Here is a 144,179-nt window from a genome sequence, read left to right on the forward strand (position 1 = left end):
AATGTGGACAGTAGGTTGGATTGGGCTAGGGTGACTTGTGCCTGATCTGAAAGAAAGTTTTTATGTCTATATAGGGTACTCATTTTTTTGTGAACCTTTTTTATGGTTTGCGAGAAAATCTTTCTCTGAGCATCATTTTTAATACTGCACACAAGTCTCTCCTTTATCAACTCATCCCTTAAATCACCAAATCTGCATATTTTAGCTTTCCATTGTATCATTTGTCTGGGGGTTACAAATTTCTCTAAATGTATGTTTCAATCACTCAGGGTTCTCCCTTTATCTCAGCCTGTACAACAATATGGCAGTTTTACCACTCTCCGATATAGATAACAAGTGCTTACACAAATGAACGTTCCCTTTCTATAGCTTCTGACCCAGCTAAATTAAGTGGAATAAATGCCTTTGTACAGTCATCTTTATCAGAAAATGCAAACTGTATGAAAATGTCATACTCTTGCTCAAACACTCTCCAGTTCTCAGCAATATTACTGTCAAACACAAGTGCACTGGGTTTTTGAAATCTGTCTGCCTTACACACGAAGTATGTGTTTGTGCATGCATTGAAAATAAGGCCGTTGTAATTATGTACGCACAAACTGTGCTGTGAGCTTGTAATAACATTCAAATGCACAATAAATTTTGCGAAATATGTGCTGTAATGGCTGTATTTTGAGAAATATGCCCTGTAATGGCTGTACTTTTGTGAAATAGCTTTACTGTAACACTACACAAACATGTGAACACTTTATACACTTATGATAACTTGAATATCTGTGCTTAATATGAAAAATACATGTTTTGCAAAAATGCGGTCATTTCCCCTTATTTTATTCGTTTTATGCAATTCAGACTTTATTTCAAACATCTTCCATAGTAATTTGAATATTTTATCAATATTGTACATATCACTTTATGTGAATATCATTCAGAGCATTCTGTACGCATCGTTTCATATTTTACGAAAAAGAAATAGTGATGAGCAAGTTTTAATACCTGAAATTAGTTTCTGACCTCTTTTGCAAAGTATGCACATTTTAGGGATGTTTCACTCTTCTGTATTCCTCCAGTTCCAAACAAGTGCCTAAAGTCACTTTAACCATGCCACTTCTAACTTTATGCCCTTTAGACGTGCCGCTTCAGACACCATGTCGCTCGTCTCTCTCTAACATAGATGACAAGCAGGTATGGTATTTCGGTACTTACGTATTATCACAGCCAGATTTTCGCGATAATAGCGCTTGCTTCCCAATGCGGAAATGTAAAAAGAAATGTATGCAAAATCACACTGACAATGTCAACTTCATCTAAAAACATTGTTTAGGTAGCAAAAACATTGTAAATTTAAAGGAATGAGAGCTTCTTTCAAGCTATGCTGTTTTCCAACATCTTGTCAATGGAAATACATTTTACACAGCCGCTATGTGTAATACACGTTCCATATCCCCGGCCGCGAGCCTGTAAATGTTGTCAAAGTTATACTTCAGATTAGTAAAGATGATCTATGTAGATATTCAGTGGTAGTGAACTAACCCCAAAAAACAACCTTTATAAATACAATGCGTTTGTGGGATCTACCTAAGACAGAAAAGGAGTCAATAGCACTTTTGCAGCAATATGGCATTATATCAACAAGCAAAGAATGCTGTTCTGGACATTCAATGACATTATACTATGGGAAGCAGATTTTTTGGAAATGCAATACAGAAAAATGTTACCAACATGTAGGAGTTCGAGTGAGTAATTTCTTTGAAGGAAGTAGAATTAATTTTACCACCACTGTCCGCTTCATGTATTGTTGGGCAAAGCAGATGACATCTATAAGTTTCTGTCAGGAAGAACTGGACATGGCTGACAAGACAGTCATAGACTGGAGTAACTACTTACGTGATGTCTGTGTCTTAGAAATGGAGAAAAAGGACAAGAAAGAAATCGGAGGGCCAGGGTGTATTGTGGAAATAGACGAGACTCTTTTTACTAGACGTAAAAGTAATGCTGGCCGTATTCTCCCTCAACAGTGGGTATTTTTAGGGATATGTAGGGAGACAAGAGAGACTTTTCTTGTAAAAGTTCCTGATAGAACAGCCACAACATTATTAAATAAAATCAAAGAATACATTAAACAGGGCACTACTATTTATTCAGATTCATGGCAGGCATATCAAACTCAACAACTAGAAGAAGATGGTTTCAGTCATGAAAAAGTAAACTGTAGCTACAACTTTGTAGATCCAAACACAGGAGTGCATACACAACACATAGAGAGAATGTGGGGATCTGTTAAGTGGAGAAAAAAAACAGAGAGGCACTGCAAGACACCATTTGGACTCCTACCTAATTGAATATATCTGGCGTGAAACACAGCTTGCACTAAAGAAAGACTTATTTGATGCAATCTTGACAGCAATAGCAGACAATTTCTCTCCATACAAAAAGTGTAACCCAGCAAGTGAACCATCTACAAGTATGCTTCCTTAATCAGCAATAAAATATTTACAGATATGTTGCTCAAAAACATCTGGAAGACATCCACATGAATACTATGCAAAACATCCACAAAACATTGCAACAATAACTGCTATCCCCCCAAAAAATCAGTTTCTGTCAAATACTACAAGAATGCTCTTTGTAACTTTAGCCTCCATCGTCAAGACCTTCATCTCTGTTTGATTGTTTAGATTGCTATTACCTTTAACTTCAATTATTTCCTACAGTATGTCAAATAAAACTAGTTATTTACCAAAAAAAAGTGTTGCTCCAGATTTCTTCTTCTCAGGAAAAAGTTTAGTATCCAATTTCGTAGTAATCCATCACACAGTAAAAACGAACGAGCATTTCCCATGCGTCCTCAATTCACTTCTGCACTAAGACAGCAGTGCAACCAGTTTTGATGTACACACAGCAAGTTTCACATTTCTGCGTTAATTTACGCTACTAATTTGGGACAAACTACGTTGTACCCAAAGAAAACATCAAATTCTGTCTTACTTTTAGTCCCGCAATCCGTTTTTGGGCCAACAAACGTATTACTGCAACCGAGGAAATCTGGTTGCGATAATACATAAGTACCGGTATTTCATTTAGATAGTTTAATACATAGAAACACATCAGGATAGATAGAAGCATCATAAAATACAAACAGATTAACAGACAGACCTTACAAACATGCATATTTACATGGCAGTCAGACTTGCACGTGCTCAGTATTTATACACTTGTGCAAGCCCTTGGATAGCTTCTTAAAGGTACACACATTGATCTACAGGTAGATTACCATAGCTTAAAAGAACTGGGAGGTGGAGGAATGAGCAGTCTCCATGAACTCCTGGAGAATGGTCACAACAAAGCCTGTCCTAAACTTGGAAAAGGAATCTATTTTAAAGTGCTTTTTAAAAGTATGTACACACTGGACTAAGTAGCTGCTTCTGGAATAAGTCTAGAGTCCAACTCTTCCCTAAAAAAAACATAGATGAAGCCAAGGTTCTGGCAGAGTGAACCTTTACCTTACATGGAATAGTTCTGTTGTGTTAGGAATAACAAAATGTAGTAACCTGAGCAAACCATTTTAATTACTCTGCTTTGACATAGGTTGTATTTTCTTCTTAACCTTCACAAGAAATGAACAACTGATCAGAAGTTCTGAAATATTTTATTCTGTCAAGATAGTATCCTTTCTCCCTCATTTTAGGTTCAGAAAAAAAAAAGACTGGGAGGAGGATAGCTTGGCTTAAAGTAAACCAGGATACCACTTTAGGAATAAAGGAAGGCTTAGTTCTCAAAGAAACCCTGTTTCTGTGGAAAATGAGATTAAGTTGTCCCACCATGAGGACTTGCAACTCAGATACTCTTCTTATAGAAGAGCAATAAGAAAGACTGTTTTCCATCTTAAGAACCTCAAGTCAGCCTGATGAGCTAGTTTAAATGATGCAAGTGTCATATTCTCTAACACAAAATTAAAGTCCCAATGTGGAGCCACTGGCTTTCTGGGAGGTTTCATATGCAGAATCTCATTCAAAAACATTTTCATATGACACTGCATTGAAAGAGGGGGATCTCCATGGGTAGACATGCTAAATTAGCAGACAAATGAATCTTGACTGAAGTATAAGACAAGTATAAGTGTAAGATAATAACTGACAAATACTATAAAGCCAGCGAAAGACTAGCCCTGAGTGGGTGCTGGTTCTTTTATTGGTACCAACTAGAAAGCCTTTTCCATTTGCTAATGTACAATTTTATAGTAGCAGGCTTTCTTGCTTTTATTAATACCTGCTGCAATGTCCTCTGAAAACAGTGCCTAAAAGGTATAAAGACCTTATCATCCAGGTAGTCAGTTGCAGTTGTTTGGGGTTGGGATATATCAAACAACCCTGATCTTATGTTAGCAAATCCAATCTATTAGGTAGCTTGTGCTAATTACCCCTGGCCAATTCAAAAGAAGTGAGAACCACTGTTGCCTGGGCTACATGGTAGTCACCACAGTGATCTTTGGGGAGTTCTTCCGGATTTTCATAAGTACCCCGCAAGTCAGTGGAAGGGATGTAAAAGCATGCAGGAACATCTCTGTCCAAGGAAAAGAAAAGGCATATGGGCTTTAAAGATATAGCCCATGCTAGCATGGCTTGCCTACATAGGTGGTAAGATCTGGTTGTCCTTTTCTTGTTTATCTACCATATCACTGCAGTGTTATCTGTAAACAACTGAAGAGGTCCCGAAGACCTGAGATTATTCTGAGAATTGAGTGCATTTAGAAGAGCTTGCATCTCTTTTAAGTTTATGTGGTTTGCACTTTTTTCATCCAACAGACCCTGCATTTCTAAGCCCATTGACACTACTGTATTCCCCAAGCAAGGACTGCAATAATTGTTGTAACTAACTAACTGGAACAAGAGGGGAGAATGGGAGACCTGTCTTCTGAGAAAATATAAGTCTCTACCACATGATCTCCCTTTTTACAAATCCTAAGACTGGAATTTGAAGTTAATTGGTGTTGATGCTGGGACCAAAGAGATAATACAACATTGTATCTTTCTCATGTGGAATCTTGCAATAGGTGTCATGAGAATCATGGATGCCATGAGACCCAGAAACCTGAGTTATTCCCTCACAGAGACTGAAGTCGGAGTGGAAAACACTCCAAAAATATGTAAATATAGATCTATGTTTTCCTTTGGAAAAAACTCATTGTACTGAGGTGTCCAGCAGGCACCCAGAAAAACAATCCCGCGAGGAAGAGTCAGAAAATGCTGTATAGGAGATCCCTTACCCAAGAGATAGATTCCTGAAACTTCTGACTGATTTCTATAGTTGTCATGTGATATCTTATATGCCCTACTAATTATCCATTTTTTAACAGCTCCTTTTGTTCTAGATTCAATTAAAAACTATACCAGAGCAGATCTTTCACTTAAAATCTCCCTCTCCCTTTTCTTTTTGCCTGTACTCTTAGATCAAGCCGTGGTAGGGAAGGCACTGTCTAGCATGCAATCCAAATGTCTTATTGGCCTCATCCCACTCTATTACATTTCCTTCGTGAGCTATTTGTTCCCAGTATCTTAGTTCTTTTGCCAGTTTTCTCCAGTAAGTTCCAGGCCCATCTTGCTTATTTTCTGTACCCCTACTTGCAGTCATCCCTATTGGCAAAACCTCCTTTCTCCATTCTCCTACTGGCTTAATTCTTAGAATACTTTCTGCTACTTTTTTTCTCTCAAAATATTTTAGTTCTTTTGCCAGTTTTCTCCAGTAAGTTCCAGGCCCATCTTGCTTATTTTCTGTACCCCTACTTGCAGTCATCCCTATTGGCAAAACCTCCTTTCTCCATTCTCCTACTGGCTTAGTTCTTAGAATACTTTCTGCTACTTTTTTTTCTCTCAAAATATTTTTTAATTTTTCAAATACATTTGAATGAATTCTATAGTATTTGTATATAACATCTTAAATAACTATGTACACTATTTACATTAGCCTGACACTATAACAGATCTTAATGTATACAGTTACTTTATAAGTACGTCCAATCCATTATCAGTGTGTCTGATCAATTATTGGATAGCGTCAATCAACGATAATACTTTCCCCCCCAAGGGAAAAGTAAATGGCTTTGGATAAATTCTTAGTTCTTTCATTTTAATTTCCAATAATGCTGTGGTCTTCAGTAGGCTGTAGAAATCTTCCAAAGCTGGTATTGTGTTTGTATTCCATCTTCTTGTTATACACTTCCTTGAAATTGCAAGTATAGTCCATACTAGATACGTTTGACCTATTCAAATGAGGACCTTCATTCAGATTTAATAATACAAGAGCTTTAGTTAAATAAAATGATTCATTAAATAAAGCTTGCAGAAAGTTAACACCATTAAAAAAATGGCTTAATTTTAACACAATCAAAGAAAATGTGGTTCTAATCTGCATTGTGTACTTGCTCACATCTCCAACATATTCCTTTTATGGAAGAAATCATTTTACTGATTCTGTCTGGGGTTAAGAATGCTCTGTGCAAGCATTTCCAATTAAAAACTTTCCAGTATTGTGTAAAGGATGTATATTTTATTGATAATAAGATGTTTTAATATCTTCAGTTAACTGTATTGAGTGTCCTTTTGTTATATATTTTCAATATGAGGTTTTGGGTGTTGTTTTATAGTTTATCAATATTTTGTAAAATTTTGAAATACTGTTTCCCATGTCAAAGTCATTATATAAGATTTCATATATGTATTTCATAAATTTAGGTATTTCTTTAAATGAAGAATTACTAATTATTCTACTTAAATCTTGTGAATATGACATAATACTCTATAAAGTTAGCCAGTCTTGTTATGGAATTTTGTATGTTATTTTTATTACTTGCATATCTAAAACTTTTAGTTCTTTGATACATTGGAGCCAACAAACAAATTCTATCTGTTCCCAAGAATTAATAATTTCTCTATATATTTTATGTGGAAGGTTCTTTGTGACTATAAATGGTGTTAAAAGATCAAACCAGATTTTTAAATCTATATTTGCATTAATGTTGTTGTTTGTCTTTCGGCTTTTTCCTGGTAAGGGGTCACCACAGTGAAACTCCGGTCTGCTAATGATTGGCAGTAGATTTTTATGAAACGCCGAGGTGCCAGCTCGATGCCCAACCTTCACCGAAGGCATGCCCATTTACGCATGCATGTCTTTCGAATGCTACCCAACCGCAGACTCCACACCGAAGGCACTCCCAAGCCACGCCGAGAATCGAACAGGAGAACCTCTTGCTGTGAGGTAACAACGCTACCGCTGTACCACCGTGGCATTCTATATTTGCATTAATAATGTTCCTAAATGAGTCAATGTAATAATTAATCATATGAGTTTTAGTGGGTTTAGTTATGTTATATTGCATACTAATACATAATATGTGCCATGGCAAATTGTTTTTATCTGTTATTTGTCTGTTTGTATTTCACTGTTTGTAGTCGTTTAAAGCTGTTTTAAGTGTATTTTTTACTGTTTTTGCCTTATCTTTAAAAAAAAAATGTTTCCTTGTTTCCCACCTTTCCAAGCTAGTATAGTCCAGTTTTCAGACTAGTGCTGAATTCAGGGCTGTGTTACAAGTTTCTGAGTTGCCCATGTCTTACTTGGATAGAAGGAGGTTTCTCTGTTTACCTGTGAGAGAGGGAGCTTTGAGCAACCATCTGTCCCTGGAGGAGTGGTTCCAGCCCAGAAGTTAGTAGTTTATAGGCCAGTTTGGGCTAATTTCTATCTCTTTCATTTCCCTGCTGTAAAAACCACGTTTGCATGGTTTTGCACGTCCGGGCAGCGCCGGTTAGCTAGGACTAAATTATTCCCAGCTCCACCAAGTCTCCTTTTCAGTTTTTCCCTTGAAAGTAGTCTAACTCTCAACCTAAGCACTTAAAAAAGCATCCTACAGTCCAGCACTTGCTCAGACCTAATAGCAAGCACTAATATACCCCGACACTTGATTGCCCAGCAGGGCAAGGCTCATTATTCACCCCTCATCAACCAAGCAACTAAGCAGCTCACCATACTATTCAGGCATGACCAAAGGGCAATTTCAGGTATACTGTCCAGTCCAGCTGGTGGACCTGGGTATCCTGAGGCAATGTTACAACTGCCTCGTGTACACAGACAACCCTCTCCTCCTACCACAAAACATTAACATATGTGAGAGCTGCAATTATATAGCTAAATTGGAGGCTAAGCTCTCTCCACCCAAGACTGGAACAGGCAGTCATGAAGAGAAGGTTAACATGTGCACCACACCTCCAGCCTCACATAGACATACTAAACCAGCATTGACAAAAATACACATAAATACACAAAATCATACTCGGAGGCGCTAAATAAAAACCTTCAAAAGCATCAGAGACCTCCAAAGCAGACACCCAAAAAACCTGCACCTCCTGTCACAGACCAGACAACACATAAAACACAAAATCAGTGTGCAGCACAATCCCAGCCCTTAAGGTGAAATAACATACCTAACACACTAGTAATAGGTGACTCTATAGTCAGGCACACTGACGTCCCACTCACTAGGCTGGACAAGGAGAAGGTTACTGTTAGCTGCCTGTCGGGAGCCAGAATCCGCCACATAACACAAGCACTCAGGTCACTCCAGAACAAGTACAAATATGACTCTGTCATTGTTCATGTTGGTGTGAATGACCTCAGACGTACCTCCCTGGACTACATGAAAAGAGACATGGAAGAGCTCTCTGACCCTGAGTAGCATCCTGCCCTCACCAAGAATGATACAGCAGTATAAAGAAAAAATGATCAGTTTCAACAATTGGCTAAGCTTCCGGTGTCATTCAAAGGGGATCCAGTGTCTGTCAGCCTGGGAAGACATGCTCGACAAGCCTCGTTGCTTCGCAAGAGATGGCTTGCACCTTTCACCCTTAGGCTTTCGAATACAGGCCAAGGCTCTTGCTGCCCCCATAGTGCCTTTTTTAGGCAAGGCTCAAAAGGCAAATCCACCTCTGTAAACAGCACAAATAAAAAAAATGAGGGTTATGCTACTCAACATCAGGAGTTTAAATCTTAAAATGCACGTGCTCGAAACACTCCTCAGTATGGAGAATGTTGACATCTGTGCAGTAACTGAAACCTGTTTCAAGGCTCCACAGAGCACCCCAGCACTACCGGGCTACAACTCATACCACACATTTCGGCCACAGAACATGGACGGAACATAAAAGGAGGGGGGTGTATCCATATTCATCAAGAATACCTACACCACCAGGTTAGTGGTGCAGCATGATACCTCTGAGATCATCCATGTGCAACTAATATTGGGCAAATCTGCAATGCAAATTGTGGCCTGCTTCAGATCACCTTCCATGATCCAGGACCACCACTCCACCTTTCTGGAGACACTGGAAAACATGAAGGTCCTACCGAACACCCTGATATTGGACGATTTCAATTACCCATACAGTTAACTGGGAAAACTACTCAAGTACAAACTCTCAGGTCCAGCGCATCCTGGAATTTATCAACTCAAATGCCCTGGATCAGCTGGTAAACTCCCCTACCAGAGGTGAAACCATATTGAACCTGGTTATGACTAACATGGGCGACAGGTGTTCCGCACCGGAGGTCAACCTGTCACTGGTTAGATCAGACCATAAACTAATCACTCTGGATGTCCACACCACCACCCCAACCAAGGAAACCACAGTGAAAAACTTTTCTATAGTAAAATTCACCTTACTTAAGACAGAGGTGGTAAGTTTCACAGCCGCCATGCTAAAGTATAACAGTGTCCAAAATGCAGGAACCTTTACAAATGCACTCTGTAAGCACCTACAAGGATGGATGGATCGTGCCATCCCTAGCAAAACCAAGACTCACTCCCCTAAGAGAAGAAAACCAGTCTGGTGGACCCCTGCCATAAACAGGCTATACAACAGAAGGAGGAAACTAGTTCAAAAAAAAAAAAGCAAATCCCTGATCAGTATCAGTAAGAAACTAAGGTCCCTCATAAAATCATCCAAGGCTAACTTCGAAAGAAAAATAGCCAAGGATTCGAAAGATAACCACAAAGCCTTCTTGTCAAGAATCTAAGTGGCAACTTGTAGATATGCACTGAGCTAGGGCAAAATAGCACAAAATATACTGTACCTACTGATATTGCCAACATCCTGGCAGATAGATTCAGTGCAAACTTCACCCCCCTCTCAACCCCAAAAGGGCCCACAACAATACCGGAAAAGTGTAGTGTCCCGGAAATCACAGATGCTCAAGTGAAAACAGCCCTTTCAAAAGCCAAAAGCGCAGCATCAATGGGGCCATATGGTGTCCCAGGCTGCGTCTTGCACGAACTACAGAACAAACTAACCCCCCACCTAAACAAACTGTTCAACCTCAGCCTCTCCACAGGCTATGTGTCCATAGAACGGTGCACAGCAACGGTTATTCCGCTCCACAAAGGGGGGGGCCACAACTGACACTGGTAACTATCGCCCCATAAGCCTGACTAGCCTGGTCTGCAAGGCTATGGAGCGCATCATCATGGAACTCATTAACAAAGACATTGGGAAACTCCAAACACTTGACCCGACCCAGTTCGGCTTTGTTAAGAGCAGATCATGCCTACTAAACCTGGTTGACTTCTTTGAGACCGTCACCAAGGCCATAGATGAGGGGAAGGTGGTTCACACAGCCTACCTTGAGCTCGCCAAGGCTTTTGACACCATTCCCCACTCGGGAATTATAGAAAAACTCACCAGCCTAAACATAAACCCATACGTCACGAGATGGGTTGCCAACTGGCTTACAGACAGAACTCACACGGTAAGAATAGCGGGCTCCAAGTCCAACTCCAAACCAGTCACAAGTGGTGTCCCACAAGGCTCGGTCTTGGGACCCCTACTGTTTGGCATATACTTCTAAGAAGTACAGGCAAACACAGGAGGACTATGGCTAACCAAGTTCGCCGATGACTGCAAACTGGGAGCCATAATTGACTCTCCGGCTGACACGGACATTCTCCAAAAGGGCCTTACTGAGACCGACACCTGGTGTCAAAATCATGGTCTCAAGCTAAATGCCAAAAAATACATAGTCATCCCATTTGGGAAAAACAAAACACCCATGAATTGCCACATAGGTGGCAGCCCCCTCAATACAGATGAGGTAATAAGAGATCTGGGGACCCAGGTAGATAGTAATCTCTCCTTTGACAATCATATTGCCAAAGTAGTTAGGAAATCCTTCTATGTAGCCCATCTAATTACTAAAGGGTTTAACATATTCACCCTTATTGATGAAGTCTTTCAAAACATATTACTTAATATAAATAGATGGTAATAATATTTATACCTAATGTTTATAACACAATGCATTTTACTGGATATATCAGAAGTTATATTTCATTGTTTGCCAGCATTTAAGTAATCACTTTGTTTCTTGCTAACTTACTTAAAGCATCAAGTTTGTTTTACCTGAACATTGATGAAAGTTAGTACATTTTAATGATCAGTGTGTCCCTCTTCCCCCACATTTCCTACACATAAGGATTTTCATATCTGTCATTTCTTATTATAAAATGAGTGAAATTATAGGTTAAAACAACAAATTCACTTATTGTGATTAATGATTACAAGTTCCCTTTCCATATTCATAAATTGTCATTTTATGGCATATACTGAGTTTTTAGATTCAAATGGCAACATTCTATTTTGTATAATCAGCAAAGGTTAAACTGAGTGATTATTGTCAATTTAATACTATTTGTTCAGAATGTGATCGTTACATTCTGTGACATTCCTAGTTCAGGCTTCTGTTGTTTCCCTTGAACAACTTTGTCAGTTTGATGTCATGTATAAAACATTAGTTATCTTGGTAACAGCTTAAGTATTATGTATGGTCGAGATGGGTTACAAAACCACAATTCAAGTTAAAGCAATTATATAACTTGTTATGCACATTTACTTATATGAGAAAATCATCATGCTTCCCCTTGATATTCAATATAGTGTATGTAATTACAAGTTAAAATAGTAGTGTTATTATACACAAGCCCATGTTATTAAACTGTCTATTGTCAATTTAATACTATTTATTTAGAATATGATTGTTACATTCTGTGACATTTCAAGTTCAGGCTTCTATTGTTTCTCTTGAACAACTTTGTCAGTTTGATGTCATTTATGACAAGTTAAGACAGTAATGTTATTATACACAAGCCCGTGTTATTAAATCCTGTCTTTAATATCTAAATTCAGCAGATTGCCTCATCTTATATCTTCTTCTTCTTTCGGCTTTTCCTGGTTAGGGGTCGCGGATCACCTGTCTGCTCATGATTGGCAGTGGAGTTTTACAGTGTCGAGTTGCCAGCCCGGTGCCCAACCTTTCATGCCTAGGGCCAATTTAGAGTATCCGATCCACCTACAGCATGTCTTTTGGATGTGGGAGGAAACTGGAGCACCCGGAGGAAACCCACGCGACCACAGGGAAAACATGCAGATTCTGCACAGAAAGCACCCCAGCAGAGGATTGAACCAGAGAACCTCTTGCTGTGAGGTGGCAATGCTAACTGCTGCATCACTGCAGCCGCCCACTGCTTCATCTTATATGACGATTATATATTTTATGTCTAGATTTACTAAAATCATACATTACATAACTATTGTATGTTTTTTTTTTTTTTGGCTGTTGCTTAGTTATTTGAGAGACCACAAGCTGTAATGCTTATTCTTATTATTAGCTCCTTCCAAGCATGTTTATACAGTCCATAGACTTTAAATTATGAGACCCTTCTAGTTTCTTATTTGTTATATTTCCATCTTTACGTACACACATATCAGTACTTCAAGCATGGGCAACAATACCCATCCAGTTTTGCCAGAATACCATTCACTAGTTCATGTAGTGTGTTTCCAGGTCCAGGCTCTTCTTAAAATATCCAAACCAGTATTTGTCCTGTTCCATTTTACCAGCCTGTTCCATGCAGTGGCCACTCTGCCAGTGAACCACTCAACACACCTTCCATTCCCACAGATATTTCCATGAAAGAAATCTGAGGAGACTCTAGCATTTCTCGGAAACCCCAAACACCCCTAGAATCAGCTATCCCCATATGCCCAACACAACTGAGCAAGCTCACCTTCCAGACCACTGCAAAGGGTTCTGCACAAGACCAAGTGCTCTTAGTCTTTCACAATAACTCAGACTTCCACTCTTATGCAAGTCCTTAATGTGTTTGGACCAAAATACATTTTAAATATAACACTGCGCTTTTTTTTTTTTTTTTTTTTTTTTTCAAAAATCAACTTAGTGAGCTAAACGAAGGGTTGGGAGAGCATTAATATGTATACTTGTGGTTTAAAAGAGCCCTTTTATTTTATATATATATATATATATATATATATTTTTTTTTTTTACTTGTGGTTTAAAAGAGCCTTTTTAATATATATATATACATACATATATATATATATATATATATATATATATATATATATATATATATTTTTTTTTTTAAACCAAAAATATTGCCAAGAATCATCTCGGAGGCACCTCAGAGCCATTAAGCATTATCGTCATTCTGTCTCCGTTACCATAGCAACATGGGAGCGTCTGTTTCTGTTAGTGTCTGTATACTGCATACCAGAGTCTCATGATGCACCTGAAGCAAAGCTTCACCTCACTGCAACTTCAAGCCTAAATTCCCTCCCTTTCAGTGAGGCAGCAGCCATGAAAAGTATGGAGAAAAAACAGATCAAAAAAAAAAAAGAAAGAAAAAAAACTCCCAATAAGCCACCACAACAAGAGAACACATTCTTCCAGCCTTCCCACCTCTCACTCAGCAGATGTATAAACAAACTATTCTCTTCCCAAATATCCCAAATCATAGGTTTATCCACCCCCTTCCCCTGGATCCAGTCTAAAACACCAAATGTCTCTTCCTAATACACAAGCATCAGTAAACCTCAATCACAAGCGGCAATCCACAGCTTCCCGGAGACGGAAATGGCAACATATAACAGCTGCATCCACACACACCATCTAAGGCTTAATCAAATAGCACTCGAAGCTATGATACCTGCCATAATTGATATTAACTATGTTTAGACAGAATAATAATGACATTTGTACTAGTTGCCAGACACGGCTGTATCCATGCACACCATATCAGGATTGATCAAACAGCACTCAAAGCTATGATACCTGCCATACTTGATATTAACTATGTTTAGACAGAATAATAATGACATTTGTACTAGCTGCCAGACACAGCTACATCCATGCACACCATATCAGGAGTGATCAAACAGCACACATAGCTGTGATACCTACCATAATTGATATTAACTATATTTAGATAGAATAATGATATTTGTAGTAAGAGCTTGCTACTCTTATTTAACCAGGATATACATGACATTTCTAAATCATACTTTAACTGAAGAAGGCATTAGTCTCCATGACAGCATTTTTTTTTCAAAACACTCTACTGTTACTGCTATTATATATGATGTTAATTTGTTACATTTGAGTCTGAACTCTGATGAATGGTACCTTGTTGAATTAGTTAATTACTTAAATTATTATAAGTAAAAACAATGAAAAATTAACAATATAAGCATTCATTGAGTTCAAGTAGGGGAATAGAAATTTCTATGTTTATATTATATGTTGCTTTGTTTGGCTTATATATATATATAATGTAAGTAGTAACTCATCTTGACCTACCTTTGTTTGTGAAGAACTACTGGACTCTTTGAACATTCTGAATAAATCATTACTGTTTTTCAGTTGTTTAAGAAACCCTCCTTTTTTTAAATAAAAACAAGTGATGTACCATATCAGTTGATACTTTGAGAGATGTAGTTGTAAGAGTTGGGACAGCTATCTTGGAATCAGTTTTTGTTTCTTATTTCTAGCATCAGCCCAAGGATTTGTTTCTTTTATTCTTTTAAGAGTAGGGGCCATCCATTCAATTTTTTCTGGGATATACACTATGTTGTTGTTTTTGATGAATATAGTAGCTTCTTCTAAGTAATTAAAGGTTCTCATCTCATTGGCAAAAAGTATTTTTATCTTGGCTGGAAAGGCCAGCTGTGCTTTAATGTTGTTTTGTTTCAACAGATTTATTATTGGCCAGACTTTTTTCATTTGTTCTAGTATTCTGGAAGAATAATCATTGTCAAACCTTATCAGGCTTTGATTGTATTTTAAGGGTGATTTTCTCCAAGCAGATTTTAATATTAGTTCCTTGTCCAGAAATGAAAGCAATTTTATAACTATGAATCTAGGTGGAATATTTGTTGAGTTAGAAGCAGGTTTCCTCAGTGTTCTATGTACTCTTTCAAGGCTAACAATTCAGGAATCCAGGTTAAGAATGAAATAATGGGCCAGATTCAGGAAGCCTCCGTGTAAGAGTTATAACTCTTACACGGAGGCTGCAGTTAAACGGTGTGATGTCAGCATGTCATGCATATGCATGAGGTGCATGAGGCATGCTGAATCACACTGTAACTCTTACACGGTCCATGTAAGAGAGTAGGGGGCATGTCCGTAGGCTAAGCCCTGCATGCGGACACGCCCCCGGCAGTGTAGAATGGCTGAAAGTAAACAGCCACGAGAGAGGCCATGGAAATGTAAATAAACACACTACACAACACATTCCCCCACAGACCGTCAGTGTACAAAGTGAACAGAGGCTATAAAATGAAAATAAAAACTGTTTTATTTTTTTTAACCCCCGTAAATGTGTGCTACTGTGTGCGCAGGTGTGCTACTAGCGCAATTGCAGTTAGCAGGCAGAGGAGAAGGATATTAGAACTAAATATGCAAAGTAAGCCAATAAGAAATAGCTTAGCGGTAGAGTTGCTGGCTTAAGAGTAGGCAGGCAGGGTTCGAGCCCACACAACAACCTTTTTTTTTTTTTGTAAATAAGCAGTAAAAAGGCCCCTGACAGTATTGTACAAATGTAAAAGTATACCCTTTTGTAAAATGGAATGAAATGGAGCATATATTCTGAAGTAACACAATAATAAAAATATTTAGAAATGTACTGATAGCTAAGCTGCAGTGAGACAGAGTGCTTGTAGCTGAGTAGTGTTTAAAAAGCTGCAAATTGCTTGCCCATAGCTAAGCACTGGTTTAACAGGCTCAAACTGTGTGCAACTAGCTGTGCTAAGCTTAACATGAGTGTCACCAGCCAATTAAGGTTTATCCTAGCGCACACCGTTTGCGCGCCGCTCCCACAAGCTAACTGCCAGTGCGCATGTGTTAGCTCCGCGCAAACGAGCGCAGACCTGGTTTTAAGTGCTTAAAAGTGCTTTTGGCATGTTTGATTGACAGGTCCTCAATTCATGTCTAGACAGTCTTGAAAATTAAAAATCAGTGGTCAGATTCGAACCCAGGATACCATGCACTAGAGTCAAGGTACTAAACCACTAAGCCATGACAGCAGTACTTAGAAATGCAGAAATAGCATACATATAGGATATAATCCAGAATGGAGCATGGTAAAGCAGTTTCTGTGAAGTAGATACAATTCCAAAACGGCCAATCATAGAAATGTGCAGGAAATTCGGCATATATAAGCCCCATAGGCGGGAATACACAGCAGAACCGATTGTAGAACAGACCTGCAGGCAGAATGAGTGGAGTAAGGGAGGGACGTTGCTTTCGAGCACAGCGGTGGGGCATTGAGGAGTCCAGATACATGGTCTGGCTCCTAGTTCACCATCATGAGGCCCAACTCATGCAGGGCCAGGTCTCATGGGGAGCGTACAGGGCGGAGGCATGGGACCAGTTGGCTCATGATCTGACCAGTGCTACCGGCATTCCACGCACTGGTGAGCAGGTCCGTCACCACCATGCGGACCTGAAGCGGCGTAAGCAAGACCAGTTGACCCAATGGATCCAGGAGGCCCGGGATACACCCAACGCCCCACTACTGAGTAAGTTACATTTTACTTATGTATGTCAGGAATTAAACTAGCTGATACTATGGAGTTGTGTATTCCAATATTACTTGTTTTGTACTACAGCTGCAGGTGTCCGCTCTGCGAACCGCGAGACGCATGACCGCAGGCTGGCGCGGCTGCGCCACCGTGCAGGTTAGTAACCCCACCTAGTACTTGTAAATAAATATTATAGTGTAGCATGTATCAGAACACTGCAGTATATTGATTAAAAGTAATATGTGCAAGCAAGAATTGAAAGTCTGCAGGTATGGCTGCAACAGGTTCATCAGTATGCAAGTGTAACTGGAAATATAATTGATAGAAATAAATAGTGCTGTAATACAGATGTCCCACCATTAATTAAATATAGTATAACCTGCAGTAGTCTCAAGAGTACAGCTTCAGAACCTGAGGTAGTCACATGTGAGATTTATCCCCTGTTAAAATGCTGAATCATGACAGAAGTGAGGCTGTTGGAAAGTGTTTGAATCACCACAGGTCTAATATGTGAACAAAGCCTAGAAGTACCAACCTGAACTGTGAAGTTACAGGATGTGTGAGAGTGACAGAAAGGGTCATGTATGAATAAATAAAGTAGTAATAACCCCTGAATATATAAGCCTCGGTGTGTTTCTACAGAACTAAATGCATGTGGGAAGTACAAATTAACATCCCAAACTGATATCAGTGTGTCTGAATCTGGAATGTCTAGGCCAAAATCTGTATATGTTGATAACAGTAAACAATTTGCAGATAGAATGAATGATTATCTGACAGACTAAACAGCCATAGTTGTCCCCTGTCCTGTCATGAAAGTGTAGCAGGATGATGTGACTGATCAAATTCAAAATAAGTAGGATAGTGATGTATTTGTAACAGGTCTAGCATGACAGCCAAATAAAATTCATTTTAAAACATCAGACTCAAGTTATTTGTGTACCTATTACAAATGTATATCAATGTGTAACTTCTGAATGTGTCATCATTTCCTCTCTCCACCCCACCCTATAATTGCAAATTAAAACACTGACTAAATATTGGTATGTGAACATTTCATTAACTATGGACATTTGTCCTGTTCACAAATATATGCATGTCTGTTTGTGCATGTGCCCTGTTCATACCTGCAAACCTGATGGCCTGTTGCCATTAATCAACCCTGCATGTTGTTTGATTGTGTATTTCTGTTCAAATAATGCATGTGATATTGATATGCCCGTTGTTCAATGGTGTTAATATCTGGGTGCTTGTTTAATGGGAATACCAATGCATGCTGTTACAACTAATTGGAATGGAATAATATGCCACTAACCCAAACTAACATAACATACCCACAAACCTAGAACGCTTGGGAAGGCAGGTCCCAGCGGACCCAACTCTCCCACCTCAGCTGGCGACTGCACCTGGCACTAGTGCCCAGGCTGGACCCTCCTCCGGTGGCCCTGTGCCACCTTCGGGTGGAAGAGCTGCAGGGGATGGGGCCCGTCCCCCCTCTGCAAGCGTGGCCGGAGGAGTACGTCCACTCACCCTCCAAGGTGTCCGGTCTGTGGTGCGAAGGGAGATCCATGACTCTGTTCTTGGGCCCCTACGCCAGCTCGAGGTTCGGGTGGCACAGCTTACGGCCACGGTCGTTGTCCCGCCTGCACAGCCCCCAGCACAGCCCCGTCCTGGGCTGTGAAGGAACAGTGGCAACTGCCTATGGGTGGGGATATCAGTTCCACTGTTGCCATCTGTGGGCTCATGCGCCGTGGATATCCCAACCTCCGTCCCCGTCAATTGTGTAACCCCCCCACTTGTGTCATACCGCCCCTGTATGCGTCTTGTCTGTCAACCTACCCAGCCTACCTCCCCAGCTATACCGACTTCCTTCACCTGACATACCACTCTCACCTGAAAAAAAAAGGGCACTCTGTACCCACAAAAAAATTACGCCCCATACATAGCTGTCCATGTCGCACACATGTCCGCTGAACATTGAAACTGTTAATTACAATTGGCTTTGCAACAAATATTAATGTTGTCCTGACACCTCTCTCAGGGGTGGAAGGTTTCAAATGTCACACCAAAATACATAGAAATACACAGCTGTTGCTGCTAAAGACATGGGCATCTATGGGCCTTACCCACATCCTTCCTGCAAATCCCACGCTTGTTTCCCTACTGTCTTACCCTCTTTGTGACCCCGTTTTCACCACTTTCCTGTCACCCCTTTTTCTTTTCTTTCAAAGAAAATAGCGCGGGTGTGCGCGTGTGTTAGCGGAGCTCAACGCCAGTGCGCATGCGTGAGCTCAGCAAAGCAGCAGACCTGGTTTTAAGTGCTTAAAAGTGCCTTTATGGCACTTTGATTGACAGGTCCTGTACTCATTTTGAAAACCTGGAAAGAAAAATAAATTCCCACTGCCAGTCTCAAACCCAGGACTTTGGTAACATTAGTCTGTATGACCTACCACTAAGCCATGACTGCCATATGAGAACATTGTGCTAAAATAAATATAACATGTAATAGTAGGGATCAATATAAAGGCAATATAGGAGGTGCACTACCCAAAGCATTTCAGGTAGAGTTTTAATGGCTGAATTACTGGATTCCCACACTAGTTCAGTGTTAACAGAAACAGCCCTGCTAATTGTCAGCTTGTACATAATAATGTAAGGTAATGTACATATATGAAGGTATGTATATGTACACATACATACATATAAATATACATTAATACATATGAAATATAGTTGTAGGTGTCAGTATCCATACACACTCACTACAGGAAACAGTGAAGATAAATGCAGCAGCCAGAATCTACAACACAGCCTGACTCCTGTGAGACCTACTAACCCCTTTACTGCTGGAAGGTGCCTCCAGCACTTTGATAGACCCTGTACTCAATTTGAAAGCAAAATACAAGCATACTAGTAGGCCCTACCACAAGACCATTGTAACACTAGTCTGTATGACCTACCAGCAAGACATGACTCTCATACAGGAATATAGTGCAAAATAAGTGGAACATGTAATAGTAGGAATGAAGATAAAGGCAATATAGTATGTGTACTACCCTAAGCATGTCAGACAGACTTTCACTGTCCCAATTACTGGATTCCCATACTAGTGTGTGTTAACAGAAACAGCCCTGCAAATTGTTAGCTTGTACCCAATATTGTCAGCTAATGTACATATATGAAAGTATGTATATGTACACATATGTATATATAGCAATACATAATAAATATAGTTGTAGGTGTCAGTATGCATACACACACACTACAGGGAACAGGTGGGAGAAATGCAGCAACCTGAATTCACAACACAGCATGAAGCATGAGAGATGTACTAACCTTCACACTCACAGAACATTTTCCAACAGCATACCAGCATGGTCCACGCCCTTACAATCTGAAAGGGCAACGCCTATCTCACATACCTTTTTATAGCACTGTCCTGAAATCACAGTGAGACATGCAATCAGTACACAACTGGCTGTATGCAATTAGCCAATGCTGCCTTACAATTGGTGCAGAGGCCATCACATGGGCCTATGCAGATACCTACAAAAGCATTCAGTACCCACACTCCACACATGCAATACAGTCATTGCACAAACCTAATGCGAAAGAGAGAGAGAGACAGAAATAAGAAATTATACAGACTGCCAGCAGCAAAACCAGCAGCAGAAAACAGCAAGCAGCACCACTGACACAGCAACAGCTGCCACAAACACAGGTAATGCAAAGTAGCAGGTTAATACTGTGTTTACTGTGACACCTCCAAATGTATCATAGTTCACTATCTATAGGTATGTCCATGAGATAGGTTGTGTGTACATAGTCCTGAAATATATACATATGTAATATTGCTGTACATGTTGCCCATACTTAAAGCTTCCATAGCTTAGAACACAAGGCCAGTTGTGCATATGATGCAGTAGTTACCAGGGTCAGTAGAGGTTACTCCTCATTCGTGTGGGACCACTGTGTATGTATGGCACTGTTCAGGTACATATCCTGTAGTATGGCCAGGGATTAATATCAGTCTGTCATGTGGTGCTATGTCCTCCAGGGGTGAACGTAGCACACATCCAGGGATACCATTTCGTAACAGTGATGCTATGTGTTCTGCAATGTTGAGGGTGGCCCTCACCTGGACATGTGAGAGGATAGGGAGGTTACAGTCATCTGGGATAACTAATACCACATGTGTAGGAGAATGGGGGGGGGGTACCTGCACCTAAACTGTCTGCAACAATGTTGCCAATATCTGTGCATTTGGTGAATGTGAAGCATCTTAACACTGATGACCACAGATGCCTTGCCTTCATGTGAATCTGCCCTGTGCTGCAGTAGCCTCCTGCTATTGTTATACAATGTGCCTGTATCTGTAGTCCACTGGACAGGATTAATAAGTGGTGTGCAGATGTTCTGGGTTAGATATGTGTGTGCACAGTACATGCAGTATGTGGGATGTCTGTGGTAAGCATATGCAAAGGGGCGGCAGTGTGTGTTGTGGCTTCCACTGGCCCAATGGGCTGCATGGATAGCATCACAGTCATAACTAGTGAATAACTGTGTAATTACATGCATACATAGCAAGGTAGTGTACTGTGCTTGTGGTGTTGTTGGGATATGTATATCCAGGCTGAGTAATGTGTGTCCACATCACAGGGTTGGATGGCAACACACATCCAGTATGTAGGGATGAACACCCAGAGTATGTCAGACGTGTCGCCTGTGCAGAAATATCTGGCCATTACCTGTGCATCCCCCACAACACACACACATGCAACATATGGCAGAAGTACTATAGCAGTACACACATGTTCATAGGTTCATACTAGGCTATTTGCCCTAGGGCATTGATAAGCCTAGTAGAATGTGTTTGTCTTTCGCCACCCAATTACAAGTTATGCTGCTATGCCCTTGTCCGATGTTAGTATACTGTGCCTCTGTCTAACAGTGACATAGAAGTGATACCTGGGGTACAACTATGATCTCCATCCACTCATCCAGATTCCTATGGAAGAGAGTCAATGAGGGACTCTGCCTAACCTGTAGTGTGAGTTCATTACAGAGTGAAGGGAGCCTCTTAGGAATATGCCCCTCCAGCATGTCCATGTTATGTCAGTGCTGAGGTTCAGGTCTCCTGAGCATGTGGCTGTATGGGACTCTGATTACCTGAGGTGCAGCATGTTCATTACTGCTGGGTAGGACATGGCTGTATATGGCACGCACAGATTGCCTCTGAACAGGCAGTATGCCACTGAGTCCAGCTGGATTTCCTTTACCTGGGCAGCATATGACATCTGTTTGAGCCATTGCATCCTCTTGATGAGGTACTGTTGTCCTGTACCAGTTGCTGTAGGTGTCTGGTTAGGTACATCCCAAAAGGTGCATTGTACGCAATTATAGGCCTGATGATGGATGAGTAAAGAGGCACAATGACCTCCCTGCCATACATGTGAATCCCTCATGATTAGCTGGGCTATATAACATGTCTTTCAATCCACGTTGGCCATGTGGTTGACAAATGACAGACTGCTATCATGTTTCTTCCCAGGTCCCCAACTCGTCGTCTGTACGCAATGGCCTAACACCTATGTTGTACTTTGCCACCAATGTGGAGTCGTGGGAATCTGCGTTGAATATTGATACTCCCCGTCCCTTGTTCAAGTGTTGGGGCCGACAAGAATGGTAACAGCTATAACTTGGTAGTGCTGGTGTGCTCCTGTGAAACCTGAAACAGGTTTATGTTACTGCACAGATATCGATGTCCATAATGCTAAGTAGGGTTTTGAGTGCGTGCATCCTGAGGTCTAGACTTCCGGTGTTGAGTAGCATCACTCTTACTTCCTCATCCTTTGTGATACAAATGGATGTGGGTTTGCCTTATGAGCCTTGCCTAATACAGGCACTATGGGTGTAGCAAGAGGCTCTGCCAAATTCCAATAGGACAGGGGTGACAGGTGCAAGCTGTCCCTAGCAAAGCATACCACCCCAAGATGGCAGGCATTGGCACACCTGTGAATGACACCAGTATGTCAGTCAATTGTTGGAGGGGATCATCATGCCTTGATATTGTGGCATCGTTCTTGGTGAGGGTAGGATGCTACTCAAGGTCAGGGTCAAACTGTCTTAGGCTACGTGCTCAGAGAGCGCCGTACTGTCTCATGTCATGTAGTCCAGGGAGGTATGTGTCAGGTCATTCACACCAGCATGGACATTGACTGAGTCATACCTGTACTTGCCTTGGGGTTACTTGAGTGTTTGTGTTATGTGGCAGGTCGTAGTGCCCGACAGGCTGCACACCGTGACCCTCACCTCGTTAAGCCTGGTGAACGTGATGTCAGTGTGCCTGATGATAGAGGCACCTAGTACAGGTGTATGAGGTGTGTTGTTTACTGTTAATGGCTGTGAGTGTTCAGCACATTGGCTTTGTGTGATATGTGTTGCACGTGTTTGTTTCCGTGGTAGTGGTTGCCTGAGTGTCTGCTTAGGAGGTCTCTGCTGCGTAGGCAGACCTGTAGTCCGAGCCTACAAGTATGTTCATGTGTGATCATGTGTTAGTTCTGCTGTCGTGGTAGGTCAATGTGAGACTGGAAGTGTAGTGAGTGTGGTTTCCTTCGCCACCTGACTGGTTATGGCGGTATTGAGTAGACAGAGCCTAGCCTCCAGTTTGGTATATGGTTGCATCACTCACATGAGTTTGAATTTGTTGTTAGGAGGAGGGGGTTGTCTGTGTACATGCAGCTGTTCTAACATTGTCTCTGGGGTACCACACTCACCAGCTGGACTGGGGAGGAGACTGACAACTGACCTTTGGACATGCTAGAATACTATTGTGAATTCCGTAATAATTGAAAACAAGGTCCAGTGGGGCGTGAGGGTGTACTGATATTACCTACTACTGTTGACTGATATAAAAGCTTCAGTGAGCAAGTGCCAGGTAACCTAAGTGCAATGTGTCACAATTAAGTAAATGCAACAATGACAAGCAGTCACTTGCTGTCATGTGTAACATGGAAATACGTACAGTAAGCAATGCAGATATCAGTAGTGAGTCACAGAAGTGTTGAGAAGCTGTGTATTATGTGGAAGTAGCATACCAGTGAAATAACAAGCTAACAAATAACAAGCATATAAACAAAGGTAGATCCAGGAGGCCTGGATGTAGTGTTTGCTACAGCAAACAAGGTGTAGCAATGTCAGTAAGATGCAGCTCAAATATGCAGGCACTATAAACCTAAAACCAGATGTCCCCAGCTATGAATGGCAGAGTACAGCCTATTGTCACACACGAGTGCAGACCACAAACCTTGTTAATGTTAAATAACTGGCCTGAAGGCCAACTGCCTATACCAGAACTAATACACTTGGACACTGGGCCCTCAATCAGCAGTTCCCAACTTCAACGGATGAAAGATATGTGTCCTGCCACCACAGTGCTTGCCACAAACCTCCCTAATGTAAAACAACTGGTCTGAAGGCCAAGTGCTTAGTCCAAATGACTTAGAATGATAGCTACACTTTAATCAAGTTACAACCAAGCAGTAATAAGTACAATTTAATACTCCCTGTATAGAATGTGTGCCATGTATTGCTGAGATACTATGCTGATAACCTGTTTGTGTACCTTTCCAGGGTAACATGGCTCCAAAAAGGAACCCCGCATATACTGCTGCAGAGGATGAAGTGATTCACCAGAGCCTGGTACGTGACTATGCCATCCTGTTCTCACGCACCACCCAGAATCAGCAGGAGAGGTCTGCACTGTGGCAAAATCTAGTTAGCAGGATAAATGATGTTGGCATGCATGATAGGACATATGAGCAGGTGAGACATCACTGCAGTGATTTGATTAGAAATGTCCGCCAGCGTGCTGCAGATATCCGCAGGCAACAGGTTGCCACAGGTGGGGGGGTGGCCACACCCCCCCTCACCAGACAGGAGGGGGCTACAAGTGTTGTGGATCCAGCCCCAGAACAACAACAGCAACAGTCATGCATCATGATGGAGGTTGGATCCACACAGCAGCAAGACACTGAGCGTGCAGGTAAGATGCCATATTTATTTATTGTTATTACTTTTACATTTGTTGACCAAGATAGTCTAGCTGGATATATGTCCATTTTCAGTAGAGGCCTGGGGAGAAAAGCTCCACACATAACATAATAAAGGCAGACAGACAAGTTGTTAATACAGACAGCCAACATAATAGAAATATACACCAGCCTGTTAATTAAATCAACATACATTTAAGGAACTCAAACAGTTTAAAGTCATACACAATGTACTGTCGGTTTCAAAGCAATTCTACCTAAAGCATAACGGTTATGCAATAAGGCAAAAGCCATATAGATAATAGTTAAAGCTCAGAAGGGTAGAGAAGTAGAAGGAGTATGAAAGATAAAATAATAGGGAAGAGGCGGGAGTCAAGAAGGGAAGTGAGGAAAAGAAGGAAGACAGTCAAGAGGAGGTGGGAAGGATGGGAGAAGTAGGTCAGAGCATAGAAGGACATCAAGGTGAAAGAAACAGGGTAGAAGCTAGTTTTTATGCACAATGAGGGGTTAAAGGTAAAGAGAGGGTGGGGAGAGGGACGTTAGCCTGGAGTCCAACAAGAACAAAGCCAGTGGTTTTGGAAATACTGTTTGAGTTGTCGTTTGAAGAGAGGTAAGGGTGAGATTAGAGTTAACTCCTGGTATGTACATATGACTGTTCTGTACACTGTTACTTCATGCATGCATAAGGTGTGCATGTGGTATGTATCTGTCATCATGATATGTAATTGTGCATGTGTGATACAGACATTATGAGCAGCTGATGTGTATAAGGGAACTAGTGTACTACTGTACTGTATCATGTGCAAAACAAATGGCACACTTGTGCCCACTGACATTACTCTCTTCACACTTCCAGGTCCCTCCCATCTAGCAACGAGGCAGGCCATACATGCTGGTGAGTGTGTTTAACATTACCTGAAAAACAATTTTCTAATACTAGTAAGAGTAGTGTAACTCTGTAGTATACATGCTGGTGAGTGTGTTTAATAATACCTGCAATACCCAGTTGTACAAAATTAAGAATAGTGTAACACGGTACTGATGTGTGTGTTTACTGGTGGGGTGTGCATGTGTGCGAGTGTGCCTGTGCCCATGTGTGCATGTGTGTTAGTGTCCATGAGTGCATGTGTCCATTTCTGAATGTGTGCATTAGTATTGAAGTGCATCTCTGTCAAATATGTGTTGAGACTGTAATCTGTGTTCCCTGTTTTCCTCCCGTAGGTTCTGGTGCTGCTCTGGTGACCTGCAGCAGGGAACCTGAATCTTGTGCCCCAGGTACTGATGATGATGAAATGTCTGTAATGGTGCAGGAAGGTGTGTCTGGGTCCGCCATTGGTCAGCCAATTGACAGTACACAGCTGTCAACCCCGTCAATGCGCACAGTCATCCTGCCGTTACATCCTTTGTCACCATTGTCCCTAGGTGATGGAGAGTCTGCAGTGGGCATAGATCAGGGTAATGTGGTACCTGTGGTACATGCATCCCCACAAGGCAGCCATGAGCAGGGTCCTCCAATGGTACCACGCAGACAGTCGCCCCTGGGTTCTCGTGGGGGCATCCGTGGCCGTACTGCCTCTGGCCGACGTGCCCAAGGAGGTATGTCAACCTCCACTATGTTTTGAACTGTCGTGCAGGCACAGGCACGTATGGACAGGTACACCAGACAGGGTCTGAGGGAGCTGAGAGCATGTCGCACAGCCATGACAGACGGCATGCGTGACGTTGCGAATGCTATCCATAACTTCACAGATGTCGTTGACAGACGTTGTGGGGGCATAGAACAGCTGCTCCACAACCAGATGTCCATGGGTCAGGGCGATGGTGTGCGTTTGCGACATCGACGTGGCCGTATGACAGCAACAGCTGGCAGTGGCCGCAGACGACAACAGGCCCACTCACGCACCTCAAGTGCCAGCACCAGCCCCAGCAATGCTGGGTCTGTGCTGTCATCAAGACGTCCCAGGAGACCACGTGCACGTGGCTCTGGACAGTCCCAACAGAAAACTGTGTCCAGTCAACACACCCCTGCTTCTGACGACAGTACCCAGTCTGGATTAGTACCGGATACGGCCCGTAGCACCCCTGCCAGGCACAGGTACCGTGTCCGTGTCCACAGACACTGATCTGGATGACCTGACAGGTGCAGTCTGTGGCTGTCCACAAAACCCTGTACATGGCAGCCATTATGTGGGACTGTGTGCATGCTTACACACATGCAGAAACCTAACACCTAGGGCAAACACATACACACACACACTGCACCAACACTGGTCCACCCTGTACTGCTGCCCCTCACAAACACACATACACACACATGTCAATTGGTGTTACCAGTGGCTGGCTTGGGCATACCTAACCCACACCCTGTGCATATGATGACACTGTGCCACCTCCTGCATACTACAACATTGGTGCAGGAAAAGGTAAATACATTGCTGATGCACAGGGTGACTACATAGATGTGTATAAGTAGTAACATGTTGGTAACTGTTCACTGTTCCACTATGATTGTGTGTATATCCCAGCAGTCCTGCTGCAGTAACTGTATGAATGTCCTCAATTGTTATCTGCACCCATACTACTTACCAAAGTGTACCAGCTGCACACCATCACATGCTAACATTGACTATGGGAATGCATCATGTGCTGTTATGTAGATTCAGCTATATGTATCTGTTCTGTCACACATGCATTTATACACACCCTGCTACCCACACACATGCACACGCTCACCTGCCATTCCCATTATTTATTACCCTACATGAGTAGCTGTCGATACATGACAGGTACACATTTGAGAAGTGCACTATGTTGTTTACTACCGACTTCCTCTTCTCTACCTGTACTCACAGGGTGCAGGCAACCTCATCAGTTCAAAGGTGTAATGTGCATCAGGTACTGTGGTACCCTGATTGCCACATCAAACATGTTTCCCATACGGAAATGCACACACAGACACATCCCACATCCACACACTTGCCACATTCAGGCTTCAAAACACTATCTAGGTATATTCTGGTACATGTGCGTGTTACAGTAGCATGTAACACTATACTGAGTACTGGCAGTTGTCTGTTGTCATGTTGTTTGTATAGAATAAAAGAATTGTTCGATTATCCTACTTCGTTTTGTGGACATTACTTGAAGAAGTGTTACCTTACATGTGTTATTGGTACCACCACCTTCTCTTTTGTAGTTTTGTTTGTATACGGTGCTGTCAACATCACTGCTTGTTAAGGGTAATGTGCACCCTGCAGTGCATAGCCCCATGTGGCAAAAGCCACATCCCACCCCCATCATTGTGCACACACACTAACCCCACCCACAGTAAAACACATACTTTCCATTTGCAAGATTCAAACCCATACCTAACTGTGTTATGACAGTAGAAGCAGACACATTACATTGTAGTGTTACATGCTACTGTAACACGCACATGTACCAGAATATACCTAGATAGTGTTTTGAAGCCTGAATGTGGCAAGTGTGTGGATGTGGGATGTGTCTGTGTGTGCATTTCCGTATGGGAAACATGTTTGATGTGGCTGGCCTGAGTTTCAGAACTATCTGATAATCCATCAACTCTGCATTGCCCATAAAATCTGGTACCAACCTAATAATACCCCAATACTCTCTCAACTCATAATCCCCTATAAAAATCTCAACTCTCTCCACTCCTCCAGTAAACTTCTGATAAGTTCTATAAAATCAAATAATTATGCTGGTGACTCTCTATTTACCAATGCTGTAGGGACAAAATGGAATTTGTTACCTACTAACATAACAAAACAAAGATTACATCATTGCCTCTTTTCAAACAAAATATTAAACTGCATTTCCAAAATCACTGGCTTTGTTCATGTAGTAAACCTGATTAGCTTTTCACTATGACTAACTAAATAAAACTCTCTCTCTTACTCCTTGATACACTTCTCACTATTTGTCTTCTCTTCTCCCCCACTACTTCTCTACCTGTTATCTGTATTGTTTGCTTTTTTCAACATTTAATCCCTAACTTTTCCCATACTCTCTTTTCACTCTACTTTCATTACATACTTTCCTTTATTTACTATCTAATGAGCTTTTTTCTTTTTTCTTCCTTCTCTTTCTCAATTTGTACAATGTCATGTAGATAGTATTGTGTGTCATAGGAATTAACTCCTGTAGTAGTACTTTACATTGAAGGGTTTACTAGTTTTTGTTTTTCATTGCAAACCCTATTACTAACTCTAATATTATTATTACTGTTATTATTATCATTAGTCTATTTTGTTTTGATAGTTTTGCTGTATGTATCTCACTCTGTGGAGCTTTTCTCCCCGGGCCGCTACTGAAAATGGAAATTTCTCCAGCTAGACTAGCCTGGTCAACAAATGTAAAATAAAAAATAAAATAAATAAATAAAATAAAACATTAGCAGAGTGTGCTATTTGCAGTAGTTGGAGAAATCCTTTCTAATGCTGTACTTAGAGGGTGCTGACATCATCTGTGTGTAGGAGGAGGGATGTGCACCCTGTAGTGTGTGTTCTCCCAGTTGGCAAAAGGCACTTATCCCTCCCAGCATAATGCACACACATAAACCTCACTCATACTAACACACATACATTCCCTTTGCAGGATTCAAACCCCTACCTAACTATGTTATGACACTGGAGAAAGACGCATTAGCAGAGCGCGCTGTACGAATTACTGGAGGACTTTAATACAGGTAATATAGTTATAGAGTCCTGACATCATCAGTGTTTCAAAAGGAGGATCTGCATCCTGTACTGTACTGTCACAGTTGCTAATAGGGGCATTTCCCACACACACATCGATGTGTTCGAGGTTTGCATATGTGGGGGATCCAGTGTGAGTAGTATATGGTTTGATTGCAACAATGAGGGATATACTCCCAGTGGTGAGCATTTTGTACTCATGTTTGTGATGATCAGGTCTAGTTTATCTGCCCCTCTTGTGGGAAGGTTGATTACCTGTTCCATAGCTAAAGAATGTCTGATCTATGGGAACCCTAGAGCTTGGGTATTGTGGCTTGTGTAATGTTCACAGTCTATGTTTGGGTAGCTGACGTCACCCAGTATGATGGTGTTTGCAGAGCAATCTATACTCTCCTGTGTGAGCATGAAGGCTGTGTGGGAGTCCTGAGTTTGAGAGGGTGCTGTAAGAGCTCCTCTGTGTCTCTTTCCATGTGGTCCAGGGAGGTACGTCTCAGGTTGTTTGCACCAGCATGGACAATGACTGCCTCATAGTTGTACTTGCTGTGGAGTGACCTGTGTGCCTGTGTTATGTGGCACATTCTATCACCCGACAGGTAGCTAAATGTGACCCTCACCTTGCTCAGTCTGGAGGGCAGCACGTCTGTCAACAGCTCATGTCAAGCAAGTTCACACCCCTCATAAATGATGTGGAAACCTTCAAAGGCCCCAGGCCTGTTGAAAATATGGACCAGACTGCAGATACCTGTATAAAGGCATTCTATGGACACATTCAGGAATGCATGGATCATGAAACCACATATGAAAGCATGACCCAATTCTCCAAAGGCAGACGTCCTGTGTGCCGGACACCAGCCATAAACACACTATACAATAGAAGGATGACGCCACTACATGATACAACAAACTCCCAAAATGTGAAGGCATCACTGAGTATTGGAAGACAACTACAGGCACCCATACGATTGTCTAAGGCCATCTTTGAGAGAAGATTCCACAAGCCACTGAGGATAATCACAAGGCTTTCTGTAGTTATGTTAGGAACCTGGGTGGTACTACCCAGATATGCTCAGAGGTAATCCAAGATGTCACATGAAATACAAAACACACAGACATTGCCATCATCCTAGTGGACAGGTTCACTGCTGCCTTCTCCCCCCCACCACACCAAAAGGGCAAATATGTCTCATGGCAGAGTGCTGCCCCCCTGACATCACAGATGCTCAGGTAAGAGATGCCCTTCCCAAAGCAATAAACACTGCATCAATGGGACCAGACAGTGTCCCAGGCTGTGTCCTACATGAACCACAAGAAGAGCTACACCCAGACATAACACTACTGTTCAATCCCAGCCTTACTACACGATATGTGGCCAAAGAGTGGCGTACAGCAACAGTGGTCCCTCTACATTCAGGTGGTGCCTTCACGGATCCTGGACACTATTAAGCCCCATATGTCTGACTAGCTTTGTCTGCAAAGCTATGGCAAGGATCATCATGAACCTCACATATCTAGATATTGTGGACCTACAGACATGTCACCATACACAGTTTGGCTTTGTTAATGGCAGATCGTGCCTCTCAAACCTGTTTGATTTCTTTGAAACAGTCACCAAGGCCACTGTCAAGGGCAAGGAGGTCTACACAGCCTACCTGGACCTTGCATAAGCCTTTGATATAATACCCCACTTGTGCATTCTAGGGAAGCTCACCAGTGTACATATTAACCCCTATGTCACTATGGTTATTGCACAGTGGCTCAAGGGCAGAACACACATGGCTAGAATTGCTGGAGCCATGTCAGCCTCCAACCTGGTACAAGTGGTGTCCCACAAGGCTCAGCCCTGGGAGCTGTCATGTTCATTATATATTTATCATAGGTACAGGCCAACATGGAAGTACTGTGGCTGAGCAAGTCGCAGGTGACTGCAAACCGGACGCCATAATCAACTCTCCAGCTAACACACGCATCCTCCAAAAGGGCCTCTTGCAAACACACGACTTGTGCCACAGCCATGGCCTCAAGGTGAATGACAGAAAGCGTATAGTCATCCCCTTTGTCAAACACAAAGTGACCACAAAGTACCACATATGTGTTAATCCATTAAGTGCAGACGAAGGAATTATGGACCTTGGGGTACACAGGTTGATAGCATTCTACCATTTGACAACAACATGGACAAAGTAGTTAGGAAAACATGTTATATGGGCCATATCATCATGATGGGATCCACATGTAGATCAGGGGAGGACATTGTGCCCCTTTACTCATCCCTCATCATGCCCATAATTGACTATGATGAACTTGTCGGCATGCACCTTACCAGACACCTGCAGCAACTGGAAATACCACATACGTACCTCGACAAGAGGATCAAAGGGCTCAAACAGATGCCACATACTGACTGGTTAAAGAAACAGCAGCTCTACTCAGTGGCATACTGCCTCTTCATAGGCAATCTGTGCCTGACATATAAAGCCATGTCAAACCCTCACTTAATGGCCATGCTGCACCTCAGAATATCCAGATCCCATCAGGATACACGCTGGAAAGACTTGAACCTCAGGAGTGATATACATAGGACATGCTGGAGGGGCACATTCACAACTCAGAGGCTCCCTTCATTCTTGAATATTATCCCAATAGAGGTTAGGCAGAGTGACTCAGTGACTATCTTCAAGAGTGATATTAATGACTGGATGTGACATTGTAGGGTTACCCTGGGTATCACTTATGTGTCACTGTGAGACAGAGGCACAGTATACTAACCTTGGAAAAGGGCATAGCAAGACAGATTTACAATGCATGTTGAAAGCCACACACATTCTGGCTAGGTGGATACATGCCCTGGGCAGACATCCCTGTATGAACCTATGGACCTATGTATCTTGTTCACCATTGGCCCTATGTGCTGTTAATCACCAATGCAATCTCAATACTATGGTAGCATGTACAAAGGTCAGTTGTCAGTCACCTCTATGGTACAGTTGTGGAATATGTGTGTCATGTAGTAATGTCACAGCTGCCACATGTACACAGTCAACCCTATCCCCTACCCATGGATGTACAACACATGTATGAGATAGAAACACATGGCCAAACTGTGGACTAAGCACTCTGAACCCAGTACTGGCATAACCTGTCGGGTGGCATGAAATACTACAGTGACAGCAATACCAATCTGATGTGGACCTACACGGACAGCAATACAAGCATGGAAACACACCGGGCCAGTTGTGGAGCCTAAGGATAGCATCCTGCATGACTGGCAGACATCTCTGCAGCTGGCACACAGGCATACATTAGGCCTGCACACAGCACACAAATCATGTGTGCCAAACAAGCACAGTCTGTACAGCTATACAACACTACTGCCGCAGTTGTGTTAGGTACTTTTATTGTCCAGTACAGTGAGAACATGCTCACCAGGCTGGACAAGGTGTAGGTCACAGTGATATGCTCATGGGGCACTGTGGTCCACCACATAACACAAGCATACAGGACAGTCAGATGCATGGACACATATGACTCAGTTATTGTCCATGCCACCACAGCTGATGTGGGATGTCCCTCACTGGGATACATGATAGGGAACATGGAAGAGATCACTGAGCAAGTGACAGGCTGGTAGAACCCTGACCTTGGTTGGCATCAGACCCTCACCAGGGATTCTGACATATTACTGAATGCTAATGAATTAGTGTAGCTACAACACCCTAGCTGAACGGTTCTTAGCATGCAGTCACTGCATTGCTATGGAATAACGTCTTACCACTCCCACAACAGGTGAAAACATGCAGCACCTGTACATCAACAACAGGTAGACTATATGCCCCAGACCAGGTGTGTATCCCTCACTACTAGGCTGATAGCATCTACATCTCACACTGTATATACACATCCCACATGCAGCTCCTGCACAGAAGACCACAGTCATAATGTTACCCTGTGCAAATACCATGTATTCACATGTGGCAGGCATCACACATGGTAACTATTGAAGGTCACAGGTACATATGTGTATTCGGCACACACATACATCATGTGTGCATTGCCATAACTGGTTTAATCAATGTCATGCATTATTGTGAGGGACAACCTGCACACATGGGCATTCTGTGTGGGCAAAACACACGTGGCATGTCTGTAATCAAAAGCCATACATAATTGTGATATCGTTTACAAAGGGGTATGTGCATCCTGTAGTGTGTTTTCCCAGTTGCCAAAAGGGATATTTCAGTCATACACACTTACCCCCCCTTCACACACACTTGCCACTTGCTGGATTCAAACCCCTACCTAACTATGTTATGACACTAGAAACGGACGCATTAGCACAGCACGCTATTCGCATTACTGGGAGATTTCCTTTCCCCTGATATACTTATAGGGTGCTGACATCATCAGAGTTTAGAAAGTGGAATGAGCATCCTGTGGTGTGTTTTCCCAGTTGCCAAAAGGGATGTTCCTTTCATACACACTTACACACACACTTGCTGGATTCAAACCCCTACCTAACTATGTTATGACACTAGAGACGGACGCATTAGCACAGCGTGCTATTCGCATTACTGGGAGATTTCCTTTCCCCTGATATACTTATAGGGTGCTGACATCATCAGAGTTTAGAAAGTGGAATGAGCATCCTGTGGTGTGTTTTCCCAGTTGCCAAAAGGGATATTCCTTTCATACACACTTACACACGCACTTACCCCCCTTCACACACACACTTGCCACTTGCTGGATTCAAACCCCTACCTAACTATGTTAGGACACTAGAAACGGATGCATTAGCACAGCGCGCTATTCGCATTACTGGGAGATTTCCTTTCCCCTGATATACTTATAGGGTGCTGGCATCATCAGAGTTTAGAAAGTGGAATGAGCATCCTGTGGTGTGTTTTCCCAGTTGCCAAAAGGGATGTTCCTTTCATACACACACACTTACCCCCCTTCACACACACTTGCTGGATTCAAACCCCTACCTAACTATGTTATGACACTAGAGACGGACGCATTAGCAGAGCGCGCTATTCGCATTACTGGGAGATTTCTTTTCCCCTGATATACTTATAGGGTGCTGACATCATCATAGTTTAGAAAGTGGAATGAGCATCCTGTGGTGTGTTTTCCCAGTTGCCAAAAGGGATGTTTCTTTCATACACACCTACCCCCCTTCACACACACTTGCCACTTGCTGGATTCAAACCCCTACCTAACTATGTTATGACAGTAGAGACGGACGCATTAGCAGAGCGCGCTATTCGCATTACTGGGAGATTTCCTTTCCCCTGATATACTTATAGGGTGCTGACATCATCAGAGTTTAGAAAGTGGAATGAGCATCCTGTGGTGTGTTTTCCCAGTTGCCAAAAGGGATGTTCCTTTCATACACACTTACACACACTTACCCCCCTTCACACACACTTGCCACTTGCTGGATTCAAACCCCTACCTAACTATGTTATGACACTAGAGACTGACGCATTAGCAGAGCGCGCTATTCGCATTACTGGGAGATTTCCTTTCCCCTGATATACTTATAGGGTGCTGACATCATCAGAGTTTAGAAAGTGGAATGAGCATCCTGTGGTGTGTTTTCCCAGTTGCCAAAAGGGATGTTCCTTTCATACACACTTACACACACACTTACCCCCCTTCACACACACTTGCTGGATTCAAACCCCTACCTAACTATGTTATGACACTACAGACGGACGCATTAGCAGAGCGCGCTATTCGGATTACTGGGAGATTCCTTTTCTCCTGATATACTTATAGGGTGCTTACATGATCAGTGTCTAGAAAGGGGAATGAGCATCCTCTGGTGTGTTTTCACAGTTGCTAGGAGTAACATTTGGACTGTGTGAGCATGCCCAGTTCAGCCTTCCCATGGCATGTTGTGTGAAAGATGTCTCATTTATCTAAGTGTGTGAGCATGCCCAGTGTGGGCTTTCCATATGTTGAACTCTGCAGCCCATCACATTTGTGGATGAGTGTGACCTTCAACAAATACCTCCAGTTTATGGTTGTGTGTTCTGTGCCATGTTGTGTAGTTACTGTCCAAATGCTTTTTGTGTGAACATAACAGGGAGTATACTGTGCCTGCAGGTTTTGCATGGGATACTTTGCACACAATTGTCAACATCCGTTCATACTGACCTAACACTGTAGTACTGTATAGTGTAGTGGTTCAGTACTTTCACTGTGGTGGTCAGTATCCTGGGCTTTAGTCCTATCACTGCTTTACATTTCCATAGTGTGCACAACAGCCTGGTTAGGGTCCAGTTGTGCACATCTGCACAAAGGCGGTGCCTCTACGGACCCTGGTAATTACTGCCCCATAAGCTTTTAGAATAGCAAGCGTAGATCCCCTGGACTCGAGCCGTGAATCAGAAGCAAACTCGCCTGTTGCTTTTTGTCACACAACTTTATTCGATAACTGCCAGCACCACAAAGTACATCTAGTAAGAATGGTTGAGCGCTTTCATCTGCATTTACCAGATTTCTTCAGAACCATTTACCCTAACATGTCACTTCCTTTATATACACAAATTTTTGGCGCCAAAAAGTTAATTACATAATTGGTTAAAAACAAAATTGTTAATTAAAAACAAAATCACTCAATTAACATTTGTTGAGAATAAAAATGCAATAAAAAGTCACAAAAATATGTATATTAACCACTGTCATAAAATGTACTATATACTAGTACTAAAGTGCTTTTATACAGTGCATGATACATTTCATTATTGGGTCCCTTATACTATCTACCCTATGCTAAAATTTTGAATTTATAAATTCATAGTAAATATATATAAATAAGTAAAAATATATATGTGTTAATGTATAAAATATATATATAAATTGTACTCGGCTGATGAAATTTCCTTACTCTAACGCCAAAAAAGGCTTGATACTTATATGGTCATTTATACCCGGGGGGGATGTGGCATCTAAACATATCTGCCACTTACTTTCTAACCAAGCTAAATATATTTTCCAATTTCCTCCTCTGTCATTTACCTCTACCTGGTCTATAATAGCAAATTTAAAACTATGTTCACTTCCCTTTTCTATAATGTGTCTACTTAGAGCGTTCTTAGTATCTCCTTTCCTAATACTATACAGGTGCTCGTATATACGAGTTTTGAATTTCCTCTCAGTCTTTCCTATATAGTATACGTCGCATTTCTCACACTCAGCAATATACACAATACGCTGTGTATTGCAATTACCCTTCTTAGGGTATACTACAGATTTCACAATATTCTTAAGTCTCATCCTACATTTTGTGTTAATATATTTACACTGACTACATGCACCACAACTCGTAGTGCCCTTCCTACTGTTTCCTGTGTAGGCCTTTTTCTTAGTCTCTATTATTCTTTTTAAATTCAAACCTGTTTTATATACTATAGAGGGTTTCGTACCTAGTATGTTTCCAATAGGTACATTACTAGTAATTATGTCCCAATGTTTCTTTAAAATTTCTGTCATAATGTTGGTATAGGGGTTAAACCTGATGATGCATACTCTATTATCTCGGTCTATTTGGACTTTAGTACTCACCATACTGCCTGTACCCAGTAGTGGTACATATTTACTACCCCATTCTTTCTTAACATAAGATGTAATGTTGGTCAACATATGTTTAGGGTAACCTCTATCTAAAAATAACTTAAAAAGAGTATCTAATTCACTTTGCATAATCTCCTTAGTCGATGACATTCTGGCTATCCTTATGCATTGGCCTTTAACTACATTCTGAAAGATGTGGCCAGGATGACAACTGCTATAATGTATGTAGTCATTTGAAAACGTGGGTTTTCTGTATATTCTAGACTCAAACCCTTGTCCTGTAGTACTAATCCAAGTGTCCAGATATGCTATTCCCACTTTGTCATACTGGTAGGTAAATTTGAGGAATTCCGTGGTGTTATTAAGGTACTCTAAGAACTCTTGTATCTTCTCTTCTGGACCTTTCCATAAAATAAACATGTCGTCCAGGAACCTAGTGTATAATCCGATGTATTGGTAATATTCACTTGGGAAGATGTACTTGTTCTCCCACTCGAGCATAACCAAATTAGCAAAAATGGGGGCACAAGAAGCCCCCATTGCAACACCACGAGTTTGTTTATAGTGTTGACCCGAGTGGAAGATGTAGTTGTGGTCTATGACCAGCCCCATTATATCCATGATGAGATTGATCCTGTCCCAACTACAACCTGAATACTTGGTCATGCTATTACAAAAATATTCAAGACCAATATCTGCCGGTATACTGGAAAATAAATCTTTCACATCAACTGTGAGGAAAATCAAATTCTCCTGCCAAACTTCATCCGTTAGTTTGCTCAAAAAATCCCATGAATCTTTTACTATGTGGTTAACTTTAGTATATATATGTTTCATCCAGTGGTCAATGGCTACCCCTAACTTAAATGTTTTCGATTTGGAGCCAGATATAATAGGTCTAAAAGGTGGATGTTCCAGATTTTTATGTAATTTAGGTATTCCTATAATTTTAGATAATAATGGAAAATCATTTTTGAAAAATTCATATACTTCATTGGTTATTCTTCTATCTAATAAATACTCCTCTACAGCAAAATCTATCCTTCTATATCCTGTAATTATTTGGTTCAACAACACTTGTTCGTAGTTACCAGATTCATTTAGGATCTTCTGTATTTCCCTTAGATATTCTTTATTTTCAAAAATCACAATCCTACCACCTTTATCTGGCTTCATTATTCTTATCTCATCATTCATAATGAGATTCTCTAAACATTTCCTTTCTTCAGTTAGTAAATTGTCCTTATTAGCTGTGGAATCTAACTTGTTATTCTTTATATTCCTGTGTAAAATGTGTAAATCTTTACAAACCATTTTCTCGTATAAAGCTATCTGTGCGTTAGATACAGGAATGTACGTGCTTTTCTTAGTTAACTTGTTACAATTAGTGTTTCCTTTTCCCTTATTCTGGCCTTGATTGAACTGTATAGCAAGATTAAGTCTTCTACAGAATAATTTCACCTCTTTTATGGCATCAAAAATATCAAATTTAACTGTGGGTATGAATTTCATCCCCTTGCTAAACAATGTAGTAATTTCCGTAGGAACCTGAACTTGTGTATAGTTGTATACTTTAAACCCTTCAAAGCAATGTATGTTTGGATGCCTTACTGGATTTTCCTCAGGTATACTAATACTGGTACAAAAAGTAGACGCCTTCTCATTAATTCTGTTGTCTACAGGGGTGGGGGGTGCATGCTTCTGTACACTTTTTCCACCACCTTCTCCGTCAATCATTCCATCTGTATTCTCTAATGATTGTATCCCCTTTGCCATCTTTTTGGTGCCGGGTAAAATCGCCCCCCTTGAAAATTTTCTTCTTCGTTCAACCTATACTTTCTTCTTCTTCCTTTTGTTTCAACTACTTCAAATACCCTTCCCTTTCATCTGTATACTTAGGCCAGATGTACGCTCTTCCTGTCCTATACATTTCCAAATCTCGCTCTATTTTATTCATTTTTCTATTGTAAACATTATGCACTTTACTTTTTGCATTAGTAAACTGTTTGGAATATAAATCATACCATTCAACAAAATCCACATCTTTTATAATAGATTCATTTAAACATTCTACTTCCTGTAGAAGGGCATTAATTTTTTCTTCATTACATTTCAAAAGTGCTTTCATGTACGAAAAGCCAAAATCGTCGAACATTTTGTTAAACAATTGCTCAATTTTTGAAGAATATTTTAAACCCAGTGGTAGTTTGAAAAACCTCAAACCTTTTGGTACCACTTGTAATTGAATACATTTTTCAAGATATGCATTGTCCACTTTTACACTTTTAAGTTGTATTAGTTTTTACCCAATAAATAAATTCTGGATTTCACATCATTAGTAACATTTTCCTCACATTCATATACTTTTGCCTGTATTCACTTGTATTTCTCCCCCCAAAATTATCTTCATCAGCTAAAAATTCATTTAGTACTTTAGATACATTTAACACACGTTCCCGATAATCCCTTTTCTGAATACCTTTCGGTTTAGGACTAGATATCTTATCAAAATTTACAGTACCTTTGTTTTTGCTATTTGCCTTCTTGGCAATAGCTGAATATGTCCGTACTGGAGCACGCTGCTCTTTAGGGCGTGCCCCCATTCTCATATTCTCACTGTTAGTGTGAAATAAGCTGAAATCAAACGTAAAATCAGCTTCAATTGATATGTCCCTGTTTTCATCTCCTATATCCAAATCGTGTATTTTAGTCCCTTCACCTTGTCCGTTAGGGATATCACTAGCTTCGCTGGTAACCTCCACCAACACCGCTTCCACTTGCGATGTCTCCGCGTTGGCTTGAATACTTTGAATAGTTTTGCTGGTTCCACACCAGCTGTTACAGCTTCGGTGAGCTTCTGCACAAGTTCAAGGAGCCTGTTGACGTCTCCTTGTAATGACGTCACTTCCGACCGTAGTGTAGAGTACTCTTCACGACTCAATGGAGTCCCAAACAATCCACCTCTGCCATTTCGCAACTAGTAACCAAAGTGGAACAAAACAACAATAACTCTTAGAATAGCAAGCGTAGATCCCCTGGACTCGAGCTGTGAATCAGAAGCAAACTCGTATCATGCACTGTATAAAAGCACTTTAGTACTAGTATATAGTACATTTTATGACAGTGGTTAATATACATATTTTTGTGACTTTTTATTGCATTTTTATTCTCAACAAATGTTAATTGAGTGATTTTGTTTTTAATTAACAATTTTGTTTTTAACCAATTATGTAATTAACTTTTTGGCGCCAAAAATTTGTGTATATAAAGGAAGTGACATGTTAGGGTAAATGGTTCTGAAGAAATCTGGTAAATGCAGATGAAAGCGCTCAACCATTCTTACTAGATGTACTTTGTGGTGCTGGCAGTTATCGAATAAAGTTGTGTGACAAAAAGCAACAGGCGAGTTTGCTTCTGATTCACGGCTCGAGTCCAGGGGATCTACGCTTGCTATTCTAAGAGTTATTGTTGTTTTGTTCCACTTTGGTTACTAACTGCCCCATAAGCTTAACAAGTCTAGTCTGCAAAGCTATGGAGAGGATCATAATTGAACTCATAAACAAAGATATAGGGGACATGCAGACATTGTACCCGTCCCAGTTTGGCTTGGTCAAGGGCAGATCATGCCTTTTGTACTCGGTTGACATCTTCAAAACGGTCACTTAGGCCATTGTTGAGGGAAAGGCAGTCCATACAGCCTACCTTGGCCTTGCAAACACTTTCAACACAATACCCCACTCAGGTATTGTGGAAAACCCTAACAACTGAAATGTAAACCCATATGTCACAAGATGGGTTGCAAACTGGCTTAAGGACGGACCCACAGGGTTAGAGTTGCTGGCACTATGTTAGACTCCAGGCTGGTCACAGGTGGTGTCACACAGGGCTCAGTCCTTGGCCCCTATTGTTTGTCATGTACTTCTCAGAAGTACAGGCCAACATGGGAGGACTTTGGCTGACAATGTTTGCAGATGACTGCACACTGGGCGCCATAGTGGACAGTGCATCAGACACGGATATCCTTCAGAAGGGACTCACGGTAACTGATAGCTGGTGCCAGAGCCATGGCCTGAAGTCAAAGTGCACAACATGTGTAGACATACCCTTCAGGAAAAGCAAGGTAACCCCAAGCTACCATATAGGTGGCAATCCTCTAAGCACAGAGGAGGTTATCATGGACCTGGGGACCCAGGTTGACAGTCGCCGTTCTTCTGACACGTTGCTAAAGTGGCTAGAAAGACCTTCTACATTGCCCACCTGATCAGGATGGGATTCACATCCAGATCTAGTGGGTCATTGTTCCCCTGTACTCTTCACTTATCAGACCGGTGATCGAGTAGAATGCCCTATTCTGGATGTATCTCACCCAACATCTACAGCAGTTGGAGACACCCTGAATGTCCCCCACCTAAAGGATAAAGGAACCCCAACATCTGTCATATGCTGCCAGATTGAAGACACTCCCACTCTATTCAGTCACATACCGTCTGCTTAGAGGTGACATGTGCCTGACATGCAAGGCCATGTCCAAACAGGGATTAATGGACATGGTCCACCTCAGAATCGGCAGATCCACCTGAACCACTAGTGCAAGTGACTTACACCTTAGCATGGATGTACGTTGGTCATGTTGGAGGGATGGAGTTATCACTCTGAGACTCCCTATGCTGTGGAATACAATCCCGGTCCATGTGAGGCAGAGCACCTTGCTGGCTGTGTTCAAGAGGTATCTTGACCTGTGGATGGGAGGTCATACGTTTAACCCGGGGATCGTCACTGTGTCACTGCTGGAGAAAGGCACGACAAAATAATGGGCACAGTACTGTTTCCATATAAGGGTGGTGTGCCAACAAACTCTGGGCTAGGCTTATACCTGCCTTAGGGAAGATAGCCTAGTATAAACCTATGTACCTATGAACCTATCTGACCATGTTGCATTATGTTCAGATGTGAACTACTTACAACAGCCTCATCCAACATCAGTAGTGTATTCCACAACATGGGTGTACATTGGCAAACACTACCGATGTGCCCTAGGCCATTTCTAATGCTAGTCGGAGAGTGTGTTTGTCTGTCAACACATTGTAAGTGTAGTTTGCCATGACATATGTCTTGTTTAGTATACTGTGCCTCTGTCTACCTGTGACATAACATTGATACCCAGGGTAAACCTACCATCTCCCATCCACTCATTAGGATTCCTGTTGAGGGGAATCAACGGGTGACTCTACGGATAACCTGTACTGGTAGTTTACTCATGCGTGGGGGTGGCTTCTGTGTTATGGATAATGCAGTACAGCCTGTCCTATGTATGTCAGTGCTGGGGTTCAGGTCCCTCATGTGCATAGCTCCCTGCCATTCAGATTGTACAAGGTGCAGCATGTGTATTGATTCCAGCTTGGACATGGCTTTCTACATCAGGCACAGCTTGCATCTGGGTGGACAGCATGGCAGTGTGTGGAGCTGCACTCTGTTTAATCAGGCGACACATTACATGTGTTCCAACTCTTTCATACTCCTGGTGAGGTACTGTTGTGGACTTTACAGTTGCTGGATGTGTCTGCATGAGGTACACCCCACAGGGGCTGTTGTGGTCATTTCTAATGCTGATGAAAGATAACTGCAGAACCACAATGACCTCCCCTTAGCTAGATGTCAGAAAGCATGGACCATGCAATCACAAATAAAACAGGACCCTCTCCACAAAGGGAAAGTGGCCTGTCTGGTGGACCCCAGCCATAAACAAACTGTATAACAGATGAGGGATACTAATGCAAGACAGAGCTACATCTCCAAAAGGGAAGACAGCTGTGATTAGCACTAGTAGAAAGCTACATTATCTCATAAAGACATGCAAGGTCAACTTGGGGACATAAATCACCAAAGACAATGATGGTAACCACACTGCTTTCTTCAGTTATGTCAGACACCTGATTGGGAACCCTCAGATATGCTCAGAGTTGGTACACAACAACATATATTCCAGTGACCTGACAGATATTGGCAACATTCCGGCGGACAGCTTCAGTGCAATTTACCCCCTCCCTCACCCCCCAAAAGAAGATAGTTATCACAGCTGTATGTAACCTCACTGTCATCTTGGATGTCCATGTGAGAGCCGCACTCAGCAAAGACAAGTACACAGCATCAATGGGACCTGATGGTATCCCCGGTTGCATGCAATGTGAACTCCAGAAGGAGTTGGACCCGTATATACAAATGCTATTTAACCTTAGCCTTGCTACAGGATATGTACCTGAACACTGGCATACGGCAACAGTGGTCCCACTCCACAAAGGAGATGCCTCCACAGACCATGGCAACTACCACCACACAAGCTTAACCAGCCTTGTCTGCAAAGCTATGGGAAGAGTCATTATGGAGCTCTTACACAGAGACATTGCTGACCTACAGACCCTTGATCCCACCCAGTTCAGCTTTGTACAGGGCAGATCCTGCCTTTTGCACCTAGTTGACTACTATGAAACTGTCAGTAGGGCCATTGCTGAGGGCTACGCAGTCCACACAGCCTACCTGCACTTGGCTAAGGCCTGTGACACAATACCCCACTCAGGCATCATAGACAAGCTCAACAGTTGACATATAACACCATATGTCACAGGATAGGTTGCAAAATGGCTAGGAAACAGAACCCATAAAGTCAACATTGCAGGTGCCTTGTCAGATTCAAAGCCAGTCACAGGTGGTGTCCCACAAGGATGTGTCCTGGGACCCCTCTTAATTGGTATTTACTTTTCAGATGTGAAAGCAAACATAGGAGGGTTGTGGCTGACAAAGTTTGCAGATGACTGCAACCTAGGCACCATAGTGAATACATCAGCCGGCACACACATCCTACAGAATGCCGTCACAAAGACGGATAGCTGGTGCCAGACTCATGGCCTGAAACTGAATGCAACTGATGTGTAGTCATCCCCTTTGGGAGGAACAAAGTACCCACAGATCAATACATAGACAGCAACCCACTGAGCGCAGAAAACAAATCAGACACCTGGGGACACGTGTAGATAGTGACATCTCGTTTGACACCCATGTTGCCAAAGTGGTTAGAAAGACTTTCTATCTTGCCCACCTTATCATGGAGGGTTTTCCATCCAGATCATAGGAGGTCATTGTACCACTATACTTCTCCCTTATCAGGCCCATGATTGAATACAAAGCCCCATTTGGTATGTACCTCACCCAGCACTTGCAACAGCTGGAGAGACCCCAAAAGTACCTTACCATGAAGATCAGGGGTCTACAACACATGTCATATGCTTCCTGAATAGAGGAAACCCAGCTTTATTCAGTGTCATACCGCATACTTACAGGTGACCTATGCCTGACATACAAGACCATGTCCAATCAGGATTTGGCGGACATGCTCCACTGCAAGCAATCCAAATCCACCAGAACCATGAGAGCTGAAGATTTGAACCTCAGCACATACATGTATAGGACATGCTGGAGGGACAGAGTCATAACTCAGAGGCATCTCACACTCTAGCAGAGTATCCCAGTTCATGTTAGACAGAGTCCCTCACTGACTCTCTTCAAGAGACCTCTGGACAACTGCATATGAGACAGAGGCACAGACTAGACAGAGGCACAGTCATGTTATTCAATTACGTAAGGGGGTCATAATGTGTCACTACTAAGTCAGAGGCACAATATTCGGAATCTATTCTGTACACTTATTACCACTATAAGGGGTGGCAATAGCCACATCACTATGGCTAGGCATATACATGCACTAGGGCAGATAGCCTACTAGTAAACTATGACACTATGAAACTATGGTGTATGTGTAGGTATTGTCAGTCAAGCACTATGATGTGGTTTGGGGGCTTGATATCTCCCTGTATTCCAACATTGTTTTGTCTATTCCTTCTAGCATGTCTAGGGATCAGTTGCTAGTGTCCTCTCCTGCTCAGCTGGTGAACCTGGGAATATTGAGGCAATGTTACAATTGCCTCATGTACACTGACAACCCTCTCCTTCTCCCATAAAACACACATACATGTGAGAGATGCAATTATATAGCCAAAGTGGAGGCTGAGCTCTCTCAACATAGGACTAGCAAGACCAGAGAGAAGGTGAAGGTAACCACACACATCACAAACCCAGTCTCACATAGCACTATCACATCTTAAAATCATACACATAGACACACAAAGACATACTCGGAGGCTCTGATCAGAATTCTACCAAAACAGCAGCGGCCACCACAGCAGACACCCACACAACTGCCTCCACAGGGCACAGCACATGCAACACATAGACCACAGAGTCAGTGTGCCAAACAGTCACAGCCCTTAAGGCCAAACACAATGCCAGACACACTTGTCATAGGTGACTCCATAGTCAGACACACTGACGTCCCGCTCACCAGATCGAGTACGGAGGAGGTCACAGTAAGCTGCCTATCGGGCACTGGAATCCACCACATAATGCAAGCACTCAGGTCACTCAACTGCAAGTACAAGTCTGACCCAGTCATTATCCATGCTGGTGTGAACGACCTGAGATGTACCTCCCTGGACTACATGGAAAGAGACATAGAGGATCCCTCTGATTATGTAGGCCAGGCAGGTATGACCCTGACCTTGAGCAGTATCCTACCTTCACCAAGTATGATGCCACATAAACAGAGACAAGATGATCAGCTGTAATAATTTGCTTAAACTATGGTGTCATTCAAAGGGGGTCCAATGTCTGTCTGCCTGGGATGACATGCTGGACAGGCCACGCTGATTTGCAAGGGATGGCTTGCACCTGTCACCCCTGGGCTTCCGGATTTCGGCTGATGCTCTTGCCACCCCCATTGTGCCTTTTTTATGCAAGAATCAGATTCTACACCTACCACCCTAGAACACAGAAAAGGAAAGACACTAAGGGTAATGCTGCTCAATGCCAGAGGTCTCAACCTCAAGCTGCACACACTCGACGCCTTTCTCAGTATGTAGCACATTGATGTCTGTGCTGTGCCTGAAACCTGGTTCACGGCTTCTGACAACACCCCGGCACTATCGGGTGTTACCTCATATCATGCGTTCCGGCACCAAAATCCGGACAACACCAAGAAAGGAGGGTGGGTGTCCATATTCATCAAGGACACCCTCACCTCAAGATTGGTGGCAACACACGATGCATCGGAGACCATCCAGGTGCCAGTAACTGTAGGCAAGACTGCTCTGCAGTTTGTAGCATGTTACATGCCACCCTCTCAAACCCGGGTACCTCACACAGCTGTCCTGAAAACACTGGAGGGGATAAATGTATCTCCAAACACCATCATACTGGGTGATTCCAACTATCCAAATATAGACTGGGATCACTAATCAAGCCCCAACACTCTAACCCAAAGGTTCCAAGAGTTCATACACTCAAATGCCATGGAACAACTGGTCACCATCCCCACAAGTGGAGACAACATACTAGAACTCATCATCACGAACATGGGGTCACACTGTTCAACACCAGAAGTATACCCATCATTGGTGAGATCAGATCATGAACTAATCTCAGTGGGAGTCCACATCCCACCCACACCCCAGATAGAAAAACAAACAGTGAAGACCTTCTCAAATGCCGACTTCACATTTCTAAGGACTGGTGTGGTCTCTTGCAAGGCCCCCAAGCCAGCGGACACCATTACCCAAGCCGCTGTATCACTTACAAATGCCTTCTACCAGCACCTCCAGGACTGCATGGATCAGGCAATCCCAAACAAAACAAAGACTCTTTGTACCACAGGCAAGCATCCAGTCTGGTGGACCCCAGCCATAAACAAGCTCTACAACAAAAGGAAGGAGCTACTACAAGATAGAGCGAAATCCGTAGAAGGGAAGACACCCCTGCTCATTATGAGTAAAACACTGGGTTCCCCCATACAATCATCCAAGGCAAGTTTTGAGAGTAAACCCGCTCAGGACTCAAGGGACAATCATGAGGCCTTTTTTACCTATGTTTGACACCTGGGAGGGAATTCCCAGATATGCTCAGAATTAGTTCGGAATGATGTAAATATCACTGAACCTACAGACATTGCCAACATACTGGCTGACAGGTTCAGTGCGGATCCCCCCTCCTCCCCCGAACTGGAGGGGTATCTACACCAGAGGATTGTAGCCCCCCAAACATCTCCAATGCTGGGGTGAGAACTGCTCTATCCAAGGCGGAAAACACTTTATCCATGGGACCAGATGGTGTCCCCAGTTGTGTGCTCCATGAACTCAATGAGGAATTACACCCGCAGTTAGGGCAGCTGTTTAATCTTAGCCTCACCTCAGGATATGTGCCCAAGGAGTGGCATAGGGCAATGGTGGACCCACTTCACAAAGAAGGTGCCTCCACCAACCCCGGAAACTACCATCCCATCAGCTTGACAAGCCTGGTCTGCTAATCTATGGAGAGGATCATAATGGGAATAATAAATGAAGACATAGGGGACTTGCAGATGTTGGATCTAATCCAGTTTGGCTTTGTCAAGGGCAGATCATGCCTTTTAAACTTGGTTGACTTTTTCAAGACAGTCACCCAGGCCATTGACGTGGGCAAGGCAGTCCACACAGCCTACCTTGACCTGGCAAAGGCTTTCGACACAATACCCCACTCGGGTATCATTGAAAACATCACCAGCTTAAATGTGAACCCATACATCACAGGATGGGTTGCAAACTGGCTAAGTGACAGAACACACAGGGTCAAAGTTGCTGGTGCCATGTCACACTCCAGAGCTGTCACAAGTGGTATCCCACAGGGCTCAGTTCTGGGCCCACTTTTGTTCAGCATCTACTTTTCAGAAGTACAAGCAAACACAGGAGGATTATGGCTGACAAAGTTTGAAGATGACTGCAAACTGGGAACCATAGTTGGAAACCCATCTGACACAGACATCCTTCAGAAGGGTCTCATAGACACAGATAACTGGTGCTAGAGCCATGGCCTTACGTTAAACACTAAACAATGCATAGTCATACCCTTCGGGAACAACAGGGTTACCCCTAGTTCCCATCTAGGTGGCAATCCTCTAAGCACGGAAGAGGTTATTAGGGACCTGGGCACCCAGGTTGACAGTAATATTTCGTTTGACACTCACGTTGCCAGAGTAGGCCTGGGGCAGTTCCTGCTATTAGGACAGAGGTGTGACCTGGTAGTGTCAGGGTGCTGATGTGGGCTTTGACCCTGTTTTCTATTACAGCACTGATATCTACATTCTCTATACTGTGTGCGTTTACACTGCACGCATTTATACTTCTGGCATTGGGTAGCATTACATCTAGGTTACTATCCCTTGTGGTACCTATGAGGTAGTTTTGTGTTTTTTGTGGTTTATGATTGGTGAGGGTGGATGTTAGTCGGGTCCTCAGGTGTGCATATGGTACATGGTATTACATTACTTAACACATGGCATTCATGCCTCAGGTGGTGCTGCAGGGCTGCCTCTGTCGGATGCACATACTACACTCCCTGTACATGTTTGGAAGCAGGTTGTGTCATGTTAGGCATCCCTGTTACTATATGAGTGAGTCAGAGCGGGTATCAGTCCCAGTGTTCCTACTGACCAAGTGTATGTGCTATGCGTTGCCTCTTTGCCAAGGCCAGGGCATACTGGGCACGCCTCCTTCTGCCTACTGGGACAGGGTCAGGTTGTTCCTCCTCCGAGTCACCCTCTGCCTGTGGTGGCCTTGGCAATGGTGGGGGGATGTTATGCCCAGCCCTGTGCTGGTCCTGCTGCAGCTGTTTCCGCAGGATCATATTATGTAGCATAGCACATATCATGACCATTTGGGTACATGTAGTTGGTGTGTACTGCAAGGCTCCACCAGATGTGTCCAGACACCGGAACCGTGACTTGAGCAGCCCAAACACACGCTCTATGACATTACGTGTTTGTGCGTGTGCCTCATTATGGCGTTCCTGTTCAGGTGTGTGTGCATTTCTGATGGGTGTCATCAGCCACGGCTCAAGTGCATAACCTGCATCCCCCACTAGGTGTCCGTGTGGGAAGTCCCCACTGGCAAATGATTGGTACAGCTGCGTCAGATGCCAGATGTGGGAATCGTGGTAGCTCCCGGGGCAGCCAGCACACACATTCATTATTATGCCCTGGGCATCACACACGATCTGGCAGTTGATGGAGGGGTATCCCTTGCGGTTAACGTAGACTCTACCCCGCTCACCAGCTGGTGCTTTGATGCGTACGTGCGTGCAGTCTATTGCACCCAGCACCTCAGGGTATCCCGCTATTTGCTGGAAGAGACGCATATTGCTGGCCACAACCTCACGGTCATTAGGGACATATATATATGATCACCGACATGTGCTGACATGGCATCCAGGAACTGGTGCAGTACCCTGGAGGCTGATGCCTGTGATATCCCCATCATATCACCAGTTGGTCTCTGGAAGGTACCTGTTGCTAGTATTCTTAGGCCAACACATACCTTGGTTTCCACTGGGATGAGTTCCCCTCTGTTGGTTCTGTGTGTGAGATGTGGCCTGCACAGCTCAACAATCTGCTGCAGAAGGTCTCTGTCCACTCTGTAGCGCTCTACTATCTCCAGCTCATGTAACCCATGGTAGGTGACCCTGGGCCTGTATACTCTTCTCCTTCTCCTCACTCTGGGTTGTCTGTCAGCATCTGCATTGTCACCACCCTCAGCAATTCGCCTTTGCATGATTATAACAGCTATGGCAGCCCCTAGCATTTCTGCTCTGAGTTCAGCTTTTTTCAGTTTTCAATTCTGATAGCTTACTTTCTTGCAGTATCTCTTGTGAGAAACACCCTGCACTGCTCTTTGCAGTGTTTTAAGTGCAGGGTTGGGCTTCTAGTCTGCCTGCATAATTGCCTGCTTCCAATTGTTTCCACCACTTAACTCCAGCAGTATCCTCTGGCAGTTTCCGTGTAATTTGGTTGTTTCCTGTTTCCTCTCTGTTTCCTGAAGGGGAGCAATGTGCACACCAGCTTAAGCACGCTCACAGTTACTTAAACGCGCGCACACATCCCTACATGGTGTTACACGCGCACACATCCCTACATGGTGTTACACGCGCGCACACATCCTTACACGGTGTGAACTAGGCTGATTCATGTTAAAATGCGCGCACACTGCCTTACACACGTGCACGCCCGCGCAAACCGTTGTAAACGGTTTGCAACACTCTCCCATATGTTGAACCTGCCTTACACGCGCGCATGCACGCATTTCAAGAAACTTTGAGTGTAGGGATAGTGTAAACCTTCAATTTCTTGACTTTCCTCGTGTTCTGTTGGGACACACCTCCCTCCCTGATGTCTGTCTGTCATCTGTCACCTTACATTGCCCTCCAATCTGGTACATTTGTTTCTATCCTTCCCCCCCATTATGTCACCTACCTCTTACTCTGTTCCTCCCCCTTCTCTAACTCTTACACTACTCAGAAAGTGCTCATTACCTGTGTGGCAGTGTGATTCAGTATTGTAACCCTCATTTACATAGGATTGCCTAGTAATGCTTAGTTACATGTCTTACACGGAGCTTCCCCCCCTTGACAACCACTAAACGGAGGCCATATTGTTTTTGGTCTGCAAGTCCCTCCATTGACATTCCATGTAATACATAAATCCCATAATTGTGGGCTTATAAGCTTTGGTTTTCAGTTTTAGGTAGCGCACCCCGTTTGTGCGGGTGTGCGCTGCAGTTACACATCATAATCCCACGAAGAAAAAAAAAGTTATATAACATATTTTTGCAACACTTTTTCATGCCAATGGCCACATATTTGGCCATTGGCATGCTTAATGAAACATATGCACCCTTTATTTGGAGCTGACATAGCTCCGTTTTAGATTTTGCAGAAATGTACTCAGTTGTCAGCTGAGTACATTTCTGCAGCTAACACGTCCATTACACGGACTGGTTTCAGCTTCGTGGATCGCTCAAATACCTCATTTGCATTTCTTTGAGCTGCAAATGAGGTATTGAGCATTTCCACGCCCAGTCCGTGTAAGAGACGTGTTAGCTGTCTCTTACACGGAGGTTTGGGCTGTACCTGAATCGGGAGGCTTACACTACTCTTGAACTCCGTGTAAGCCTTCCTGAATCTGGCCCAATGTCTTCTCCTTCAGTGTTTTCAGGCAGACCAAAGATTCTTATGTTGTTTCTCCTTTCCCTGTTTTCTAAGTCATCTATTTTGTTAAGCAGCCATGTATTCTGTTTAAGCAGAAATTCTTTTTGGAATCCTTCCTCTTTGAGTCTCCCTTCAATGTCATTTAGAGAAGTCTCTATATTTATTTTTTTATGGTGCTGCTGTAATAGTTCCTTAAGAGTATCGGTCTGTTTTTGAGAATTTAATTTTAGGTTTTCTAAGTAATTTTAAAGCCATCCATCTTCAAAGATAGTTCCTGTAAGGTAGATTGTCATCAGTTGCAGCTCTTTTTTCAAAGCAGCATCTGGATGATAATTCCTTAAGTTGTTCATATTCAGTGACTCAATATATCTCCAAGTTACGTGACAGGAAAATTTTTCTTCATCTCCACCAGAATTTATATTGATGTAGTTTATCTATATATTTCTGACATTTTAAACTTGAAAATAATAAAGTTTTCCTATATTACTATACTAGTTTATGGAACTCTCTAAATTCACTGCTCTTAGTTGGCCATCTAGGCTCCACTTCTACTTTCTGCTACTTTTAATAATATTCCGTATGGCTGTAATTATTCTTCATAAGGATCTGCATCCAAAATCTCATTCCTTCTCTCTCTATTTCTTCAAATTCCCTCATTTCATCATCCCTTTCCACTTTGAATTATAACCCTCTGCTTGTGTTATGTATATGAGCCTTAATTGTATAGCTCTAAAATATCCCTTCAAATCAGTTAAACCTAAACCACCTTATTCTTTTGGAAGGATCAGATTATCCCACTTAACTCTTGCCCTTTCCCTCCTAGATATATTTCTTCAGTTCGTTAATTATTAATTTTCTCAGCTTCTCCTCGGGTTGATAAAAGTATGCCTGACCCATATACAAGACTAAAAACACTTTCACTACTTGTACCTTACTATCCATAGCCATAAATAAGAAGTTTCCAGTTTCTCAACTTTTGTATTATCTTTTATTGAGTCCCTTCCCACATATCCTTAGATGTCATAACAGAAGCCTTTTTAATCAGTACTCCTGAATACTTCATTTTATCAAATCCCAATAAATATAGATGTTATGTTGTCCTATCTCACCTTCATTCTTACAATGATGGGTTCGGAGCTGATCCTCGGCTCCAACTCAGCCAAATACTTAGCTGAAGATCTCAAACTTGGCTCGTGGCAAGAAGGTATCCCACAATGCAGTGGTGCAATTCCCCAGATCTCATTTTCCGCTTTGAGGTTGTATGTGCTTATCTTGGCCGTGGTTAAGTTGTAAAACTTTTTTCTATATTTCTTGTCAAAACTGAATAATTTTGCTTATATATAGCTCTGTTATTAATAGATTATATTCATTGGCATCTATTTGCTGTTTTTACCGTAATAGAGATAGTATTTTTCCCTCAGGCACGGCTTTTGCCATTGCTTTATAAGCCTTTGGTATCCCTATAGTAGTTGTTTGTTGTAGGTTTTGTGTCTTCATAGCTCGTTTAAATTAGAAAGCTATAAGCCCATTTTAGTTAGAGGGCTTGTACTGTTTGATAGTTTGTGTTTGAAAAATCAGATCCGTTTAAGTTAGAGGTTCTAATTTTCTTTCCCTAGTCGTTCCTCCTTTGTATTGTCTTGGGTAGCATATTAGTCCTTAAATATTATTTGTTGTGTTTGATATAGCCTCTAGGCTTTCTTTTGTTTGTGTCAAAATGTCTAAAGAATAGAAAGAAAGAGAACAGAAGTCTTCGGGTTTCATAAAATGTCAGAAATGCTCGCAAAAGATGTCCATCACTGATGGGCATGTTGTTTATGTCTATTATCTTGGTGCTATCCATCTCCAAGAGGCTGCACCTTCTGTCATTCGTTTAGTACCAGAGTTCTTCAGGAAAGAAAAGTTGATTCTTAAAGGGCTTTTAAAGCCTTCCTTTGAAGATGCCATTCATAGCTCTTCCTCTTCATCTCCTTCCAAAAAGGAAAAATCACACAAGAGACAATCTCCAGCTACATCGGCCCATTCAGAGCCGCCAGTCAAACTCCCTAAAATTTCTAAAGCCACTACTTCCTCGGCTCCACAGTCCTCTGAGCTGTCGGAAGTTCTTATGGTTGACAGGCCTGGGTCTTCGGCTCCAAAGCCTTCGGATCCGTAAGATACTTCCACTCGGAGATGGTCCATTAAAATTTTGCCAGTTTCTCTGACCTTGAGATCGCCAATCCTCCATAGGTCTCGATCTCCTTCATTATCTTCCAGGTCTACAAGAAGCCTATCTGATGATGACTTGGAACGGGTGTGGTGCGTAGACTCCTCAAGTCGCTGGCGCTGACTAAATTGTTCTCAGCTCCCACCCATTTGGTTTCGGAGTCTACTGTGCCCACTATTGTTCCTCCTCTGAGCCAAGCTGGTCCTTCGGAGCCAGAGTGCTCAGTGCCACTTTCTGTGGAATTTTCGGTTCCAGAACACTATTTGGTCTCCACGTAGCAGACATCTGCTCCGACTCTCTCGGTGCCGTCCGGTGAGTCTGGAAGCTGGGATTCCCTGGTCAGCCCTGAGGGGGATTCTCACCCCTGATCTTCTTCGGTGCCAAGCTTACTACTTGGAGTGTTGGCTCGGGTTAGCTTGGCTCCTACATCAGCCTTGGGTCCGATCTCGTTGGCTCCGTTGCCTTCCTCTGTCTCCTCGGAGCCGGGGGTGTCTTCAGAGACGGTGAAATCTGCCTTTGAGCTGAAGAGGCTGTGTTATCTTCCCATTCAGCACCACAGAGGGTTACCAATACTCATCCACCCAAGGCACTGGCTACTGTTTCAGCACCACCCATTCCTCAAGACAGCAGAGACAAAGAGCCTCAGGATCCCCCTTTGGGTGAACCACTCTCATATTTATTTATTTATTTATTTATATTTGTTGACCGGGAGTGTCCAACTGGACGTAGGTCCATTTTCAGCGGAGGCCTGGGGAGAAAAGCTCCACAGTTAAAATAAACAGACAGTAGTTACATTGGATTACATAGCGATTAACAATTTACATAGCAATTACTTACAACATATTTACAGATGAAGAACATAGTACATCAGTAGACAACTAGAATCTTTATCTCTGAAGTACATAACAGACATTAACAAATGTTACAATAAGAAGTTCCTGCTGTATAATAAGTACTAAGTTTATGAGCATCTGAGCTTGCTATGATCAAGGTAGTTAGTGGAGTGGAAAGAAAGGTAGTGGTTGGATGGGGTGGGTGATATTAGAGTGGGAGTTGCAAGGGCATAGCCAGCATGTTTTTAGGTGCGCTTTTAGTAAAGAGGCCTCCCCAGAATATCCTTCTGAGGAGCTACCTCGGAAGAGAACCTGCAAGAGGAAGCATGTTGACTACCCAGATGAGTCCATTACTTCAGACACTGACCTCGAAGAGTCGGAAGGGTCCCCAAAATCGCCCTCTGATGATATCTCATTTGCAGATATTCTAGAGATCCTTAAGCAAAGAGGCAGCTGGCAGACCACTACCCCTTCTGATGAGGAGTCCGTGTACCTGAAGGCTTTCGGGTCTCAATCTTCAACCTCCTGGGTGTGTCTGCTTTTCGAAGAACTAATAGACCTGGTTAGTCTAAAGGCGTGTGAGTCACCTGATGCTTTGGAACCGGTCCCTCGGAGGTCAAACAAATTTTTGTCAGCTCCTCTGGGCAAATAATTCTTAACAAAGGGAATACCTATAGATGCTATGGTGGTGGCAGCAGCCACCAAAAAGGAACTTGCAGAAACTTCATCTGTTCATCCTCTGAACAAAGATTCAAGAATGATAGACAGATACGGGAAGCTTATATTTTCTTCAGCGACTTTTTCTCTGCGATCGCTGAATTACTTATCCCATTTACAAGGCTACAAATAGATCTCCTGAAAGAGCTAGGAGATGCTCTACAAGGTTCAGTAGCTGCGGGGGTGAATGAGAAGGTCTCCGCCCAGCTATCCACCTTAAATTCTATTGTCAACTCCTCCATGAGGCTCACATCTTATGCAGCAGATGGAGCGAGCAGGGCAGCGGGTTCTGGAGTTTCCCTAAGGAGACACTCCTGGATGCTCTTGTGTAATTTTGCAGAGCCCTTCAAGTCTACCTTCACTAACGCCCCCTTTGATGGTTCCTCACTCTATGGACCTAAAGTAAAAGACACTCTAACCCAATGCGAGCAGGAAGGGAAAAACTCTCTCTGCCATTGGAGTACGTTTTTCTGTACCTTCAAGACCTTATCCCAAATGTCAGAAAGGCAGGAAGATATGGTTCAAAAGATCCCAGAGAGTTTTCCAGGACACACGGGGTGATACCTTCCCCCAAGGGCAGAGGGGGAGGTAATAACGGTAGACACCACCCCAGAGGCAGAAGGGGGTCTGCAAAACCAGGGTGACCGTGATTCTTTTCACAGACACCCTTATCAACGCTCCTGAAAGGAGGCCTGACTGCTCAACTCTGGAAGCAGTCGGGAACGTTTATCGATGTACCCAGAAGCCTGGCGAAATATAACAAATGACAAATGGGTACTAAACATAATATCCAGATGATACACCATTCCCTTTTGCTTACCTGTACCAAAGACCAAAACACTCCCAGATGTTCCACCCAATCTAAGGGAACAAGCAACTAGAGAGGTTCAAAAGTTGCTCTTAAAAAGAGTCATCCAAGAAGTCCCCGCAGACCAAATAGGATTCGGAACTTACTCAAGATTTTTTTAGTGCCAAAAAGAACAGGGGACTGGAGGCCCATATTGGACCTAAGCAAGTTAAACAAATCTGTCAAGAAGTCAAAGTTCCAAATGGTGACACTGCAGTCTATACTCCCCTTTTTAGGGAAAGGCAATTGGATGTGCTCAATAGACCTTCAAGATTCTTACTACCACATAAAAATGGACAGGACATCAAGAAGGTACTTATGCTTTCGGCTGGGAGCCAGCCATTATCAGTTCAGAGCTATGTTTTTTGGTCTCACTACAGCCCCCAGAGTGTTCACCAAATGTATGGCAGTAGTCATGGCTCACTTAAGGTGTCTAGGATTCCGTGTGTTTCCCTATCTAGATGACTGGCTCCTGTCTGCCACCATCAAGCATCTACTCCTACAAGCCAGGGATCTAACGTTGGACATCTGCAATCATTTGGGCATTACAGTAAATTTGCAAAAATCTGCCTTGTTGCCCTATCAACGTAGTACATTCATAGGCGCAGATCTAGACACTTCATTGATGGTAGCACGTCTTCCAACAGAAAGTGTCATAGCTCTCAGACATCAAATACTTCACATCCTTCCCATGGACAAAGTGAAAGCAAAAGTAATTCTACGCTTATTAGGAACAATGGCCTCCATGATTACACTAGTTCCTTATGCCAGAATGCACATGAGGAAACTTCAATGGCTATTATTCTGCCAGTGGTCACTTCAAGAGCTTCCAATGTCTCATCCGATCAGGATAATGGAATCTTGCAAGAATTACTGGAGATGGTGGATGCACTCCACTCGTGACAATAGGCAGACCCTTTGTTCCACATCAGCCAATAGCTACAGTGACCACGGACGCTTCCCAGCCAGGGTAGGGGGGGGCATTATCTGGGAAGAACAGTCCAAAGTACATGGCAAGATCATGAGGCTCACTTGCATATAAATGTTCTAGAGATGAGAGAAGTGATTCTTGCGTTGCAAGCACTTCAAGACTCTCTCCCTCTAGGGACTATTGCGATCCAGTCAGACAAAATGTCTGTAGTTTGGTACATAAGCAAGGGGGAATCAGATCTTGCCCCCTGTTTTGAGAAGCCCTAAGAGTATGGCAATGGGCAGTTTCTTCCCAACACTTTCTAATCGCAATGCACATTCCGGGGAAGTCCAACGTGATAACCGACAAGCTGAGCAGAGTAATTCTAATGCCTCACGAGTGGTCTGTCAATTACAGTGTAACGGAAATGATTTTCCAGTCATGGGGCCAGCCTTGCTGCGATGTCTTTGCCTCTTCTATGAATGCCAAGTGCAGCAACTACTTTACCCTAGTTCCCTCTCCTGGGGAGACACATATGCAAAGTAATTCAGAAAGCTCAAAGCTCGAAAGCAGGATAATTCTCATTGCTGCTTACTGGCCTCGACAAGTTTGGTTCCCCTTCCTGTGGCCCCACCTTCAGGAGAAGCCCTGGATCCTGGACCCAGTACCAGATCTGCTGATTCATATGTCGGGGAGCTTCATTTGATTTTATTTTTATTTTATTTATTTTACATTTGTTAACCGGGCTAGTATAACTGGATATATTTCCATTTTCAGTAGAGGCCCGGGGAGAAAAGCTCCAGTGGAACAAAATAAAAATTGAAATTAAACATTTAAAAATGAAAAAACATTTAAAAATTAAAAAATAATTAAAAAACAGTTAAAAATTAAAAATCAATATTAATACATAATAAATGAATGGATTTCAATAGAAGATTATTCAAAAAGCAGGAAGTAATTAGAATACAATAAATGACAGCAGTATTACTAGAGTAATGTAGGTATTTACAATAGTAGAGGTGACAATATGTATAGGATAATTCAATATGCAGTGAGATACATGTAGACTAACAGTATATTAACAGGATAGAGATTTTCAGAGCATTAAGCAGGATAGATTACATCAGTATGTTGAATTCTGTAAAGCAGTTACAGTCCTACTGCAAAGAATGTGAAATGGTAGAGGTTCAAGAGGAGAAATATTTGTAGTGAAGGAGAAGATTAATCAGGGTTGCTACAGCGGCATAACCAGTTTGTTTTGAGGTGTCTTTTGAGGTTTTGTTTAAAGAGAGGCAGTGAAGAAATTAAAGTTAGTTCATTAGGCAGTAGGTTCCAGTTTTTTCCCACAGAGTCGGAAAACAGAAACTCCAGCCATGTTGTAAGACTTGCTTATGCTAGCAAGAAGCTTGGTGGAAGAGCGAAGAGAATTTAGAGTTTTGTATGGGATTATGAGATTGGAAAGTATAGGGCTGCTGTTAGGTTCATAAAATATCTTATGGGCAATGGTGAGTTGGGAGAGTTTCAATTGGTTTTGAAATTCAAGCCAGCCTAGCTACGTTAGATTCAGACAATGGTGAGTTCTAAAAGGATTTCCGGTGGCAAATCTGGCGATGTTATTATAGGAATTATCTAGTTTGATGAGATTATTTTTCTTTAGATTAGTATATATTGGTGAGGCATACAGAAGAGTTGAAATTAAATGGGAGTGTGCAATCTTAATTCTGGCTATTGGTGTTAGGAAAGGTTTAATTCTATATAAGGAGCCTATTTTTCTATTAACAGTTTTGATGGTGTTATTTATGTGGCTGTCAAATGTAAGGTTATTGTCAATAGTAATTCCCAGCAATTTAGTGGTAGAATCGGGGAATATACTTGTGCCATTATTGGAGATGACAGAGAATTCTATGGGGGAGGATTTGCTGGTGGGTGTGAAGAGAAGGAGTTTAGTTATTTTGGCACTGAGCAGGAGGCAACGTTTAGTGAACCATGTTTCAACTATGTTGAAAACATTCTGAGTAAGAGAATGTAGATCGGTTGGGGAATTTGCTGAGCATATTAGTGCAGAATCATCTGCATATTGAATGCAGGTGGCTTGTGGAATGGCTACATGGAGGTCGTTGATAAACAGTGAGAAAAGAAGTGGACCTAGAATAGAGCCCTGAGGGACTCCGAGTGTGACAGGCAAAAGGGATGATATATTACTTTCCCAAAGAACTGCCTGTTGCCTATTGGTAAGGTAGGACTTGAACCATTGAACTGCCAGGCAGTCAAGGGAAAGGGATTCAAGAATGTTGATAAGAAGAGTATGGTTTACCATATCAAATGCTTTTGACAGGTCAATAAAGAGTGCAGAAGAGAGGTTGTTGTTATTACGATTTCTATTAATGGCTTCTGTAAAGGATAATAGGGCAGTTGTGGTGCTATGGGATGGCCTAAAGCCATGCTGACAGTTTGCTATGATGTTATGTTGAGATAAATGGTTTAAAAGTTGTTGGTGAATGCATTTTTCCATAATTTTTGCCAGGGGTGATAATAGAGCTATCGGCCGGTAGTTGGAATAATCATTAGAGGTACCCCCTTTGTGTAGGGGGATAATATGGGAGATTTTCCAGATGTCTGGAACTATTCCTTCTTTAATGGTTCTATTTATGAGGATGGATACGGGATAAGAAATTACTTTGGCTGCTTTTTGCAGGTATTCAGATGGTAGCTGGTCAGCAGAAGGAGTACAAGGTTTAAGTTGTTGGATGTATTTATAGATGAGAGGGGTTGAGATGGGTTTCAGATGGAATGTTGGAAGAGTGCCAGGTATGGTGGAGGGGAAGCTTGAGTTGTCAGGGACTAGTTGACTGGCTAGTGATTGTATGGTCTCTGTGAAGAAGGTATTGAAGGTATTGGCAGTTTGGTGGAGGGTGTTTTGTTCGGCCTGGGATGGGGTAGGTGTACATGAGTGGCCTGGGTTTATGAGTTTATTTATACTAGACCAGAACTTTTGGGGATTGTTTTGGTGATTTTGCTGTAACTTATAGTAGTAGTTATTTTTGTCTGTAAGTATTGCCTTTTTTGTAATATTTCTTAAATGCTTAAATGTTTGTTCATCTGAGATAGTTTTGTTAGCTCTCCATTTAGCCCAAGCCTTGTTCCTAAGTAACATTTTTTGTCTGGTTTCTTTAGAAAGCCAGGGGGGCAGGCTTGGACTTCATTCTAATGGACTGTTTGGGTGCATGGTTATCTAGGATCGATAAGAATTTAGAGTTTAGGTATTTAACAGCTTCTTCAAGTGGTAGGGTTTTTAAAGTGTTCCAGTCACAGGTTCTAAGTTCATCTTGGAATAGTACTGGGTTAAAGCGTTTGTTGGAATGTGCAATCCTATATGTTGGGGGGTTAGAGATATCATTTTCTTGCCTTAGGATGTAGGTCAATGAATGATCGCTTACATCATCTGGCAGAGTTCTATGTTGTAAGCTTGTTTCTGTTTATTTATAAGTATCCAGTCTAAGGTGCTCTCTTTCTTATTTGGTTTATTGATTCTAGTTGTGGAAGTGATAGTTTGACAAAAGCCGTGAAGGTTGATATGGGAGGTAGGATTAGCAGTGTTAATAGCTTTCCAGTCAGTATTAAAATCACCAAGTATTATTGTTTCTTGAGGGTAGGTTGAGGACATCCAGCTTAGAATATCCTCTATAGTATTGATATTATTACTGGGTGGTAGGTAGATACAAATGATATATAAAGATTTGTTTTGGTTAATTTGAAATCTGGTAATAAGGACTTCTGCCTTACTATGCTGAGGTGGGTTGTATGGTAAAAGTGGAGATTTGAAGTCCATCTTTGAATGCGACTGCTACTCCCCCCACCCTTGCTTTTTATTCGGTCTTGTCTTAATATATTATATACTTGAGCAATTACTTCATTGTCTTTGGTGTCTGGTTTTAACCAAGTTTCTGTCAGGCAGAAGATGTCAAAGCCGTGAATATCTAGAAGGGCATGGAGATGGGCTACTCTGTTTTTAATACTGCGGATATTTGGGTGTCATATTAGGAAAGAGTTTGGTAGTTTAGGGTGGGTTATTAGGGTAGCAGGATTTGTAGGGCCAGGGTTAGGGTGGATGTCACTGTCTTTTAAGGAGGGATTGCTTAGTTTGATTGTAGAAGTATTTGTAAAGTTGGCTAGATATTTTACTTTCTTTACTGTGGCTTTATTGTATTTAATGTGGGAGAGTCTATGGTATTTAGGTAGTAGATAGGTGGGAACAATAGTGATGTTAGTTTGAATATTAGGGAGTATGGGAGTATGTATAGCTGTTTGTTTTGGGGAATAATGGAAATAGTACAGTTTTTCAAAGGAGGTGATGATGTAGGTGGAGGTGAGAGCAACTGAAATTAAAGCTAAGAGTATTGGTTTTGTCATTTTATTTATTACTACTAAAGGTGTCTTGAAGAGATATGTAAGGAAGTTTTAGGAGTTAAGTCTAAAATTAAAAAAGGTGGTAATTGTATAAGAAGAGTGTATAGAGCAGGGAATTAATACTTGTTTGCTAGAAGGAAAGGGATATGGTAAAATACTCTAAGTGTTGGGTTATAGTTTCTGGTAGGAAAAAAAATGTAAGGGTGTGGTAATTTCATGAAAGGAAGGAGAAAGGGATTGGCTGATTGGGAGAGAGGGTGTGGTTTAAGAAGTATAAGTTTAGGACCACTGGGGGTGGGTGGGAAATGGGAGTAGGGTAGGGGAGCAGAGTGAGCCCGTAGGGCGAACGGAGCAGGTCACAGCTGAGAGAGGCTGGGGGGGCAATCAGTTATACAGTGAGACTGTGTTCTACAAGCTTTGAGTAGGTAAGTGGCACCTGCCTCTTCATCCTTCTTTCCACACCTTAAAATTGACAGCTTGGCTGCTCCACAATTTCACTCCCACTGCTAAACATATTTTAATGTCCTCCCATAAAGCTTCTACTAGAAAGCTTTATTCTAGTAAATGGAAGAGGTTTTCCCTGTGGGCTCAAGATAAGTACATTGATCCTTTCTCTGCACCTATTCACTCCATTTTGGAATTTCTGGTGGAACTGTTACAACAAGGCTCAGCTGCAACTACCATCAAAGTTCAGTTTGCTGCAATTTCACATTTTCATATTGGTGATACTTCTTCAAACGTAATGTCACACAGGTTGTGTAGAGCCTTCTTAAAAGGTGCTTCCTTACTATGACCTCCCTTTAAGGAACCCATTTCTCCCTGGGATCTGAATTTTGTTTTGTCTCTTCTCACTTTACCTCCCTTCGAGCCTTCTTCGTCTTCAGACCTTAAGTTCCTTTCATGGAAGACCTTATTTCTAGTGGCTATTACTTCCGCTAGAAGGGTGTCAGAACTACAAGCTCTTTCTTTTAAACCACCATATTTGATTTTTTATAAGGATAGGGTATCCTTACGTACTAACCCTTCCTTTTTACCAAAAGTTGCTTCTCCAAACAACATAAATCAATCCACAGAACTCCTAGTATTCTTTCCTCAGCCAACAAGGCAGAGTACAAAGTACACCAACTGGACGTGCACAGGCAACTCAGATTCTATTTGCATAGAACCAAGGACTTCAGAAAACCTGACCAATTATCTGTATCCTTTTCTGATGCAAAAAAAAAGGATCCTCAGTATCAAAAACCACTCTTTCTAATTGGCTTTCAAATTGTATTACTTTTATCTACAAATCTAATAACAAGGATCTACCTTTCAAAGTAAAGGCTCATTCGACTAGAGTGTTGGCTACGTCATCTGCCTTCCAAGCCAGAATTCCTATAGACATTTGTGCAGCAGCTACGTTGTCTACTCCACATACTTTTATTACTCATTACAAAGTGGATTTGGCCTCCAGGGACAGAGCATCCTTTGGTTCCACTGTGCTTAAAGGTATACTCCTGTGAGCCAACCAGGATAAAGGTGCTAGGGATGCTGTCCCATCATTGTAAGAATGAAGGCGAGATAGGACAACATAACAAAGAAGTTATGTACTCACCATAACGTTCCATGTTTGTTGTCCATCTCACCGTTCATTCTTGCGAACCCTCCCTCCTTCCCCCTGCAAAAGACTTCTTGTGAACCTGGTAGATTTCCACTACCTCAGGGGCTCTTTGTCTCAGCTTGTTTCTCCTTCCAGTATTTTTTGGTATGGACTTACAAATTGTTTATATGTATGTGTGTGTAGATATGTATATAGTGTACATATTGCTCAGTATTGGCAGCAAACAAGATCTGGGGAATTGCACCACTGCGTTGTGGGATACCTTCTTGCCACGAAGCCAAGTTTGAGATCTTCAGCTAAGTATTCGGCCAAGTAGGAGCCGAGGATCAGCTCTGAACCCATCACTGTAAGAATGAACAGCGAGATGGACAACAAAATTGGAATGTTATGGTGAGTACATAACTTCTTTTTATTGCTGAACCAGTTCTTATGTGGGTACATAATTTATGGCTGTAGCCTTTGTTTTATCTTTATTAATTTTATATCCTGAAAAGACTTGAAACTGTCTGAAAATGTTCTGCCACAATTAGATGTCCTTTTCTGGACTTATCAGGTACAAAATAATATCATCTGTAAAATACAATTTTTCTTGATTGCCATATCAGTTATATCCTTGTATTTCTGAGTCCCTTATTTTCTTTGCCAGTGGTTCTAAATATAAAGCAAATGGAAATGGGGAAGAGGACACCCTGTTCTAGGTTGTTCTGAGAACACAGCCAGGCAAACCTTCTTAAGATAGTTCAACTGTGACAATGCCCCTGGAGGGAGTATCCAGTGAGTCATAAACACATTTAGTGAATAGAGACTTGTGAAACTGAATGAAACAAAATTACACCATGCAGATTTCTCCTCACAAGAGGAAACTGATGCAAAAACATTCCTCATACTTTCACAAGTAGCCAGGATAAACTTCAACATATGAACCTGACACTTGAATTCTAAAAATTAAGAAGCATACATGTGTTTCTCAAACTTATTAAAAGTGTTCCTATCTTTATCAGAAAGAAAGGGATTAGAATTAAAAGTGTTTAGTAGCAGCTGGATTCACTAACAGTATAGCTGCTGCATCAGGTCTGAAATTGGTGTATAAATATCTGAAAGAATGAGGAACTTTATACAATCTATTTGCTTTTTTAGAGTCAGCAATTGACTGTCATGGAAATTGCAGGCTGTAACAAAAACATCCTCCAAAGCTGACAAAACTGGAGAGAGAGGTGAAGATTCTGAAAATTCCAGTTGTAATAAAGCATAATATGATTCAGCCTGGAAATGGTCTCAGAGAAAAGGAATCCCCCAGAGAGAGAGAGAATCAATCAGAAATAATACTCTCCCCAGAAACTAAATCAGAAACCGGAGGAGAAAAAAATGCATCTGTCCTTCACATTGTATGTTCAGTTTCTTTAATTTCTTCACGGAAAGAGGTATCCTTTTTCTTTTACCAGAGACAGCCTTATAATGGTCAAGAGCTTGCAGAAGACCTTGAGCTAAGCCTAATAAATAACTCGTGTCCAGAGTAACTCACAAAGGAGAAGACAAATGTTTATTTTTCTCTCTCTTTTTGACCAGAATTTCTGAAGAAACAGATCTAGTATTGCCAGCAACAACTTCTCCAGGAATGGGCACAGCATTCTAGCTAAGCAGGGGAGCATTCCCTGCCCCTTCTCTCAAGACTGACGGGAGTGGCTTTCCCCTTGCCTACTAAGGGTACCTGTACAGCCACAGAGAATGTGTCTAATCCCTGGTCCATGGTGGCTGTCTTGACTACACCAGAGGGATCAGAAAAAAAGGATAAGTGTACTAAGAAATCACAGTAGAGTCACTCACCTATGTTTGTGGCAAACTACCAGACTTCTATGGTGAAAATGGCTGTTTGTCGTTCTTTTTCTTTTTGTGACTGGAAGAAAGTTCAGCTGAGGAACCAGTACTTTGTTCCATTGCCATGTCAAAAATGGTGCTTGTTTTCCATGGAAGCTTAGCAGCAATAGTAGGCAAAACAAAAAGAAAACTTCCCTCAGGAAAAAAAAAAAAAACAGATAAAAAGACAAACAATTACCATAGCCTCAAAAATAAAATAACCACAGTTTCTGCGTAGAAAACGTAGTATAAACAATGTTTAACAACTTTTTACAACAAAAGTAAAAAAGTGAGCTTCCATTTAAAAGAACATGAAAGTCATGACAAACTCAACCAAAACGCCTTTTTCTACCGTAAAAGTGCTTCCATTTTAAGAAAAAGTAAGAAAAGTTAAGTGGAAGATTTTTCCCTAAGGGAATTTATCTATGTAGCAATGGAACAGAGTTGTCTGACCATTGATTCTCAAAAGCCCGCAGAAGGGCATTCTTCTCTGTGGCAGAAAAGCTCTGAAGGGCTTGGCACTCAAACTTTTTTATCAGCTCTTCAGCATGCGGAAGGTGCCCTGAAGCTTTGGAAGCTGGCTGGCTGTTATATCCATACCTCTCAATCTCTTAGCTCAATAAATCTGGATGAAAACTAAAATAATGGGGGAATAAAGGTCCAAAAATAGGGACATATTTGAAATATTGTTTTTTTTTAAACATCTTTATTAAATTTACACATATGAAAAAAACAATCTTAACATTTATATAAATGAAAAACATACAAAATATCACTTTAGTTTCAAACCGTTTACATTACAGACACCATTGAAACAACTGTAGTTGTGAACATTATACATCACTTAGAAACCATTCAGTCATGTCAGTTAAGCATTAATGTCTCATTCAAATCTTGCCTCTTAAACCTCGTTCCTGCTCTGCATATATTGTTCCCACAATTCACATTTTTTCCTATGTAGTTTGCTCCTTCTCTTTTCTAAAGATCCAAATTCCAGTTATTTTATCTCTGTTATTATATTCACTACTCCTAGTAAAGTTGGTCTAGACTTTGATTTCCATTTTCTAGTAATTGCTTTTTTGGCAGCCACCATAATTAAACTCAGCAAGGCTTTACTATGTCTAGGCAATTCTAATTCTGTAGCATAACTCAAAAAAATCATATACCCAGTCAGTCCAACAATTGACAGTAACACCTTTAGGCTCCCTAGTGTCTATAATCCCCCTTTACATCCACTATTACAGGTTTTTGAACTTATTTGTGAACTTGATATTCGTCAAAAGTATCAGACGGCACTACATAGACCATCTTTTGGTGCGGACTTAAATGAAGAAAAGGAATGTCTTGACTTTATCAAATTTCAGGACATTCGCTTCTGCAAACCAGACAAGGGAGGGGGTTTGGTTGTGTTTGATAGGGATGATTACAATGAAAGGATGTTCAATTTATTAGACAGTCTGTCTTACTTAGCCAGTTCACGTTCTGAAACTAACAAGGCTTATAATGTTATCAAAAGCTCTATAGAAGAAATGTATATAGAGGGAAGAATTACGCAGAACACCTTTAATTACTTATCAACAGTGTACCCTAGATTCCCTTGTATGTTTGGTATACCAAAAATCCACAAGGATTTAAATACCCCCCATGTGACCCCTTGTAGATGGTAGGGGGATCTCCCACCTACCCTTGTGCGAAAGTCGTGGATGCTATTTTACAGAAATATTTGGTAAAAATTACCCAGATATGTAAAGACTCTTGGTCATTTTTAGATAAAATTAATAAGTTAAAGTATGACGCAAGACATAATTTCCTTACTATTGATGTCAAAGACCTATATACGTGTATTCCACATGATATAGCATTGGATTGGGTTGACCAAATATTAAGGTTTTACGGTAGTACTAGTAATGAGTTGGATATTGTACATGAACTGTTGGATTTAGTTCTAGGTAATAATTTTTTTATGTTTGGAGGTAATTTTTACCTCCAGAAGGTTGGGGTTGCTATGGGCTCCCCTTGTGGTGCTAGTGTTGCTAATATGGTTATGGCTCACTGGGAACATCTTTTTGTTTTCAACAATTGTGATTTCAAAGATATCGTCATTTTTTACACCCGCTATTTGGATGATATCTTTATTTTACTTGACGGTGACCATACCATTAGTCAGTCACTTATTGATTACTTCAATGAAACTACACATTTTTTGAAGTTTACTTCTATCTTCCACACGGAGTCCATTCCATACCTCGACATTTTACTATCCAAGGACTACCTCACTCAGAAGTTTACATCTACTATTTATAGGAAGTCTACTTACTCCAGCTCTTTCTTACACTTCTCCAGCTGTCACCCACTTCATCAGAAACGAGCAATAGTAAAAGGCCAACTGGTCAGGGCAGCACGTATTATAACATTAGACAAAGATTTTCATGCTGAATGTAGACATTTGAGGAGTATGTTTTTGCACCGTGGGGGTACCCTGACCATATGCTCGATGCGATTATTGAAGAAGTGACGGTTAAACGTTTAAACCATTTTTACAAGCCAATCCTGGATAGTGCGTGCATTCTTCATAATGAAACAGATAACTTTCGTTTTCAGTCTGTGGTCACTTCTAATGTTTCACAGCAACCTGAGATATCACGTGTTACCTTCATTACAACCTACTATTCTAATAGTAAGGACTGTTTTCAGGTCCTGTGTAAAAACTGGGCATTATTTAAGAGTGATAATGTCTATCGGAAGTTAGGTGATCACCCTGTGGTAGTATATAAGAAAGCTAAGAATCTTAAAGCTTTCTTTGAACAATATCAAACTGGACAAGTAAGGACACCTGGTATGTATAAATGCCAAGCCTGTAGTTACTGCCAATATGTTATTGAATCTAACAGATTAAAAATTCATGACCATCAGTATAACTTGAGGGTTAGAGTGAATTGTAATTCTAGAATGGTGATCTATTTAGCTCAGTGCCAGTCTTGTTTAGCCTACTACGTAGGCAAAACTGAGAGGTGTCTTCGTGATCACATCTACAAACATATTTATGCTATTAGAAAACAAAAACCCGACAATGTACTAGCTAAACATATTTCATTACACCCTGATCACACCTTTAAAGTTCTCGTTATTGATCAAGTGTTTCAGAACCCCAGAGTTGGTCCAATCCCTCTAAAGTTAGAAGAATTAGAGTTGGGATGGCAGATCAGATTAAACGCATACAATGTACCAGGTTTGAACAAAGGGTGTTCAATTAGCAGTGTTCTTAAGCTCAAGAGTCTAATTAGATGAAACTTCTGTAAAAATTTATAGGATTTACTATTTTTGAATAGTTTTTTACTTAACTTTATTGTAAAAGACAGTATTTCCTATATATTATTTTTCTTAGTTATACCAAGAACTATGTACATTTGACTCAGTTAGTGTAGCGGTGCTTTTTATAGGTTTTAAATGCATTTACTGTTCAAAATGCTTTTGGTGTGTTTAATATGTTACTATTTTCTTAAGTGCTACAATTGATTAATTGAGAAGTATATTGATTGAGTATTTAAATCATTCCTCAGTGAGTTTTTTTTATCTGAAGAAGTTTGTATATGGTGACAAACGAAAAGTACTTAATATTGGATTAAATCTATTTTTATTACTTGGTGCTGTCTCGTGGTTCCTGGCTTTGGTTTTTGTATTTATAGTTCATTTTATCTCTGTTATTATATTCACTACTCCTAGTAAAGTTGGTCTAGACTTTGATTTCCATTTTCTAGTAATTGCTTTTTTTGACAGCCACCATAATTAAACTCAGCAAGGCTTTACTATGTCTAGGCAATTCTAATTCTGTAGCAGAACTCAAAAAAATCATATACCCAGTCAGTCCAACCTGCTCACCCAATATCTCTGACAGTGCAGTCTGCAGGGAACCCCAAAAGTCCGCAAACTCATTACATTCCCCAAAAATATGTTCCTAGCTACCCTTCTCTCACCCGTCACACCTCCAACATTTGCTATCCACCTGAGGAAAAATTATTTGGAGTCTACTTTAGGTATAAAAATACCTATGTAAACACTTCCAGGCAAAGATACTAAATCTTCTAGACTTTGTTGCATATTTGGGAGATATACGTACAGTGGATATAAAGTTTGCACACCCCTGTTAAAATTCCAGTTTTTTTTGTGATATAACTAACAGATTTGTTTGTTTTTCAATTGAATTGTACAGGTTATAGGTCACATTAAAGGTGGGAAATGTTTTGAAATGATTTATTGTGGTCTCATTTTTTTATATCACAAAAACCTCGCATTTTAACAGGGGTGTGTAAACTTTTTATATCCACTGTATATCCCCCCCCATTGTCTCTTTGTGAATTGCTTATCCAATCTCTCTTCCCAATCCTTCCTAAGCTCCTCTGATTGAGTCTTATAATTATCATATAATGTTTTATATGCTTTAATAATTATTCCTTTTTTAATGGCAGCTTCTGTTCTAGATTCTATTAAAAACTGTACCAGTGCTGGTCTTTCATTTAGGAGCCCACTATTTCTTTCTGTTTGCCTATACTCTGATACCAATCCTTGATAGGGAAGGCAATTTCTAACCTGCAGTCCAAATAAATTATTGGCCTCTTCCCATTCTATTACCTTTCCCTTTCTAGTTATTTGCTCCCAATACCTTGGTTTCCTTTGCCAGTTTTCTCCAATAAATTACAGCCCCTCTTGTCTAGTATCTGTATCCCTGATGACAGTCAATCCTATCAGCAACATCTCTTTTCTTCATTCTCATGCTGGTTTGGTTCTTATGATATTTTATGAATATAATACTCTGTATATTGGTTGTTGTCCTTAAGAGTCTGAATCCAAAATCCCAATATCTCATTTCTTGATCTTCCCTCCGTGTCAGCATAATTCCTTTCCACTTTGAATTATAGTTTTCTGCTTGTACTCTGTATAAGAGCCTTAACTGTATTGATCTAAAATTCCCCCTCAAATTAGGTAATCCTAGTCCGCCTTGTTCTATTGTAGAATCAACTTATCTCACTTGCTGTCTTTCCTTCCCAAATAAAATCATTCAGCTCTTTTTTAATTGCTATCCACTACAACTTCTTCAGTTGATAAAAGTATGTGTGACCTTTTAAATAAATATAGGGACTTAAAACATTTTAATGTCTTGTATCTTAGTATCCATATCAATATAACAAAACTTCCAGTTTCTCAATTTTTGTATTATCTTCTATTCAGTCTCTTAGAGTTTAAACATTGTTCTTATAAACTTAGAAAGTTAACAGAATACATGATTTTGTGTTAGCATGCATTTTCTGAAGGATATAAAATCTAAAACTCAAATGTGTTAAGACTTTAGTCCTAGGTGACTTGTAAGAAACTACAAATTTTATGAGGAACAGACTAAAATATGAGGCAAAATCTGGACATTTTGGATGGTTGTGAGGTATGGTTATATCCTATGCTTAATATAACCTATAGAGCATAGTGTGCTGCGGCTGTGATCATAATGATGAATATTTAACATAACCAAATCTAATAGATTTTTTTTATTTAATGCCTTTATTAAATCATCACTTGCGACATAGGCACACATATATATTTTTTCCAGACTATATACTGTACTAATTCATTTTTTTTCTAATGGCAACTTCTGTTCTAGATTCTATTAAAAACTGTACCAGTGTGGGTCTTTTGTTTATGAACACCCCCCCCATTTCTTTATCTTTCTGATATCTGATATTAATCCCTGATAGGGAAGGCAATCTCTAACCTGTAGTACAAATAAATTCTTGGCATCTTCCCATTCTTTCATCTTTCCCTCTCTAGTTATTTGCTCCCAATACCTTGGTTCCTTTGCCAGTTTTCTCCAGTAAATTCTGGCCCCCTCTTGCCTATTGTCTGTATCTCTAATTGCAGTCATCCCAATCGTCAGAATGTCCTTTATCCACTCCTGCATTGGTTTAGTTCTTAGAATACTTTCTACTAGTTTATAGATATAATATTCTGATTATTGTTATTCTCCTTAAAGGCCTGCATCCAAAATCCCAGTCTCTCCTTGTTCCTTGAGCTTCCCCCATGTTTTTTATCATCATCCCTTTCCACTTTGAATTATAGTTTTCTATTTGTGCTATGTATAGGAGTCTTAACTGTGTACCTGTGAAATACCTCTTTAAATTGGGTAATCCCAATCCGCCGTGTTCTACTGGAAGAATCAGCTTATCCCACACTTGACTCTTGCTGTCATCCCTTCCCAGATAAAGTCCTTCAGCTCTTTATTTATTGCTACCCACAACTTCTCCTCTTGTTGATAAAAATAAGTCTGACCTGTGTATAAGACTAAAGGGACTAAAAACATTTTAACTCCTTGTATCTTACTATCCATACCCATATAACAAAGCTTCCATTTTCTCAGTTTTTGTATCATCTTTTGTTTAGTCTCTTCCCACATATAATTGTTATTCCATACTCCTAAACATTTCATTTTATCATGTCGCCATAAATATGGGTATTCCTGAACCAGTTCATGTGTAGGTACATAATTTACCACTATTGCCTTTGTTTTAACTTCATGAATTTTGTATCTCAAAAAGATATGAATGTTCCACAACACTGCAATGTTTTTTTTCTGGTTTTGTCAGGCACAGAATAATACCATCTGCAAATAAAGCCAGGATTTCTTGACTACCATACCAATTATATCCATGAATTTCTGAGTCCCTTATTTTCTTTGCCAATGGTTTTAAATGTAATGGAAATAATAAAGGGGAAAGAGGACACTCCTGCCTAGCTCCTGTGCTCAAGTAGAAATTATCAGAGAGGACCCCACCCACTTTAATTTTCGCCTCCAATCCCTCAAATATCCAGTTAATCAACCTTAGAATATTTTTCATGAAATGCAAATGCTTCCATTACTCTGTTCATAAAGTCCCAGCTTACTCTGTCAAATGCTTTCTCTGCCTCAAGACCCACCAACAACAATGGCATTTTCTTACAATCTGCTTCCGTCTAGATCATCAGTGTTTTGTTAATGTTGTCAAATGTTTGCCTCCCCTCCACAAAAAAACGCTGATCCATATCTATCAGTTTTGGCATTACTTTTGCCATTCTTTTAGCCATTATAGACATGAACACTTTCTAATCATGGTTTAGTATTGAAATGAGTCTCAATGAAGCTGGATTTTTAGATATTGCAACTACCATTGCTTTCTTCCAGAACAGTGGTACTTCTCCTCCTATTAAGATATTGTTAAACAAAACCTTCCAGAGCTTTATCAGTTTTTTCCTCCTAGCTTCCAAACTTCCACAGGAATACGTTCTAGTCTTGATTTTCCTGTAGATTGGTTATGCATCATATTTTTTTTCATCTCCTCCTATTTTGTAAGTAACTGAGCCTCATCTATCGCTAACCTTGGCATATTTAATTCTTCCATAAACATTTCCATTTGTATCTTTTCTAGATTTTCATATTTCTCTGCTTTATAGAGACTGTGAAGATTGGTAGAGAAGGGTGAAGGCTGCCAGCCTACCCAGATAGAATTTTGCAGATAATTCTGTCATTTGTAAATATGAATGTAAACTACAGGCTTGTTGTCTTAAATGTAAAGAAATACTGTTGCATGTGGAACTGAAAATAAAAGTGACAACAGTGCACTCTACTGACCAAAGTAAAGCATGTGGTGACCCTTTGAAGTAGCAGTGGTGCCGGAAAGTGTAGATGAAGAAATTATTTCTATTGTTTTAACCAATAGTTAAATTGCTAGATTTAAACATGCAAATGTATTTTTACTGCTCTGTTCCTGACCAGCTGCAAGATAACAAAAGGGAGATGTTAAGAATGTAAATGCAGTTAATATGTAGCCTGGGAACAACAGGAAAGTGTAAAAGAAATTATGTAATGTTTATCAGAACTGCAGTTTCAATTTAAACAGAGATAATCAGAAGGTATTAAGCATTTTTGTCTGGATCATCCAACTCACAGCACTGCCTCTTGCTCACATGTAAGTTATCTTAGACTTGTGTTTTCTTTTTAGGGATAGCTAGAAAGATTAGACTAAGTGATTTTCTGTTATGTCAGAACTGTACTACTGAATTATTTCTGTGTGATCTCTGTACTTTTGACTACCACTGTATAGTATAAAGTATTGTCTTGTGGTTTTAATTATTTATTATTAAATATTTTAAAACCTTTTAACTGTGGCTGGTTTGTGTAGAGATAATTTAAGCTCTAGAGTACATCGCATATTTATGGCGTTTACTGTCCAAGTCACTCCAAATAAACTTTGACTGATTAGTGATACTACCAATTGGATAATAATATTGCACAGTAATAATTGGACACCCTTTTAAGGGCCTTTGGGTAACTGATAAATATTAGCTGGGTGGTGGCAAGTGGTACTAGCGTATAGTCTGGGTAAAAGGGGAACCTGTGCCAGCCTTCCCCAGAAGTGTCTGTGTGGTTGTATAAACTCTTATCTCAAAGTGTGTGTGTGTGTGTGTGTGTGTGTGTGTATCAGCTACTTGGGCAAGGACACGAAGCACTGGTTGGACAGAGAGGGTGCTGGAAATTTTAGCTGGTCCAGCTAGGCTGAGATCTGGACCCTCTAGCTCTGCCAGTGGGGAGTCTTATTGGGGACCTGGAGAGCAAGGGAGCTACCAGCCCCGGACTGACTGTGATCTCTGTGTGCTTTTAAGGGAAATTGCACTTTACTGTGTGTGTGTGTTATCATTTCCTCATATATGAGACACTCTCTCTGGTGTTAGTGGTGAGGATTGAGGCTCCTTGATTGCTGGGCCAGGGCACGGGTGTCACAGAGTCTCTCATAGAATTTCTGAAATATTTCTAATACCTGTACAGGATTTTTTGTTACCTTCTTTGTAGGCTCTCTATGTTTGGCAATTGCCCTTTTTACTGTTGTCTGAGTCATTGCGCTAAAAGTTTTTGTGCTCTAGTGTTATATGTAAAAAACAGTTGCTTAACAGCAATCTTTCTAAGCTTGTGCATATTACTGAGGTAATACTTTATTTTCTACCTAACATTCTGCAATTGATCCTCCTTGTTCTGAGAGATCCCCCCTATTCTGCAATACTTTCACATTTGTCAGTCCCTCTAAATAATTCTTGTTACTTCTTAACCATTATTTCCACCCTAGTCTTAAACACCACCTTAATTTTATCCCACTCCCTAGCTACACTTTCAGAACAGATTTCTGTCCTCTCTAACAGCTCTTGAATAATCTTCACTACTCATTCCTTAAATTCCTCTCTTTTCAACAGATAGGTGCGAAAGTGCCAATGTCTTATTTTTATTTCATTACCCTGTGTTTTTATTTTAGTTATTATTGGTGCATAATCTAAAATAGTTATTGGATGGATATCAAGACCTTCAATTAAATGCACATGTTCCTATGAAATGTAAATTCTGTCTAGGCTAGCCCTGTTTTAATATCTTGGTGAATATGTGATTTCACTCTGAACTCCTATTAATGAATTTACATCTTCCATGCCAAATATTTTCATAAATGTCTTCAAAAATCTACCCTCCTTTGTTATATTTTTCCTTCTGGGCCCTCCAGACACATCTTCACTGCTGAAAATTAAGTTCCAGTCCCCACCTGCAAGTAATATTCCTTGCTGAAAACTGATTATTTCCCCGAAAAGTTTCTTAAGCTCCATTACAGCAGTTTTAGGTGGAATGTAAATACATGCAAGTATAATCTTCCTCCCTTGTCATTAGCCCCTTAACACTACCAATTTGCCATCATTAACTTTTTTTTTTCTTTTTCTATCACTACTGGAGGTCCTCTTGCAATTAATATAAGTACTCCTCTTTTCCTTTGTCCCAGATATTCCGCTGAATAACCATCCTGAAAACCTTTCTTTATCAAATTCACATGTACATTTCTTTCTAAGTGCGTCTCCTGTAACATAGCTATTTGCACACTACGTTTAATATAATTCACAGCTCTTTATTGTTTCTGTTTATCTGCGCTGCCATTTACATTTAAAGACATTATAGAAAGGATCGATGTATTAAAAAATTATTACTCCCACCTTTTATGTATAACAATTTTTTGTTAAATGTCTAGTTCCAACTTTTGCGTTACATTCACACACTGGCAGGTTTTCAACTTCTATACAATTGTTTCTTGTCATATCCATTTGAGCCTATCTCACTTCTTATAAAAGTTTTTGAGGTCGATGTGGAGCTTTTCTCCCCGGGCCTCCGCTGAAAATGGACATGCATCCAGTCGGACTATCCCGGTCAACAAATGTAAAATAAATAAAATAAATAAATAAAATGTTCTTCGTGTTTCGCTGTTGCAGTCATCACATTTGGGTTATCCTGCTGGGGTAGCCCTCAGTCGGCCCGAATACCAGAGGCTTAGTATTTCTGCATCAGTAGCTGTCACTCCAGGACTGAAGTCAGGTCATCAGTGGTATAAAATCAGGCAGTCGACGCCATTACATCAGTCTTTCTTGCTGAGGAGCCCGAAGCAGAAACAGTTCACATGAGTGCCGGTCGGCCACTGCCTGAGTTTTCGTTTCCGAATTGAAGTTGAAGTCTTCTAAAGCTAAGTACCCCATTGGGAATCCTTTTTTCTTGCTCTAACCGATGTCAGAAAAAGTTAACAATTGTCTCGCCTGTAGAAAGCAAATACCACACCAAGATTTCCATTCTTACTGCGTCACCTGTTTAGGCCCAAACCACGATGTCCCCCGCTGTCGCTTTTGTGCTTTGTTCAACGCCAGCAATATACGTCGTTGGGGCCCTTATTGTAGCTAGATATTTTTGCTCTCAGTCCTCAAATTCTGATATGGCTTCAGTAAGCAATCCGACTAACAATCTTCTAAAAAAAACTTAAGGATAAAGACAATGACAGACTGCAGAGGTCCAAAACTGCCAACGATGCTTCCTCTAAGCTAGTTGCCAGTTTTCCGGTCCTCAGTGAGGTGCTTTCGCAGCCCCTGAAGCCTGTTTTATGGATTTGCAGGCTGCTACCGAGACCCTTTCGGAGTCTGGTATGCCGCAAGACTCTTTTTCGACTAAAGATCCTGCGGATGTCTCTACCTTGGATGGGTCTGGAGCCGCTGAGCAGGCGCCGCCTTCCGAGGAAGTAATTTGCACTACCGATACTTGACACAGACTGGCGACTTCTTTCACATCTTCAGTTCTTTCTAAAACTACCGAGTTTCTAAGGCCCAGTGTACGAACCACACCCAAAAAAATGACGACCCAAGCTCAGGCACCTGCTTCCCTGCCTCAATCTCAAATGCTTATTAGGGGAAGCCAGGCTACCCCTTCCAAAACAAAGAGAGACTTGTCCCCAGTAGTTTTATCTGAACAGAAGTCCGATGACTCTGATGCATCTGAATATGAAAATACGCAACCCCTCACTGCTTATGATGATTCTGATGCAGAGGAATCCATTCCTTCTGCCTCTCCACCCAAGGATTTTTCATTTAAGGAAACCCTTCATACTTTAAAGGAGCATTTCCAATGGGAATGTCAAGACTATCTTCAGTCAAAAAAGAGACGCAGGGAATTCTTAGATTTACCGCAGGGAATTCTTAGATTTATCACAGCACAGACCTTTGGCCATTCCTCCTGTCCTGGATGTTGTGGATGATGTTTTCATGGAATCCAGTTTGACTCCTGGCACCCTTCCTGCTGCTCCCAGGAAACCTGACAGGTATTACAGAGTCCCTGACTCTCATAAATTTGTTTTTCAAAAATCCTACTGCTGACCCAGAGGTCATCTCTCAAGGACCTAAAGCAACTTCAGCTAAGAATCCCACCCCCTCAGATAGGGATTCCTGAGCTTTAGACAGATGAGGTAGAAAAGTATACACCTCTGCTACTGTTGCTATTAGAGCATTAAATTGTCAGTTCCACATGCTGAAATAGCAGCAGCATACCATGGAACTCCTCAAACAAAAAAATATCTTCCTTTCCTGCTTGTGCAGAAAATAAAGAATTACAAGAGCTAATGCATTCTGCAAGTCAAGTAACTAAGCACACCTTGCAATGTGGCTTTGATGCCCCAGAAGCCTCTTGCAGGGCAGCAGTCACTGGTTCTGTCCTTAGAAGGCATGCTTGGCTTAAGGAACAGACCTTGCCAGACAATGTCAAATCCAAATTATTGGACGCACCATAGAACAAAGAAAACTTATTTGACACCAAGGCAGAAAAGGTCTTAAAAAAAGATGGGAAAAAAAGCTAAATCTATGCAGACAGTTAAAAACTTCTTAAAGGTCCAGCCTCTGAGGTTCAGTAGGCATTGCCCCTCCAAGCACTGGTCCTTTGCTGCCCCTTCCAGGGCTGGCTCAGCCCAGACCCAGGGGAAGCAGACCCCCCCCCCAGACAGCAGCCCCAGGGAATGCAGAGATCTAAGCAATGGAATTCCTTCTCTTCAAAAACAGGTAGTGCAAAGCCACCCCCTTATGGTAAGAACTCACAATGACTTTAAACCTCCACCCCTTACCTTTGCCAACCTGCTTGTGCCCCTAGGAGGAAAACTCTCCTTCCACGCAAGCAACTGTGCCACTATTACCAATGACTAATGAGTCCTCAACATAGTGTCCCAAGTATACAAATTTTATTTCCACACTCTGCCAACCCCAAAAGGGTTCCCAGATCTTCCTCCAAATCAGTGGGCAGAGGCCAAAAAGCAAGTCCTTTTCCTGCTCTCCATGAGGGCAATACAGTATGTTCCTGTAGAACAGATAGGCCCAGGTTTCTACTCCAGACTCTTCCTGGTATCCAGAAAAGAGGGCACATGACACCCCTTCCTCGATCTATCCATTCTAAACACCTTTCTGGGGATAGCAAAATTCAAAATGCTCACCCTCCAGCAACTTATACCAATGCTTTTCCAGGGATGCTTGGTTAGCAACCCTAGACCTAAAAGAGGCCTACCTACACATCCCAATCAGGGAATCATGCAGGAAATACCTTAGTTTCAGGGCAGGATCTATGCACTTTCAGTTCTCTGCACTTCCCTTTGGTTTATCCACTGCTCCCAGAGTTTTCACAAAATGCCTGGCTCCCACCATTGCTTTTCACAGACAAAGAAATATTCAAATTTACCCATACTTAGACGATTGCCTGATTCAGGCAGACAGTCAGGAAAAGCTGTTACAGCACCTGGATTTTGTAAAGGACCTACTGACCCTCCCTGGGGTATACTATCAACAAAAAGAAATCAAAACTAATCCCCACACAAAAAATTATATTCCTGGGAGCAAGCCTGGACACAGCATCCCAGATGGCATTCCTTACCCCAGAAAAACAAGCCTACCTAATAGGCTACTTCTCTCAACTAGCCACCAGAACCCAGTTAACTGCAAGGAAAATCCTGCAAGCTCTAGCGTTCGTGGCTTCCTGCATCCTACTCATTCCATATGCCAGACTGCATATGAGGAAACTACAATGGTACCTAAAAAGCCTTTGGTGTCAACACTCTCAAGACCTGGAAATTCTCATACCGATGATACCTTGTCTAAGGAAAATTTTCTTTGGTGGGCAGCAGTTTGCAACCACAACAAGGGATTTCCCTTCTCACAACCCCACGCCATCCAGACCCTCACCACAGTTGCATCAGACTATGCCTGGGGTGTACACCTGGACAGCAGGTGCATTCATGGCCATTGGATCCCAAATCAAATACATCTGCACATCAACCAAGAAGAGATGTTAGCTGTTCAGCACGCCCTGACAGCCTTCAGACCTCTACTCTCCCCTGGGCCTCTACTGATCAAAACAGACAACACCACAGTGATGTGGTATATCAACAAGCAGGGAGGGACTCGCTCTTATCCTCTCTGCAGGCTCAACATGACCCTTTGGCACACGGCCTCAGCCATGCAACTACACCTGCTAGCACAATTCCTGCCAAGGTCTCTAAACTCTCTGGCAGATAACTTAAGCAGAAACCTGCTAGACCCACACGAATGGCAGCTATACCACAGAACCTTCACCCTTGTAATCTCACAGCTAGGCCTGGAAAATGGATACTTTATCCTTCCAGTGAGTAAACCTCTCGGTCTATGCATTTCCCCCTCTACCACTCATATCAAGGGTACTGCTCAAAATAAGGGAGGAAAAACCGAGGGCAATACTGATTGCCCCAGACTGGCCACACCAGCGCTGGTACCCACTGCTGCGCAGCCTGTCACCCCTGCCACAGTGGCACCTACCACAGATCCCAACACTCCTGACCCAGGGAAAAAGAGAATTCATGCATCACCAATTGCAGACCATCAACCTGGCAGACTGGCTTATTCCCTGACCACCCCTCAAGCTGCCAGCCTAAGCAAACAAGTCCTAGATGTTATACGTGAGGCTAGACATCCCAACACTAGGAAATCCTATGCTGACAAGTGGAAAAGGTTTTGCACCTGAATCCAAGCTAAGGGAGCCAGAACGGCACAGCCCTCCCTACCTTTCATCCTGGATTACCTGGCAGACCTACTACACAGGGGTCTAAATCCTTCACTTCTATTAAAATACATGCCTCTGCCATCTCTGCTCATTACAGCACAGAGCCTCCTCTCGTCTCACACCCTCTCATCAAACAGTTCCTAAGAGGGGCTAACAACTTAAGGCCTCCCAGAAGAGCTCCTACCCCAGCTTGGGATCTTAACTTTGTGTTGGAAAAGCTCACCCTACCCTCCCCCCACTTTGAACCTGCAGCTTCAGCAGAGTTAAAATCTCTCGCTTGGAAAACAGCCTTGTTTCTGGCCATCACTTCAGCTAGAAGAGTATCAGAGCTACAACACTCATGGCTGTAGAGCCCTTCATCATTTTCCATGCTGCCAGAGTCTCACTCAGGACTAACCCATCTTTCATGCCTAAAGTGGTGGCCAGTATGACATACATTTGCCAACCTTTTTCCCTAACCCACAAAAGAAGGGAGAAAGGATTCTGCACTCTCTAGATGTGCACAGACAGCTCAGATTTTTTCTGGACAGAACTAAATCTTTCAGAAAAACTGATCAATTGCCAGTCAGCTTCACAGCAGGAGTATTGGGCAAGGCCATATCCAAATAAACAATCTCTAAATGGATAGCACACTGCATCCATTTCTGCTACAGACAGCATTGGGAAACCACCCCCAAAGGGGGGTCAGGACACATTCCACCAGAGCAACCTTCACCTCTGCAGCCTTTCTTAGAGGAGGTCCTCACCAGGGACATCCTGGAGGCTGCAACATGGACATCTGTTCATACCTTCACCAAGCATTACCAACTGCCTATCTTCTTCAAATCCAGGACAGGCTTTGCCATCACAGTCTTGCAGGGCATCCTAATCAGCCCACAATCTTCTTGACTGCCTCCACCATTTTCTTCAGCTTTGGGAATCAACCCAAATGTGATGACTGCAACAGTGAAACACGAAGAACATAGTACAGTTGTGTACACTTACCATAAATGCAGATATTTGAGTGTATTCACTGTTGCAGTCCTGGTTTCTCTCCCTCTACCCCCTTCCCCCCCTCTCTCTCCCTCTCTCCTTACAGGGATTTTTTGATATTTACTTTCTACTGGTGGTGTTCTTCCACCATAGCCTAGCTCCCTAGTTGGGGGGCTCCTGACAGTTAGGGCAAGAAAAACTGATGTAATGGCATCGGCTGCCTGATTTTATACCACTGACGACATGACGTCAGTCCTGGAGTGACAGCAACCGACGCAGAAATACTAAGTCTCTGGTATTCGGGCTGACTGAGGGCTACTCCTGGCAGGACAACCCAAATGTGATGACAACAGTGAATACACTCGAACATCTACATTTATGGTAAGTGTACACAACTGTACTTTTTATTGAAAGCCCTCAAAAAAAAAAAAAAAAAAAAGCAAACACACCCACCCAGAATACTCCCTAAAATCTAACTTAATACTAACACACAAAACTATGTACATCTTCAAATATTGAAGTTTTGCCCTTCTAATAGGAGTTCCAAACTGACAGCCACACACATTTGAGCTAACCTAAAAGAAAGGTCATCCATGTTAAGACGCATGGTGCAACCTATGCTTCTACTAAGTTCTGATTGGTTTTGTATTATATCTCTCCCAAAAGGGAAAACTCCTGAATGTTTTCAGAGAGCATTAACTACCTTGGGAAAGCCACTGAATGCTTTCAGAGAACATTATCTTACTTTGGGAAAACCCCTGAATGCTTTCTCGCTTTTTTTTTCTCAGCCAACCACTCTCCACCAGACTGCAGCCAGTTCCTCTTTATAAGACTGTCTCCATGGAGACATGAGAACCCGGCAGCCAGTTTCTCTTTATCAGATTGTTTCCATGGAAACATTAAGACCAGCTGCAGAATTGTTACTCAGGTTACATGTATTTGCTAGAAAAATGCCTCATGATATTCAGTGTTCTTTTTCATTTACTTGCCCTCTCTTAAAACTTGTTAGTAAATCAATCTAAGGTCTTTAATCCAGTTATTTCCCCATGCAAGAATGAGAAAAAGCACATTATTTTTTTTTCTTTTATCATGCTTTTTAACCAGGCTTTTTTATATACATTGCAGTGGCTATATTCTTAAAAATGAACAAAAATACAGAGAGAATGGAGAAAGAAAAGAAAAAAAGAACAGCAAAACCTGTTTGCAATCCATATCACACTTTAAAATAACTGAAAAAACTTTTTATAGCATGTAAAGAAAACCACATGCCACAAAATCGGTAGTATAAGAAAAAAATCTTTACTTACAGTTAACTTTCTCCCTCCTCTCATGCTCCCCAAAGCACTTTTACAAACATTAATGACAGGGCATATGCTTTAGAGACTCCCACAAGTCCAACAGACTCTGAAAAAGTCCAATATTTCAAGATTTTCTTGTTCTGTCATATTTCACAAAGTATTGCATTGTAATCCCATATTACGTTATTGGTTTTATTAATGTTCATCTCCGAAATCCTCTCTCTGCTTCATTTCAAACATGCTCTTGATTCTTCTGGTCAGCTGTCATGCTCCCTTCCTTCTATCCAACATTTTCCGTTGAAAAATTTGGAAAAGGTTTCACAGGTACAGTTCCTTTGTGGTCTCTATTACCAGAACAAGAAGAATCTCCTTCTGTTCACAGCTTACTTTTAGTTGGACAAACTTTTGTATTTCCTTCTTAGCATATACTTCATCAAAAATGATTTTGTACCTCCAGGGAAGAATACCTTGAAGACAGCTGGGTACAGCAGTTTGAATCTCACACCTGCATCTCAACATTCCCTGAATAGTGAATAAATTTGCTCCTCTTCAGTTTGGTGTACAATGAGTAATCATCCTCCACAAACCCTTTGCTGTCTCTCATTTTTAGTACTTTGTCCTGCCACAATTTTGTCAGAATCAAGTCCTTCTGCCAGTAGGATTGCATCTTTATCATCAAAGGTCTAGATTGTTTTCTTATAGCCAGGTTTGGAACATATACATGATGTGCCATTTCAACTAACAACTCCTACAATGAAATACCAGTCCAGTTGCTTATTTGTGCTTTCATAAAATGAATGTAGTCTGTTCCTTCCAGCTTCTCTGGTATAGCTAAAAATCTCAGGTTTTCCCTATGTGCTCTATGCTCTAATTCTAGTATTTTTGAAACATCTCTTCCTGAGCAGTCTCTCATTCACCTAGCCTTTTCTTTAGTTCGACCTCTAATTTTTGCAGTTTCATCATCTCATCTGAATATCTATTTAAAGCTTCTTCTATTTTTCCAGCCTTTTGTTGTTTGTGTTAGTATATTCAGCAGTGTTCTGTTTATTTTAACCAGGTCGGTATGCAGTTGTCATATCTTTCTGTAGATTACTGGAAATCATGTCTGATGGTTGCATTGCTTTTTTGTGAATAGCTGCAGAACTTTCCTCAGTCAGTGTTTTTTTCCCCCCACTTTTTGTAGATGTTTTTTTTCCAGGTCTTCTGTGTTTCTTTATTCCTGGCATCCAGGAAGTGGACTTAATAGCCAGTTACTGAAATTTACCCATAAACACAAGTCTACTGGTCTTCTGTGCTGTGTTTTTGTTTTCACACCGGGAGAGCTAGAAGTAAGCTGTTACTCAATGTGCAACCATCTTGGAAGTCCCTAGCCCTCAGGCACCTTATAAAATCTGTTTGGGTGCTTGGGGGCTGGGAATCAGGGCACTTTAAAAGCAGCAGCAAAGGTATCTAGGGGCCACGGCAGGTGGAGGGGGGGAATCCTTCTGTAGGAGTCAATGTACTTTTTTTGGATGTCAGATACCTGGCAGCAGTCCCACTTGAAGAACTCTCTCATTTTCAGGATATTTTCCCCAAAGGAGATGTCCTCAAGGGGAATATGTGCTATTAAATTTCTCTTCTGGTGAGGCATAACCCAAAGGGGAAGAAATTTGGGCTGAATAAGCCAAAGATTCATCTCTTGATGATTCTTTATCATCTGAGGAGATCTCCGCAGAAGTTGTCTTTAAAGGAGTAGTGGGAGTAAATGCAGGAGAAGGGAGAGAGGGAGCTGAGGTCTGATGTAGGGCCATAAAGGCATTAAATAGGCCTTGGGTGATGGCCTGCAATCTAGTGGCTGTTCCTGGGGGCAGGAGAAACATGTTTAATCTTAAGTTTTTTCTTTTTTGGAACCTCCATCTGGTGGAAGGTGGATGGGCTAGACGTCAACCTGCACTCCACAGTGCTGGTAGGAACATCCTCCCACACAATGATCTGGGTGATGCCACATAGGCCTTTAGTAATAACAAGCTGTGGTTCTCGACTATGCCTAAGTCAGATACCTGTGATTCCCTCGAGGACGTGGTAGTAGGGTTCTTCATGCCCTCCACTCTTTTGCCTATGGAAGGAACGTCTACTGACTTAGAGACAGCTTCTGGGCCCAGATCAGCCTCAGGAGAGACTTCTGGACCAGAGAGAGCAGCGGGTAAATTAGGCCATGGCTTCTTGGCCTTATTTGGTTGTGGTTTGTCTGAAGGGCCTGATACAGCCTCCATATCACACGTGAGATGCTTAAGGCGCTGATTCTCAAGATATAACTTCAGGGAAGCTAAACAGCTATGAAGTGTTTTGGGTATGAAGGCCTTACAAATAGCATAAGCAGTATGGTTGTGGTCTGGTCCTAAGCAAAACAAGCAAAAGTCGTGAGTGTCCTTATGTAGAATCTGACTTCCACACTGACACTTGCCCTGCTTAGTTGACATGTAATCACAGCAAAATACAGTAGCCAAAATATTAAAGAAAAAAACCCCAACGGGGCACGTATTTGAACCATTGTTCAAAACTTGTCTGATGAATGACAGTTGGAGCAGGCGATCAGATAGGTGGCGGAAAAGTTGTGAAGTTGGTACATGCTGACGTCTGCTTTATACCCAATTTCTCTTTATGGCTGACATACATTTGCTGATGTGCGTCATTGGACGTACCTCCCAGTAGCAATAGACTTTTGTATACTGGCTGGACGTACAAGTCAACCGGTGGCAGACTCCCTTATGTTATGAATACTGCAACATATGAATAGGACATCTTAAAATGTGAACTAGAAACAGAAAACCTTACAAAGTTTCTGTGAATAGGCATGTGGTAGTAGATGCCTTTAAGTTCAGAGTTAAAAAAAATAGAGACTGAAGGGTAAAGCATTTTGAATTTAAAGGTTTAATAGAGACAAATCCATTACAGGTCTCCAGGTTCCCTCCTTGTTGGGCACTGAAAAGATTCTTCTATAAAGTCCTTTTCCTTTTTGAGAATTTGGCACTGGTTCTTTAACACCTGGAGATAACACCTGGAAAATGATGAAAGGAAAGAGATGGGTTTAATTTTCTGGGTATAAAGGTACCCCTAGATTTGGATGACGAGAGTCTTACTGCCACTTGTTTCCATTCTGGATAATCTCTAACACCCAGAAGTCTGATGTGATCTGATTCCAGAGGGAGGAATTACAGACAAACTGACTGCAAGATCGGATGTTGTCCTTTTAATTTGTTCCTCAACTGATGGTTCTCTGATCTGACCTCTGATTTGGCTTAGCTCCATTTACTAGATTCTTGGATCCAACTCTCGAGCTCCTGCCTTTACCCATAATGCCCCAGTCACCCTGCAATACCTCATATCTCATTTTCTGCCTTATCGCTACAGATGCGGATCCTTCTCACAGAGCTTTGGGGTGTAGTTTTAATTACAGTGACTGCAATTTCTTTTGAATCTTTCTTATAGCTTTATCTGTTCTCCTCACCTATTCCTCCCCTTACCTTAGTTTTCTCAGAGTTCTAATCACGTTATTGTTGTAATTTATATCTTCTCATACTTCTGCCTTCGGTAGTTCTCAGTACCATTGCTGATACTTTTCTTCTTTTTTCCTACCCCTTTAGAGGATAATTCTTTTCCCCTACCATTGCTAATAGATTTCTAAAGGAAAAAAAAATATTTTTCTTCTCTTTTTCGTGACTATGGCTGACAAACCCACTGGGTTTAAGAAATGCACTTCCTGTGAGCACAAGATCCCTAATTTTGATGCCCACAGGAAGTGCATTTATTGTCTGGAAAAGTCTCATTTAAATACCGAATGTTCTGAATGTGCTGGATTCAATTCCAGAGCCTTTAGCAACTGATAAAACAAACTGTTCATAACGGGTTTGTTACAGCTTGGGTTTAACTCCCTCTGAGGCAGGGATCCTGGCAGGACTGGGCCATGATGGCATCTGGAGCTTCGGCACTAGTATGGGCAGCTATGGGTTCTCCCAGTCTTATTGCTTTCAAAGTGTTGGAGAGAGTCTTCTCTCATTTGAGAGACATGGCTACCCTTTCTCCTTCGGATCATACAGCCCTGCTAATTGGGTCCGAGCTCTAATCCTTAGAGACTTATCACATGGGTACAACTTTCGTCTCTCTTCAGACAGCTCTCCAGAACATCCCACTTTAGAGGTTCCCTGGAAGAGAAGGTGCAAGAGGAGGCACACAGACTTCCTTCAGGAGTCACTCACTGAAGACACAGATTCGATGAAGGTGAGGGGTCCCCAATGTTTCTGCTAGATGAAGTATCCTTTGGAAACTTCTTAGAAATCCTCAGGCAGAAAGGTGGAATGTCCTCTGATTTCCCTTTCTAGGAGGAGTCAGTGCTCCTGGAAGCTTTTGGGTCTGGCCCATCTACATCTTTGATGTCTTCCCTGGTTGATGAGATTATAGATCTGGTCTCTCACTGGGCATCAAAGGAACCCAGTACTGTAGAACCCATTCCCCTATCATCCTGATAAGTTTCTTGCCTCTCCTACAGACAGGCCCCACTGGAACAAGTGGGTCCCCACTGCTGCCATGGTTGAGGTGGTAGCCACAAAGAAAAAGCTAGCAGAGCACTGCTTCTCTGTCCCTCTTCCTAGCAGAGAGTCCAAGGCATTGGATAGATTAAGGAAGTGTATCTATGTCTCAGTGACCTTTGCCTTATGGTCACTGAACTACTTGGCTCATTTCACCAAGCTGCAAGAGATTTGAATGAAGAGCTTTCCAAATCTCCGAGTCCATGTCTGTGGAGGACCACAGCTGTCCTTCACAGCTGTCCAGTCTTCTGTTCATCTCTAATGCTTCCATGAGGTTAATTTCCCATGCTGCTGAGGGCACCTCAAGGCAGGCGTATTCAGGCATAGCCATTAGAAGAAATACCGGGATGCATTTGTGCAACTTTGCACAACCCTTCAAGACTTCATTCATCAATGTTCCTTTTTTTGTAAAATAATTTTTATTAATTTTACAAAATTGAAGGATTACAATTCAAATGCAAACAAATGAACAAAAAGAAAAGATAACTATTTACAAGAATCCACAGCAATAACAAGTTAATACAAGTCATCAATATTTTTCTAGTAAACCACATAATTTTTGCCAATATTTTTTGATAAGTAATATTTGGTGTCCTTATGTTTAAAACTGAAAGTTCTTTCCTGCAGACGCTTTTAGTTAAAATAATGAAATCATCAAAAGACAAAGAAATTTTACATTTCCAATTTTTTGTAATTATTTTCCTAGCCAGTGATAAAATTGACCAAAGCGGAGGCAACTGTGATCTTGGAATAACTTCTGGTACTGGGGCATTAAATAAAATGAGTGAATCAGTTATACATTTATCGGTCCATAGTGCTTGAGAAAACTCATCAATGTTCCTATTGATGAATTGTCCTTGTTTGGCCCCACTGTTAAGGAAATGCTTTCCTAGAGTGAGCAGGATGGAAAGACCTTGTCTGTCAAAGGGATCCATTTTTCTACCCCTCAGAGATCCTTTTCCAGGAATTAGTGAGGAGGAAGGAAAATGTGGATGTTATGTTGTCCATATCTCACACATTCGTTCTTGCTGTTTTGGCTCTGACTCGGCCATATACTATAGCTCGAGAGCTTTTACTGGCTTGAGGCTAGCCCCTATCCCAGCATACCTAGCGGCAGTTACCCAGATCTCGTTTGCCACTTGCAGCATCAAGAATGCGGATACTGGCTTAGGCTAAGTGTTTTTCTCTTATTATATTTTGAACAAAATTTTCTAGTTTAGCTTATCTATTTTGTTAACTGTAGTTGTCATTCATATTTCTACCTATCCCTATCCCGTCTGAGTGACTTGCTTTTGTGTGGATTAACCGTTTTTCTCTCTGGCCTTTCCACTCCTGCAAAACCGTTTAAATTAGAGGGTTCTTCTTCCTTTTCTTGCCTTTCCTTTAACTTTTGAGGAGTTGCCGTTTAAGTTAGAGGCTGTCCTTAGGTGGGGAGTTTGCCATTTAACTTAGAGGTTCTCCCCTCTTCTCTGTTTTCCTGTCTGTTTAAAAAAAAAAAAAGATATTGTTCGTCTGTTATTGCATAGTTTTCTTATTAGTACACACAACACAACAACAACAGTCTATAGCCTTAGACATAGTGCTGTTCTCTATGTCCAAGGATTCAAAATCTTTGGGTTTCAAAAAGCGCGACTCGTGCTGGCAAAAGATGTCCGTTACGGATGGGCACATGAGTTGCGTATATTGTTTAGGACCTGTTTACCTGCAGGATTCGTGCTCTATCTGCCATGGTTTTAGTTCACGAGTCCTGTAGGAGAGAAGAAACAAGTTAATCTTGAGAGGTTTACTGAAGAGCCCCCCTTTGAGGCTGTTATGGAGGGGACTCAGCCATCAAAAAAATCGGACAAGGTCAAGCCTTCATCCTCATTGGCTCCGAGTTCAGAAACCATCTAAGGACAAGGGCAACCCACAAGCTAAGTTCGACCCGACTTTTAGTTATGAAAAGACATCTTCACCTATGGCTCCATCTGTGTTTTTGGAGCCAGTAAGGTCCCATAAGTGTTCCAGGCCTCCTGCCTTGGAACCGGTGCAGTCTGCTCCACAGTCTCCATTATAACAATCTGTGGCAGGCAGTCACCGGTCTTCAACCCATTCCTCTCAGTCATCCAGGAGCCTCTTGGATGATGATGTGGAGATGGTGGTAAAGAGGCTTCTTAGGACACCAGCATTAGCCAAAAATACTTTCGGATCCATCCCAGATGGAAGTGGTGCCGACAGCCCAAACAACACCTGTCTCGATTCCTCCTCCGACTCCTCTGAGTTTGGAGCCAGAGTGTATGGAAGTTGTAGTGGTGGAACCGTCTGTTCCAGTAACCTCCTCTGGTCTTTGGGTTCCGACTACTGCTCCAATCTCCTCGATACCCCCTTCTATCGAGGGATCCGGGAGCAGATGCTCCCTCATCGGCTCCGAGGGGCCAGTGGCATTGGACCCTTGTCTGACCCTGCTGTCCCTCTCGGAGCTTCAGCGCATGTCAGCTCGGCTCTTACATCAGCCTTGGAGCTGTCGCCATTGGTTTGGAGGAAGTCTCCTGCTTCTTCAGAGCCAGAGATTATTTCTGGTCGGGACCACAATGCTTTCGAGGTGATGAGCTTGCTGTCTGCTGAGACAGCTCCACCTTCGGTTCCATTGGCTCCTTTGTCTTCAGTGCTGGTGTCCGCATCTGAAACTCCCCTCCGCCCCAAGTGTAGGGAACCCATTCTCCAGCACACCTCATTGGGCGATCCCACCTCGTCCAAAACCTCCCCTGAGCATCCCTTGGAGGAGGTCCCTTGGAAGAGGATTTGCAAGAGGAAGCATGCGGACTCCCCTGAGTCCTTGTCATCAGACACAGACTTGGATGACTCATAAGGGTCCCCACGGTCCCCTTCTGAAGATGTCTCTATTTCAGACATCTTAGAAATCCTTAGACAGAGGGGTGACTGGAAGTCCCTTGCCCCTTCTGAAGATGAGTCATTGTACCTGGATGCATTCGGTTCTTGACTCTCCACCTCTTGGGTATCTCCTCCTTTTGACCCACTATTGCACATAGTGAGTCGGAAGGCTTGGGGCTCTCCAGACACGATGGAACCAGTTTCGCGGAGGCCCAATAAATTCATTACATCCGCTGAAGACAGGCTCTTCTTATTTAAAGGTGCCCGCATTGATGCTATGGTGGTGGCAGCAGCCACCAAGAAGGAATTAGCAGAAATTTCTTTATCTGTCCATCTGCCAAATAAAGAGTCTCGTTCGATGGACATATACGAGAAGCGTACGTTTCCCTCAAAGACCTTTACACTCAGGTCGTTGAACTATTTGTCCCACTTTTCAAGGCTTCAAAGGGATCAACTCAAGGAGTTAGGAGATACCTTACAGGATCCTACAGCTGCGGGAGCCGCGGACAAGGCAGCTTCCTAGCTTGCGACCTTGACTTCAGTGGTTAACTGCTCCATGCAGCTCATTTCTTATGCAGCCGATAGGGCGGCAGGCACGGGGTAGCCTTACGCAAACACTCCTGGATGTGCCTTTGTCATTTTGTGGAGCCCTTCAAGTCTTCCTTTACCAATGTCCCCTTTGACAGCTCATCCATGTTTGGGCCTCAGGTAAAAGAGAGACTTACCAGGTGTGAACAGGACAGCAAAACTCTCTCTGCAGTGGGAGTACGTTTTTGCTGCTCCATCTAAGCCCTATCCTAAAGGCCAGAAGAGTGGGAAAATGTGATTCCAGAAATCCCAGGGAGCTTTGTCTGACACGTGGAGATTTGTCCCCCCAGGGGCAGAAGGGAAAATTACAATGGAAGACGCCAACCTCGTGGCGGGGGGGGGGGGTCCGCAGAATCAGGGTGACAGAGATACCTTCTCTGGTAGGCCCTTCCAGCACTCCTGAAGGGAGGCCCAACTGTCTGACTCCGGAGATAGTCGGGGGGAGATTATCCTTGTACCCAAAAGCCTGGCGGACAATCACAGAAGACACATGGGTACTATCCATAATATCCGGAGGTTACAATATCCCCTTCTCCCAACTTCCCCTGTCAAAAAGACACTACTCTATCCCAGATGTTCCACCCAGTCTTTGAGATCAAGTAAACCTAGAGGCTCTAAGGTTGCTAAGAAAAAGAGTCATCCAGGAAGTCCTCGCAGACCAAATCATATCCGGGACTTAAGGTTCTTTTTAGTTCCAAAGAAAACAGGGGACTGGAGACCTATATTGAGTCTCAGCAGGCTGAACAAGTCAGTCAAGAAAACAAAGTTTCGGATGGTAACACTGGAGTCCATTCTTCCCTTTCTGGGACAGGACAATTGGATGTGCTCTATCGATCTCCAGGATGCGTACTACCACATGAAAATGGATAGACGGTCAAGGAGATATCTACAGCTCCAGCTGGGAGCCACTCACCATCAGTTCAGAGCTCTGCCCTTTGGTCTCACCACAGCCCCCAGGGTGTTCACCAAATCAAATACATGGCAGCAGTTGCGGCTCACCTGAGGCGTCAAGGATTCCGGGTGTTTCCATATCTAGATGACTGGCTCCTTACTGCCCCACTGAGCATCAACTAATCAGGGCAAGGGAATCCACAATCCGCTCTTGTTCCCAACTTGGGATCACCATTAACTACGAAAAATCTGCCTTGTTGCCTTGTCAATATATGACCTTTATAGGGGCAGATTTAGACACAAGGGCCATGATAGCAAAGCTGCCTCAAGAAAGAGTATTAACGATCTGTCGCCAAGTTGTCATGCTGCTCACACAAAAGAGAATTCAAGCAAGATTTATCCTCAAGGTCCTGGGTTCTATGGCAGTGGCAATCACTCTGGTCCCTATGGCTCGCTTCCACATGAGAATTCTACAGTGACTTCTATTTGCACAATGGTCATTCCAGGATTTACCAAAATGTCACATCAGATTCTGATCACAGAATCCTGCAAAAGGGATTTGGAGTGGTGGCTTCACTCCTCTATGGGACCATAGGCAGGCCGTTTCTACCCACCAACCTGTAGCCACAGTGACCACGGACACTTCCCAGATAGGGTGGGGGGGGGCGTTATCTGGGACAGACTGTTCAAGGGACTTGTCAGGAACACGAGTACCACTTGCACATCAATGTCCTGGAGATGAGAGCGGTGCTCCTGGCATTCAAGCACTTCAGGACTCTCTTACTACAGGGACTATAGCAATTCAGATGGACAATATGTCGGTAGTATGGTACATCAACAAACAGGGTGGAACCAGGTGTTATCCCTTGTGTCAAGAGGCTCGACGAGTTTGGCAATGGGCGATGTCTTCCCAACGCTTTCTGTTTGCAATGCACATCCCGGGGAAATCCAACATAATAGCGGACAAGCTCAGTCGGGCTATCCTGATGCCCCACGAGTGGTCCCTGAAGCAGGAAGTTGCGGACTTGATTTTTCGCAAATGGGGCCAACCATGCTGCGATCTGTTTTCCACCCCCAACAACAAATGCAGCAGCAACTTTGCCCTAGTCCTACCAATAGGACAGTCATCCAGGGATGCACCCAAATGTGATGACAACAGTGAATACACTCGAACATCTACATTTATGGTAAGTGTACACAACTGTACTTTTTATTGAAAGCCCTCAAAAAAAAAAAAAAAAAAAAGCAAACACACCCACCCAGAATACTCCCTAAAATCTAACTTAATACTAACACACAAAACTATGTACATCTTCAAATATTGAAGTTTTGCCCTTCTAATAGGAGTTCCAAACTGACAACCACACACATTTGAGCTAACCTAAAAGAAAAGTCATCCATGTTAAGACGCATGGTGCAACCTATGCTTCTACTAAGTTCTGATTGGTTTTGTATTATATCTCTCCCAAAAGGGAAAACTCCTGAATGTTTTCAGAGAGCATTAACTACCTTGGGAAAGCCACTGAATGCAAAAACTCATTTAATGAATACAAAAATGTAACTCTTCCTATAGGTGTATATTAATCAATAGATGACATTATAAAAGCAACCTTCGTTAGTTCATAAAAGTGCAGGTTTAATGCTAAGGGCCGAATTCAAACCAGGTTCTATATGTGCCCTAAGGTTTAGAATCCATTTTAATTCATTCAATTCGAGAGCCCCTACAATATCTCCTTCCCTTCTATTAGGATGCAATATCTGCAAAACTCTAAATTTGAAAGTGTGGGATGGAAACTGTTGGCAGTGTCTAGCTAACACATTTGTGGTGTTTACTTTTCTTATATCATACACATGATTATAAACGCGGTCCTTAAGTCTACGTGTGGTCATACCCACGTAGTAGGCTCCGCAGCATTCACACGTGGCCAAATAGATGACGTTGGTCGTATCACATGTAGCATAAAATTTCGGTTCAAAAACAACACCTAGGTCTATAAATTCAAACTTTTGAGCAGTAGAAATGAACTTACACACACAACATTTCCTGCAAGGAAAAGTGCCTTGCCTGTATCTCATCCTAATATCCAGGGGTTCAATTTTCACCTTCTCCCTGCATAATAACCTTTTGAGATTCATACAATTACTATATCTAAAGCTTGGTCTTTCCCCCACTATTTTTAATAAGTCTTTGTCCATACTAAGTAGCTTCCAGTTCTTATAAACAATATCTCTTATATATCTTACATCATTTGTATATCTAATATCATAACAGACTTTCCCTTTATTATTTCCGGAGTGGTTACCAGAGTGCCATTTCCTTGGTGCTGCCCCAGATGTACATGCAACATTATTTCTTTGGTTCGTAATTAACTGGGATGGATAACCCCTATCTAAAAAACATTTTTCCTGAAGATCCAAAAAGTAACTCTCATCTTCTGGACTGTTACATAGTCTAATAACCCTGGACATTTGATTTTTGACCACATTGGGAAAAATATGTCTGGGATGCATACTCTCAAAGTGGAGAATGCCATTCCTCCAAGGTTTTCTATACAAAGAGGTGGTGACCTCATTCAAATCATTCTTAATAATAGTGATGTCAAGAAAATTCACTATTTTGGGGGAGTACTCATATGTAAACTTTAGGAAAGTCGTGGTTGATCCCATAAAATCTACAAAGTCGTTTAGTGATTTAACATTTCCATTCCAAAAAAGGAGAATGTCATCTACAAAACGTCTGTATAGGATAGCATTAGTTTTAAACCTTTCATCATTGAAGATGTGCATCTTTTCCCACTGATATACTGCTAAATTAGCATAGGCATTGGACAGGGGGTGCCCATGGCCACCCCCCATGTTTGCCTATAAATTTTGTCCTGAAACAAAAAAATGTTGTTACTCAGTATTATATCCAAAAGAGTACAGACTGTCAGCTGGTCATTATTATCCAAATTGCTAAATTCAGTCAAACAGCTCCTAACCGCATCAATACCAAATTCATTGGGTATACTAATAAATAGACTCTTTATGTCTAGCGTAACCATCAACGTATCATGTCTTAAATTTTCAAGCAAGGAAGCATCTTTCAGATCTTCCAATAAGTTAAAGGAATTTTTCAATATGGTAGGTATAGTACCAACTAAAGGGCCTATCTTCGATTGCACAAACAGAGATGCATGCTCAGTAACCCAAAGCTTCCCAGACACTATGGGTCATAAGGGCGGTGGATATACCCCTTTATGTATCTTGGGGAGTCCCTTAATAAGGGGAATCAATGGAGTCTCAATGGTTAGGAAATCATACAGACATTTATCAACACATCTAGTCATCAATAGGTCATATAACGTGTCATGCACATTTCTAATAATGGAACCTACTTCAGTTTTACATATTTGAGAGTAGGCTGTTTCATCATCTAGCATCTCATTCACTAAATCATTGTATAAGGCAGCATCCATTGCTACTACCCCCCCCCCCCTTATCTGCAGGTTTGAAAACCAAACTGTCATCATTACATAAAGACTCAAGGCTCCGTTTCTGTACAGCATTCAAATTAATGAAAAGGCGTTTATGCTTCTTTTCCTTGTAATAAAGGTAGAAATCATATTCACAGACACGTTGAAAACATTCAATAGGGCCTGATATATGCGGTATAAAAGCACTTCTCCTTTTCAGCGCTATTGAGTTGAAGACAGCATCATTATTATCAACGTCCTTATACAGAAGTTTAAGGGCTATCTTTCTGGTGAATTTACGGAGCATAATAAGAGTATCAAATAAATCGCTCCCTCTAGAGGGGATGAAAGAGAGACCCCTATTCAATACGGAGCATTCAGCTTCAGAGAACTCCCTAGATGTCAGGTTAAAAAACAGAGTATTTAGTTCTTTTTCCTCCTGGACTCTCATATTTCGCCTGACAGTTTGCGTTTGCCCCTTCCTCTGCTCGTTGAGCGCGTCAGCGCTCGATTCTTGTAGGGTAGAGGGAAGTTTAAAGAAGTCGCCACTTCTGATGTAATATTCAAATTGTAGCTATTATCTTTAGGTCTTGCTCCTGTTATAACTGCCGTTTTCAGACACTGTTGATTACAGGGAATTGAGGAGCCAGATAAGGTGGTATCCCCATCCGAATTTACATTGGTGGAAATAATATTACCAGAGGGATTGCTTGGTGTATCAGGTACATTGGTCGTATTAGGTGTGCTTGGCTGAGCATTAGCAATTTGTTCACTGTTCTCGTCTAAGACAGCTGCTTCATTAAATCTCGGCCACACAAAAATGCGGCCCAATTGAAAGTCATTACAGTCACGTTTGAGCTTCCTGAGTTTAATTTGCTCTAATTTATTGCTGTATAGCACAAGCTGTCTCAACATGCTATTTAATTTAGACACACAGAAGTCACTCTTAAAAAGCAAAGTGATGTTTTTATGCTCACCTTCCACCTTAGTAATAAGTTCATCCTCGATAGGTTGAAAGTAGTCGATAAGTAGCTGAATGTATTTATTTCCAAGGTCTATATTTAACTGTTGCCACCTCCGCAAGAGTTCATGGTGAGCATCCCCATAACTCGGCATGCAAAGGACGCGCATGCCTCGTGGAATGACTTTGAAGTGCAAGCACGCCTCCAAGTACTTCCTCTGCCAAATAAGCCGGTATAGTTTGTAGAGATCATTCTCCAGTGTCCTGAGTGCCCCATAAAATTCTTGCAAATTTTCAGTATTAGAGGCAGCAATGTGTAAAGTATTACCTTTAACATCAAAGTTCAAAAGAGGATTCTCCTGCTGATGAAAAAGTCCATTCCAGTTCTCGGCACAGCTTGTGCCTACAGGATTATAATCAAGCTCAATGTTGGGCATTTCCATCGTGTGTCGGTCAACTAGATAAAATATAATAAGAACCAGCACTATCAGCACCAAACCTAGTACGACCATCCAAAGGTTCCCAGCGAAAAAGTGAAACAACGAAGGTATCTTGTAAATCACCAGAAACCACCACGAACCAAGATAAATTAAAAGTAGACAATTTAATTAGAGAAGAGAACAAGCGCTTTCACGCACTTTCCTAGTGCGCTTCATCAGGTTACATTGCAAAAGGCAAATCCTCGTCTTTATATACAAAGTGCACACCCTAATTATACAATTAGATTAAACAATTAAATAAGTTAATGCACATTTAAAATGTTCGTCATACTTTAGTGTTGTTAGATTGTTGATATTTGCTCTAAAAATATCCAAATTTAGTTAAAAATATACATATACATGTAAGCGCCTTAAAGGCAACCTACAATATCCTATATAAAGAATATAGTAATTGTGCCCATATCAATATATGCATATCAAATCAAAACAACAGCCAAGGATTAATCAACGTAGGCTACATGAATTCAAAACTGAATATTTAAAATCTCAATTTGCAGCAAGTGCAATCCATAAGAAATATGGTAATGTTATATGCAAAATTAAAAAATCTATGTTCAGAAGACAAAGTAAATGTATTATCATCCAAATTAATAACAAGAATAAATATATGTATAGGAGGAATATAAGAAATAACAAGGGAAAAGAAATAAAAGAATGAAAACTAGAAGAAGAAAACAGAGAGGAAAAGGGGGGGGAGGGGGGAGGAAGGGGAAAAAAGGGGGAAAAAAGACGTTCATCGCCTATTGACATAGAAGATATGAACGGGTTCTGCTCTGTTTGTTGATGTATCAGACTACTAACATATCCGTCTGGATGGTGACTATACCCCTGAGGCAACAGTCCTGGATGTCCTGCAACACTAGAAAGGACTGCTGTCATTTCCAGGACCACTGATATAGAAAGTGGCCTCTGTGTTTGACCATGAGCCTTGAACAATGTCCTCTTCAAAATGCCCTCCACCCCATAAGGGAAGCATCCATAGTTATTACGGCCATGGGGGGATGTGTGAGAGGCTGACCTTAAAGAGGAGCAGTGGAGGTTAACCATCATGTGATGTGAGACTTTCATTCGGTAGTTATGTGAATACATGCATGGAGAGGATGAAGGAACTGGGACCATTGTACTGAAATACTCCACTGAAGAATTTTCATGTTGTACGTAGCTAGGAGCATTATGATTATTATGGATGCCAGTAGACCTATCAATTGAAAATTAAATCTTGTTTGTGGAGAAGGGTGCTGAAGGGCTTGCAAAGCTGACTGTCAGAAATAAACTATCCTAGATTCTGGAAGAGTAGCTGTCTGGTAACTTGTGTTCAAGTAGCATCTGACAAACTCTGTTGTATTGGTGTTAATTTGCTTTTGGATTGACTGACTTTGATCCTCAACTGTTTGAGGAAATAGAGTATGAATTCCCTTTCCTTGGTTGGTGCAGTGAGGAGCCAATCATCAACACCCAAATCTTTCTCCCATGCACTTGAACACCTTGGGGCTGTGGTGAGACCGAATTAGAAATGACTGGCTCACAACCAGAAATGAAGGAATCTCCTTGATTGTCTTGAAATCTTGATATGATAGTAGGCACCTTGGAGGTCTGTCAAGCATATCCAATTATCCTTCCTCAACAAAGATAGAATAGACTAAACCATGACTATCCAGAACTTTCAATACTGTACAAACTAATTGAGGTAACCGAGGTCCAAGCAATCTTGGCCTTAGGTCTGTTTTTTAAAGAACTAAAAAGAACCTGGAATAGACTCTGGATTTTAACTGGTTGGGGGGGGGGGGCTCTCCCTTGGATAACACTTTTCTAGCAGCTTTAAGACTTCTGTTGTTGTGGATTCTTACTGATGGGGAGGTACTGTGGGAATCCTTTACTTATTTAAAGGAGGAGAAACAAGGGGTATTACATATCCCTGGGTGATTATCCATAGCACCCAAGGATCTGATGCAATAGTCTGCCAGGCTTGAGAGTGCATGGATAACCACCCCAACTGGTTGTCTTTTTACTTTCAAAGGAGACAAACAACTGACAGGCTTTCTTGAAGCACTTAGTTTTATGTGATGCTTGTAGACATCCAGACTATGTGGAATTATTTCCCCCTTGTGTTTGCGTTCTGGAAAAAATTCAGAAAGATTAATTATCTGGCTTTGAGTAAACTCTGAAATCACTTTAAGCATAAAAAGATAGAATATTTCTCAAACAAACCCTATACTTATGGAAAATGAGGTACGGTTGGCATACCTAAGAACTTGTAACAGAGATACTCTTCTTTCAGAAGTCAGTGCAATTAGCAACATGGTTTTCCAAGTTAAGAACCTCAAGTCAGCCTGATGAGCTGGTTAAAAGTGAAGAACTGTCAAGTACAAAGTTGAGACTACTAGGAGGAGAGACCTGTTTTTTAGGTGGGCTGATATGTAAAACCCTTTTCAAAAACTGCTTGACTTGAGATCAGGAAGAAGGGGGTTCTAAGGGTAGATAAGAATAAATGGCTGAAAGAATAACAGTAGACAGAGGATAAGTCCTTACACAAATAATCTAGAACCAGAGGCAACCAGGCCTTGAAACAGTCTGAGTTATGAGAGTGGCACCAACTAGAAAACCTTTTCCATTTGTACACATGACTTTCTGGTAACAGTTTTTTAGCCTCTTTTAGTACCTGTTGGATGTCCTTAGGGAAAAAGGGCCTAAAAGATATTAAAACTGTATCATCCAGGCAGTCAACTGAAATAATTTCAGATTGGGGTATATCAAACAACCCGTGTCTTGTGTGAATAAATCTAGTCTGTGGAAAAGTATGTGGTAATTACCCTAGGCCATTTTCAAAAGAAGGGAGAACCACTGATGTTCTTCATAATGATCACTGTTGAATTAGCCTTAGCTATATGGGTTATATCCTGCCAAGTATAAAGCAGCCAGACAGCTTCTAAAGCTTAACGGCACCTTCCACACACCCAAACTGTCAAGCAGCTTAAGATGAGCTGACTAATAGACATGTTTGGGCACAAAGACCCTCACAGCTTGACTGTAGCTGAACAGTATCCTCCTCCTCTGAGGTTTTTGAGGATCGACAGTCAGCTTCTGCTTTCCTCTGTTGGGCAGGTAAGTTCCTTTAGGGGGAAAAAATTCCATTTTCTTATCTTTACTGAAGTTTTATTACTTTCCTGTTAAGGAAAGTTATTTTAAAGCTAGGAGTGTTTTGATCTGTAGTTAACTTCATTTTATCTGCAACCTGTGGGTATTTAGATCCGAGCCGGCAACTTTTTTCTAGCATCTGCGCCAAGCTCTGAACTCCTCCCTCTACCCATAATGCACTACCATCTCCTACCTTCCCCCAGATCACATTTGCCGCTCCAGTAGTGTGCACCGTGGTCTCCTTCTCCCTGAGCTCAGGGATAGTATGTTTATTAATACTTAGTCTCTTTGTGTGTCTGAGTGGATTATTTTCCTTCCTCCCCCTTTAGTATATCGCTTGTTCGTCGGTCAAAAAAAAAAAAAAAGTTTTTGTTGTAAAATGGTAGAGTAGTAGTTAGGCCTGCCCTTCCCCTACCTATGTTTGTGTGCAGTGTTTTTTTAGTAGGTAGTGTTTTTTTTTGGTGCAGGACCACGACTGATCAGCCAAAATCTGTGTTCAAGAAATGCACAGAGTGTGGCCATAAGCTTTCCCCAGCTGATGGTCACACTCTGTGTGTTAGTTGCTTGGGAGTGGCACATTTGTCAACACAATGTGCTATCTGCACTGGGTTCAATCCTAGAGCCCTCAGGGATTGGACGGCCAAATTAGTAGCTAAAGGCCTTCTCCCTGCATCCATGCTGGAATCTGCCACGGCCTCTGTACCTAGTACTCAACCTCCCACCCAGACAGGGACTCAAACTTCCTCTTCGTCTGGTGCTGGGTCAAGTAAAGAAAAAGCTTCAGTCAGTGTTGCTAACAAGGAAAAGGACAGAGAAAGGCACAAAGAGGATAGGGACAAGAAAAGGGACAGACCTCGTAAGAGATCCCCGGACAGGAAGCTCTTCCCCCCCTTCTAAGTCCATGAGGCCAGTTTCTCCACGGCTCCGCTCGCCTCGTTTTTCACTGGAGCCATTGGAACTTTCAGATCCGAGGGCTTCCTCCCCTTCATTCCGCAGACCAGCCAGATCCGAGTTGGTGGCTTCCTCGCAATCGACTCAGAGCTTATCAGACTTGGACATGGACAGGATGATGCGGAGATTCATTCAGACCCAAAAACAGATGGGAGTCTTGCCAGGCCCCTCTCCTTCTGGAGAGGGGACCTCTATGCCCTTTTTCTGCCCCATCTCTCCTTCCCCGATAAATTCTTTGACTTCAGGGCTCTTGGATCTGAGGATTTTCGGAGCTGGTGGCTCGGCGCTGACGGTTCCCCCAATCTCGACTCCGGCTGCTACCTTGAGTTCCTCGGATCCGACTAGTTAAGATCCGAGTGTCTCACGGAGCTGCGGACAGGGAGTCAGACCCGAGGAAATGGACTCTTTGGCTCCATCCTTTTCGGATCCGACCCATTTCCTTGGACCTCAGGCTAACCTTGCTTCGGCTCTGGTCCCTGCTTTGGATCCGGGGAGGGTGTCTTCCTTGCTGGGTGCCAAGGAGGTGCCCTCTCCTTCGGCCTTCGAAGTGGTGGAGATAGTTCTCTCCCAGGGATTGAAACCCCAGCCCGTCCCCTCGGATTCTACCCAGACACCCCTGGATTTGACGACGACTCCCTTCATCCTTTCTCAGGGACAGCCTGTGCCAGAGGATACCCATGTTATTTTCTCTGAGGAACCCCCTGCGGCTCATGAGTCCTCTTCTGAGAGTCCCACTGAAGAGGGTCACCGTAAGCGCAAGTGCAAAAGGAGGCACTTGCACTCCCCCGAGTCCCTTACTATGGACACTGACTGAGATGAAGGAGAAGGTTCCCCCAGGTCACCTCCTGAAGACGTCTCCTTCAAAGAAATCATGGAGATCCTCCGTCAGAGGGGAGGTTGGTCAGCCCCAAAACCTTCTGGGGATGAGTCAGTGTTCCTGGAGGCCTTTGGCATGAGCCCATCTACTTCATGGGTGTCCCCCACCAGCGGACCCCTTGGTGGACTATCACCACGTGGGCATGGAAGGAGCTTGACACCATAGAGCCCATTCCCAAACACCCCGACAAAATTATCTCCCCCTTCCGACAGACAACCTTGGTCAAAAGGAGCACCAGCTGATGCTATGTTGGTCGCAGCAGCCACCAAGAAAGAACTAGCACAGGAGAGTTCCTCAGTCCACCCTCCAGCAAAGGAGTCCAGGTCGGTGGATAGGTTTGGGAAGTGCGTTTATACCTCAGCGACCTTTTCAATCTGTGCGCTGAACTATTTGGCACATGTGATCTGGTTTCAGCAAGACCTTGCATCAGAATTCGCTGAGTCGCTCCGAGAGTCTTTATCGCTGCAGGACAAAATTGTTCTCTGCAAAAATGTCTACTCTGAAGTCAGTCTCAAACACGTCTATGCGGCTACTTTACCATGCCACGGAAGAAGCAGCTAGGGCGGCTGGGATAGGCATAGCCTTGAAGCATCATGCCTGGCTCAGGTTGTGTCAGTTTGCGGACCCTTTCAAGGCGTCATTTATTAATGCTCCCTACAATGGCCTTCCCTTTTTGGAAAGACAGTATGTGACACACTTGTCCAGAGCGAAAAGGATGGGAAGACTTTGTCTGCCGTCAGGAGTCGCTTCTCTAACCCTCAGCGATCCTTCTCTAGGAATCAAAGAGGGCAAAGGAAGATGTGGTTCCAAAAATCTCTCCCAGGATTCTCAGGACAACTATTCCCCCAGAGGCAGAGGGGGACAGGATTGACGCTGACCCAGAGGTAGAGGGATGTCAGGAATTTTGGGTCTAGGAAACCTTTTTCTGGTAGACCCCGTTAGCAGCCCTGAGGGGTTGCTTGGCTGTCCTACTCTGGAGGCAGTTGGGGGACGATTCTCCTTACACCCAGCAGCATGGGAGTCCATTACAACAGATCGCTGGGTGTTACAGATGATATCCTGAGGTTACACTATCCCATTTGTTGCCCCTCCAAATATTCCAGAACACCTCCTGGATGTTCCACCCACTCACAGGGAGGCAGCAGCTCTAGAAGTTTCAAAGCTGCTTCTCAAACGAGCCATCGAACAGGTTTCCCCCGACCAGTCTGGATCAGGCGTCTACTCAAGGTTCTTTTTAGTGCCAAAAAAGACGGGGGACTTCAGGCCCATTCTAGACCTGTCAACGTTGAACCTGTCTGTAGCCAAACAGAAATTCCAGATGGTCACCCTACAGTCCATTCTATCTTATCTCAGAGAGTGCAACTGGATGCGTTCATTAGACCTCCAGGATGCCTACTCACATCAAGATCCACAGAAGCTCCAGGAGGTTTCTGCACTTCCGGCTGGGAGCCAGTCATTTTCAGTTCAGAGACCTACCCTTCGGTCTCACCACAGCCCCCAGGGTGTTCACCAAGGTAATGGCAGTTGTAGCAGCTCACCTGAGACTTCAGGGTATTCAGGTATTTCCTTACCTGGACGACTGGCTCTTTGCTGCGCCCAACAAGCATCACCTTTGTCTGGCCTGAGATTACTTAATTTGGTTGGCAGATCTATTGGGAATTACAGTCAATGTTCAGAAATCCCAGCTGCAACCAGTACACGTTCTAGACTTCATTGGGGCACGGCTAGACACCTTGCGGATGAAGGTATTCTTAACTCCAGACAGGATCTTACACCTCAGGTGCCACATAGCTCAGATAGCGAACTTCAAGTCTCCAAAGGTGAGCGAGGTTCTCCGGGCACTGGGCTCCATGGCTGCCTCCATATTGATTCTCCCTTGTGCACGCCTTCATATGCGGGTTCTTCAATGGACTCTGGCTGTTCAATGGTCTTGGCTAGACCTTCCCATGGAATTTCCGATCAGGATCAGTCACATCCGCAGGACGTCCCTTCTTTGGTGGTTAAATTCATCAGAGATATTAGGACGCCCCTTCGCTTCATCTCCAGTCCAAGCCACAGTGACCACAGATGCCTCCCAACTCAGGTGGGAGGGGACACTGGGAAGGACAGTCCAAGGCACATGGTCTCAGTCAGAGACCAAGTTGCACATAAATGCTCTAGAGATGACGGCAGTGCTTTTAGCGTTGGAAGCCTTTCACACTGTCCTTCCTCTCGGATTGATTGCAGTTCACTCAGATATGTCGGTTGTCTGGTATATCAACAAGCAGGGGGGAACCAGATCCTACCCCCTATGTCGTGAGGCCATGAGAGTGTGGGAATGGGTGATCTCCACCGGTTGGTTTCTGATAGCAACACACATCCCAGGGTGCTCCAACATTTTAGCGGACAGATTGAGTCGGGCTATTCTGATGCCGTATGAGTGGTCTCTGAAAAGTCAGTAGCAGAGGAGATCTTCCTTGCTGTGATCTCTTTGCATCTCCTTCCAACGTGAAGTGCATCGAGTCCTTCACTCTGATTCCCTCACCAGGGGAAGTCCCCAGAGATGCTGTAGTCCACGCTTGGCCCCCCTGGGCTTCTGTATGCTTATCCACCATTGCCACTCATTCCGAAGTTTCTTCAGAAAGCTCGCTGACTGCGGTGCAAAGTTATCCTCATTGTCCCATTCTGGCCTCGTCAGGTTTGGTTCCCATTCCTTTGGTCTCATCTCTTAGCTCCTCCATGGATTCTGGATCCCTGCCCGGATCTAATCTCACATCCTTCGGGTGCCCGTCCACCCAACCTGGGCAGCCTCAAGCTGACAGCTTGGTTGCTCCAGTTCCGTTGATTGTCAGGACTCCCGGTCTTTCATCCCTGGTAAAATCCATTCTGGTGGCTTCTTTTAAAGATTCCACTAGGAAACTTTATCGCAGTAAATGGAAGCATTTTTTCCATTTGGGCCTCACAGAGAAAACTAGATCCCTTTACAGCTCCTGTTCCAGCGGTGTTGGATTTCTTGTCTGGCATTTTTCAGCAAGGAGCTAGCTCCTCCACAGTGAAAGTACAATTGGCAGCCATTTCTAATTTGCATGTTGGTGAAGAAAACATTGCCTTAGCCTCCTCTAGGCTGTGTAAGGCTTTTCTTAAAGGCACTTTTCTGTTCTGTTCTGTCCTCCTGTCAAGGATTCAGTGCCTCCTTGGGACCTTACCTTTGCCCTACAGGCATTGTTGGCTCCTCCATTCAAACCTGCAGCTTTGGTGGATCTGAAATTTTTATCCTGGAAGACAGTTTTCCTAGTCGCCATTTCATCTGCTAGGAGGGTTTCTGAGCTTCAAGCTCTGTCTGCCGTGCCTCCTTATTTGGTCTTCCATAAGGATAGGATCTCTCTCCGTATTAATCCTTCCTTCTTACCCAAAGTGGCATCTGAAGCAAACATAAACCAGTCCAATAATCTGCCTGATCTGAAGTAGGAGATTCATTTGTCTGCAACCTGTGGGTTATGGATCCGATATCGGATCCGAACCGGCATGGTTTTCCAGCTATGGATCCAAGCTCTCAGCTCCTCCCCTCACCCATAATGCCCTGCTCTACCCTCATGACCCCAGATCTCGTTTGCCACGCATGGTGACTGGATTTGTTTCTCAAGCTCTCAAGCTAAGTGCTAGTTTAAGTGTTAAATTTCAGAATTTTAAAGTTTTTATTGAATTTTTGTGTGAAAGTGTAGGTTTCCCCGTTGATATATTTACTTTTTTAGAGTTAATCTAAAAGTTATATCCCTCCCCTCGCTGTTGGCGTAGTGTGTGTGTGTTGGGCCTGTGAGTGTATTTTTGTTGTTTAGTTACTTTTAGTTTGGTAACTTCTGTGTTAGATTGGGATGGCAGACCAACCCAAATCTATCTTTTCTAAATGCTCCGAGTGTGGCCATAAGCTTTCCCCAGCTGATGGCCACACTCGGTGTGTTAGATGCCTGGGGGTTGAACACCTCACTTCTGGATGTTCCATTTGTGCAGGGTTCAACCCCAGGGCATTGAAGGAGCGGAGGTCCAAGCTTGTTTTGGCGGGCCTTTTACCGCCGGACTCGGCTCCGACCTCCGCTCCTTCGGGAGTAACCGTGCCTACGGTTATTCCCTCGCACCCTCCTCCTCCTGGGACTCAACCTCCCGTTTCTGGTTCGGAGGAGAGGGATGCTAGAAAGGACCGGAGGGAGAAGCACCATAAGCGGCGGGCCGAGACCTCTGTTTCGGCCCCGCCAGCCAAGCGGGCTTCTCCCCCGGCTCCGTTGTCGGCTCCATTGTCGGCTCGGTCTCCTCCTTCTCGGCTCCGGTCTCCAGCGTGTTTTTCACCGGGACCTGAGGAGGAGGAGACCCAATCTCCGTCGAGGCTATCGAGGAGGCACTCCAGGCCTACCTCGGTAGCCTCGTCGAGATCCATGTATAGCCTTTCGGATGCTGATCTGGACCGGATGATGAGAAGGTTCATCCAGGCCCAGATGCAGATGGGAGTGCTCTTGCCTCCCCCCCCCCCTCTGGGGGGGAGCTCAACACCCTTTTTCAAACCGATTGCTCCTTCTCCGACCCGCTATCCGGGTTCGGAGCAGCTGGAGCCGAGCAGCTTCGGAGCCGGGGGTGGGTCGGCGCCGATAGTACTTTGTACTTCGGATCCGACCCTGCCCTCGAGTGCATCGGATCCGACCTCTCGGAGCCTGGATCCGAGCCTCGGATCCGGGGGGATCAGTGCTCCTTCGGCGCCATCTATATCGGAGCGCACTGTCCCTTCGTATCCGAGCGCTTCGGCGCCGGCTCCAATCCACTCTTCGGATCCGAGGGGGAGCCGATTGTCAGATCCTTTGGTCGAGGTCGGCTCCCCTTCAGCGTTTGATGTAGTGGAGATGGCCCTGTTGAGGGTCTCCGGACCCCCGGCACTTGTTTCGGCTCCGTCCCGCGCTCCCTCTGCACTGGGCCAGGCTTCCACCATCCGGCCCTTGGGACAGCCCGCTTCTGTGCCCCAAGCTGCTCCAATGGAACAGGTTGCTGCTTGCGAGGAGTCCTCTGACAGCCCCCCAGAGGATGTTCCTCGCAAGCATACGTGCAAAAGGAGGCATATTGACTCCCCCGAGTCTCTCACAGAAGACACGGACTTGGAGGAAGGGGAAGGCTCCCCACGGTCACCCCCCGAGGATGTCTCATTTGGAGACATCATGGAAATGCTCCGTATAAGGGGGGGGGTGGTCTGCCCCCAAGTCTTCCTCGGACGAGTCCGTGTTCTTGGAGGCATTTGAAGCGGGCCCGTCTACCTCTTGGGTGTCCCCTTTTGCCGACCCCCTGGTGGACCTCATTACCACCAGGGCGTGGAAGGAATCGGACACCGTGGAGCCAATTCCTAAGAGGCCCGATAGGATCCTCAGCCCACCGTCCGACCGTGCCCATTGGAGTAAGGGGCCTCCGGTAGATGCCATGTTGACGGCGGCCACCAAGAGGGAACTTGCTCAGGAGAGTCCCTCAGTCCATCCCCCGAGCAAGGAGTCTCGGATGATGGACCGCTTGGGGAAGTGGATGTTTAGTTCAGCGACCTTCTCGGTAAGGGCGCTGAACTACCTGGCACACGTCATTAGGATGCAGCGAGACCTCATTAAAGAATACGCTGCATCTCCCCCAGAGTCCATGTCGGAGGAGGACAGGGTGCTGCACTCCACCCGCATGGCCACTCTTAGATCAGTTACTAATACCTCTATGCAGCTACTCTCCCACGCTACGGAAGGCGCCGCTAGAGCCGCAGGGGCAGGCCTAGTCACTAGACGTCAGGCCTGGCTCCGTCACTGCGATTTTTCTGAGCCCTTCAAAGCGTCATTTGCGAACGCCCCCTTTGATGGTTCTGCCCTCTTTGGCAAAACCGTTTGTGAAACCTTGACCCAGAGCGAGAAGGACGGGAAGACGCTGTCTGCCGTCGGAATCCGCTTCTCTGCACCCCAGAGGCCCTACTCTAGGAACCAAAAGGGTCAGAAGAAGATGTGGTTCCGGAAGTCGCAGCAGTCCCAGCCTGCTCCGGACAACCAGTCCTTCCGTGGCAGAGGAGGACAGGGAGGACGCCGCCCTAGAGGCAGAGGGGCTCCCAGAGACTTCGGGTCCAGGGAACCTTTCTCTGAACGGCCCGCGCAGCAACCCTGACTGCTTGCCCGGCTGCTCCACTCTGGAGGCAGGCGGGCGACGTTCTTCGGGGCACCTAGCGGCATGGGAGTCCATAACATCAGACCGCTGGGTTCTCCAAATCATATCCAGAGGATACCGCATCCCTTTTCTTCACTTTCCAAAGTTGAAGTCCCTCCCAGACGTTCCACCCGGTCAACGGGAGGCCGCTTTGGCAGAAATTGGCCATCTGCTAAAGAAAAGAGCCATCCAGCCCGTCCCCCCAGACCAGATCGGATCAGGGTTCTACTCCAGGTTCTTTTAGTGCCAAAGAAGACGGGGGAATTAAGACCAATTCTAGACCTTTCTCTTTTGAATCTGGCAGTCCCCAAGGAAAAATTCCGAATGGTCACTCTGCAATCTATTCTCCCCCTTCTGGGAGAAAATCACTGGATGTGCTCGATAGACCTCAAAGATGCGTACTACCACATCCTGATGGACAGGCGCTCAGGAGGTTCCTCCGCTTCCGGCTGGGAGCCAGTCACTACCAGTTCCGGGTCCTTCCCTTTGGTCTCACCACAGCCCCCAGGGTGTTCACCAAAGTATTAGCAGTGGTAGCGGCCCACCTGAGGCTTCAGGGGGTGCAGGTCTTTCCCTACGTGGACGACTGGCTTCTGCGCCCCAACAAGGCATCTACTATTATTGGCGCGAGACTCCTTTCTCCATCTTGCTCCCTTTCTGGGCATTACAATAAATACAAAGAAATCCAACCTGGCGCCCACACAGCTCTTAGATTTTATAGGGGCCAGGCTAGACACAAGGAGTTTACGAGCCTTCCTCACTGCGGACAGAGTTCAAAATCTGCAGCTCCAGGTGCGGGCCATTCTCCACTCAAGTTCTGTTCCGGCGGAGTTGGTCCTGAGGGCTCTAGGGTCCATGGCGTCTGCTATAGCACTTCTCCCTCTTGCCAGGCTCAATATGCGCATCCTCCAGTGGACTCTCTTAGTACAGTGGTCATACCTTGCTCTCCCTATGCATCATCCCATTGCGATCAGCAAGGCTTGCAAGCGGTCCCTCCTGTGGTGGCTTCACTCTCCAGATCTCCACGGGGGCCGCCCATTTTGTGCTTCTCCCCCCCTCGCCACGGTGACCACGGACGCCTCCCGCCTCGGGTGGGGGGGGCATTTTGTGGGCCGGACCGTCCAAGGCACGTGGAACGATACAGAGACCTTACTGCATATCAACGTTCTAGAGATGAGAGCAGTGCTCTTAGCGTTGCTAGCACTTCAGGACTTTCTTCCCTTGGGAACAATTGCGATTCAATCGGACAACATGTCTGTGGTCTGGTACATCAACAAGCAAGGGGGAACAAGGTCTTACCCCCTTTGTCGAGAAGCCATGAGAGTTTGGGAATGGGCAATCTCCACCAACCGCTTTCTAATAGCAACGCACATTCCGGGTCGGTCCAACATCCTGGCGGACAAGCTCAGTCGCACCATTCTGACCCCTTACGAGTGGTCTCTCAATTTTCAAGTAGCGGAACGCATATTCGCACGGTGGGGAACTCCTTCATGCGATCTTTTGCCTCTCCCTCAAACACCAAGTGCGACAGTTTTTTCGCTTTGATACCCTCCAGGAGGTTCTCCAAGAGACGCTCTGGTGCATGCTTGGCCACCCGGTCTTCTTTACGCTTATCCACCCTTGCCTCTGATGCTCCAAGTTCTTCAGAAAGCCTCTCGGGTGGGTTGCAGAATGATTCTCATTGCTCCGTTTTGGCCTCGACAGATCTGGTTCCCCTTTCTAAGGTCTCACTCGGTGAATCCTCCTTGGATTCTAGATCCCATTCCGGATCTGATATCCCATCCATCCTGAATACCTCCTCCGAATCTGGACAACCTGAAGCTGACTGCTTGGCTGCTCCAGTTCCACTCTTGATCAGGACTCCCGGTATTTCGTCACCTGTTAAGGCAATTCTGGTGGCAGCTCATAAACCGTCCACTAGGAAAGTCTACCGCAGCAAGTGGAAACGGTTTTCTTTGTGGAGCGGCAAGGCCTGAATCCCTTCACGGTTCCTCTCCCCTTAGTGCTTGATTTTCTAACCACTCTTTTTAACGATGGTGCCAGCAGTTCCACAGTCAAAGTACAACTGGCGGCAATTTCTCATTATCACATTGGTCATGACTCTAATCCTCTTATGTCAGCCAAGTTGTGTAAAATTTTCCTTAAAGGTACTTTTCTTCTCAGGCCCCCTGTAAAACAAGCGGTTCCTCCTTGGGACCTCTCCTTGGTTCTCCAGGCCTTGACCGCCCCCCCTTTCGAACCAGCGGCTACGGTGGATCTCAAATTCTTGTCTTACAAGACAGCCTTTTTGGTAGCCATTACATCGGCCAAGAGAGTTTCAGAGCTTCAAGCATTATCAGCTAAACCTCCTTACTTGGTATTTCATCCGGACCGTGTTTACCTCAGGGCCAACCCGTCCTTTCTTCCTAAAGTTGCTTCTGAAGCAAACATTAATCAGTCCATTAACCTCCCTGTTTTCTTCCCTAAATATGAAAACAAAGGTGAATACAAGCTTCACTCATTAGATGTCCACAGGCAACTTAGATTTTATCTAAACAGAACGGCTGGTCATAGGCAATCCGACCAGTTGTTTATTTCCTTTGCTAAATTTAATTTGGGCAAGCCAATTTCTAAAGTCTCTCTGTCTCGCTGGATTTCTCAGTGCATCTTATTGGTTTATCAAGCTTCAGGAAGGCCCGCACCGGAGGGTGTACATGCCCATTCAACCCGGTCAGTATCTACCTCGGCAGCCTTCAAGGCTAGGATTCCTCTAGATGACATTTGTGCAGCAGCCACGTGGGCTTCATCTCATACTTTTATTTCCCACTATAAGTTGGATCTTGCATCTAGGGGTAGAGCATCATTTGGCTCCGCGGTGCTCCGGAATATCCTTCCATGATGGCCGCCCAAGATTCAGGTAGCTGGGGACTCTGTCCCACAGGTTGCAGACAAATGAATCTCCTACTTCAGATTTAGAAGTTATGTACTCACCATAACGTTCCATCTGAGTAGGTGTATTCATTTGTCTGCAACCATCCCACCCTCCTATCCCCCTGGCCTTTCAGTTTCCTGCATATTATCTGTTACCCTTTTCAGGGTGTTTTGCTGTTGGCAAACTCGATCTGAGGTCATGAGGGTAGAGCAGGGCATTATGGGTGAGGGGAGGAGCTGAGAGCTTGCATCCATAGCTGGAAAACCATGCCGGATCGGATCCATAACCCACAGATTGCAGACAAATGAATACACCTACTCAGATGGAACGTTATGGTGAGTACATAACTTCTAATTTTCTTTCCTAACTTCCAAAATAAAGGTGAATACAAACTTAATTTGTTAGATGATCATAGACAACTTTGCTTCTATCTTCATAGAACAAAATCATTCCGCAAGACTGACCAGTTGTTTGTTTCCTTTTCCAAAGCTTTTCTGGGAAAAGCTATTTCTAAAGTTGTTTTGGCCAGATGGATCACTCTTTGCATTTTGCATGCCTACAAAGCAAAAGGTTTATCTCCTCCTTGTATTGTTAAAGCTCACTCTACCAGGTCCATGGCGACTTCTGCTACTTTTTGGTCTAGGGTTCCTTTGGACGACATTTGTGCATCAGCGACCTGGACCAATTCACATACCTTCATTTCCTATTACAAATTAGATCCGATTTCTAGGGGTAGAGCATCATTTGGCTCAGCGGTGCTCAGGAATATCCTTCCATAAGGGCCTCCCAGGATTGGAGTAGCTGGGGACTCTGTCCCACAGGTTGCAGATAAAATGAAGTTAACTACTTCAGATAAAGAAGTTATGTACTCACCATAACGTTCCATCTGAGTAGTTCTACTTCATTTTTCTGCAACCTTCCCTCCCTCCTTCCCCCAGACCTTGTCCTGTCTTTACAGGTTTTGGTTCATTGGGCTGAGTTGCTTATGTATTTAGTTGCAGCAAACTCGATCTGAGGGAAGGTAGGGGATGGTAGTGCATTACAGGTAGGGGGAGGAGCTCGGAGCAGATGCTAGAAAAAAAGTTGCCGGCTCGGATCCAAATACCCACAGGTTGCAGAAAAATAAAGTATAACTACTCAGATGAAACGTTATGGTGAGTACATAACTTCTTTTTTAGCAGACTGTCTAGCAGACTGTGTCGGGACTACATTGTACTTTTAAAAAGAGCACTTTTTTTTCCTGCCAGTTTTATAGTGTAAACTGTTAATGTATTTTGTGTGGAGAAATCGTATTTAATTTTCCATTGTGGAATTGCCTAGTGTTTGAAAGTGCTTTTTACTGCGTTTCTTCTGTCAGAAAAGTAACTTCTGTGGACTGGTAGTTTTACTGGCATTTGCTGTTCGCCTTCCTGGGAAAGAGACACCAGTTTTGGCTTGACCATGGAACAGGTTGTCGATCACATGGTTGGTCCTTCTTCCAGCCACAAAAAGGAGTTAAGCAATGTCTTTGCCACCACAGCAAGCTAGCAATTTGCTTCAGCTGGAGGTGGGTGACTGCTCATGTGTACAAATGGAAAAGGTTTTCTATTTGGCACCACTCATCTTTTACCCAAATCCTTCTGGTGTAGCACCTATGGCCACTACTGACAGAGGAATAGGACATCCTCTGTGGCTGCTGCAAGTCCCCTCAGTGGGCACTTGAGAGTTGCTCTTGTCAGTCCTGAGAGAGGGAACAGGGAATATTTCCCTGTTGTGTCAGAATGCTGCTATGATTACTGGGGAAGCAACGGCTGCCATTAGTAACACAGTTGGCCCTATTTGTCCTGTCAAAAATAAACAGAAAACCAAACACGTATTTACTTCTCCTCAAATTTCTTTTGATAGTAGTTTAGTGGGACTGTCTTAGGGTATAATTCAGGCTAGGATGCCTCTTTTCCTGGAGGGATTCAAGATTTTGAATCTGAACAGGAAGCTACAGGGAGGGATTCAGAGTTGGGTCCTCAGATTTCTGATTCAGACTCAGAAGATAGCTCAGTTTATGATTCTTCCTGTGGGGGTTTCTCTGCCTCAGACTATTGCTATAATGTCCCAGTATTTTCAGTGGGAGAGCACTGAGGTTTCTCAGTCACGCAGAGGTGCTACAGAATTTTCCAGAACTTACACCCATTCCTCCTGTCCTGTCTGTTTTAGAGGATGTTTGTGTTACTGCCTGCAATTTTCCTGATAATCAGCCAGCTGTCCCTAAAATGGGCAGATAGGACATGCAACATTCCTCAGTCTTTTATATGTTTATACACTATTCCCAGTCATGACCCAGCAGGTATAGCCTTAGTTGACTCCACTAGGTTAAGCACTTAGTTTGTTCCAATCCTACTGTTTCTGATAAGGATGGAAAATTTACTGATATGTATGAGGAAAAGTATATACCTCTGCAATGCTGATTTTCAGAATTTTAAACTGTCAGGTTCAAATGTTAAAGTTTGTTCGGATATATTGTGAAAGTATGAAGAATGTTTTATCCAGAGTTTCTTCTTGTGAAGAAAAAAACTGATTTAAATAATTTAGTCTCTTCTGTTGCACAGATCACTATACTCATTATTTGCAATGTGTGTATCATTCTGTTGAAACGTCTTCTAGGGCTATAGCCTCTGGTACTGATTTAAGGAGGTTTGCTTGGCTGCATTCTCAGAACATCCCAGATGATTTAAAAAATGAGATTTTAAATTCTCCATTAGATATTTAGTGTTTGATCTACTGCTGAGGTAATCAAAAAGTGTGATGAAAGGAGCAAGAGAATCCAGGGAATCTCTGAGATTTTTCAGCCCTCCTTTTCCACATTGTGCATAGGATTTTCTTTCTCCTTATCCAATTTTGGCAAAACACAGAGCAAACAGTCTCAACACAATTAAGGTAAACACACATTTAAGTAGTAGTTATAAGGTGGTTCCAAAAAGAAGTCTCGACCCTCCCAAAAGCAAGTACAGTCCAGAAAGTCTGAATGACTCTTCAAGAGACTTTGTGACCCCCTGCAACCCTAGCCCCTGTTCTCTTCCAGAAAGTCTGAATCTCCATTTTTCTCTTTGGTAACAGATTATCTCAGACAAATGGGTGCTGAAAATCATTCAACAGGGTTACAGATGACAGTGGGAGGAAATTCTTCCTTTTTAGTGGGTCATTCCTTAGATTGTAGAGCGGACTCTTTTTCTTCCTGTTCTTCAGCAAATGCTGTCCCAAGAAGTGATAGAACCAGTTCCTTCCTGGGAAGGGTTTTTATTCAAGGATATTCCTTGTGCCAAAAGGAAGAAAGAAGATGCGTAGAGACCAGTTCTGGATCTTTCTGTTTTTATCCTGTTTGTGACAGTGCCCAAATTCAAAATGTTGTCACTTCACAACCTGTTACCTCTTCTTCCTCTTTCAAGTTTACTAGTAGCACTAGACTTAAAAGATGCTTATCATGACATCCCTATTCATCCAGACTTCAGGCATTTCTTAAAGTTTTGTGTCTGGGTAATATTAGCAGTTCTTTGCCTTACCCTTTGAACTATCCACTGTACCAAGTGTATGGCTCCAATCACAGCTCATTACAGGCTACAGGATATCCACGTTTCCCTGTTTAGAAAACATGCTTATCTTTGCAGAGTCTTTTTCAAAATGTCAGGAGTCTCTGTCTTGGGTGACATCTCTTGAACAAGCTGGAATTCCAAGACAACATTCAAGTCTTTTATGTCTCCATCATAGAGGATTATGTTCCTGAGAAGTTAACTAGACATCTCAGTTGAAAGAGCTTTTCTTCCACAGGAAGAAAAACAGAACTTTATCTCAATCTATTTCTAAGGCTTTCTACTCAGACTTTGGTCACTGTGAGGAATACTGCAGAATTTTGGGTCTCATTGCATCTATGATTCTCATGAAACTCCTGGTAAGTCTTCACATGAGAAAGATACAGTGGTATCTGAAATCTGTTTGGTCCCAGCATTAACACCATTTATCTTTTCAAATCCCGTAGTGGGGTTTGTCAGAACATAAACGTTTTGGTAGAGACAACAGATATTCATAAATCCTGCTCTCCCCTTCTCCAAAGCAGTCACCACAGCTGCTTTGGACTTTTTGCTTGGGGCAAAGTTTTGGGAGGGATAAAAGTGCAGGGTATGTGGGTCACCAAGGAAAGATGTATGTACAAAAATATCAAGAATATGCTTGCCCAGATCAAGGGACAATTTTCCGAACCATCTTTGGTCCCCGGGGACCTCTGCAGGTGGTTACAGACAATACCACAGTCATGTGGTACATCAACAAGCACAGGGGAACCAAGTCACACCCCATTTGCAGACTAGCCATGTTAGTTTGGGACATAACATCACAGCACAATCTCACTCTACAGACATCCTACATTCTGGCAGACGAAAACTTTGTGGCAGACAAGTTGAACAGGACCAGGGTAGATAAAAAACAAGTGAAAAACGTAGACTATTAAAACAAACTAGGCAACTCTGTATAGCGCGGACTTGTTTATTATAAAATAAAATACAATACAAAACAAAACTCAGAGCAGACTTGATAAACAGAAAAAAGATACTAAGTGCTTTCACCCCTACACACTTGGGGTATCATCAGAGTATCAGTTGCTAAATGTCACACTTCCTTTAAATAGTGAAGCTGATATCAATTAACCAATCACAATACAATGAATATAAATAAATACCTGTAATATGATGTAATGTAATATAATATATAATATAAAATAAAACCAAATGCCTCCATTATCAACCCTGAATACTCAAACTTGATTACAAAATGGTACCTAATATAATAATTTAATTATATAGAAAAAACATTAATATAAATATTAATATTAATATTGATATTAAAAATGTACTGAAAATGCATATAAAATATATAAAATAACACAAAAATGTATATGAACATCCTAAATATATAATTTTTATATAAAATGAGATTTATATTTTAAAATACTTATTGAAATTTGTTCATTAATGCCCAGTGAATTGTTAGCGTTTAACCTGAACTGCCATAAACATTCCTTGACTTCTAAAAAAGTATTGTCATCACCCCCTTTACTTAAATTGTAAGGGATCCTGTCAATGACAAAAAAAATAAACCTCTTAAAATCCTTACATCTAATACTGTGATTATACAGTGAGTTGGTACATTTTTTATGTCCCTATTATGTTCCATGATACGATCCCTTAACCTCCTAATAGTTTTCCCTATGTAATACGCCGGACATGATAGACATGAAGCCAAATATACTATCATTTTCGTATTGCAGTTACAGAACCCAGGACATTTAATGGATCTACCGTAATTTTGTACTGCCACATAGGGACCATCATTAATAAATTTACATGTCTTACAAAGTCCACATTTACTCATTTTTGAGTTCTTGTAAATTTGAATGCGAGTACTCGTCTCGAAGTATTCCTTTAAATTCTTTCCCCTACTGTATGTCACATTCAGGTATTTCCCAATTATGTTTAATAACTCCGATTTGTTTGCAAAAACACTAACCCAGGTCTCATTTAATATATTTATGATTGCATTTGTTTCATCGTTATATGGTAAGATGCATGTATCCTTATTACCTTTGACTAATTAATTTTTTCTGTTTAATTTATTGTCATACCCCTGTTTTAAAATAGGCTCATAATAAACATGTCTCTTGTATAAAATCTCTTCCTTTACTTTGATCAGTAGTCTATGTGGGTAATTTTTATCCTAAAACATTTCAACAAGTTTGTCCATTTCCATAGAAAACTTTTCATCTTTACTTATGATGCGTGATAACCTCACCATCTGTCCTTTTACTAGATTCTTCTTTTGAAAATATGGGTGACTACTGTTAAAGTGTAGAAAAGAATTTGAATATGTTTTTTTCCTGTAAATATTCGATTGTATACCCTCCTCGTTCTTATAAAATAAAATATCCAAATATTCACACTCAGTATTATAAATTTTTTGTGTGAATTTCAAACAAGTGGATGTGGTATTCAAAAATGATATAAATTCTAACAATTCGTCTGTGTTTCCTCTCCAAAAAATTAATATGTCGTCAAGGAACCTACAGTAAAGTAAAATTTTGGAAAAAAATCTGGAAGTAAAAATGCTTTCTGTCTCCCAATTAGCCAGCACTAAATTGGCGTATATGGGTGCACATCTTGCACCCATAGCCACACCTGCCCTTTGTCTATAGTATTCTCCATCCATATAAATATAATTATTTGTTAAAACCAGTTCCATCATATCAATAAGTAATTTGCGTTTGACAGTGTGCATATTACTGTATTTGGATAAGCTTGCCTCAAACATAGTTAAACCTAATCTGTGTGGTATAACTGAAAATAAGTTAACTATGTCTATGGTGACCATCATAGTGTCCTTATTTATGAGTGTTGCGTGTTCCTTAACTACTTCCAGACAATGCTACGAATTACTGAAACAATTGGTCGAAAAGGTGGGTTGCTAATATTTTTATGAATTTTGGGTATACCAAAAATAGATGGGGCAACTGGAAAATCAACCAAAAGATATTCATACCCGTTCCTGTTGATCAACCCTTCCATCAAGTATTCATATAATAACCAATCCACCTTTGTGTAGGCCCTACACATCTCATATTTAGATACTTTTTCGTAGGTGTTACTGTCACTCAGCATATCAGTCATTTTATTTAAATAATCTATTTTGGCCATTACCACAACCCCTCCTCCTTTGTCTGGCTTCATAACTCTGTATTTATCATCCTTTGTCAGTTCTCTCAAACAAATTCTCTCGGCTGCAGTTAAATTGTCATTGATCTTCCTTGAATTAGACAAAATCCTATGTAATTGTACCTCACATAACATTTCAAATATGTGAATAACTGGATTTTGAGGCAGTAAAAAAGTACTACTTCTTTTTAAAACAAGGTGAGTAGTTTCAGGATCAATACTGGTCTTATTGTCCATAGCAAAGAACAATTTTAAATTCAATAATCTCGTAAACATTTTTAGGTTAATCAATGTCCTACCTATGTCCAATCTGAAACTAGGCACATAGGAAAAACCTTTTTTAAAAAGTGAAATATAATCACCCCCAAATTCTGTATCAGTGAAATTATATAAAGAAAAAACACCATCAACAATAGTTGAGCAACTTTCTTTTGCTTCATTAATAAATGAAGTCATTCCAGAACTCAGGTCAACACTTGTCAAAATAAAAATCCTCATCATAAATATTATTGTTGCTGTTATTGTAGATATAATTTTCTACAACATTTTTTGATAACAATATGCTTTCATGGTGCTCACTATCAGTTTCGGTATAACTACAACTTATAGGCCCAGGGAGAAATTCTAATATTGTGAATTTGTCCTGTACCTTTGAACATCCCTGTACCGATTCTGATATTGCCCCTGGTAACGGTCGCGTATTCATTCTGATCTCCTTAATATTGGTTCTTCTAAAAAAACGTTATCATTATCTTTGTTAGATTGGTTACATGTCCTACTATAAGTATACTCTTTTTGTTCAACTACATTATTGTCATTGCGACCGTTCTGCTCATCTACCAAGGTTAATCTGTCACCCTGTTGTTGTCTAGGTCTAATAATATTTTTAAATTCTCTAAAATGGGTATATACCCTTTTATTTTTGTAATCATTACTATCCCTATGCAGCTTGTTGTTCTTTATCTCCAATCCTTTGTTAATAAATCTGTCCATGTCCTTAATAATATTTTCAAAACGATGCTTGTTATATTCAAACAACAAGTCATTCTTTATACTGTTATCTAAATTGGTTAAAGCGTCATTCAACTTAGTCAGCTTATTATTGTTGTTCTTTATAATGAGTCTCAGTAATTGCAAACCAGTGTTATCAAATAGTTGTAAAAGTTCATTAAACGTATCAGTATTATACTCAAAACCAAATGGAAGTTTGAAGATACGCAGTCCCTTCGGCGCCTGTTTCAATTCAATACATCTTTCTAAAAACACATTGTCCATCTGTAAAGATTTGTAAGTTTTCAGTACCTTTTCAAAATCCATTAATTGTCTATTTAAGTTCCCCATGTCCTTGTTGTTTGTCTTAACCACTGATGCAAAACTGGGTGCTGATAATAAATCCTTAATGTCCATATATTGTTTAGACGCTGAATTCCTTCCATTGAGGCCGTCCCTAGCGTTCGTTGTGGCGTTCGGGGGCAGAAATTCAGTTCCTCCATTTCCTGTTTTACCTGAAAAGGTTCTCCCTCCAATAGAACCCCATGAACCATTGCAAGCCGACGGAAGATTGTTCCCAGTTCCAGGAGTAGAATGTAACGTAAATAACTGCTCCTCTACATCCGTTAAAGAAATATTCACATCGTTAGGTAATCCATTTGTAGTTTTAGATCCTTGTTCACTTAAAACAGCAATGAGACGTTTGGTAATGACAATACTTTTTTTTTAGAAGTCAAAGAATGTTTATGGCAGTTAAGGTTAAACGCTAACAATTCACCGGGCATTAATGAACAAATTTCAATAACAAGTATTTTAAAATATAAATCTCATTTTATATAAAAATGATATATTTAGGATTTTCATATACATTTTTGTGTTATTTTATATATTTTATATGCATTTTCAGTACATTTTTAATATCAATATTAATATTTATATTAGTAATGTTTTTTCTATATAATCAAATTAAATTATTATATTAGGTACCATTTTGTAATCAAGTTTGAGTATTCAGGGTTGATAATGGAGGCGTTTGGTTTTATTTTATATTATATTACATTACATCACATTGTATTATATTACAGGTATTTATTTATATTCATTGTATTGTGATTAATTGATATCAACTTCACTATTTAAAGGAAGTGTGACATTTAGCAACTGATACTCTGATGATACCCCAAGTGTGTAGGGGTGAAAGCGCTTAGTATCTTTTTTCTGTTTATCAAGTCTGCTCTGAGTTTTGTTTTGTGTTGTATTTTATTTTATTTTATAATAAACAAGTCCGCGCTATACAGAGCCGCCTAGTTTGTTTTAATAGGACCAGAGTAGACCCTCACATATGGAAAGTATATCAGGAGGTCTTCAAAGATTTGATCCATCTGTGGGGAGTTCCTAAAATAGACCTCTTTGGCTCTTCTCTGAACAGTCAAATGGCAAAATTCTGTTCCAGGACTCCATGCAAGAAGGCCTGGAAGACAGATACCTTTTCTTTGGACAGGAATGTTTCTGTATGTCTTTCCACTAATATCCAGGATACTTCTGAAGACTTGGATGGTATCCCCCAAGATCACTGTGAAGACTACCTTCTGGCCCAGGCAACTATGGTATTCCCCTCTTTTGGAAATAGCCAGGAGCAATTACCACAAGCTTCCTCTCAGAATGGACCTACTCGCATGAGAACAGGGATGTTTGATGCACCCCAGCATCAGTCATCTGCAATTGACTGCTTGTATGATAGGGTCTGAATTCCTTTCAGGCTCCTGTTTTCTGAGAACTTGCAGCAGATACTACTGGAAGCAAAAAAAAAAAAAAAAAGCCTGCTATTAAAAAATCATGTATTAGCAAATGTAAAAGATTTTCTAGTTGGTGCCAACAACATAACCTGCACCCATTCAATGCTAATCATTCTCTGGTTTTACAATATTATTGCATGGCCTTTCTTATTCCTCTATCAAGATTCATTTTGGCCATTTCAGCAGGTCTCCCATGGATCCTCCTCTTTCAAAACAGGCTCATGACAAAATGTTTTTGAAAGGGGTTTTGCATAAGAGGCCCCCAAGTAAACCAGTGAACACATCCTTGGGATCTTAATTTTGTGTTAGAGAAGCTAACACGTGCTTCATTTGGACCAAGCAATCTGGCTAACTTTAGGTTCTAAACATGGAAATCGGGTTTACTGATTGTTCTGACTTCTGCAAAAAGGGTATTCAAGTTTCTAGCTCTTATTGTGAGTCAACCCTACTTCATTCTCCATAGTGATACGGTTTCTTTGAGAACCAATCCTCCTTTTATGCCTGAAGTGGTATCAGAGTTTACTGTAAGCCAAACTATACATTGCCCAGTTTTCTTTCCTGAACCTAAAAGTGAGGGAGAAAGGAAACTCAATACCTGGATGTCCATAGGCAACTGAGGTACTACCTTGACAGAACTACATTTTTTAGATCTTTTTGTGAAGGTAAGAAAAAAGGAAAACCGGTGTTAAAGCAGATGATTTCCAAATGGTTGCCTAAGGCTATTACCTTTTGTAATACTCATCACAACAAAACTATTCTAGGCAGGGTCTAGGCCCACTCTACCAGGGCCTGGCTTCATTTATGGCTTTTTGAAAAGGGTTCAGTTCAGAAGTATTTTATAAGCTGCTACATGGTCTTGTGTGCATACTTTTATAAAGTACTATAAGCCGATTCCTTCTATAGGTGTAGATCCAATTTTGCTAAGACTATTCTCCAAGGGTTCCTGGACCCTTCTTCCTTCTCCCAAATATTGGTACCTATGGTGATCTATCCTTATAGCTGAGGCTACTGCAGAAGTGATCAATATGAATAGCATAGTACGGTTGTTGAACTTACCAGAACAGTATATTTTTGAATGACCACTGCTGCAGTATCCATTCCCCCCCCCCCCAACCCCCTTGTTTTTGGTGTATTTATTATGGCAGGGTGTGAACATTTATTTTTTGTTAGTCCTACCATTGTCCTTTCGGGGCTCAGCCTCCTCTCTGCTGGCAGGAAAGCTCTGAAGGGCTTTGTGCCCAAACTTGTCTTTTAGTCATCTTATCTCAAGCTGCTTAACAGTTTGGGTGTGTGGAATGTGCCCTGAAGCTTTAGAAGCCTGATGGCTAATACAGCAGTGATCATTCAAATATCTACTGTTAAGGTAAGCTCAACTTACACAACTTTACCTAGGAGAAAGGAAGCCATCACCACTATCTTTGAACAGTCCTTCAGAATCTTTGTAAAGAAAAAACCTCTGCATCAGGGAAAAGGGTGGAAAAGCATACAATAATATTCCCTTTCATTAGTATGAGAAAGCATCTGTCTTCCAGCCCTGTTTGCAAGAAATTCTGGAGCAGGACTTATTTAGCTGTTTTGAATGGAGACAAACAGATAGTACAGTTGTGTACACTTACCATAAATGTAGATGTTCGAGTGTATTCACTATTGCAGTCATTACATTTGGGTAATCCTGCTGGCAGGTTGCCCTCAGCCGGCCTGAATTCCAAAGTCTTGGGTCCTGCGTTGGCTGCCGTCGCCCCTTCCCTGACGTCCGGTCGTCAGGGGTATAAAAGAAGCAGCCAATGCCATTTTTTTCAGTTTTTCTTGCCCCAGATGTCAGGTGCGCCCTAAAAAGGTAGCCAAACTTATATATATATATATATATATATATATATATATATATATATATATATATATCAATAAATGCACCAATATAAATTTTACCTTCATCTATAAGCAAATACACCACATAGGTTGTATAAGTCAGAGAAGGAAAGATGAGATCCATAGAAAAAAGGGGGATGGTGGGTGGGTAACCTGGACTGCAACAGTGAATACACTCGAACATCTACATTTTATGGTTGGGAGGCTGGAGTTAAACAGCATTAGGAGCGGCTATGAGGCCCTGCAGAACTGCAGTGACAAAGCCTGCCCTGGATTTAGAGTAGAGTGGCAGATAATGCTTTGTAAAGGTGTGCACTGAACTCCAAGTAGCCGCCTCTAAAGTGTCTCTCGTTGGTACTCCCCTGAGAAAGGCTGCTGAAGTGGCTGCAGCTCTGGTGGAATGTGGCCTAATGCCCTTAGGCACTGGCTTGCCATGGTGTAAATAGCATAAACGAATGCAGTGGCCTATCCACTTAGAAATAGTCTGCTTTGAGATAGCCTTTCCTTGTGATCCTGCAGCATATGCCACTAGTAATTGCTCTGTCTTCCTGAAAGCTTTGGTTATGTCCAAGTAGAATCTAAGCTGTCTGTGTACATCCAAGGAGTGCAGAATTCTCTCCCCCTTGTTCTGTGGATGTGGATAAAAAGTTGGCAGATGAATAGTTTGGTTAAGAGCCACACCGGACACCACTTTAGGCATAAATATTGGGTTTGTTCTCAGAGAGACCCTGTCTAGATAAAAAATGATAAAAGGTTCCACAGCCATGAGTGCCTGTAGCTCTGAAACTTGTCTTTCAGAAGTAATTGCTAGGAGCAGAGCTGTTTTCCAAGATAAAAACTTTATATCAACAGTAGCAGCTGGTTCAAAAGGAGGCAGGTTGAGCTTTTCCAAGACATAGTTGAGGTCCCATGCAGGTATTGGTGATCTCCTTGGAGGCCTTAAATTTTTGTCTCCTCTGAGGTACTGCTTTAATAAAGGATGATAAAACATTGGTGGCTCTGTATTGTAATGAGCCGAAATGGCAGAGGCATGAATTTTAATTGATGAAAAGGATAGGCCTTTGTCCAGCATATCAGTTAAGTATTGCAAAATCTGAGGAATATTTGGTGCAGTTGTATCAGTTCCTTGTGCCTGGTTCCAAGCACAGAATCTCTTCCATTTTCCAGCATAAGACTTTCTAGTACTAGGCCTTCTGGCTTCCAGAATAACATCCATCACAGCTTTACTGAGAGGTGTTTTTTGTATGACTACATTATCCGCTATGCTGCCAGGTTTAATGTCCTGAGTTGGCTGAGCAGGATCTGATTGTTTTGCTGGGACAGTAGAGGAGGTAATTGAGGTAAGGTCCAAGTTGGGCATAGAGACAGGTTCCTTAGGATTGGATACCAGTACTGGCGGGGCAAGTCTGGGGCAATCAGTATAATCTTTGGTTTCTCCTGTCTGACCTTTAGGAGTACCTTGGGGAGGAGAGGCAGTGGAGGAAAGGCATATACGTATAGGTTTTTCCAGCTGAAAGATAGGGCGTCCACTTTCCATGCTTGTCTGTGATAAGTCCTTGTGCAGAATCTTTTTAGTTGGTAGTTGTGAGGGGAGGCAAATAGATCTATGTCCGGGCATCCCCATTTCCTTGTTATCATGCTGAAGACTTGTGGATCCAGCTGCCACTCATGGGGATCCATGAGGTTTCTGCTTAGTTAGTCTGCCAGAGTATTTTCCTTTCCTAGCAGGAATTGTGCCTGCAAATGTACTTGGTAAGTCAAAGCTGTGTCCCACAATGTCTTGGCTAGTCTGCAAAGGAGGTAAGAATGTGTGCCCCCTGCTTGTTTATATACCACATGATTGTGGTGTTGTCTGTCTATCAGTAGTTGTCCCAGATGAAGTAGGTCCTTGAAGGCTCTCAGGGCATTTTGAACAGCTAGCATCTCTTTTTGATTGATATGTAGATGCATTTGGTTTGAGGTCCATGTGCCCTGAATGCATCTTCCTGCCATGTGGGCCCCCCAGGCATAGACTGATGCATCCGTTGTTAGTGTTTTCCTGGCTGGGGATAATGTGAATGGCTGTCCCTTGTTCTGGTGACAAGACTTTACCCACCATCGAAACTCCTGTTGCAGGCAGGGAATGAGAATAATCATTGTTTCCAGGCTGTGGCAATGTTGAGTCCAAACACTTTTTAGGTACCATTGAAGTTTCCTCATATGCAGTCTTGCATATGGAATTAGTAGGATGCAGGATGTCAGGAAGCCCAAAGCCTGCAGAATTTTTCTTGCAGATAACTGGGTCTTTGTTGCCAACATTGTGAAATAGGTAGTCAGTTGCCTTTGTCTGGCATGAGATAAACCATCTGGGCAGTTGTATTCAAGCTTGCACCCAGGAATGTTATCTCTTGAGAGGGTACTAGTTTTGATTTCTGTTCGTTGACTGTGTACCCTAGGCATGTTAGAAGTCTTTTCACAAACGCCAGATGTTGAAGAAGAATGTCCTTGTTCTCTGCTTGAATTAGACAGTCGTCCAAGTAAGGATATATTTGTATTCCTCTTTGTCTGCAGAATGCAATTACTGGTACCAGGCACTTTGTAAAGACCCTGGGCGCAGTAGATAAGCCAAAGGGCAGTGCAGAGAATTGGTAATGCATTGAACCAGCCTTGAATCTGAGGTGTCCTTTGCACAATTATCTGATTGGAACATGCAGGTATGCCTCTTTTAGGTCTAAGGTCACAAGCCAAGCATTCTTGCCCGGCATGGGCAGAAGCTGCTGCAATGTCAACATTTTGAATTTTGGAATATCCAGGAATGCGTTCAGAATAGATATGATCAGTATCGGCCTCCAGGCCTTGTCCTTTCCGGGTACCAAGAACATTCTTGAGTAAAATCCTTGTCCCCGCTCTTGCTCTGGTACTTGCTGAATGGCCCCCATGTCCATGAGGGATGAAACTTGTTTTTGTGCCTCTGCCCATTGATTTTTTGGCAGATCTGGCCAGCCATTTGCCTTTGGCACAGTATGGAAATGGAATTTGTAGCCTTGCAACACTATATTTAGAACCTATTTGTCCTGGGTTATAATGTGCCAATTTTGAGCAAAAAGTGCTAATTTTCCCCCTAAGGGTGATGCCAGAAGATAAGTGCTTGGTGCAGGCAGGGGAAAGTCATTGGGACTGCTTTCTGTATGTTTGTGCTTTATCTTCTCCAGCTTTGGAGGTAGAAGCACCCCATTGTTTTGACCTATAAGAACCTTGCGCCTGGGATATGCCCCTTTGAGGTCTGTCTGTCACAGGAAAGGACCAATTGTTTTGTAGGCCAGTGTCTACTAAACCTAGGTGGCTGCACTTCTAAAAAAAATTGTTAACAGTTTGCATAGATTTAGCTTCGTCTTCCATTTTCTTTAACACCTCTTCTGCCTTAGCACCAAATAAAGTATCATGCTGTAAAGGTACATCTAGTAACTTAAACATGATCAGACAGATTTTGTTCCTTTAACCAAGCATGCCTCCTAATTACAGAACCTGTAACTGTGGCCCTGCAGGAGGCCTCCAAAGAATCAAAACCACATTGCAAAGTATGCTTTCCAACTTGTTCAGTTGCATGCAATAAATCCTGCATTTCCTTGTTTTCAGCACATTCAGAATTTAACATCATTTTCTGTTTAAGCAATCCCATGAGATGTTGCTGATACCTGAGCATATGAAACTGACAGTTTAAGGCCCTTATAACCAAAGTTGCAGATGTGTAAACCTGTTTTCCCCATCTATCCAGCGCCCTTGAATCTCTGTCAGAGGGGGTTGTTTTTTTTTGCTGTAGAGGCCTGAACTACCTTGGGACACTGTGAAATAGTTTCTGGGTCAGCAGCAGGGTTTTTATAAAGAAATTTGTGAGTCAGGAACCCTGTAATATCTGTCAGGCTTAACAGGAGCTGGAGGCAAGGAGTCAGGGGTCAAACTAGACTCCGAAAACACATCATCAACAATGTCTAACACAGGGGGAATGGCTAGAGGCCTGTGCTGTGGTAGTAAAAGGAAATCCCTGAGCCTCTTTTTAGATTCTGAAAAATCTTGGCTTTCCCAGTGAAAATGCTCCCTCATGGTATGCAAGGTTTCCCCAAAGGAATAATTCTCAGGAGGGGGTGCTGAAGGTATAGATTATTCAGCATCAGAATCCTCATAGGGGGGTAAAGAATATCCCTGATCAGAAGAGGAATAAGAAGAAATAGAAACCTGATCTGAAGATTCATAGTCAGTGTCTTGCCTAGGCCTCTTATCAGGAGGGGGGATGGGAACCCCTGATCAAGGTAATCAGGTCTTCGGTAATCTTGATCATCTGTTTTTTGGGCATAGAGGCCTGTACATGTGGCTCATGAGTTTGTTTCTTTGCTTTAGAAGCTGCTTTAGTCTTTGAAGCTGAAGATGTTTTAATGTAAAGATGTTGTGGTCTGAATACACCCTCAGAAGCCGGTACCTGCTCAGCAGCTCCAGACCCATCTGAGGGATTAGCGTCCGAGGCTCCAATACTTTGAGTATCCAGTGGCATGGCCGACTCCACGTGGGAGTCGGTAGCAGCCTGCAACTTTAAAGTAGTGGGTGTCAGGGGCTGTGAAAGTGCCTCACTGAGAACCGGCGAACTGGCGAATGGCTTAGGAGAAGCTTCATTGTCGGTTTTGGGCCTCGGTTGTTTTTCTCTATCCTTTTCTTTGCATTTTTTGGAAACTCTGGTAGTCGGATGGCTATCCAATGACATTTTAGGATAATTAAACTGGCTACCAAAATACTTTAAAGCAAAATCATACCGACGCTTAATAGTGCGTTGGTTAAATCTAGCACAAAACCGACAACCAGAAACGTTGTGATCAGGGCCTAGGCAAGGAATACAGTAAGAATGAAAATCCTTATGAGGTATTTGCTTTCCACAAGTAATACAATTAACTTTTTCTGACATTGGTCTGGAGCAAGAAAAAAGTTTCCCCAACGGGGTACTTAACTTTATTGAAGACTTCGGTTCTGAAACTCAAACATGAAAATTTCAGGAGTCGGCTGACCGGCACTTGTGAACTGCTTCTGCTTCGGGCACCGCGCGGCAAGAAAGACTGAAGAAAATGGCGTTGGCTGCTTCTTTTATACCCCTGACAACCTGATGTCAGGGAAGGGGTGACGGCAGCCAACACAGGACCCAAGACTTTGGAATTTAGGCCGGCTGGGGCAACCTGCCAGCAGGATTACCCAAATGTAATGACTGCAACATTGAAATACAAAGAACATCTACATTTGTGTATTCCCCACAGATGGATCAATTCCTGGAAGTCAGTGGGTGTGATTTCCATTTGTAACGGTCTGTTCAGGACCTGCTCAGACTGTTTGTGACAATATTTTGCTCTGGTGGAATCCTTGGATATCTTGTCATCTGCAAAGGGGAAAAATCAGGTATCCCCTGTTTATGTACAACATCATTGAGGTATTATCTGTGATAACTTGTAGAGGTCCTGGAGACCAGAGATGACTAAAGACCTTAGGACCATTGATTATTGCCAACATCTCTTTGAAAGTAATGTGCTTCCTCCTGTCCCAAGTATAGCATAATTTGCACTTATACTACTTTTTAATACAGCTCCCTATGCAATGTCTGAAGCATCTGTTGTGACAGACTGACAGGGAGACAGAAGAGAGAAGTAAAGACTAGGGTTGATAACTGGTCTATTCACCAAGGTACGTTCCTTCTGACACCCCAGAACTGGTATCTGAAAAGATAAGGATCTTGATGCCAAGATTAGATTGATCTGAGGTACCATTGGCTTCTTATGTGAAGTCTGATTAAGGAAATCATGATAACCAGCAGGGCCATGAAAACTTTTAGTTATGTACTCACCATAACTTCAGATGTTTGGGATCCATCTCGCCTACATTCTGACTGATGGGTTCGGAGCCGATCCCTCGGCTCCGACTCGGCACGCTTATGCCAAAGAGCGAAGTCTCTTATTGGCTGAGCTTACTATATCCCAGGATGCACCACTACCAGTCCCCCAGATCTAGTTTGTCCGCATACATGCACACATGCACGCACTGCTTATATAACATCGTCAGATGAAACAAGATAAAAAAGTAGAACTCAAAACCGTTCAATCTCTTCTGATCTCCAAGGCCGGGGGAAGGAGGGTGGGTATTAGGAATGTAGGCGAGATGGATCCCAAACATCTGAAGTTATGGTGAGTACATAACTAAAAGATGTTATGTGATCCTATCTCGCCTACATTCTGACTGATGGGACAGCGTCCCTAGCACCTGAATCCTGGGTGGCTCACTGGAAAACACTCCTGAGTACCGTGGAACCAAATGATGCTCGCCCTTTAGATGCCACATCCAATTTATAGTGGGAAATGAAAGTGTGCGGGTTGGACCAAGTAGCCGCAGCACAAATCTCAGAAATAGCGAGCTTGGAATGAAAGGCGATAGAAGTAGCCATAGCTCTGGTAGAGTGAGCTTTGATAGATGCTGTAAGTTGCTTATTTGAAGAGGAATAAGCCTGAGTTATACAATCTCTAATCCATTTGGAGATAGTAGCTTTTGTGATGGTTTTACCCAATTTATTGTCTGAAAAGGACACAAATAACTGGTCTGATTTACGAATTTGCTGAGTCCTGTCTAGATAGAAGCGCAATTGCCTGTGAACATCCAATTTATGGAGAGTGTACTCTGCTTCGTTGGAGAATTTTGGAAAGAAAACTGGTAGCTCTAGAGATTGTTGGAGACAGAGATTAGAACAAACCTTTGGGACAAAAGATGGGTTAGGCCTAAGTGATACTCTATCCTTGTGAAAAATCAAGTACGGTGGTTTGATAGATAGGGCTTGAAGCTCTGAAACCCTTCTTGCAGAGGTAATTGCAACTAAGAAGGCAGTTTTCCAAGACAGATATTTTAACTCACATGTAGCAGCTGGTTCGAAAGGGGAAGATGTTAAGGCACGAAGCACCAAATCAAGATCCCACGGAGGCGCAGGATGAAAAACTGGGGGTCTTAACAGCCCCGCACCTTTAATGAAAGTTTTGCATAATCTGCTGCTCATCAACGGTGGATCCATGAATTCGTGAAATTTAGAGATAGCTGCAAGTTGGACTTTAATAGTAGAGACTGAAGATCCTTGATTAAACAAGGATGTTAAAAATTTCAAAACCTCTGGAATCGGGGCAGTGATAGGGTCTAAGCCTCTGAGTTGAGCCCAGATAGCAAACCTCTTCCACTTACTGAGGTACAATTTCTTAGTGGTGGGTTTGTGGGCCGAAGATAAAATGTGAATAACTTCCGGGTCTAAGGTGTGATTTCTGACTAAAGTCGGAAGTGGAGGAGCCAAGCTGTCAACTTCAACGTGCGAAGGGACTGGTGTTGTCGTCCCGACTGATGAATTAGCAGATCCGGGGTTAGATCCAAAACCCAAGGATCGTCCACCGCATGTTTCTTCAGGTAGGGGAACCATACCTGACGAGGCCAGTACGGAGCAATTAGTATCATTGTGGACCCCAATTGAGAAGCTTTCTGAATGACTTTGGGGAGAAGTGGAACCGGAGGAAAAGCATAAAGTAGCCCTGTTGGCCAAGGTTGTGCTAGAGCATCCATAGCTGCCCCCCCCGATGTGGAGTCAAGGAGAAGAACCTTTTGCACTTTGTGTTTTGTGGTGTTGCAAACAGGTCGCAGCACGGCGTCCCCCATCTTCCGAAAACCTGAGCTGCTACTGTTTCGTTCAGGGACCACTCGTGAGGAGAGAAAATTGTCCTGCTTAATCTGTCTGCCAATATATTGGATTTCCCTGGAATGTGGGTCGCTACCAAGAAGCGGTTGGTAGCTACAGCCCATTCCCACACCCTCATGGCCTCTCTGCAAAGGGGGTAAGATCTAGTCCTTCCTTGTTTGTTTAGATACCAGACCACCGACATGTTGTCTGTGTGGATAGCGATAATGCCTTGAGGGAGAAACTTGTGGAGAGCCTGTAGGGACAGAAGTACAGCCCTCATCTCCAACACATTGATGTGGAGAAAGGTTTCGTCTGGAAGCCAGGAACCCTGAACTAACCTGCCCAGACAATGCCCCCCCCACCCTGTCTGGGAGGCATCCGTCGTCAGGGTGGCCACCGGAGGGGGGATAACAAAAGGTCTTCCCTGATTCAGATTGGACGGGTGAAGCCACCAGCGGAGGTCCCGTTTGCACGTTTCTGTAATCATAATGGGGTGATTGAGGGGAAGATTCTGAAAGGACCATTGAGTCGATAATAGCCACTGAAGAATCCTCATGTGCAATCTTGCCAGAGGAACTAGGAGAACCATGGCAGACATTGAACCTAAAAGTTGCAGGACCATCCTGGCTGGGGCTTTGGATCTTGAAAGCAGGGCTTGAACTTGACCTTGTAAAGTTAGAATCCTTTCGGTAGGAAGAAAGACGCGCATCAATTTTGAGTCTATCTCTGTTCCTATGAACCTTATGCGCTGAGAGGGCAGCAAGACAGACTTTGACCAGTTGAATGTAATTCCCAGGGAAGCACCCAGGGAGATGGTGGCTTGTAGGTTCTCTAGTAGTAGATGCCTGGTGGTGGCAGTCAGGAGCCAGTCGTCCAGATAGGGAAACACTTGGAATCCGAGACTCCTCAGGTGAGCAGTCACTACTGCCAAACACTTGGTGAACACCCTGGGGGCTGTGGTGAGACCAAAGGGCAGTGCACAAAATTGGAAATGACTCTCTCCCAGGCTGAAGCGCAGATACTTCCTGGACGCCCGATGCATCGGTATGTGATAATAGGCGTCCTTGAGATCTATGGAGCACATCCAAACATCCTTCTCCAACAATGGGAGAATGGATTGTAACGTGACCATTCGGAATTTGGATTTCGTGACGGATTGGTTTAGTCTGCTGAGATCCAATATTGGTCTCAGGTCCCCTGTCTTTTGGCACTAAAGAGAACCTTGAGTAATTTCCGGATCCAATCTGGTCTGTGGGGACCGGTTGGATGACTCCTTTTTCTAGCAGCTTTAATGCTTCTGCGGCTGCAATTTCCCTTTGACTGGGTGGTGGGTCCGGGATTTTTGGACGGTGGGGGTGAGTGTGTGAAGGGAATGGTGTAACCTCCGGCAATAATCCGAAGCACCCATCTGTCCTGAGTGATAGACTCCCAGGCTTTTAGGTGCTTGGCAAAACGGCACCCGACTGGCTCCGGAGCAGCACAGCCGGGCAATCCCTCATGAAGTGTGGGAGGCTTTAGAGCCACGAAAGGACTCGCGGTCTCCAGAATTGCGGGGCCCTCTGCCGCCTCTGGGACGGCGTCTCCCAGAAAAATTTCCCCGTCCTCTGCCTCTGGAAGGGGAATCTTCCTGCTGTTGAGGAAAAAACTTACGTGATTTACGGAACCACATCTTCCCTCCTCCTTTAGCCTTGGGATAAGGCCGAAAGGGAGTGGAATAACGTGCACCTACGGCAGAAGTTTTTCCCTCTTGCTCACAGCGGGTAAGAGTGTCTTTAACCTTAGGTCCAAACAAAGAGGACCCATCAAAGGGAGCGTCGGCGAAGGAAGACTTGAAGGCCTCCGCAAAATGACACAAATGGAGCCAGGCTTGTCTCCGTAGAGCCACGCCTGTGCCTGCCGCTCTACCCGCCCCTTCGGCTGCATATGAAATGAGCCTCATGGACGAGTTAGAAATTGAAGTAAGGATAGCCAACTGAGAGCTAACCGACTGGGCTAGCTGCTCAGGTAGGTTACCTGAGAGGGAATCTGACAGCTCCTTGACCAGATCCCTCTATAGCCTGGTAAAATGTGCCAAATAATTCAGGGACCTTAAAGTAAAGGCCGCTGAAGTCAGGGTGCGCTTCCCGTACCGGTCCATGCTCCTAGACTCCTTATTAGGAGGATGGACGGACGTTGAAGCCTCTGCCACGTCCTGTTGTGTAGCAGATGCCACCACCATGGCATCTACAGCCACGCCTTTAGTCAGGAACTCCTTCTCGGGTGGGGCAGACAAAAATTTGTTAGGACGAGAAGGCACTGGTTCCACGGTATCTGGATGTTCCCACGCCCTCCGACAAACCAAATCCAGGAGCTCGTCGAAGGGCGGAGACACCCAGGAGGCGGAGGGCTGAGCCCCAAAGGCCTTGAGAAGCACTGACTCATCAGCAGAGGGGTTTGGACATCCCGCCGCCTCGTTGTTTGACGATCTCTAAATTGTCTGCTATTGAGACATGATCCCAGGTCGACTTTGGGGATCCCTCTGCATCATCAAGATCAGTGTCCGATGTAAGAGACTCGGGGAGTCCACGTGCTTCCTCTTGCACGATCTCTTCCTTGGGGCTCCTCTGAAGACAACTCAAGAACCCTCAGGAGGAGGGGAACCCCAGAGGGGTAACCTCAGGCCCGGGCTCCGCTGCCTAAGGACAGGGAACTGCCAAAGACCCAGTCTCCACGCCCAGGAAGGTGCCGGTAAAGCCGGAGAGATGGCCGAGAAGACTTGGCCAAGGCACTCCTCATAGCTCTGAAAGCCGGACCCCAGAATCCTGGGAGTGTCCGGTCCCCGGAGCCATGATAGCAGACGGAAGTCCCGCAGCCGAAGCACCGAGAGGGAGGCTCGGAACCGACAACATAGGTCCCGAAACGTCACCCCCGGGTCCAGCCGAAGAAGTCCGTGTGCCAAAATCAGACCCGAAGGCCGGGGTTGGAGTAAGGGTCGGAGCCAACCCTAAGACCTCCACCGGCTCCAACAGCACCTGCTCCGACGCAGCCGAAGCGGTCGGAGGAATGGCAATGACATGGGCATGGGCTGTCGGCTCCGAAGCCAACTGGGTCGGAGCCGAAACAAATTTTTGAAAGACTGGGGACTGGAGCAGTCTTTGGAGCACCCTGTCTATGTCCGAATCTGACATCCTCGCTGACCTAGAGGATACTGAACGGGTTCGAGATGGCCTCTCCAACGGCCCCAAGGGGCTAGGGGACCAGCTCCGAGGCGACTCGATGACTATCGGCGCCGAAGGAATACCCAAACTAGCTTCCATCGGTGCCGAGGAGGACTTAGGCGCCGAGGAGGAAGTGTCTGAGCGGACAACCTTCATCGGCTCCGAGACCAGTGGAGCCGGCGAAGGTGACCCGCCTCGATGCCCCAGCCATCGGCTCCGAAGCCAGAGGAGTCGAGACTGGTGGCATCGAGGCAGACCGTTCCACCTCGGCTCCAAGTCCTTGGAGCCGAAGGAGAAGCCTGCCTATGTCTTTTGGCGGTCGGATCCGACGGACTGGTCGGAGCCGACGCCCTTTTCTTTTTAGCAGGAGAAGGAGAGGATGCTAAAGCTTCTTCAAAGGAGGGTTTTATAAGGCCTTTTAATATAAGCTTATTTTTCCTCTCTTGGAGGACCCTCGAGGAAAAAGCGTGACACACGCTGCAGGACTCCTGCAAATGTTTTGCACCCAAACAATAAACACAGAGAGAGTGGTCATCTGTTATAGACATTTTAAAGTTGCACTTGGTGCACTTTTTAAAGCCTGAAGGCCTAGGAACCTGAGACATTCCGGTAAATTATTCAGTGAACTAGTACAAACACTGTAACTATGACAGAAAAAAGAAATTTTCTCTGCTTTGTCCTTCTTTTTAAAGAAAGAGAAACTATCACCAGTATAAAGGATCCGAGATCCCTAAATAGAACAGAAGTCACCTAACAACCAAAAGACCGAGAAAGGCCTTTCCACACAAGAGGTACTTCTAGTCAAACAACACTCACAACACAAGAATTTACCAAGTAAATTTCTCCAAACGCACTCAAAACACAAGATAGCTGTTAAAACAGCTTTTAGTTGAAGTATAAAGAAATTCCTGACAGGAAGTTAGTGAAAATAATCACTACTTAGCTCAGCCAGCTCGAGACCACGTCTTCACTTGTTAGCGGCAAACGAGATCTGGGGGACTGGTAGTGGTGCATCCTGGGATATAGTAAGCTCAGCCAATAAGAGACTTCGCTCTTTGGCATAAGCGTGCCGAGTCGGAGCCGAGGGATCGGCTCCGAACCCATCAGTCAGAATGTAGGCGAGATAGGATCACATAACATCCATAATCCTGAGAAATTTCCTGGCAGAAGCCAGAGCTTGATTAGTAAAGTTCAGGAAGATGTCTTTGTACTGCTCTACATTATGCTGTGGAAGAAGGGATCTTCTTATGGATGAATTTAGACATTCCAGGAAATACAAGGGTGTGGAAAGGGATTAGAGGGGAGTTCTGTGAGATCAATTAAAATCCCAAACTGACCAGGAGTTTCATTACCCATGTCAGGGAATCCTGACAACTGTGAAAAGTGTTCGTAAATATACAAATCATCCAAATACTGATAGATGCAAATCCCTGGAAGACTGTAGTAAGCAATTACTGATGCCAGTCACTTTGTAAATACCTTTGGCACAGTAGATCATCCAAAGAGTAATTCAGAAAATTAATAATGTGATCAAGACTCAGAAAATCTTAAGAAACATAGTAATCCCTTGAAAACTGGAAGATGATAGTCATCTTTAAGGTACAATGTTATCATGAAGTTACAGGAGGGTGTGAGCAGTAACAAGGTTTAAAAAGATGACATTTTAAAATTTGGAATCAGAAAAGGTCTAGAACTGTTCTCAGAGTACCTTCCTTCTTTATTACCAAAAAATGTTTGAATAAAAACCTTTACCTACAGTAGATATAAAAAGTGTACATACCTCTGTTAAAATGCCAGGTTTTGTGATATAAAAAAAATGAGACCACAATAAATCATTTCAAAACTTTTCCCACCTTTAATGTGACCTATAACCTGTACAATTCAATTGAACAACAAACAAATCTGTTAGGTGAAAAAAATAAAAAAAACGTACAATAAGCTAGTTGCATAACTGTGCACACCCTTAAACTAATACTTTGTTGACGCATCTTTTGATTTAATTACAGCATTCAGTCTTCTTGGGTACACACCTGCCAACAAAGAGACTCTGATTAACCCCAAATAAAGTTCAGGTGTCCTAGTAGGATTTTCCTGAGATTTACTCAGTTGCCTGCTACAGTAAAAGCCATGGTTTGCAGAGAGAGAGATTACAAAGCATCAAACAGATCTCATTGTTGAAAGGTATCAGTCAAGAGAAGAGTACAAAACATTTCCACAGCATTGGAAATACCATGGAAGACAGTCATCAAAAAGTAGAGAAAATATGGGACAACAGTGATGCTGCAAAGAACTGGATGTCTCTCAAAACTAATGAAAATACGAGACGAAAACTGGCAAGGGAGGCTGCCAGAAGACTTACAGCAACACTAAAGGAGCTGTAGGAATTTCTGGCAAGTACTGATTGTGTACTACATGTGAAAACAATCTCCCATACTCTCCATATGTCTGGAGTATGGGGTAGGATTGCAAGACAGAAGCCTTTTCTTACATAGATAAAACATCCAGGCCTGGCTAAAATTTGCAAAACAATACACCAAGTCTCCCAAAAACGTGGGAAAATGTGTTATGGTCTGATGAGACCAAGGTTGAAATCTTTGGCCACAATTCCAAAAGGTACGCTTGGCGCAAAAACAACACTTCTCATCACTAAAAGAACACCATCCCCACAGTGAAGCATGATGTTGGCAGTATCATGCTTTGGGGTTGCTTTTCTTCAGCTGGAACTGGGGCTTTAGTCAAGGTGGAGGGAATTATGAACAGTTCCAAATAACACTCACTTTTGGCTCAAAACCTTCAGATGTCTGCTAGGAAGATGAAGAGGAATTTCACCTTAGAGCATGACAATGACCGCAAGCATAGATCCAAATCAACAAAAGAATGGCTTCAACAGAAGAAAATTAAACTTTTGGAATGGGCCAGCCAGAGCCCAGACCTAAATCTAATAGAAAATCTGTGGGGTGACCTGAAGAGGCTGTGCACAAGAGATGCCCTCGCAATCTGACAGATTTGGAGCGCTTTTGCAAGGAAGAATGGGCAAATACTGCCAAGTCAAGATGTGCCATGCTGAGAGAGACTACCCAAGAAGACTGAATGCTGTAATTAAATCACAAGGTGCTTCAGCAAAGTATTAGTTTAAGGGTGTGTACACTTATGCAACCAGCTTATTGTACGTTTTTTATTTTTTTACATTTTATTCCCCTAACAGAATTGTTTTTCAATTGAATTGTACTGGTTATAGGTTACATTAAAGGTGGGAAAAGTTTTGAAATTATTTTTTATAGTCTCATTTTTTATATCACAAAAACCTGGCATTTTAACAGGGGTGTGTACACTTTGTATATCCACTGTATCTGATCTGAGGGCACAATTTCTAATACACAGAGCAAACATTTGTTCTAAAATTGGAGAAAAGAAGGATTTCTGGTTTGTTGAATGAGGAGAAATCCCCTTAAAGGGGAAGGGATTGCTACTGCCATGTATGCCTCTGCTGGTTAAGTCTTCAAACCCAGTTGTCTGAAACAATCTGATACCACTGGGAAAGATGAAGACCTAGATGGAGAGATTAAAAAAAGATTGCCAAGGCAGGAGGGGGAAGAGGATGAAATAGGCATTCTGACTTACTGGACTGGCTCTGGTTTTAGGAGGCTCCTTTAAGCCTCCATGCCTCTACTGTTTGAGATTTTGCTTGTTAGAATTTTGCCCAGATTTTCAACTCTGCTTTTGATGCTGAAGAGGAGGGAACATTCTTACTGAACTTAGAAAATGAGGGCTGAAAGTTTCAGTTACCCCTTGAAACAGTTTCTTTCTTTCATCACACATTTTTAGAGCTTTAGCACCAGAAGAGCCAAACAATGCATCTTCATTATTTATTATTTTATTTATTTATTAACCGGGAAAGTTCACTGGGTCAAGTGAGCCCATTTTCAGTGGAGGCCTGGGGAGAAAAGCTCCAAAATAAGCAATTATACAAGAAAGTAATAGGTTCAAATAGAACTGAAGATTACAATTGTGATACAGTAGTAAAATAAAATATGCAAAAGTACAAATAATAGTAATGCATTGTGAGCAGGTTACAATATAAAAAATATTATAGAGGTCAATAAGACTTAAAGGTACATGACAAAATGCCATTTTCAGGGGACTTAGATAATAAAAAAAACTTAATACAGTGGAGTACAAAGGGAGTGCTCAGAGTGAGTAGGTTAGGTAAGGGAGGGAGATAAGATGTAAAGGGCAGAGAATAGGAATAAGTAGGGTGGGGTGGAAGTACCGGGAGAGAAATAAGGGGTAGTAGGGGGAAGAGAAGAAAGGAAGATAGCCAAAAGGTAGAAAAAAATAGAAAAATAGAAAAATGAGAGAGGGAGTGGATGAAGGAGGGTGGGCTAGAGAGGTAGAAGAGGAGAAAAAAAAATAAAAGAAGACATCAGGAGTTTGTGTTGAAGGCTGCAAATCAAAATCTCAGATTTAAACAGCTGGTAAATTTTAAAAACGTGAACTTAATCTTCTCATAACTGAACCAGTGGATACAACTCTTGATATAGCATCAGCTGTCAAAAGCACCCTTTAAGGAATGCTTGGTTACTTGATACAAATAAGGAATGTAATGGAGTTTCAACCTATGAAGAAGGAATTTTAACAGTTACCTTTCACAATGTTCTGAACAAGAGTCAGTAAAAGTTTTAATAAGTGAGCCTGACAAATCAAATTTCTGAAAGTTGATGTAGTAGAAGAATATCTGTAAAAAGCTTTCCCATTTCTGTCAGAGGAAATGGGGTTTGCATTCAAAATATATTTAGCAGCAGAAGGCTTGAAGAAATCACTAGATCTGATTTGAGATTAGAATGCAAGCAAGCAATCAAACCAGGTGGCTGAAATGTTATTAGCTGAACTAAAACCAAATATAGGATAACATTGAAAAAGGTGGTCACACGGTATTCAATTCACACAAAAATGTGTATAATAAGTGCTTTCATCCTGTGCAAGGACTTCATCAGAATAAAACCACTCCATCCTTTCAGTTCCTTTTAAATACAATACTAGCTTGTTATGAACAGTTAAGTCACATGAATCAGTCAATAAAATCGTAAAGAACTATGCCTGCAATAAGCACAACAGTAAATAATAAGTTAATACAAATATATACTATTATGCACTGTATATACTCTCCCCAAATTGTATGCAGTTTAACAGATTTTACTTTGGGATTCTTGAGAAAATAGCCCCCAATGCCAGGGGATGGGAATGGCAAATCAGACTTAAGCACAAAGAGCTTTTGTGGCAACTTAGGCTGATTGCCCTTAATTCTCCAGGACTTAATGAATTTCTTTCCATCCAACAATTAAACTTAATGCCATTAAATTGTAGGATTTAGGATGCATGTTAAACACTGGACATGGATAGGTTTTTTTTTTTTGCAAACTGATTTTATATACATGCATTTTTTTTATTAATTTTTTTTTTAAGTACTAATGACTTTTATGTAAAAGAAAGGTTTAAGTATGTATCTGTATTAACTTATTATCGACTGCTGTACTTATTGCAGGCATAGTTCTTTAAGATTTTACTGACTGATTCATGCAACCTAGTCCTAAGTTTTCTTAACACGTTAGTATTGCATTTAAAAGGAACTGAAAGGATGGACTGGTTTTATTCTGATGAAATCCTTGCTCAGGATGAAAGTGGTTAATAAACAACATTATTATACAAATTTTTGTGTGAATTTAATACCTGGTGATCATATTTCCAATGTTATCCTATATTAGAATGCAAATATTTGTGTGTCTGAGGAATTTATCTAAACTATCAGACTTTTTAGAGCAATAAGTCGACTGCTAGGTAAACTGCAAAGCTGATAAGAATTTATCTTCTATGGCAGATAACACAGGAGAAAGAGTTGCAGTCTTTGGAAAATCCAATTGTAATAAATCATAATACTTTTACTGGGACAAACTAAATCACCAAAAGCCATGACTCGAAGAGACCATACTAGTTATTATACAAAATTACATTTTATTTTGTCAAACAAAATCAGCAATAAAAAGTTTCTTTTACACCAAAAATAAAAACCACATAAGCTCTTTTGTCCAATAAATGTGAACTTCCTCAGATACCTTTCCCCATTGATACAAAGTTTAAATACCCATTAGGAGCCTTCTGATATGTTATTGCAGACACACCTGATTACCACATCATTCTTTTAACTCTCTAAAAGGGAAAACATCTAACAATACATTCAATTCATTTTAACCAGTTTTTCTTATAAAATTATTGACAACTTCCTAAAAACTGTTATTATAATTGGTCACTTATTTTGTTAAAAGTAGAATTATTTAAAAATCCATATAAAAATATATGTAAAAAAATATATCTATGCACATTATTAACTTTCTTAACACCAAATTCATATAAAATCCTTATACTAAAATATAAACCCTTACTTGGAGTGACAATTACAGATAAATCTCCCTTAATAAAATCCTTCATCTCTGCAATGCCTTTAATTTTAATATACATGCAATGGATCTTTGTTCGTTTATACCTGGTCACAGGTCCGCATTTAGGCGTATCTGACAAATTAATTATTTTTTCTCCAATTGTAGCGCTAAGGGCCCAGCCCTAATTTTAGGGAACACAATCAATGACCATGTATCTATAGGGGTGCTCCAAAATTCATGTATATGTTTAGCTAATGCATTGTTTAAATTATTCTTCCTTATACTGTATTCATGTTCATATACTCTTTCCTTATTTTTTTTGGTCAGTTTTCCAAAATAAAAACTTGGACAGTTTATGCACACAGCCACATATATCACTCCCTTAGACTCACAGTTGTTTTTCCCATTTATCTTGTATACAAACCCTTTAATATGGAATGTTTTGCCCACCTTCATATGTCTACAGTAGTGGCAAAACCCACATTTCTTTATCTCCCCTTGCCCTACTTCTTTCCTTTGTGAACCTTTCTCCAAAATTTCTTTAAGATTAGTCCCTCTTACAGTACACTAAAATATGTTTGTCACCTATTTTATTCCTAACTGATCTTTCTTCACTTAATAATGGCCAATACTTACTTAAACTCCATTTTAATGTTCTTTGTTCATTATCAAATGTAGTAACAAATGTCTGAAAGTTTCTAATTTTTTTAAAAAAATTTTGTTTAACCCATCTTCCGATTCAAAGTTATTTTGTTATATCAAACCCTGTGTTCCTGGGATCCTTTGTTCAAAGATAGGCTTAAAATACCCTCTCCCTCTTTTTATACAGACCTCCTGTACTAGTTCTTCCAAAAAAATTCTGTAGGATAGTCCCTTTTCTTAAACATATCGACTAAATGGGAAAATTCTTCAAAAAAAGTCCTGTTTAAGTGAAACCATTCTAGATGCAATCACTAGTTGCCCCTTAACCACTGAACATTTCTGATGTAAGGAGAGCAAACTAGTGGAGTATTATATAAAAAAAAATGTTAGCATGCATCTATCTGTATATCTTTGATATGTACCTTTCATTTATTGTATCCGTACTTAAAAGTTCATCCAAATAAGATATGTTTCTGCATCTATTTCATGTGTAAATGTCAAAAAAACTAGTTATGTTGCCTATATAGGCAATGAATTCATTAAATTCACTTTTATGCCCCTTCCAAATGATACAAATATCATCCATAATCGGATGTATAATCAAAACTTACTTTTAAATTTAGTTAAATATGAACTTTTGTTCCCAAACTGCTCCACATGGGGAGCCCATGGCCATGCCACTTTGTGGCAAATGTATCCCATCAAAAAGTATGTAATTATTACCCAATACCAACTCCAATAATTCTTCATATAAGTTTAGCTCTACCTGTGTAACCTTTTTCAAACTCAAAAAATCAGTGACCCATTTTATCCCTATATCCTGGAGAATATTTATGTAAAGATCCTTTATATCAATAGTTAGAATGTCCGCAGAATCGTATTCCAAACCATTAATCAAAGTTAAAAAAAATTCTACAACTCTTTACATATTTGGACCTCTAACTAGAAATGGCTTACATTTAATGTTTAAAATTTTTGTGCATGCTGAAGTGATGGAATTACATCTGTCAACTATGGGATGCATGGGTGGTTCATGTATACTGCTGTGCAAATTAGAAAGCTCAAACATAACTGGTATGACCAGTGGAGACATGTTCAAAAAGTTGCGCACACACACAATCCAAGGCATTTATCAATAAATAATTTAGTTGTTGATAAATCCTAAGAGAAGCCCCATTCATCTCATTTTTAGATACTGACTCATAAGCTGTAATATCTTTTAGATATATGGCCACTGATTATGTGTTCCCTAACATTAGGGTTGGGCCCTTAGCAGAAATATTGGACAAAAAAGAATGTCAGATACACCTAAATGTGGACCTTTGGCTAGGCAAAAGCAAGTTGCATTACATGTTTATTAAAATTAAAACCATTGCAGAGATAAAGGGTGTTACTAAGGGGGATTTATCTGTAATTGTCACTCCAAAGAAAGGTTTATATTTTAGCATAAGGATTTTGTATGAATTTAGCGTTAAGAAGTTAATAATGTGCATATATATATATATATATATATATATTTTTTTTTTTTAGATGTATTTTTTATATGGATTTTGAAATAATTCTACTTCTAACAAAGTGACCGATTTAATAATGTTTTTTAGGAAGTATCTGCCAATAATTTTATAAGAAAAACTGGTTGAAATGAACTGAATGTATTGCTGGATGTTTTCAATTTTAGAGTTAAAAGAATGACATGGTAAGTAGGTGTGTCTGCAGTAATTGGTATTTAAAAATTGTATCAGTGGGGAAAGGTATGTGAGGAAGTTCACATTTATTAGACAAAAGCACTTATGTGGTTTTTATTTTTGGTGTTAAAGAAACTTATCACTGATTTTGTTTGATGAAATAAAATGTGGTAATTTTGTATAATAATCAGTACGGTCTCTTCAATCATGGCTTTTGGTGATTTAGTTTGTCATTTGTAAGCACTTTTACTGAGTGACAGGGATTTAATTATTTCCCCATTGAAATAAATATTTCTTTTGATCTGTTGTCTAAGAAAAAGATAGTTCTGCAGGAAAATCTGAAGAAACACTCCATAAAAACAGAATCTTCAACTTGAGGAAAATTAACACTGCCACTCCCTGCTGTTTTAACTTGGAATCATTGTCATATTGAGAGAGATTCTCTTTTTAGAAGACAGCGAAGAAATACCATTTAATGCATTAAAGGCAGAAAAAAATCCCTTAGCAAACCACAGGAAATTTTCCCTCTTCATAGTCAAAGATAAAGAAAAAGAGGCATTACGTTTCTAATTTTTCTTCTTCAGAGATTCCTGAGAAAAAGACCAAATATGATAATAAAGCAAGCCTATGAATCCGGCACCTTAACCTAAGAGGTAAACCTTAATTAGAAGTCTCTCCTGAGACCAACAAAAGTGGTTCTCCCTTGCCTGGTGAGAACAACCCTGCAGCTTTAGAGGAAGTGTCTATCTCCCGGTCCTTAGTGGCTTCTAAGGCAGCTACACCACAGGGACTATGAAGCACTGATGAGTGGTCCAAAGAGCCAGGTAGAGTCACCCATTGGTAGCAGAGGCAGTAATGGAATGTGACTGACACCTGAAGACTTGATGATTTTCATCTTGCAGATAGGTGAAGACTAGAGGAGACGTACAAATGTTCTATGGTCAAACTGAGAGTAAATAATGAAAGGTGGGCAGATGACTCTAGAATAGTCGATAAAATACCCGACACAAAATTCAGTGTTCTGAGGTAAAATTTAGTGACTAACCTGAAAGCAAAATATCCTGCCCCACACCACTATATTCTACACCAAAAGTAAATGCATAGGCACACTTTTTTACACAAAAATATAAACAAGTAAAACTCCCTTCTGCACAACTGTCTGTCTAAAAAACAATTTTCATAGCAAGAAATAACTTCACAGAAAAAAAATATTTTTGTTTTCCACAGAAAAAAAGAAGGGATGTTATGTAGTCCTATCTCGCCTACATTCTTCACCTGTGGGTTTGGAGCCGAATGTCTGCTCTGACTCGACCTATTTACTAGCTCGAAAGTCTTTGATTGGCTGGGCTAAGATGGTATCCCACAATACATTGCCCCACAATCCCAGATCGCATTTGCCACTTGTAGAGCTTGGACGTGGTCTCGACTTGGCTGTGGCTTAAAAAATTCTTTCTTGTGAAAATTTTTTGGCTATTTGTTCTTATACAAATAGAGTTATTCATAGTGTTGTTGCTGCATTATTTTTTGTAGGTTGCGAGTGTTTTTGTGTGTGGTATCCCTTTATTCCTTCGGGCTAGGCCCGTTTGAGTTAGAGGACCTAGTCCTCCTTGTGGTGTTTGCCTGGCTGTCTTAGGTGCGTTTTACTTAATTTAAGTTGAGAACCGTTTTATTTAGAGGTTCTCCCCTGTGCTTGGTTGTTGGTTATACTTGTTCTTCTGTTTCTGTGTTAGCAGTTTCCCCCCTTTTGTCAGTAGCGGCTGCTACAATTGTTGGCTTGGCATGTCTAAGGAACAAAAAGAGCATAAGCCCTTGGGCTTTAAAAAGTGTACAAAGTGTGCCTATAAAATGTCCATCACAGACGGACATTCGGTCTTGTGTTTACTGTCTTGGAGCCATCCACCTTCAGTAGTCGTGCAGTTTCTGCCACGCCTTTAGTCCTCGGGTGCTCCCAAGAGAGGAAAAACAAATTGATCCTAAAGGGACTGCTAAAACCGTCCTTTGAGGAGGATTTAGGTTTGGCTCCCAGCTCCCAGTCGAAGTCTAAATCCTCCAAATCGAAGAAAAGGTCTCCGGCTCCATCTATTACTTCGGAGCCACCTTGTAAAATTACCATTGTCGAGTCTGCTTCCTCGGCTCCACCGGCATCGGGGCCGCAGGAGGTAGCTGTGTCGACTGAGTCTGCGTCCGCTCCGATAGTTTTGGAACCAATTTGGAGCCGGTCGCCAAGCTTGAGGCAGGGTTCTCCAGACAGGAGGTCCAGGTCTCCATCCATCTCCTCCAAATCCTCCAGGCTTTCCGATTTGGATGTAGATAGGGTGGTGCAGAGGCTCCTACAGTCGACGGTGTTGGCCAAACTTTTCTCGGCTCTGACCCAGTCGGCTCCGGAGCCAGCTTTGTTAGTTGTTCCTGCTATTCCTCCTCCAAGCGCATCCTTGTCATCGGAGCCGGTAAGCTCCGCTCCGAGGGACGTTCCTGCATTGGCTCAGATCCCCCAGTGGGGTTTATCAGTGCCCGCACTGGCTCCGACCCTGTTGTCCCTTCCACAGGGTTAGAGACCCCGGTTTCCTTGGTCGGGCCCGAAGGGGATGCCTCGGAACACCCTTTGGTTCCAAGCCTCCCTCTCGGTGCCTCAGCTGTGGAGACACCGGTCACGGTCATGGCCTTGGAAGGCAGTCGGCCCTCAGATTTGGGAGGTCTTGCCTTCGAGGCTATGCGGAGCATGCTGGCTAGGTCAGCTACTTCTCTCGGATCGGGTCTTCCATCCCCCACAACACCGGCGAGAGCTTCTGACACCCACCTATCCTTGGATAGCAGAGCACCAGGGCCTAAGGATACCCCCACGAGTGGTCCCCTTCTTTCTGAGGAGCCCTCAGAGCCTGTGCCTGAGGAACCCCCCAGAAAGAAATTGTGCAAGAGGAAGCACGTAGACTCCAAGGACGAGTCCCTCACTTCCGATACTGACCTCGAGGAATCGGAGGGGTCCCCTAACTCTTCCTCTGAGGACGTTTCGTTCTCTGATATCCTGGAGATCTTGAAACAAAGAGGAGACTGGCTCTCCAAAACCCCCTCCGAGGAGGAGTCAGTATTCCTTAATGCCTTTGGTGCTCATCCCTCCGCCTCCTGGGTGTCTCCACCCTTCGACGAGCTCCTGGACCTATTTGTCGGAGGGTGTGGGAGACTCCTGACTCCGTGGAGCCTGTTCCTCAATGCCCCAACAAATTTTTGTCTGCTCCCCAAGGGAAAGAATATTTAACAAAGTGAGTCCTGGTAGATGCTATGGTGGTGGTGGCGGCTGCCACACAGAAGGAAGTTGCTGAGTCTTCCTCTTCGGTCCATCCTCCTAACAAGGAGTCTAGGACTATGGATCGGTACGGGAAGCGTACCTTGTCTTCAACGACCTTTACCTTGCAGTCGCTGAATTATTTGTCTCATTTCACATGGCTCCAGAGAGATCTGTTTAAGGAGTTAGGAGATACTCTAACGGGTAACGTGCCTGAGGCGGTGGCTCACTGTCAACGCTCAGCTCTCTACCCTCAACACCATCTCTAACTCGTCCATGCGACTGATTTCGTATGCGGCCAAGGGAGCTAGTAGGGCGGCAAGCTCAGGGGTGGCCCTCAGGAGGCAAGCCTGGCTACGCTTGTGTCACTTTGCAGAGGCCTTTGAGTCTTCCTTCACTGATGCCCCCTTTGATGGTTCCTCCTTGTTCGGGACCAAGGTGAAAGACACCCTCACCAGGTGCGAGCAAGAGGGAAAGACCCTGTCTGCCATAGGAGTCCGTTTTTCCTTCCC

The sequence above is a fragment of the Protopterus annectens genome, chromosome 10.part0, assembly GCF_019279795.1.
Source record: "Protopterus annectens isolate FY-2018-M chromosome 10.part0, PAN1.0, whole genome shotgun sequence".
In the NCBI taxonomy this organism is placed as follows: domain Eukaryota; kingdom Metazoa; phylum Chordata; order Ceratodontiformes; family Protopteridae; genus Protopterus; species Protopterus annectens.